The 142,302-nt window shown below is 46.9% G+C and overlaps 4 protein-coding genes across 5 annotated transcripts in view; 2 read left to right on the top strand and 2 right to left on the bottom strand.

Annotated features, from left to right (window-relative positions):
* The window catches only part of DBH (dopamine beta-hydroxylase), a 23,625-nt gene extending 81 nt beyond the window's left edge, over positions 1 to 23,544 (bottom strand). Inside the window, exons 1-12 of the mRNA XM_044453099.1 lie at positions 23,239 to 23,544; positions 20,275 to 20,421; positions 15,776 to 16,036; positions 13,632 to 13,808; positions 13,269 to 13,371; positions 10,941 to 11,107; positions 9,987 to 10,130; positions 5,806 to 5,844; positions 3,761 to 3,820; positions 3,491 to 3,618; positions 2,329 to 2,488; positions 1 to 1,163 (exon numbers count right to left, since the gene is read on the bottom strand). The exon at positions 1 to 1,163 is cut by the window's left edge and continues 81 nt beyond it. Coding sequence (XP_044309034.1) covers positions 1,029 to 1,163; positions 2,329 to 2,488; positions 3,491 to 3,618; positions 3,761 to 3,820; positions 5,806 to 5,844; positions 9,987 to 10,130; positions 10,941 to 11,107; positions 13,269 to 13,371; positions 13,632 to 13,808; positions 15,776 to 16,036; positions 20,275 to 20,421; positions 23,239 to 23,517 — 1,800 coding nt within the window. The 5' untranslated portion in view covers positions 23,518 to 23,544 and the 3' untranslated portion in view covers positions 1 to 1,028. The remainder of the gene's footprint in view (positions 1,164 to 2,328; positions 2,489 to 3,490; positions 3,619 to 3,760; positions 3,821 to 5,805; positions 5,845 to 9,986; positions 10,131 to 10,940; positions 11,108 to 13,268; positions 13,372 to 13,631; positions 13,809 to 15,775; positions 16,037 to 20,274; positions 20,422 to 23,238) is intronic.
* Positions 23,545 to 54,337: 30,793 nt separating this feature from the next.
* On the top strand, positions 54,338 to 69,120 carry FAM163B (family with sequence similarity 163 member B). Its single transcript, XM_044453148.1, has 3 exons — positions 54,338 to 54,348; positions 65,747 to 65,861; positions 68,515 to 69,120. The coding sequence occupies exons 2-3, from the start codon at positions 65,769 to 65,771 to the stop codon at positions 68,911 to 68,913; spliced, it is 492 nt and encodes a 163-aa protein (XP_044309083.1). The 5' UTR covers positions 54,338 to 54,348; positions 65,747 to 65,768; the 3' UTR covers positions 68,914 to 69,120.
* Positions 69,121 to 73,411: 4,291 nt separating this feature from the next.
* Positions 73,412 to 131,132, bottom strand: ADAMTSL2 (ADAMTS like 2). 2 transcript variants are annotated; one of them, XM_044453084.1, is made up of 20 exons: positions 108,803 to 108,882; positions 105,193 to 105,307; positions 104,241 to 104,383; positions 102,811 to 102,886; positions 101,697 to 101,799; positions 100,985 to 101,130; positions 100,759 to 100,882; positions 99,777 to 99,857; positions 98,862 to 99,037; positions 97,660 to 98,002; positions 96,657 to 97,038; positions 89,865 to 89,968; positions 88,853 to 88,979; positions 84,228 to 84,441; positions 81,961 to 82,116; positions 78,805 to 78,975; positions 78,512 to 78,688; positions 76,331 to 76,475; positions 75,013 to 75,062; positions 73,412 to 74,000 (listed from the first exon to the last, which is right to left on the bottom strand). In XM_044453084.1, the coding sequence occupies exons 2-20, from the start codon at positions 105,304 to 105,306 to the stop codon at positions 73,896 to 73,898; spliced, it is 2,937 nt and encodes a 978-aa protein (XP_044309019.1). In that variant the 5' UTR covers position 105,307; positions 108,803 to 108,882; the 3' UTR covers positions 73,412 to 73,895. The 2 variants fall into 2 exon arrangements, with proteins under 2 accessions (XP_044309019.1, XP_044309018.1); XM_044453083.1 differs by lacking the exons at positions 104,241 to 104,383; positions 105,193 to 105,307; positions 108,803 to 108,882 and adding exons at positions 124,561 to 124,785; positions 125,567 to 131,132 and having other exon boundaries at positions 101,697 to 102,886.
* MYMK (myomaker, myoblast fusion factor) lies at positions 118,898 to 129,840 on the top strand. Its single transcript, XM_044453217.1, has 5 exons — positions 118,898 to 119,032; positions 123,097 to 123,211; positions 124,503 to 124,651; positions 125,138 to 125,254; positions 129,694 to 129,840. Exons 1-5 carry the CDS (start codon positions 118,898 to 118,900, stop codon positions 129,838 to 129,840), a joined length of 663 nt encoding a protein of 220 aa, XP_044309152.1.
* Positions 131,133 to 142,302: the final 11,170 nt, after the last annotated feature.

The raw sequence follows: 142,302 nt of genomic DNA, 5'->3' as shown, positions 1-142,302 counted from the left end.
GATAGGGACAACATTAGCCCTTCTCTTGTTGTCTGGCACTTCTCCTGTTTTCCAAGTTCTTCGTGGTCTTCTTCATTAGCCCAGCACACACATGGGCTTTGTCACAGAGCACAAGGTCTGGATTGGAGAAACCTCCAAACTGAACCACTGCATAGAGCCTGGGAAAGAGAGTGCCCATCTTTGTGGCCCCTGTTGTCCTTCTGCACAGGCATTTCCTGGGAAGAGAGGGAAGTGTCGTGGAGGCATGGTGCAATTAGGCCCTTAGTGGCACAGTGTCTGCCCTCTGCACACCACCCCACTGGGCTTCTGAAAAAAAATGGGCATTTTCCAACAGGCATTCCGGTAATTCATAAATTAATAACAATAACAAAAAGAGGAAATTGGGTAACCGAATATACAAAGAACTGACCCAGCTTTAGATTGCCATCAGGGTTTATAGAAAGATTTGATGTGGATACCCATCCTTGTACATCAGACAGGCAGAAATGCTTGAGCACAGGTCACAGCTGGAGAAAAATGAAGATGAGGGATTCCCACTGGTCCAAGGTGGAAGAATGGGTGCAACTTGGAGCACAAATGAGGAAGGATAAAACGTCTCACTGCAGAAACTGGAGTCATTGGGGTAGGAGAACCCAGAAGCACTGCTGAACACAATGTTTTTTGGTGGGGGGGGGATTTCCTCCAAAGCCCCTTTCCTCAGTGAGCAAGACTTCTTAATGCTGTCATCACCAGCTACACTTCTCCTCCTCCTCCAGAGACATGCAGATTTTCAACAAGGCCAGAATGGCAGACCTTCCGTGAAACGGGCATCCACTCGGTTCCCCACCCTTTATCCCTGGCACAAATAAGCGGGTAGCTATGATTAAACCAAGTGCTGCGGTCCTTCCATGGACTGTAGTAGAACATAGTTAGTTTAATGATCCAAGTTGCAAGTGGGGCTGTAAGTCTTGGGCAGCTGCTGCAGTGGGAGAGATCCAGGTTGGGCTGAAGCAAGCTGACGGCTGCCTTCACCAGGTCAGGCCCAGCTCTTAATTCGCCTCTGCCTCGTGAAGGTGGACCACAGTTGGGGAAGCTGCAGGGTGGCCCAAGCTGCGGTCGCAGTGCAGGGCAGGCTCTGGCAGTGCCTCCATGATCTTTGGCAGTGGCTGCTTCTCCCATTCTCCCTGTAGAGACAAGGGAGACCTTTTGAGACTGGAGGACAGATATTTGTAGCAGCAGCATCTTGCAACACCTTGCAACCAATTTAACTCAGCATGAACCTAAATGTCCCCTTCATCAGATGTTTTCATGCAGTGCATACTGGGGAGAGAACTGTAAACTGGGAGGTCAGAAGCAAGTTTTTGTGATGAAAGTAGCAGTCACGTGATTAACAAAGAAGGGACAGTTATTCCTGTGAACTAAGCAGGAACAGGAACATTTATTCTTAACCCCAATATTGGTAAACCAAAACCCCAGAGAGATGGTTGAGCTTCTGCGGGTGATCTGGCCAGCTCAATAGCACTCCTGAGACAGCAAAAGGTTCTGTGAGTTAGGCTGCTCTGGGGTGCCAGACCAGCTGGACTGGGATTACGTGACAGTGTTGTTGATGATTCCTGTCTTTCTAAAAACTTGGTTCCAGCTGGGAAACCCCAGCTCAGCACCTTGGCTCGAAGTTCTGCCCTGTCCTCCGTGTTGCCTAACATGAAAACACAGGAGGCAATTTTCCAGGGGCTTGAAGTTCTGCATCAGCCATTTGCATCTATGGAATTCTGGGGACTTGCAGAGTGGGAAGTGACCCTGGAAACCATCGAAGCCACTCCCCTGCTCAAGGCAGGCCCTGCACCGGAGGGTGGAGCTGCGGCATCCCTGACAAGTGGCCCCTCAGCCACTGCTTGGATATTGCCAGCAAAGATGCATCCACCACCTCTTGAGGCAAACTGCTCCGTTGCTGAATTCATTTGTTGCAAAACACTTTTCATGAGCCCTACTTTCATCATTTCTTTAAAAATAAAGAGCACCTTTAATAATGGTCCCAAACAGGAATATCACTGGGTAGAGAAACCAAATAAAGGGACATTTCTGCACCACTGGTTAAAGAACTCAGCCTTTCCAGATGGACTACGTGGCCCATCATTTCCAGCCAGTGTAACCATGCTAGCTGGGAATAATAGGCAGTGCAGTCCAGCACATTTGGGGAGCACAGAGGCTTTGGGAAGATGGATTGCAATGGTGCGTTTTGGGCCTGGTGATCTTGCATTGCCCCACACAGAAGCCAAGGAAACACGATACTGTCTAAGCATTCTATGGAGCTGCCTGCATGGTTTTCATTGACTTGCATCCTGTGCCTACCGGAAAACGGACTGCAGAGGATTTGTTGCAGTGCACAGAAATTGGAGCAAAGTCATACAAGGATTTGAGAACATCTCTGCTGAAAGAATTCCATGGAACAGAGGAAAACTGCTGGGTGACAGATGTTTCTGGACATGTGCAGATATCCTCATCATTAAACCTACCAGAAAGAGAAATGTCTGATATCAGGAATGGGTTAGGAAATTTAAAAACATGAGGGGAAAGAGGCAAACCCCCAAAGGGCACTACAATAAACAGGCAGTCACCAGATTATGAACAAATACCATTCAAGAGAAAACAGAAATTCCTCTTTATGCAAGTCAGATCACATGCACTGACATTCACCTCTACATTCACTGGTGTTAGAGGTGTAGGACCCCCATGAGAGTGGAAAAACCATGAATATCTCTATCCCCTCTCCCATCCAAATGCACCAGTGTCTCCTCTTTGCAGCAAGGAAAGGATGGAAAGATTTTCCTCCTCAGATGATCAGAGCAGGAAGGCATACAGTGGAGGCTTCCCTTTCTCCTCTTTCACTTCCTCTCCCTCTATGGTGGTGACTTTTGGCAGAAATTAATAAATTTTGGCAGTAATTTGGCAGTAATTAATAAAGCATAATAAATCGTGCTTATAAATTAATAAGCTTTATGACAGTTTGTTTGTAACTTGGATGTTCACAACTCAGTGACTGCCTCTATAAAGAACTTGACTAGCAAGAGAGATGTAATGTCCAGCAACCTTTTCAGGGGCACTGAAAGAAACAAGCAGTCCCCATAGTGATCCCCCCACTTCCAGGAGAGTCTGGAAACTTCAGGCAGTTTCCTTGGTTCATGTCAACACTGCTGTCTTAGAAGTGGTCCTCTTCACTAGGTCTTCTGTGAAGCAAATGGTTTTCCATTCCAGATCCAAGTCCTGCCCATCCCAAAACTGTGCCTGCATTCCCCTGCCCACTCCCATCAGCCACTGTGTGGCTCACCACTCGGCTCAGGAGAACGCTGTGCGGTCTCCAGAGCGGGCGGATGAGGCCAGTGTTGCAGTGGACACAGGGAAAGTCCCAGCACTGTGCACCATGAGCCCCGTCTCTCACAGAGCACAGTTTGCTGCCCATCAGAAATGGATGTGAGCCAGCATGGCTGCCCGTTGGACTGCTGGACTGTCTCACCTGTTCACGAGCGTAAAATAGCGGTGCAGATAGCCCAACTCGACGGCACTCTTGCACAGTTCCAGCTGTGTCCGGGGATAATAGTGGATGTAGTTGACACACATCTCCTCCATGATGCCAAAACCACCCTGTATGAAAGAGAACCAGCCATGCCTGTTCCACACAGGAAGTCCCATTAAGAAGCTCAGTACCAGTATTTCCAAAGGAGAATCCTGGGCAGGTGCTTTCAGAGAACATAAATTATACTTGTACATCTCTAGGTATGCTCACCACAGTCGCTTGGGTCCTGTCCTCGGTGTTGTACATGCAAGTTGTTCTCAGGACATCACCCTGTTGATGGACAAACGTGTCTTTGGTACCCATAAATGAAGCATCGCTGACACTATGAAGTGGGCTTTCCCCAGGTTGCAACACAGCTGGATGAGTATACTGAGTCCTGGGGAGGAAATTCTGAAGCAGGATGAGACCAAGCCCTTTCTTCCCAGCTCCCAAAAATGCACGGGCACTAATGGTCCTGTGCAATTTGCCTGGCTTTCATGGACGAAAGATGAGTATTAAAAGCACACTCTTCCATTCCGCCCTCTCCACAGTATTAACTTGTCTTAAGAGTGTAGCTGCGGAAACCCAGGGTGCACCAGAGTTGGGGGAAGGAGGATACTCTTCCTTTCCTGGCAGCTTCGCCAGGGCAGCTTCATTGTGAGGAGAGACTGAACATGGGAAAGACATGCACACATACTAGAGATACTGGGGCAAATGCGCTATTCGTTCCAACATGTTTGGGCTTCTTTGAATCCAGTCTGTGAATGATGTAGCAAAGCAGCTCCACCTGAGTTGCATGCATTCCATCAACCCATTTTTAACTGAGGGGGAGGGGGGCTGGGGGAGAATTAGTCCGTCCAAGTACAGTTTGTAAAAATGCAAACATTTCCCCTGACTTGCATTTCAACCTGTATTCACATTCATGATTGGAGCAGGACATGTTTGCATTTCAACCTCAAATTCTTGAGCATCCCTAGAACAAATTCAATTCTGTCAATGTGTAGACCAGGAGGCCTCAAACCTTTTCAAAAGGGGGCCAGCTGAAAGTCGGTGGCTACACGCAGGGGCTGGTGAGGTGTCATTGGGTGTGTGCGAGGTGGCTTTGGGCGTATGCAGCGGTGACTCACTCGCTCGGAGATCTCCCAACAAGTCCAAAACCATCTCCGAGCGAGCAAGCCACCGCCTCCCACACGGGTGGCCGACAGCGGCGCAGACCAGATGAAAGGGCATGATGGGCCAGATCCATCCCGCGGGCCGTAGCTTGAGGACCCATGGTGTAGACAGTAGAACAAGAGATGCCAGCTAATCCATGAAACAGATGGAGAGGATTTAATACCATCAGGCTGAGAGAGGGCTGCCTGCCCCCTGTGAGGTTCTGAGGCAGCACCAGGGCTCCCTCTTCTGGCCAGACACCAGAATAGCAGCCCTGGGCGGCTGCAGGATGGGCCCACAGTCAATCACAGCCACCTGGGACATTATGAGCGCCACCTGGGAGCCCTGAGGGAGGAGGGGCTCAGAAGCGGCTCTTCCCTTCAGACGTGGCCTCAGCAACCAAGGGCCTTGGTGCAGTTGGAGCTCCCTGTGCCTTCTGGAACCTGCTTCTGGAGACCCTGCCCGCCGCCTTGCTCCTGCCTCTGCCTCTGCCCATGCCCGGCTTCACCTGCTCCAGCTCCAGGTACCCGCTTCTCCTCGGCTTGTCTCTGCGGTTGGTGACTCCTGACTGGCTTGGCTGCTCTTTGCCCTTTGGAGTGGCCTACCTCGCATTTCTGTTGCCTGCCTTGACCTCTGGTCTCCCTGACTATGATTTGGAATGGGCCTGTATATTGTATTGGTTGCCTGGGTCCTGGTGCCCTGATCTGATACCCAGCTGCCCATGCCTCGGATGCTGATACCCACAATTGCTACCACCACTTTAGCTGTATAGGATTGCCACTTTGTAGGACTTATGCCCACCTTTCTCTCTTGGGTGGCATGTGTGGGTCAAGCATCAGATTTTCAGCTGATATGAAAGTTTGTCTTGGAATTTGGGTAGCACTTTACAGCCTCTCTTTTAAGAGAAAGCTACATAAGCTCTTTTGAGGTATTTCCAGGTTCCCTGGTATTGCCACCTTGGCCAGTGTCAGCTTCCAGCTTGCACAAGCATGGCCTTGGTGGATCTCCAACTTGGAGGAGGATATTCTGTATGCACTATTAAGATCTGATTGCTTCCTAGTTATAAGACAGCCCAGTAGCATATGTGAAGGAATGAATAAGGCTGCTTTGCAGCATGGACTTACTGGGAAGACCGACACCAGTTTCTTTAACATACGGATCTCCTGAAAGAAAATGAGGTGGGCAGAGAGTGGAAAGCAATGGAAGGTCATGGAAGACAGGAAATGAACCCCCCCACCCCCGAACACAGTTTCTGCTCTTTTGCAAACATACCTCTATAACTTGAGTGCTAGAAACACTTTTTAAAAAGGAAACCAAATTCAAACAACATGATACTCTTGATGATGGAAGAATTGAATCCTATCCTAGATGGCTTAGTTTGCAGATTACCTTAACCCACAGAAGTTCCACCACACTTCTCTCCACCCATTTTGAGGGGATCCACCACACTTCACCCCATAATTCAGGAATCCTACGTCTCTATATAGCATTTTGGGGATGCTCAGGAATGCCATGAGAAGGCAGGGGATGGAAAGTCTACTTCCTTTAGCACAGGTGACCCAATGCACTTAGAATTTAAAATCACCGATTGGAAATGTTGAGATAGAAAAAAGTCCTACAACATGCTGCATTTCCCAGCCAACAATGCTGGTTGGGGAATGTTGGGAGCTGTGGACTCTTTTTCTGTCTCGGTATGCCTAGGATACTGTCTTTAGTGTTGTTTGAGTGTTGGCAACATAAGAAAAGTGCCTGAGTTTGGAATGTGCACATTTACTTGTTTGCACATTTATTTGTTTGCACATTTTACGGCGGTCGCCGTTTGGGGGCCGAGCGGAGGCCGAGTGTGGGGCTGGGCTGGCCAGGGGCTTTGGCCGTGGTTTGGTTTTACCTGTGGGCTAGCGGTGGATTATGGTGGATTATGGTAGGATGTTTTTAATGGTTTTAATTGTTGGTTTTAGATTGCTTTTAATTGGTGCATCTCGTGCTTTACTATGATGTCGCCTGGGGAGCGCGGGGGCGCCGCCATCATGGTGCTGATGGGCAATGGACGTTATGGCGTTGGGGGTCTAACGGGTCAGCATAGAAGAAGGAGGGACAGATGGTTAACACCTGTCCCTCTTTCTGGTTATTCCTCCAGCCGGCGGGTTCCAGGTAGACTTGTCAGCTGCCCCCTGGGCCTGTCGGTGCTGCTGCTTAATGCCAGGTCGGTCCAAAATAAGGCAACACTCATCCATGATTTGATCATGGATGAAAGGGCCAACCTGGCTTGCATCACAGAGACCTGGGCGGGTGAGGGGGGAATGTTTCCCTCTCACAGTTGTGCCCGCCCGTGCACCTGTTCCAGCACCGATCACGCCTGGAGGGGAGGGGGGGTCGCTCTGGTTTATCAAGCTTCTATTTCCCTTGTGGGGCTTCCTGTCCTCTCAAGGCTGGGGCTGGAGTGCCTCCACTTGTTGGGTGACCGAGACAGATTGGGGATTCTGTTGGTGTACCGTGCACCCTTCTGTCCAAATGACTCCCTGCCTGAGCTGATGGAGATCATCTCGGACCTGGTGTTGAGGACTCCCAGGATGTTGGTCCTGGGGGACTTCAACTTCCATGCCAAGACGGTTCTAACCAGGGCAGCTCAGGACTTCTTGGCCTCCATGGCGGCCATGGGGCTGTCTCAACACGTCATTGGCCCGACCCATGAATACGGACACACTCTGGACCTGGTTTTCTTGATGGGGCAGGAAGAGGGTGATCTGAGGGTGAGGAATTTAAGTTTGACGCCCTTGTCATGGACAGATCACTTCCTCATAAGGTTTGAGCTCGAGAGTGGCCTTTCCCTCTGTAAGGGTGCGGACCCAATTGTATTGGTCCACCCCCAGAACCGGATGGATCCTGACGGATTTCTGGAAGCTCTGGGGGATTTTCCGGTTGACAGCTAGGGCATCCTGTCGATGCCCTAGTCGAACTGTGGAATGAGGAGATGACCAGGCCTATTGACACGATCGCTCCCAAGCGTCCTCTCCCACCTGGCAGAGCCTGTTCATCTCCTTGGTATACACCTGAATGATGAAGCAGGTTGGGAGATGTCTAGAGCATAGGTGGAGGAGAACACAGGGTGATTCTGACCGAACACACTTAAGAGCCCCCTAACGGGCCTATGCTGTGGCGGTGAGGACGGCGAAGAAGAAATTCTTCTCCGTTTCCATTGCCTCCTCACAATGCCGTCCAGTGGAGCTCTTTCAGGTGGTGCAGGAGCTGGTACATCCGGGCCCAAAGAAAGATCTTGTGCCACCCTTGAAGGCCCGCTGTGACGACTTTGCCAAGCATTTCAGGGACAAAATCGCTCAGATTCACCATGAGCTTGACTCTACTATTGAACCAGATTCAACTGGGGAGATGCCATCGATGCTGTCGAGTCCACAATGGATGAATTTCAGTTGTTGCAGCCTGATGATGTGGACAAGGTGCTTGGACAAGTACAGCCTACCACTTGCTTACTAGACCCATGCCCATCTTGGCTACTTAAGAAAGCCAAGGACGGGACTGGGACCTGGATCCTGGAGGTGGTCAACGCCTCTTTAAGAGACGGCCGGGTACCTGCCCCTTTAAAGGAGGCGGTAGTCCGGCCAGTCCTAAAGAAGGCACCCCTGGATCCAGAGGTGGCCGCCAATTATAGACCGGTGGCCAACATCCTGTTCCTGGACAAGGTGCTAGAGCAGGTGGTGGCGGGACAACTCCAAGCACTCTTGGATGAAACTGATTATCTGGACCCATTTCAGTCCGGCTTCAGACCTGGGTACGGTACTGAATCTGCCTTGGTCGCCCTGTATGATGACCTGTGCAGGGAGAGAGACAGGGGGAGTGCGTCCCTGTTAGTTCTCCTGGACCTCTCAGCAGCTTTCGATACCATCGACCATGGTATCCTTCTGGATAGGCTGGGAGTAGGAGGCACTGCTTGGCAGTGGTTCCGCTCCTACCTTGACAACCGATTCCAGAAGGTGGTGCTGGGGGACTGTGGCTCTGCGCCATGGCAGCTATGCCATGGAGTACCGCAGGGGTCCATTTTGTCCCCCTTGCTATTCAACATCTACATGAAACCTCTGGGAGAGGTCATCAGGAGGTTTGGGCTGCGGAATCATCAGTACGCTGATGATACCCAGCTCTACCTCTCGTTTTCCACCAACCCAGGTGAGGCAGTGGCTGTGCTGAACCGGTGCCTGGCCAAGGTAATGGGCTGGATGAGGGCCAATAAAATGAAGCTCAATCCAGACAACACGGAGGTCCTGTTGGTGGGTGGTTCGGGCCTCGGGATGGGGGACTTGGGCCTTGTCCTAAATGGGGTTGCACTCCCTCTGAGGGACAGGGTTCGCAGCTTAGGAGTGTCTCTAGAAGCTCAGGTGACGGCGGTGGCGAGGAGTGCCTTCCTTCAGCTTCGGCTGATACATCAGCTGCGTCCCTTCCTGGAGAATGACTGCCGGCAACAATGACATACGCGCTGGTGACTTCACGATTAGATTTCTGTAACGCACTCTACGTGGGGCTACCCTTGAAGATGGTCCGGATACTTCAGTTGGTGCAGAATATTGCTGCCAGGCTGCTGACAGGGACTGGGCATTGTTCTCATATAATCCCAGTTCTCCGTCAGCTCCACTGGCTCCCGATTGAAGTCCGGGCCCAATTCAAGGTGTTGGTTATGACCTATAAAGCCCTAAACGGTTTGGGACCTGGATATCTAAAGGAACGCTTGCGTCCATATATGCCCTCCCGCCCCTTGAGATCAGCAACAGATGCCCTTCTCCGGGAACCCTCTGTGAATATTAGGAGGGTGAGTACCTGGAGGAGGGCTTTCTGTCTATGGAATGTGCTCCCCAGAGAGGTCCACCTGGCGCCGTCGTTATTTGTTTTTCAGCGCCAGGCTAAGACCTGTTTATTTAAAACTTATTTTAATTGTTAAATTATTTGTATTTATAGGATTTTAAATTTTTAGCTGAGATGCACCGGGGGTTTTTAAATAATTTTTTTATTGTTATGTTGTTATTATTTATGTATTTATGTATTTTGTTTCTGTTGTGAGCCGCCCCGAGGCTTCGTTGCGATGGGGGTGGCATAAAAATGTTTTAAATAAACAAACAAATAAATAAATATTTAAATGTAACAGATAAATCTGACCAGCCAGTGATCTTTACTGGTATGCAACCCAAGTTTAAAATTTCCAAATCCATGTCATTGTTAATACCCTTTGTTGGAGCAGCCAACTTGCTTCCCATGGTCAAATTGGCTCGGGGTACTTTTGGGATTTAGAAGTCCCACCTACCTGGAAGTGAGGGCTGTAGTGGGCATCAGCATTGACAATTTCCTGCTCTTTTCCTTCCCGTGACAGCACAGTCTCCACTCTCCTCCCAGTCAGGTGAGTGTGGAGTTGAGAGGCAAAAATATGAATCCCATCAGGTGGCAAAGCCTAGTGTGGAACACAGATGCTCAAGCAGTAGCGCATCAAACCACCAAGCACAGAATCCTACCCAAGCCTCGAGAAGGAGAGGGGATGCCACAAGTCTGCACAAAGCAGCAGCAGCAGCAGGTGTCAGTACAAAACCTGCCAATAAAGAGGTCACAGGTGCTGCAAGACACTCGATTGCTTTGCTGCAAGGGACCAACCCAAGGACTGCCACTTGTGACACCTGGCGTCTTCATTGCCCTTCAGGCACTGCCAGTCTCCCCGGCATGGGAGGGGATGAGAACCCCCTCTATGCTGCTCGTTGCCCTCTATGCTGTTCTTCCTGCAGGGCAGCAAAGAGAAGCCCCTGGAGGAATGTGTGCCCCATGAGCTGGCTGTGCCAGCTGAGAAGACTGGGCAAGGCTCACCAGCCAGGTTTTCTGTCCCCCCTGGGCTGCACGTTGCCATGGACTTCCCTGCCTGTCAGGAAGAGGAGATCCACCTATGAGGAGGAAGAGCTCCTTGAATGGGGCAGGAAACTTGGCCACCATGGCTGGCCTCTGGCTTGAAGATATTCCAGGGCATGTCAGGTGGATCAGGGGATCCTTGCTCCTAGGCAAGCCCATAAACAGAGAAAGTCAATGACACTGCCACTGCAGTTGATCCTATATATGGCAAGGCAGGCAAAAAGGGCTTGCAACTCCCAGCATGCTCCAGCATGACTTAAACAGGGCAACCCTTTCCCTCCCGGAACTTAATGGAGAATGTTCCTGGGGGGATGGTGTGCCCAGATCTGAGAAAGGCTCTTGTGACTGATGCCACAGACGTGCTCACCATCTGAGTGCATTTGTCAGTGCAGTACCCCGTCAGGTAGAAATGGCTTTCGCCTGGTGGGATTGCCATCACTGGGGTGTAGACCAAGCCCAGTTCCATGATGCCGGCATCATAAGGCCTCAGCGAGGCTGTATAGTAGAGGCGGATGCCTGAGGAATCATGGTGACCTGTGGGGAGAAGTGAAAGGGCACATCCTGAGCAGTCTGGTACTGACCAGTAAGTGCAGTCACCCATTCTGGTCCTCCCCAGAGCCAACACAGGCAGCGGTATCAATCTGTGTCAATGAATCCCTCCAGCAGTTTCCACCTCCCTTCCTTATCTAGGCTTTCCAGAGCTTTTCCCATTATGAGCCTCTCCATCGTCTTTCGCAGAACAGACCTAAGCTTTTCTTCATGGATTGGTCATGGTTAACCAGCCATGGCGTATTAGCACAGAAACAAACGAACAAAAACTGGAGGTTTTTTCTTTCATTTTGAAAATAAAGGCAATCAAGGCATATTAACCCTGACATTTTTCAGCATATACACAGCAGCACTGGATGATGTATCATCTTTTCCAGTCCAAGGCTGTAATTAGCAACTGATCCAAGTGGAAGAGGCTGACACTGAGTCAGCCAGGGAAGTCTGTGCTGGGTACCAACTTTTTGCAAACTGATGGAGAGCAAAAAAAGCTTGAAAGCAATACTCAGGAGTGATCTCTCTGTTTACCCCCATTCTCAGCCCTGCAAGATTTAACTGTTTTTGTATAATATATATTTATTTATTTCTGTGAGCTGTCCCAAGGCTATATAGCAAGGGGACGGCATATAAAAACTTAAAAAAGAAGAAGATGCTGAGTTCTCCTGCACAAGCAGGGGTTATTGTAGAAGTCTGGCAAAAGGAGTGTGAATCATTTCTCAAGGGTCTGTACCATGATTATTTATTATAAATTGAGTAATAATATTTGCATAGCACTCTTGTCCAATAGGCTACTAACGTGGAGTATACTCATTTTGTTAAAAAAAAAAAAAAGCAAGCAAGCAAAAAAGAAAACTCTAAAGATCAGGAAAATAATATCATCAAACCTAGGTGTGTATTCATGCCTTTTCTGAAAGACAGGTAAGTGGGCTCCAACGATATCTAACAGTTCTGGATGCGTAAAGCCCTTTCCCACATTCCTGACAACTGGATGCCGAAGGGTGCAGGGTGTCTTCCAGTGGGCTCTCCCGCTCATCTTACTCACTGGGCAGATTCACGTAAGAATAGGCAGCCCGTCAGGGTGGCAGGAGCTGGGCCATTCACCTCCTAAGCGGTAAATGGCCAACAACTTAAATGGAGGCCAGAAAATAATTAGCCAGCAGTGCAGGTCTTTCAGGACACCAGGGAGCAGCCAAGGTGTCAAATTTTGCACCAGTGCATCAGTTCAAGGGTAGCTCAACAAGAGTGCATTGCAGGACTTTCTGCAGTGTTGCGAAGGCACAGATCACTGTTGCCAAACTGAGACCAAGGAGTCAGAGCAGGCTGTCTCTCCTCCCACTGACACTGACCTTCCTGAACATGACACAGGAGACTGGGGGGGCGTAATAGATTTTTCCCTAGCAACCAATCGTAGAATTCTGAGGAGGTACGAGCAAAGGCAGGCCTTGTTACTCCAGAGGGAAGAAAGGCGTGTGGGCTTGGGGAGAGACACCACTAGAGGTGCATTCCAAAGACCTCAACAGAAGAGCTTATCTATAGAGTTGTAAATCTTGTAGACAAGTAGCAATAAAGAACTTTAGTTTTATTGCTCGTGAACTTGTGGGTTGTTTACATGTTGAGCAACAACCCGACAGTGTGTGTTTAAGCAACTCCATATCATCTTTCTAGGTGTTGTATTTCTTCTTTGCTGGTGATTCTATTCCTTACCTTAGCAAAGTGGGGAGGGGGCATTGCTCCTTCCTCTCAAAGCCTGCTTTTAGAAAAGCCTTCTTAGAATGCTTTTGTGCTGCTTCCATCTTGCCCATCTCCAACTGGAACCAAACCTAAATGAAGGAGTTATGGCATCTGCTCCTGTTCCCTTTCATTTAATATTTGCATTTCTATCTGACTTCTTTGCTCTTTTCAAGGAACCCACAGTCCTCCTCTACACAACATTCCTGCAAAGTGGGATAGGCTGAGAGTTACTGCCTGAACCAAAGTCACCCAGGGAACTCACCCAGTGAAGACTTGAACCCAGGTTTCCCCAGTCCTGGCCTGGCACTCTAACCACTGTGCCACACTAGCTCCCTTGCTGTGGCACGTTTCCCAAACTCTTTCTACCTCCACTTTCTCCTCCCTTGAATATTTTCCTGGGCTCCAAATCTCTGCATACCTTTGAGTGCCAGAGGATTGTGGTAGTGAACTTCCAAGCGCAGATACTTGGAGGATCCAGGCCCTCCGAAGGCCAGTCCAGCATCCTCTGGATAGTAGAAAGCCTGAGAAGGGAGGGATTGGAGAAGGCTTGAGGAAAGGTTCCATATTACCCAGTCCCAGATGGCAAGGCTGACGGTGACGCCAAAGAGGGGACTCTGCTCATATGAACAGTGACACCATACAAAAAGGAGCCGTTGTTGTTCCCACTCATGATGTAGGCAGAATGGCCCTTGCACCCAGATCCTGGACACAGCAGAGCAAAAGCAGAGCAGAGCAAAGGGGAGAGGCAAATGTTTGTTGGGAACCATTTGGACTGACTCACCTGTGCGCCCATGGCCCAGGCAGCCAGCACGTGTCTGCAGAAGTTGAGGCGCTCTGGCTTCATCTTTGAGTCACAAGGCCCGCTATAATGTGGGAAGGTGTTGAACTGCGGAGCGCACTGGAAGACTTCCATGTGGTGGACAAGAGCTTCGTTCCCCTCTGTGACGACAGGCTCGTACTGCAAGGAAGGACACAAATGCCGAGCATTCATCTTGTCACCAAACCGTTTCCCTAAAGCTGAGGCTTGCAGCCAAGCACCAACAGGCACCATTCTGGTTGCTTCGTGTTCCCAACTCCAAGCAATTCTTCTGTGCCTTTTCCGTCTCATAGAATAATACTGAGCCTGTCAATGCAAGGGAATAGGATACAGAATGGACTGTATCCCTTTGGAATGAGGGTGGGACGTCATTGTTTAAAGCTATCCTGCAACCATGGGGAGACAATTGTGCTCTTGTGGCTTATCCACTCTTATTAAAATTTGGGGTGCAACTGCAGGCCCCATGTACTCCAGGCTCTTGCACTACCTATGGGAGCCTTCCAAGTTTGTTTGACTCAAGTCCAGATCAGATGGTGCAGAGAAAAATCACCGAAAGACTATTGTATACGGAGGTGTATACAATACATCTACAATTGTGTGGTGTAACACAATTGCTCCTGTAACAGGCCTCTTTACAACCCAGTTGAGGCCCACTGGCATGCAAAAATGTTTTTCTGAGCTGCTTGCTGACCTTAACATCGTGAGAACAGCAGATGTGGCTAATTAACTGTTTTGACGTAGTTTTCTGCAGCACATCACACACTAAGATTTAGGATAGAAAAGAAGCCTCGTTGTTCCGCCAAAACGAGCTCCAGCATTAGATCTAGCCGAGCGAGGAAGGTGCTACACACGCCAGCCAAAATTAGGGCTTTTTCCTTGCCATTTGCGAAGGGGGGGGGGGACACCCAACAGCTGATAGAGGAAAGCCACCTTACTTGGTATTGCATTTCTTTTTTTCTCCCTTTCCATGTTATTATGTTTGTTTACATTATTGCGCCTGCTTTAGAAAAAATTATCTAGACCCACCTGTGTGCTCATTGCTTCTGGATCCAAAAAGAACCTTTTGCCCTTGGCAAACAAATGGCAAGTCTGGTTTTTTTTTTTCTTCTCCTTTTCACATAGAAAATGTACGCATGGTTTTGCACCTATTTTTCATACATTCTTCTCCCATTGATTAAAGAATTTATGTGCACAATTTTCAAAAGAATGCATACTTCACGTGCATCTGTCAAATGTGTGCATGCTGTCAAACACTTTTTGGGGGTCTGTAAATCCAAGCTTGAAAGCCTGGAAATGCATGGATGTCAAACAGAAACTGAGTCCAACAATAAAACAGTTGGTATTATTATTAATTATTATGACAGAATTTAAGGAGAGACAAAAATATTTTTGGAAGCAGAATGCTGGATGGGTGGGAATGCATGAAGATGAGATGACAGAAGGCCAGAGAGAACAGAAAGGGAGAAATCCATTAGGTTCACGTCTTAATCCAAACCATGCTGACTTGCACTTCCTGAAACAACTCAGCTAAACCTCAGGATTGCAAGTGCAACTCTCTGATCAAAACATGCATGCAAATGTGTGCACTTTAGGAAAAAGTGCACATAGCCATGTGTTACACCTCTGAATTTAACATGCAAAAATGCAATACTTTTGGGAACATTGCTTGGAAAATATACATATGTGGGACAACATTTGGGAAATTAGAAGATGTAGGCACATTTTCACATGGAAGTTAAGCTTTGTTGTTGCTGTAGGGATAGAAGTTATTCAGGACTGGAAAAAAGGTGAAAAAAGACAGGAAGTAAAACTGGCCAATTTGGCAATTCCCAGCATGATGAGAAATGACCAGAGCATCTGGTGCAGAGAGAGAGAGAGAGAGAGAGAGAACTGGGGGTCATCAGTGCCTAGGTGGAAAATGCTGAGGTTATGTAGGATCCATGTACAGATGAAGAAAAGCAAAGAATACAAGATCCCACAGGGCCCCAAAGGAGACAAGGAAAACAGGAGAACTGCAACTGTTCTATTGAGATATTGAAAAGCAAGTTGAGAAGAAGAGACCCATGTGAGGACCCCATCGTAGAGGTCCAGTGGAGAGACCTACCTACCATTACAATGTGGTGCTTTGCAAAGCCATCGGGAAGCTCCTGTATAAAGCACCAGTAGGTGGTCTCCTGGCTGGGAATGTCTACATCAGGGGCTCTGATTTCCAAGGCCTTCAGGTCGTCTGGAAGTTGGGGGATGTGGACCTGGGGTTTCAGGAGCTGCACCCTTTGCAGTCCTTTCTGGAGGACTGCAGACACATTGATTGCTTGGAGGGAAAGGACTGGTTTCTCCAGAATCCCATAGATAAGATGCACTGTGCCATCCTGAAATGAGAGGCAAAGTCTTGTCTGTCAGTGACTCATGCCACTTTGGGGAGAACGCCAGGTTTCCAGGGGTTTATGCCAGGAACGACCCTGGTTCCCTGCTCCCCTTATAACCAACATGGCTGGTGGCCAGAGGAAGCCAATAGCAGCAAAACAACAACAAAAGGCAAGCCACAACATGGTGCTGGAATATCTCAGGATTAAAAAGTCAACCCCACCCCCCAGTGTGTTTTAATAGAAAACTTCCATGAGCTGAAGAGAGAAATGAACCATACTGAAAGTATAACATGAACTGTAACTCAACTGGCACCAGATAAAATCATTTCTTGCACAAATTGTGTGTAACATACACTGTCACAAGGAAAAAACAGTGAGCCTTAACCTATTTTTCACCAGAAGAATGGCCCTCATAAAATTAAAGACTACAAATGCTATAAAACTTTCTGTAAATATCATAGCATAGGATGCTGTTGTTGGCATATGACACATGGCCACTAAACTCTCCAATATGCAAAGGGCAGGAAAACCATAACCCTGGCATTCCACAGTCTCTCTACCAACCATTTATTTATTTGTCTAAGCACGCATGGGATTGAGTCCTTGTTGTTGTTGTTAGTTGCAAAGACGTGTCCGACCCATCACAACACCATGGACAACATTCCTCCAGGCCTTCCTGTCCTCCACCTTCCCCGGAGTCCACTTAGACTCACACCAACTGCTTCAGTGACTCCATCTAGTCACCTCATCCTCTGCCGTCCCCTTCTTCTTTTGCCATCTATTGTGCCCAGCATTAGGCTCTTCTCCAGGGAGTCCTTGATTTTCATCTTCAGTATCTGGCCTTCTAAAGAGCAGTCAGGGTTGATCTCCTCTAGGACTGACCGGTTTGATTGCCTTGCGGTCCAAGGGACTCTCAGGAGTCTCCTCCAGCACCACAATTCAAAGGCAGTAGTTTGAAAATTCTTTGGCATTGCCCTTCTTTGGGATCGGAATGTAAACTGACCTTTTCCAATCCTGTGGCCACTGTTGTGTTTTTGCAGCATCGGACTTTCCTTTCACCACCAGATACATCTGCAACTGAGTGTCCTTTCGGCTTTGACCCAGTTGCTTCATTCTTTCTGGCGCTACTAGTACTAGCCCTCCGCTCTTCCCCAGTAGCATATTGGACACCTTCCGACCTGAGGGGCTCATCTTCCGGCGTCATCTCTTTTTGCCTTTAGTACTGTCCATGGGGTTTTCATGGCCAAAGATACTGAAGTGGGTTGCCATTTCCTTCTCCAGTGGATCCTGTTTTGTCAGAGCTCTCTTGTCCGTCTCGGGTGGCCCTGCATGGCACAGTTCAGAGCTTGATTGAGCTACGCAAGCCCCTTCACCACGACAAGGCAGTGATCCATGATGGAGATTGAGTCCTTAGAGATCATTTAATGGACGCACATAAGGATGCTGGACAATACTAAGCAGCCCTCTCTGGACTATTTTTCCTCCTTGCAGAAGCTGCAGGCAGACAATCTGAAGGGAATCCCACAGGCAGGTGCAGGCACAGGAATGCTAGTCTCATGACCAGGAAGCTGTGATAACTGATTATGTTTGGTGTCGATTGCATTAAAAGAACAGAGGAGTTTTAAAAATGCTGAGCCTACTCTTGGGAAAAAATAGTACACACAGATTGCAACTCAAATTTAACTTTTTTTAAAGTATTAAGTCTATAATTTAGATGAAATGCTCTGGAACATGTCTCAAGAGGGATCGTTCCAATACTTCAAGAACTGCTCTGCTCCAAAGAAAGGGCATGCTCATAGAAGATCCCCAGACACAATTTAAGGGGACTTCCCTCCCCCTGCATGCCACAGCTCACCCCCTGCATCCAGGTGCTCTGACTGTCTGTGTAGCACTCTTATTTATTTATTTAAAACATTTTTATCCCATCCTTCCTGATCAAACATCTCAGGATGGCTTACAATAATTAAAATAGTAATATAATACTACAATAATTAAAATAAATAACAAGCAAAACATAGAATGACACTTCCATAAAAATAAAGGAAAAAGAAAGAAAATACAGCTGTAACCAGATATTAAAACATCTAAAATCCTTAATTATTAAAATGATGGTTAAATAAAAAGATCTTTACCTGGTGCTGGAAAGTGTAGAGAGTCGGTGCCAGGCGGACCTCTCTGGGGAGCGCATTCCATAATCTGGGCGCCACTACAGAGAAGGCCCTCCTCTGGGTAGACACCCTCCTTACCTCCTTCAAAGAGGGTTCCCAGAACAGGGCTTCTCCTGTCGATCTTAAGGGGCATGAGGGCATGTAGGGAAGGAGACTTCCCTTCAGGTATCCTGGTCCCAAGCCATTTAGAGATTTATAGGTTAATACCAGCAGCTTGTTAATACCTGTGAAGGCTGTGAAAGCTTGACCATAAGGAAGGCTGAGCGCCGAAGGATTGAAGCCTTTGAATTGTGGTGCTGGAGGAGACTCCTGCGAGTCCCTTGGACTGCAAGGCAATCAAACCGATCAGTCCTAGAGGAGATCAACCCTGACTGCGCTTTAGAAGGCCAGATCCTGAAGACGAAACTCAAAAACTTTGGCCACCTAACGAAAAGGAAGGACTCCTTGGAGAAGAGTCTAATGCTGGGAACAATAGATGGCGAAAGAAGAAAGGGACGGCAGAGGATGAGGTGGCTGGATGGAGTCACTGAAGCAGTTGGTGTGAGCTTGAGTGAACTCCGGGGGATGGTGGGGGACAGGAAGGCCTGGAGGGATGTTGTCCATGGGGTCGCGATCGGTCGGACACAACTTCACAACTAACAACAACCACCAGCAGCTTGAATTGGGTAGGGACTTCAATCGGAAACCAGTGCAGCTGACAGAGGACCGGTGTTATATGAGAATAACGGATGGCCCCCGTCAGCAGCCTGGCAGCTCTATTTTGTACCAATTGAAGTATCTGGACCATTTCCAAGGGCAGCCCCACGTAGAGTAAGTTACAATAATGCACTCTAATAATAATATCTTAGGGGACTTCAGGGGCTGCCGTGGAAATGAGGAAGTGGCAGGGAAGTCCACTTTCACCAGCTCACTTGTAGAACGTACCTGACAAGCTGGCATTAGGCAGCAGCTGGCTAGTCACATCCCAAGCATACACACAACCACAGAGAATCTACAGCGCAGTTACTGCACTGTCATGAGCAGAGCTGGCTGGAGCTGGGGGTCAGACTAGATGGCCCAGGAGACCCCTTCTGACTCACTCTGTTTCTATGTTACTAAGCAACAGAGAATTGTAAATAACTGGAGACTGAGCAATCTCCTGCCCAAAAGTCTCCACCTCAGCTCCTAGATAGACCTGCCCCTCCAGGTGTGCACAGAAGTCACATGAATTCAAATGTGCCAACCAGGAATCCCAGTGGGGGTTTCAGCCTACTAAGCAGCTGTTCCTGCTGCCTGGCCATATTGGGTATAAAAGGGAGCTCGCCATGATTGATTTCCACTTTGCTGTGATCAAACTTAATCTTGAGAATAAGGGCTTTGTTAATCTCTCACCCTTGTCATGTCTAATTGGGCCGAGTGCGCCAAGGTCCAGACCCTTTGTGTCCAACACACTAATCCAGCAACACATGTAACCCACAAGGGGAGGCCATATTTGATTTCATCTAGGAGGTGGGCTGATTGAGCAAATATTCCTTTGTTGTTTTGCCTGAGAAATGAGTGCCCTACATTTGCTAGCATTGTTGCTTCAGGCCAAATATTCAAACTGCTGCTCCTTTGGATATCTGGTAATATTTGGTACAGGCCAAGAGTGCTTGCTCTGGTGCTCCTGGGTGTGCTGGGCATCAGCTGCCCATGGTCAGGAATGCCAGGCTTGGTAGTCCAAGCATCTTGGCTCCAGGTTAGGGAAAGTTGCAGCAGCTCTTGGGATTCTAAATGGCACCTGCTAAAGCCCTTTGGTCTGGCAAGTGGGGTGGAATATTAAGAGATCACAAGTCTCTAAGCTGCTTAGAAAAGGTTAGGGAAAGCTGCTTAAATGTTTGCTTTCAAAATCTGGGGTAATTGTTCTTATTCGACATTCAGGCTCAAGACTTTGATTTCAAAACAAATGAAATTACAATTTGAAATTTTTGACATTCTGTCTCAGGGGCCAATCTAAGCCTTCCTGTTAAAGGAACGTTGGGTTCTGTACTGGTCTTGTCCTACTTTTAAGGGTGCTCAGCACATGTAAAACAGTTGGGGACAGAGGAATTCTACCTCTATGAGATAGTCTTTTGGGTCGCAGGTGCTGAAAGACCTTCTGAAGAGCAGAGAGAGTCCTGCTGGGGTTTTCTGGGCTTGAAGAAGCTTGTAGTTCTGTTGGGAGTCCATGTGCAGCTTCCCGTGTTGGTCACTCCATGCATCCTGTGGGGAGAGGTGAGTTACATTGGAGACAGTACAGACCTGTATTCTGCAGGCCTTGTGCAAATACCAGTCACCAGGAATTGTTTCCTCAGGACTAAAGATATGTGGATACTCAAGAAAAGCTGCCTGGCTAAGTCCAGAGTTAAAGCTTGCTCATTTTGGTTCACATTAGAGTGGCCATGTGTCCTAAATTACAGAGGACAGTCCTCTGCCTACTGAGTTCTAGATGTCTATGGCTGTGTTATAGATCCCTGAGCTACTCTGTGTACTGTATTTTAAATGTTTATGTGGCATTTGCCTTCTCACAGTCTGTAATTCACCCAGAGAACGTGGGTTATAAGGTGGAGTAAAATATAATAAATACTGAACAATATCACCTGAACAAGGACACAGGAACATCAGAAGTTGCCTGTACTGAACCAGGCCTGCCTGGTCCATCCCGTCTGGTCCTGCTGACATGGACTAGCTGCCATGACTCCTGGAAGTTTAGGCAGGAATTTGCCCAGTCCACATGGCGATGTTGCTTATGAGGTTCTGCTGGGACCTTCTGCATGCAAAACGGGGCTTCTGTCACTACAGATAAGCCACTATGACTCTTTCCCACAAGCAAGCCAAAATTCTAGTCTTCATGGAGTGTGATTCAGAGGCTGGGTCCATCTGGCTCAGTACTGGGCCTATCAGGCAGGCTCTTTCCAAGCTTTTTGGGAGGTGGGGTTGAGCATGGAACTTCTGCACTAGAAACCGGGCCAGTACAGCAAAATGTCAGCTCCTCCCTGAGGTCAAGCACCAAGCCTTGCAGTCCCCATGTTTCCACTAGGGATGGTCTTCATGGCTCTTTAAACTGCTGCAGTTATGATGAAGCACATGCAAGGCAAGTCTGTGCTCTGCGTGGTCCTCTTTCCAGAGCGCCTCTCCCCAAGTACCAGAATGCTTGGAGTATGGGACTGCAGGTCGATGCCTCACTAACACGTCCCAGCTCAGTGGGGGAGCTAAAAGCTGCAGCACAGCTAAATATGCTATCAATTGGCCACGAACCACACACTTGACCATTCATCTGTTTTGAAGCTATTTTGATTCTGGCATGTTCTGAAAAAGAGACACTCAAAAGGGATCATCTTAAATATGGTTTTGCCTTTTATTTATTAAATTATCAAGGCTCATCTGATCACACAGACATTCACAAAAGTGAGGGATAGATCTCAACGTGGCTGAGTGGAGAAGGAAATGTGTCTGGAGGGAAGGAAGGGCAAGCTCTGCCTTGATTTGATCTAGGACACATGTATTCGATTTTCTTTCAGTCTGGACTATTTTAAAGCTCTTCTCCAGCAGCATGTTTTGCACACATAATTTTTTTGCCTGACAGTTTTGCTGTCCAGCTTTCATGTGCATACATAGTGATTGGAATAAAATAATATGGATTATCTTGACCAATCTCCAGTGATCTCCAGCCTTACACATTATCTTTCCTGCTGATGGGAAGGTTCAAATCATTATTTTTGTCATGTGTGGTCAGCTCCTGTGAAGGTATATACCAAAGAAGGTGCTATGAAGTGCAGCCATTGTATCAAGTGTGGCTGACTTCGACAAGATCTGCAGGAAAGTTCAACACTTTAAATGGAAGAATAATCACTCTTTAGTTATGTTTTGTACAGCTTTGCAGAGAGAAATCTCTTCTGGTGACATCCAGAATCATGTACATTTTATTTATTTATTAATTAAAACATTTTTATGCTGCCCCATTCGCTGAAGCCTCGGGGCGGCTTACATTTTTAAAGGCTTAATGATCAGGAAAACTTACACTGATTGGAAGATTACTTGGAAATGTCCTCATGAAGAACTGGTTTTGAAAACCCTGTTTACTCCTCTTTTAATTACAGCAGAAGCTGTGAGTAGGAATTGTCTGAGCCAAGGTGAGAGAGCTGATTAAATAAATACTTTAATGGGGGAACAAATATAGCCGAGTGCACTTTTTTCCCCTTCTAAGTGATAACAAATCCACAACATGTGCCACTTTCTGGTAGAGATAGCTTTTATTCTAAACAAGAGCTTTAGTTATGAGCTCTTTCAAATATGTTCTTTCTTTTCTTTTAGAAACAAAAAATGAACAGAACATTCCCCAGGGTGTGTATTCTTATAATAGTAAACAAGGAGCCACGAGAAAGACCTGAGTGTGCCTGATGCCAGAACAAAACAGGAATGGATTTGCTCTATCCCTTCGGTGGGAGTACAGATCAGAGAAAAGGTTAGAGCAGGCTGACATGGCAAGGGGTGAGAAATGGTGGGGAGACCAGATTCAGTGGAATAAACAGCAAGTTCTATTGGCATCTCTTCCCTCTTCCACCTCTTGTTTGGAAACTAGTGCTGGGAAGACTCGGCCCCAGGACCTCAGACAGCTGTTTCTTGCTGCTCTTGATCACTGATCTTCACATGAACACAACTCCAGATGCACACTCCTCCTTCTCCCTGTCTTTCTCACAGAGAGAAAGAGACAGAAAGTGTGCAAGTTCAATTATCTGGGGAAAACTATCCTGGTGTTTAATTGGAAGTAGAAATAAAATTTGGGCAGCCTACCGTCTGCAGAACCAGTTTAGGCAGACTCTGGAAAGGATCCAGTCAGTCCTGAGAGGCCATTGCCTTAGCAGGCAATACCAAATGCTGGCAAATTCATTCTTCACATTTCTTGTGAACTTCACTGGGACCCAAGAAGCTATGTCCCTGGCTCCATTCAAATCAAGCTGGCATTATACCCCACACCAAGAAAAACTTGATTCCTGGTTCTGAGCAACAAGAAGCCGCGGTGGCTGGCTATGTACTTACCGCAAAATAAGACTGGAGCCCATTGCTCCAAAGGACAGCAAGATCGGCATTCTCAAAGTCTCCTCGATCTGACATGCCGAAGAGAAGCCCGTATTTCAGCTCTTTGACCAAGAGCTGGAAATCCACCTCTTCCTGGTGGTAGTTGACATTCCATGAGAGCTCCAAGGTACCTCGGGGATCCAAAGGCACTTTGTAAGGGAAGTAATCCTCAGCTGGATCCATGCCTTGTAGGGCAACCACTAAGATGACCAGGAAGACTGCCACCACTGTGAAATACATGGATGCCACTTCTCGGAGCTTGAGAGTTGGGCAGGAGGGTTTTGCCGGCTTCTTCCCCACCATGGTTTGCATCCTTGAAATAAAACAGCCTTTGGAGTGCTTGCTTTCCCTATTTATATGCTAGCACTCCTAGGCATACTGGGTAAGCAATACCCTTAATTACATTTACTGGTTAGGAAATTGGATTGCAGCATTGACCTTCCCCCACCTTACCTCATGTCCAGCCCTCCCCACTTTGCCTGGTCCAAACACTTCTCGGCTTCTCCTTAATGGCCTCTAATTGCTCATGGACATTATCAAAGGGGATTGAACCAGACGGGGTGAATTTTTTTCCTCATTTTAGCATCCACTGAATGCTTCCTGAGGAGTGCTGCACTGGCCTCCTGCTTGCTCCTGCTCTCGCCTGTCTTTTAAAAGGGGAGCTGGCTGTGGGGCTTCATCAGGAGCAAATCACTTCCCCAAGGAGACCAGTCAGAAGGGCTCTCAGAGTGGTTCTCTAGTTGAAGGACTGTCAGAAGATAGCCCTCGATTTGAAGAGCTCCTTGACTGAACAATTGTGTGGTCCAGTCTTGACTTAAAGATAAAAGATCATTAGAGATGGGAACAAAGCAGGTACCAATCCTGACTTAGCTTCTTGACAGCACAGGCACTTCAGGCAAGCAACCCTCCTGGCCACTGCCTTCCCCACATCTGGAGGGCCCTCCTCCTCACTGCCTTCTACTGCTATTCAAATGATCGTTATTACTCATCCATTTCCGTAAGTGCACACAGTTAGCATGTGCAAATACGCCAAGTGCGGGGGGGGGGGTAGCTTTCCTTTCTCTGTGCAATGCATACATGGCAACCTGAATGCCACCCCCATAAAAAACTGAGCAACCTAGCCTTGGGCCAGGCATCAGCAGCAGTAGTGGCTCAGGGTGGAGAGCATGTTTTACATACAGAAGGTCCCCGGTTCAGTATCCCATCAGCGTCTCCTGGTAGATGCTGTTGCTGCAAGTGAGGGTCACCGATCCTGGGCTAGATGTACCGGACAGGGGTGACAGCTTCACGTGAGGAAGCTTCCAGTGATCCCCTTTAAAGCATCTGCTTTCTCAGAAACACGAGGACTAGGATCTGACTTTGCTTTTGGGCTATCACTCTGTGGTGGAGCCCACACACAGCAAACAGAAAGTCCCAGGTTCAATTCCTGGCAACATCCCCAGGTAGAGCTAGCCTGTCAGTGCAGCATAGGGCAACACGGACGGTGGCTGGATTGCAGGGAAAGTCGTATGGGGCGAGACCGAGGGAACTGGGTCTTTTCAGCCTGCAGAAGAGGAGACTTCGGGGGGATCTGTTGGCAACATGCAGGTATGTGAGGGGGTTTCCCACAGAGGTGGGTAGAGACCTGTTCTCCAACGGAGCCAAGGTCAAGGAACCAAGGTTCAGTTTGGATACCAGGAAGTACTGCCTGACAGTTAGGACCCCTAAGGTCTGGAAGGGGCTTCATTGGGAGGTGGTTGAATCCAGCTCTCAGCTGAGTTGCCAATTGTTGGCTGTCCTACACAGGAACACCTCCCCCATCAATTTTCCAGGGACCAGATCTGCCCCATGTTTTCACCTCTTCTCTGTTCCCCTTAAATGAAACCTACCAATCTTCTTTCCAGCAGATGCTGGAGAGTGCCCTGGCTCTTCCCAGTAACATGAAGATTTTGGCCCACTCCCTGGCTCTATCCAAGCTTCAGGATTTGGCCAAGGCTCCCATCAGTACTTGCTCCAGACATGGTGTCCCCTCCGCCATTTCACTGCCTCCTCTTCCTTTCAGAAGTTCCTTCTCTACTTTGCAGGGTACCCTCTTCTCTGGGTGCCAAGAAAGCCATGGTCTTGCCTGTGAAGCTGCTTCTGTACTGAGTAGAGAAGTACCAGTGGCAGGCTGGCAGTCTTCATGCTGGAGCTTTCCCTGGAGTGCATCAAGCTGTTTCCTGCATGGTTCCCTTTAGCACAGTCACTCTGTATTAGAGTGCACCAAATCTTTTCCCAAATAAAAGAAGACTTGGGTCCCAAACCCTCAGCCACCACAATCTCACACAGGCTTACCTGCGAACAGGTCTCTACTGTGAACCTGGCCTCAGGTCAATGATGCAGGCCTGGCTACAGATATCTTTGGGCACTTCAGGCTCCCCAGGACAAACATCTGCAATGTGCTAGCTTCTTTCCCTGCATGCACATTCAGAAATATTTTCCAGAATTTGCTTTATTCCTATTTGCTTGTTTCCTATTCCTTATTCCTATTTGACCTCAAGTAATGCATATTCTTCAATTATTGTGCACTATGTTCCTGATCATCACAACCCAATGGAAAAATATTAATTGCCTTGCTGGAAAATATTGTTTTGGTGGAGTAGGGCTTGCAGCATGGGAGTTAACCTAGCCCTCCTTAGCTCCAGCTTTTTGAAAAATTACCCCGTGTGGTAATTAAGCTGAAGAAAACACTATTGTCACCACGGCACCTTTGGGCCTCTGTTGATTAAATCTGGGGCCCTCTAAAATATCTTCAGGTCCTTGGACCCATGGAGACCCCTGGACTGGGGTCTGATTGCTAACAAGAACAGCAGCAGTGTTGCAGATTCAGGACATGTGTTTGCACCAGGTTTCAGAGGGCCAGATACACTCCAGGAGCCCCTTCTTGAGAGAGTCACTACCAGCTGAGCTGCAGTTGTACTTCTGCTCAGCAGGGCGATCATGTGATTGCTTGACGGAAAGCCCCGGAGGAAGTCAGCTGTGGTGTCTGTTTTTCCTGCTCAACACTGTCATCATCTGGAGCAGAGAGGAGCAGATGAGAAGTAATGAGAATAGGAAGATTAGGAAGATTAAAAAGAGGAAGATTAATTCCAGAGGGCTAATGCCAGTGGGCCCAGTTGGGATATGAGCAGCATCAAGTGCCTATTCTTGACTCCAACTCTGTTTGGGAAGTTTGTTGTGGTCCGAGCCACCCTTGGCCCTCCATCACAAGCCCCACAGAGGCCACTCTGGGTGACTCTGGCAGGTGAGGACACAGTGGCCCTTTCAACCAGGACTTCCAGGTCATATGAGGAGGCTGCTGATGGGTCTGGCTGAGTGCACAGGTGCATGCTTAAAGAATGCACACGCCTTCCTTCCATAGAAAGATTCTCATGGCAATGTGTAAACAAACCAGTTAAATACAGCTTCAAAAGCATAATAAAACAACAGTAAAGTTAAAATGCAGCAGATGAAAACTGTATTTTTAAAAAGCACATAAGAATATGAGAATTAAAATTGAAAATTTGCCTGGCTGCATCATGTCAGGCATGGTTCCTGTTGAGTTAAGGGGGTAGTGCTGAGCCCAGGTTATCAAGGGTATGGTCTTCAGCCGAAGGCTCAGCTCCAACAGACAAAGTCAGGTTTCATAATAGTCTGCACAGCAGAGAGCCCAGATGCCAGCTTTAGAAATGAAGGCAAGGTTAGCACCTTGGAGAGCTCCAATCAGTGCCAGAAGCCATATGAGCCAACTTGCCTGTTGCTCCAACAAGCAGCAGAGCCTGGCTGAGCCTGAGGGTTGAGCTTCCTAGGGTGGATGACTCCCCTCTGGACTCCCCTTTAGGGCCCACCCTTGTTTTCAAGGCCTTTGGCTGCAAGGGCAGAGTGGCAACTGAGTGGCTTCAACACCGGAGTATTTGGAAATTGCAGAAGCTGTGTCTTCCTCCAGCAGGCAGCTGGGCCCGTGGCCTGCGCTGGAACAAAAACCATACCTAGTCCACCACAGACTTCTATCCCAAAGCCCTATTTGAATATAATGCATTTCCTTGCTAGCAGCAGGACAGCAAGGGGGTGGCAGGCAGCCTAGCTTCATTCAGCAGCTTGTTCCACAGCCTGGGAGCAGCCACACAGAAGACCCCGTCCCAACCAAACTGAGTTGTTGGAACATGAAGAACCGGGGTGGGAGGATGGGTGTGCAGAACACTCTTACGGCATTTTCCTTAGTATATTCTGTTGCTGTATTCAATGGGGCTTCTTCCCAGATAAGTGTTCCTAAGATTGCAACCTTAATGTTGCACAGCTGGCTGGGGGTTGCCAAGAGTTACTGTGCAACGTATCTGGAGGGCCCGTGCCTTCTTCTCTGTGCCCCACTCTGCTTATTTCCTCAGTCATGTTCCTATTTCCTTCTGAGTCACTCTCACATTGTAATCCGAGACCTGAGAAATGCTCAGGCATCGGTCTTGAGGCTCGTTTCCCGCAGATTGTTCTACCCACCCCAGCAATTCCTCCCCTTTGGAGCCCCATCGAAAAGGCTCATTGTTCTACCAGCCCAAGCAGCAGGCTGGCATGAGGAACACCACCTTCACAGAGCCCCATTTTATTGGACTTGCGCTTGCAGCACTCAAAGAAACAAAGGAAGGCGATTAGGATCCAAGCAGGAGAGCTGCAGCTGCACAAGGTGCTTCATCTGTGCTATTCATGAACATTTAATAAGCAGCCCCAGGAAAGAGGCAAACAGCAGCATTTCTTGCTTTTTCTTAAACTCTCAAAGGCTACACTTTGCTCATGCCAGAGGGAAGAGCCTCCTGCAGTCCTGTTCGCTTGGATCTGCTTTTGTCATGAGCAGCAGCATGGAACACGCTACCTTTTCATATCAGCAGTTCCCTTAATGACCCTCATTCATGTGTCAGCAACTCCTGGAAAGGCTGTTTGTGTCACTAGTCAAAAATTTAAAAGCATCAGGGAAACCTTCTAAACATGGAAATAGTCTTGAATTTTCTTCCCTTTTTTTTCATTCTTTCTCATTCATACACTCATGCTTGCTCTCTCACCACTTATATGAAACCAGTTTGTTGCTGACATATCCCAACTCTAATTTGTTCAGTCTTTTCATCAATGACCTGGAAGAGAGGGTGAACAGTCTGCTGATCAAATTAGCAGATAATACTGAAGTGGGGACGGTGACCACAACTGAGGAACAGGTACTCCAGATCCAAAAGGATCTGGACAGATTATGGAAGTGGACAGGATGGAGTTCAATGTGGGTAAGTGCAAGGTCTTGCACTTGGGGCATAGGAATAGCTGTCATATGTACAGGTTAGGGGACAAGTGGCTGGAGAGCAGCGCTTGTGAAAGGGACCTCGGGGTGCTGGTTGGCTGCAGGCTGAACATGTCAGCAGTGTGATGCGGTGGTCAAGGGGGCGAATGCCACCCTTGGTTGCATAGCCAGAAGTGTGGCTTCTAGGTTGAGAGAGGGATTACTGCCACTCTATATGACTCTGGGGTGCCTGCAACTGGAGTATTGTGTTCAGTTCCAGGCTCATTACAGGAAGGACATAGCCAGGTTGGAATTGGCGCAGTGTAGGGCCACAAGGATGGTGGCTGGATTGCAGGCAAGACTTTTTAGCCTGCAGAAGAGGAGACTGAGGGGATCTGTTGGTGACATGCAGGTATGTGAGGGGATGTCACACGGAGGTGGGTAGAGACCTGTTTTCCTCTGGAGGAGGGCAGGACATGTTCCAATGGAGCAAAGCTCAGGGAACTCAGGTTGAATGTGGATGCCAGGAAACACTTGCTGACAGTTGAGACCCCGAGGGTATGGAATGGGTGGTTGAAGCCCCTTCAGTGCGGGTGTTCAAGGACAGGCTGGACATGCACACGGGAGGCATGCCATGAATGGAGCCGGCTGGAGCTGGGGATCAGACTAGGTCTGGGAGGCCCCTTCGGACTCACTCTGTTTCTGTGTTCTATGCTTCTATGAATCAGAGGAGGACCCTTACCCAAACCTAGCAGGAGGGGAGTTCTTCTGTTGTCTTGCACAGTTTGCAGTGTCACCTGTCTCATGGGGCAGCAGTGTGGGGGGCATCGTGTCTTCCAGGCCTGCCAACTGGTGAAGCAGTTGCCACGGCTGTTCCCGCCTTCCTGCCCACTGTAAAAACAATGAGGTCGGGCTGCATTAGAGTGGCCCACCAGCACTGGCCATGTTCTTGTGCAATGGCAAACGCAACAACCGTGTTCCACAGTGGCAGTCTCTGCTGCACGAGGCTGAAGCACAACCTGCACCAGTCTCTTACATCTGTCCATCCCCCCACATAAACAGAGCATTTACAGACCAGAGAAAGCATCACCTGTGGAATGTCTGCCTGCCATGGAGCTCTTGAAGGCAATGAACTCCAGCAGAACAGAAAAGGAGCAGCAGCCTCTCAAATTGCTTGATGGACTTTTATCCTCTTTGCTGTCTCATGTACGGAAACTGTGTGTGTTTTGCCCCCACTTGGGTGGAAAGGGCCTTTCTTCCTGCTGCCTTAGACAGAGATCAGACCGATCTCACATGGCTTGAAATCAATTCTTTTAGCCATTTGTCCTGGGGACCTTGAGAAAGTGGAAGCTTCAGGCATTTAATGCCATTTAATTCCTTTGTGAAACTGAAAACCAGCAAGAAAAATGCGACTTACCAGGAGCTGTTCTGGTGGAGGGGGTGGGGGGGAATCATTGATGCACTAAATTAGGGATTAGAGCAGGCAGCAACCTGCAGAGCTACAATCAGATAACTGGCATTACAATTTAAATCAAATTGGAAAAGGAGACAAAATCAGGAGAGAAAGGCAAAGGAGACAGGTCTCCATCTGTTCCACCAAAGACGGACTGTGCGCACTGGGCAAAGCAGGCTCCCAATGCCGCGGGGCCTCTGACATTCACCACTAGATATTTGTGCCCTGTGCTTGAATGTTCTGATTGAATTTGCTGGGGTGCTGATCAAGTTAGGGAGAGCCTGAGTCATCCTGCACGTGTGTGGTGGGGACAGAAGGGAGGGACGCCACATGGCCTGGAAGCAGCAGCAGCGGCAGGGGCAGGGGCAGGGGCAGAGGCAGAGGGGCCAGTCCTCCAAGTGAAAGGCTGCTCCAGGACTGCCCTATGTTTGGAGGGCCACCCGGTCCAGGCTCAGTTTAGAATGGCTTCCCCTCACCAGGTTGCAACCCCAGGGCAGCTCCCCTGGTCACTGTCCTCTGCATGCTGGTGAGAAGGACAGTGCTTTTATTTACAGTTATACTGTATATGCCTATTTGGAAATAATATCATAGAAGTGAGTACACCCCTCACATTTTGTAAATATTTTATTATATCTTTTCATGTGACAACCCTGAAGAAATGACACTTTGCTACAATGTAAAGTAGTGAGTATAGAGCTTGTATAACAGTGTAAATTTGCTGTCCCCTCAGAATAACTCAACACACAGCCATTAATGTCTAAACCACTGGCAACAAAAGAAAGTACACTCCTAAGTGAAACTGTCCAAATTGGGCCCAAACTGTCAATATTTTGTGTGACCACCATTATTTTCCAGCACTGCCTTAACCCTCTTGGGCATGGAGTTCACCAGAGCTTCACAGGTTGCCACTGGAGTCCTCTTCCACTCCTCCATGACGACATCACGGAGCTGGTGGATGTTAGAGACCTTGCACTCCTCCACCTTTCATTTCAGGATGCCCCACAGATGCTCGATAGGGTTTAGGTTTGGAGACATGCTTGGCGAGTCCTTCACCTTTACCCTCAGCTTCTTTAGCAAGGCAGTGGCTGTCTTGGAGGTGTGTTTGGGGTCGTTATCATGTTGGAATACTGCCCTGCGTCCCAGTCTCCGAAGGGAGGGGATCAGGCTCTGCTTCAGTGTGTCACAGTACATGTTGGCATTCATGGTTCCCTCAATGAACTGTAGCTCCCCAGTGCCGGCAGCACTCATGCAGCCCCAGACCATAACACTCCCACCACTACGCTTGACAGTAGGCAAGACACACTTGTCTTTGTACTCCTCACCTGGTTGTTGCCACACACGCTTGACACCATCTGAACCAAATAAGTTTATCTTGGTCTAATCAGGCCACAGGACATGGTTCTACTAATCCACGTCCTTAGTCTGCTTGTCTTCAGCAAACTGTTTGCGGGCTTTCTTGTGCATCATCTTTAGAAGAGGCTTCCTTCTGGGACAACAGCCCTGCAGACTAATTTGATGCAGAGTGCGGCGTGTGGTCTGAGCACTGACAGGCTGACCCACCACTCCTTCAACCTCTGCAGCAATGAGGCAGCACTCATACGTCTATTTCCCAAAGCCAGCCTCTGGATATGACGCTGAGCACGTGCACTCAACTTCTTTGGTCAACCATGGCAAAGCCTGTTCTGAGTGGAACCTGTCCTGTTAAACCGCCGTATGGTCTTGGCCTCCGTGCTGCCACTCAGTTTGAGGGTCTTGGCGATCTTCTTATAGCCTCTGTTGTTGTTAGTCACAAAGTAATGTCCGACCCATCACGACTCCATGGACAACATTCCTCCACGCCTTCCTGTCCTCCACCATCCCCCGGAGTTCACTCAAGCTAACACCAACTGCTTCAGTGACTCCATCCAGCCACCTCATCCTCTGCCGTCCCCTTCTTCTTTTACCATCTATTGTTCCCAGCATTAGACTCTTCTCCAAGGAGTCCTTCCTTCTCATTAGGTGGTCAAAGTATTTGAGTTTCATCTTCAGGATCTGGCCTTCTAAAGAGCAGTCAGGGTTGATCTCCTCTAGGACAGACCGGTTTGATCGCCTTGCTGTCCAAGGAACTCGCAGGAGTCTCTGCCAGCAGCACAATTCAAAGGCCTCAATCCTTCGGCGCTCAGCCTTCCTTATGGTCCAGCTTTCACAGCCATACATTGCAACTGGGAAAACCATAGCCTTGACTATACGTACTTTTGTTGGCAGGGTGATGTCTCTGCTTTTTAGTATGCTGTCTAGATTCGCCATAGCTTTGCTCCAAAGGAGCAAGCATCTTTTAATTTCTTGGCTGCAGTCCCCATCTGCGGTGATCTTGGAGCCCAGGAAAATACACTCTGTCACTACCTCCATTTCTTCCCCATCTATTTGCCAGGAAGTGAGAGAACCGGATGCCATGATTTTAGTTTTCTTACTGTTGAGTTTCAAGCCAACTTTTGCGCTCTCCTCCTTCACCTGCATCAAGAGGCTCTTTAGTTCCTCTTCACTTTCTGCCATGAGAGTGGTGTCATCTGCATATCTGAGGTCGTTGATATTTCTCCCAGCAATTCGTGGTTCCGTGCCCAGTTCTCACTGTTGCTTCTTGACCCTCATATAGGTTTATCAAGAGACAAATAAGATGGTCAGGCACTCCCATCTCTTTAAGAACTTGCCACAATTTGTTCTGATCTACAGAAAGGCTTTACCATAGTCAATGAAGCAGAAGTAGATTTTTTTCTGGAACTCCCTAGCTTTCTCCATGATCAAGCATATGTTGGTAATTTGATTTCTAGTTTCTCTCTGAAATCCTGCCTGTACTTCTGGTAGTTCTCAGTCCACATACTGCTGGAGCCAAGCTTGTAGGATTTTGAGCATAACTTTGCTAGCATGTGAAATGAGTGCAATGGTGCGGTAGTTCAAACATTCTTTGGCATTGCCCTCCTTTGGGATTGGAATGTAAACTGACCTTTTCCAATCCTGTGGCCACTGCTGAGTTTTCCAAATTTGCTGGCATATTGAGTGTAGCACTTTTACTGCATCGTCTTTTAGGATTTTGAATAGCTCAGCTGGAATACAGTCACCTCCACTAGATTTGTTGTTGCTCAGACTTCCCAAGGCCCATCTGACTTCACATTCCAGAATGTCTGGCTCGAGGTCAGTGACCACCCCATCGTGGTTATCAGGGACGTTAAGCTCTTTCTTGTATAGTTCCTCTGTGTAATCTTGCCACCTCTTCTTAATCTCTTCTGCCTCTGTTAGGTCCCTGCCATTTTGGTCCTTTATCATGCCCATCTTTGCATAAAACGTTCCCTTCATATCTCCAATTTTCTTGACTAGATCTCTGGTCCTCCCCATTCTATTGTTTTCTTCTATTTCTTTGCACTGTTCGTTTAAGAAGGCATTCTTATCTCTTCTAGCTATTCTCTGGAATTCTGCATTCAATTGGGTGTATCTTTCCTTTTCTCCCTTGACTTTTGCTTCCCTTCTTTCCACAGCTATTTGTAAAGCTTTCCTGCATTTCTTTTTCTTTGGGATGGCTTTAGTTGCTACCTCTTGTACAATGTTGCGAACCTCTGTCCATAGTTCTTCAGGCACTCTGTCTATCAGATCTAATTCCTTAAGTCTATTTGTCACTTCTACTGTATATTCATCAGGGATATGATTTAGGCCTAGTGCTTTTCCCTACTTTCTTCAATTTAAGTCTAAATTTTGCAACAAGAAGCTCATGATCTGAGCCACAGTCAGCTCCTGGTCTAGGTTTTACTGACTATATAGAGCTTCTCCATCTTTGGCTGCAGAGCACATAGTCAATCTGATTTCTGTGTTGACTGTCTTGTGATGTCCATGTGTTGGTTTGTCTCTTGGGTTGTTGGAAAAGAGTGTTTGCTATGACCATCGTATTCTCTTGACAAAATTCTACCAGCCTGTGCCCTGCTTCATTTTGTACTCCAAGAGCAAACTTGCCTGTTATTCCAGTTATCTTTTGGCTTCCTACTTTAGCATTCCAATCCCCCATGATGACAAGGACATCAGTTTTGGGTGTTAATTCTATAAGGTGTTGTAGGCCTTCATAGAACCGGTCAACTTCAGCCTCTTCAGCGTTAGTGGTTGGGGTATAATACGACTTGGACTATTGCGATGTTGAATGGTTTGCCTTAGATTCGAACTGAGATCATTCTGTCATTTTGGAGATTGTACCCCAGTACTGCTTTTCCTACTCTTTTATTGACTATGAAGGCTACTCCATTTCTTCTAAGGGATTCTTGTCCGCAGCAGTATACCTAATGGTCATCTGAATTAAATTCACCCATTCCTGTCCATTTTAGTTCACTGATTCCTAGCATGTCAATGTTCAGTCTTGTCATCTCGTTTGACCACATCCAGCTTGCCTTGATTCATGGATCTTACATTCCAGGTTCCTATATAGATCTTTACGGCATCAGACCCTCCTTTCACCACCCGATACATCTGCAACTGAGTGTCCTTTCGGCTTTGACCCAGTCGCTTCATTCTTTCTGGCGCTACTAGTACTAGCCCTCTGCTCTTCCCCAGTAGCATATTGGACACCTTCCGACCTGAGGGGCTCATCTTCCGGTGTCATATATCTTTGCCTTTAGTACTGTCCAAGGGGTTTTCATGGCAAAGATACCGGAGTGGGTTGCCATTTCATTCTCCAGTGGAGCACGTTTTGTCAGAGCTCTCTGCTGTGACCTGTCCGTCTTGGGTGGCCCTGCATGGCACAGCTCGTAGCTTCATTGAGCTACGCAAGCCCCTTCGCCACAACAAGGCAGTGATCCATGAAAGAGATCTTAAACTTACCTAAACTTAGATGCATCTTATCAGGTTCACTCTACCTGAGTAAACCCCTTTTGAACCCCTCCTGAGATTCTAGAAGTCTCTGCTGCTGGATTTTCAATCAGTCTCGGGTCCCCGATCACCCTCGTTTCGCCCTGAGAGTTACTTACAGGACTGCCATAACCTTGGCAGGGTACCCTCCTACAGAGACTCAACGATCCAAGTCGACGACGGATTTAGGAGATGTCCCAGACAGAGCCCCCAGGTTGTTATGAACACTCTTTCCTTTCCGTCGGAAGAGAAAAATATTCCAGGCATGCAGAGAGTTGTTTTTAAAACTTTATTGCAATGAAGGGAACAGAAAGGAATGGTTTCCTTCCCATTCTTCTGTTCACCTGAGCACATGTTCACACAGCCCTTTTGAACCCTGCTCCCGACCGCTTGTTCCCTCCTCCTTTCCCCTAATTGGTTAATAGGGCACTGAGAGTTACATTCTTTCCACCCGCCTACTCCGCGGTGCCCCAACACCGGCCCTTCTTCCCAATCCAGCCCTGCCCCTGGTGGGCTACAATCGGCTCATTTTGTTCTGCCCAGCTTGTCAATAAACAATCAGGAAGTATTTGGCCCACGTGCCTACCTGGCTGTTTCCCCATACCTTGTGTTATCTGATTTTAGCCCCTCCCCTCCTTTGGGCTAAGTAATTTTCTTTGTTACCCTTTTAAATCTCGTTACTCCCTTGTTTCAAATCATCCTTTCACACCTATTACTTTCACACCTATCAGTCTGTACAATGAGAACACGGTGTCACACTATTTCTTATTTAACGAGATGGTACTCCCCCACATACATAGATACAAAAATGTTCCAAATCCATTGTGAATACATGCAAACCTGAACTTTCACACATTTCAACCAAGTGTTGTACCTGCGGTGTTACAGACGAGACCAGAGACTGGATGGTAAAAATAAAGAGGAGTTTATTACCTGCAAGATTTCTTGCAGGGACCAACATTCATGGTTAGAATGTGGTCCCGGGTGGAGTTTGAATGAGGTTTTTATAGCTTCACAGTGAGTTTTCGGTAAATGGGAAACAATACAATCAGTTTTTGGCAGAAATCAGAACAATGGCGACAATGGGGAGTTACAGAATCACATAGCGGCAATTAAGCAAGAAGCAGAAGCAGATATACAGAAGCAGATTTTAGCAGTAAGTTTTATCTTTTAATTTACACCTTCTAAGCAATCTTTGCCTATTACGTCTTTGGTAAGCTTTTTCCATTTTCTGAGGGAATTCTCTGAGGCAGTTACTAGACATTTGAATGGGCTAGAGCTTAGGAGAGCTAAGCCTATCATGCATACCCTGAGACAGCTGATTATTCTAGTGTTTGGCCATGTCATGCCTATCTGGAGCCTAGAGGAGTCATGCCTATCCTGAATGCCCTGAGAAAGCTGATAGGTATCTCTATTATGTCAGGATCCTGGGGAGTGAGGTACAACACCAAGCAATCAATGCTTGGGCATTTTGATGAACATAAGTGCTTATGCTCACAGAAAAATTCTAGAACAGCATTTTGCCTTTGCCTTTCTAGCTGCCCACATCCTTGGGCTAGCAAATGGGCTCAGTCCCCAGCAAACAGGTCCCGAGGTTTCGGCAAGGGGCGGCATAGAAATGTTATAATAATAATAAGAATAATAAGAATAAGAATAATAATAATAAAAAACAGGCTACTGTAAGGAAAATTCTCCTTACCACCCCACAGATCCCTTTCCTTGTGAAATTTGGGGACTAATCAAAAATACTTGGCAACATTAGAAAGAAGAAATGGGAACAAACTTCTTGTTGAATCTGCAGGGAAAAGTAGACTCATAGGGATTTGGAGAAAAGAAATCCCCCCACACACATACTATGCATGCATGTGTGTGCACACACAAACAGCCCCAGTTTCATCCATTCCCCTCCAATCATTCAGTTGTGGCACAGCAACAAGAAGATGGTATACTCAGAATTCAGAACATATTCTTACTATTTTTTAGACCCATGCTGCACATGAAAGGAAAACTCCTGATGGCCAACACAAACAATTAATGCATGCCCACAACACCTGCTTCTAGAAGCTTTCCCTTCCTTAAAAAAATCCCCCCCCCCAGCCTCTCATTGAGAGTGCTTAAGGGTCTTTTGTTTCAACTCCATTCCTTCCCATGCAGAATTTTTCCTGAGGCAATAGTCTTTGAACACCCAAAGAACCTCAAATGTCTTGCCTCAGTTGCATAACCTTATTGTGCTTTTTTTTTTTTTTTTTTAGACACCAAGATTTCTTTTTAGAGTTTTCTAAATATTCCAGGATCCATCCCGAGAACCAGTGCAAACCCGCCTCCAGTTTGTGGCTGAAAGCAGCACTGCTCCAACTTCCCAAAGCACTCTGAACTCTGCACATATTCGGAGACTCTTGTGCATGTGCTCCTTCTGCAGCACTCACCAAATGGTGGTACTTTCCTGCCAGAGCATTTCCCCCCTCCCTTTTTTTTGCTCCACGAGATAGCCAATGCTCATACAGTCAAGAAATCCACAATTTCCAGCACACATTTCCCTGAATTCAGTTGGCCAGACTAAATCCAGAAAAAGGGGCTGCAGTTGCTATCTCTAAATAACAGGTCGCTCTTTGCAAACAAGGTAGGCCAACCCTCTCTTTTTCATTTGTTTTTCTTTTCTTCACCCCAAATGAAAAGTAGGTAACATGGTGTCCTGCAACAGCAGGGGAGTTGGACTTCATGGCCTTCATTGCCCCTTCCAACTCTTCCATTCTATGATTCTATGAAAAAAATTAGCAGTTGCATTCTTTACACATTTTTTGTACCAAAGCACTCAATCACCATTTACCTAACTCTCTAGGTACCTCTAGTCGCCCATTGGATCAATTGCAATTCTCCACCAGAAAACAAAATACCAAAAAATAGCCTTAGTTCCTTTCAAGAAAAATCTGCTGGTCTCTATAACTGATCTATCTTTTCCTACCTCAACTGGAAATTCAGAGAGTTTGGGTAGTTCTTTCCTAAAAGGTCCCACCTCCACTGCAGTCAAGGGGAGACTTCTGCAAACTCAAATACTCCCATTGTCAGACTACCTGTCTAAAAGGGGCCAAAATAGGATTTTTATGTCCCCACACCTGAGGGCCAATCAGCAAGAACTCCCCATAAATCATGGCTAATTACTATTATTTTTTAAAGTGAGAATCCCATCCATCATACAAATACACAGTAGCTTTCCATTTTTCCCTTTTCCGCCGCTTCTCCTATTTTCTGGCAAAGATGGAACAAGACTGAGCTGCATCTCTCCCACTTCCATGCAGCTCTCACCCTCTTGCAGACCATGTGGAACTCTCTAATCAAGGTGGTAATTGGTTTACTTAGAGATTAATTTATTAAAGGAAGTTTTCCCATCTTTAATAGCCAGCAACAAGTACCACACTTTTTCATGTCATGAGCAGAGCTGGCTGGAGATGGGGGGTCAGACCAGATGGCCCAGGAGGCCCCTTCTGACTCGATCAGGTTCTATGTTTGTGTTTCATGCTCTATAGCACCATTACTGTATGGAAGGGTGAGAAGGAAAAGCACTGCATTCTGGTATTCATCTCTAAAGCAAACACTGCAGCTGGGAAAGGTGCCAAAGTTAGGAATAATCATAATTATATTAATAATAATTAGCATTCCTAGGTGAAGGAATGAAATGAAAACATGCTTAATTTAGCTGCAGAAGCAAAACTGGGGGAGTTTCTTTCCACCTGAGGGCCATATTCCACTTGGGATAAGTTCTCCATTCCCACATGCTTGGGTGAGCTGAAGATGCAAGGGTCAACAACACCAAAACTATATTTTAGCTGCTGGAGCTCAAGTGCGCCCGACTGGGATCCCTGAGAGGAATTTGGCCCTGTGCTTGCAATTCTGCACTGCTGAGCTAAACAGAGCTGGTTTAGGCCATTAAGGCTGTGGCAGTGGGGGGATAGTGTCACCCCTAGGGAAGAAATACTTGGAGGAAGAGTCCCATGCTGGGAACGGATCCCAACAGGGGATGAAAAGGGTGGCTGAGGCCGAGCAACTGCGGAGCCACACTGAGTCATGACAGGAGAAGCAAAGGGACCCATGGCTTTTGCACTTGGCAACAATAAAGGGGGCGGAGAGAGCTATGCTGGTTCAGGCTGCTGGCATATGTAGTCCAAAGCCACTGGAGGCTGGAGACCCCGTGTCTTGTCCAGCGCAGCTTTCATTTATAGATGTGCAGAAGCTATTCAAGGTGCCGCGTGGTGGCGAACCTATTTTGGGGCAGCACTCAGCTCCACGGATCGCTCCTGCGCTTCTCCAAATGCGCGCTGCGGTAAAGAGCGAGCTCCACCGCGACGAGGACAAGCTGCCTCACCTGCCTGGGGTAAGACGGCCTCTAACCCTGCCTAGCGCTGTGCGTGAGACACGGAAGTGGGTGCCCTCCGCTGGAGCCTCCGATACTCCGACGTCAGCTGCCGCCGCCGGGCACCTTCAAGCCGAACCTCGCAGGCCTGGAAAACGAGAGGACCCTCCCCCTTCCGAGATTTTGGGAGCCGCGGGGCCGAGGAGGAGGGGGCGTTGCCTCTCTCCCCCGCCCCCCGCGGGCGGCTGCTTGCGCAGAGTGCAAGTTCCGCATGTGTGGATTATCTTCCCCCCTCCTGCACCGCCGGCCTCCAGCATCAGCCCGGCAGCTGCGGAGGCGAGCGGAGGCTTCCCGCTGCTCCCCGCGATCCGCGCGCCCGCCCGCGCGCGCCTCCCTCCCGTCCCCGCGGCCGCGCGCGCGCGCTCCGCTCCGCTCCGCTCCGCTCGGCAGCAGCCGGAGCCGCCGCAGTCGCCCGCCCTGTGCGTTGCTCGCGCGGTCCGTGGCGCGGCGGCGGCGGCGCACCCCACGCGGCTGCCTCCGGGGGCCGCTGCCCTGGCTGGAGGCCCCTGGGGACGCGCCCGTCCTCTGCCCTGCGTCGCGCTCGTGCGGCTGCGAAGGGGCGCAGCGCCGCGGCGGGATGCTGTTGGGCCCGCCGGGGCCCAGGTGTGACGCGCGGCGGGCTTAGGCTCGGTGGCCGGCGTTGCGCAGCGTCGAGGAGCTCCGCGCCGCGCCGCGCCGCGCCGCGCTCCGTCTGGGAAGATTCCCGGATGCCCCCGGGGTGGCCCCGCCTGCCTTGGTGATGCCTGCGGCCCCGGAGGCTTTGCAGGAGAAGCTGCTCACCTGAAGACACAAGCAAGGAAGGAAGGAAGGAAGGAAGGAAGGAAGGAGAGTCACGCGGCCCCAGTTGCCCCCCCAGTCTTTAAAGGTAAGCGCTTTGGAGGGGGGCGGGCGTCGAAGGAACCGATGCTCTGCCCCCGTGGTATTTCGGGGGTCCGCTTCAGCCCCTGGCCAATTCTGGCTCCTTCCGCTTCCGCAACGACTTTGGAACTGCTTGCAAAGGTCCCCCCAATCTTCGCTCCAGGCTTTGAAGGGAGTCGGGGGACAAGGAGGGAAACGGCTGCGAGCTAGAAGGAGAACTGTCCGCACGCTCAGCCGCTGCAGGATTTAAGCTCGCCGGCTGTACTGCCCCTGTCTAGGGAGGTTCTGAGGATATCGACTAATTCAATCGATTTATACGGGTCTTTCCACCCAGAAAATGATGCTCAGGAGGACAGCAAGTATAAAAGCCTCCCGTGTTATCCTCACAACGATCCTTTGTTAGCTGAGGGTCAGGGAGCTTCATGGGTGGACTAGAACTCTGATCTCTTGTCTCAGTGCAGCTCTCTAACCACTACATTCCACCTGCTGTTGTGACAATCCTAATGAAACTTAGGATCATGGTCTGTTCCAAAACAGCAAGCCTTTCTGGGGAAGGAAAGAAGCAACACTTGCATAAAGAGGCAAAAACTGCAGGAGTCATAAACAGTTTTCTCTTTCTCTCACACTGCTGGAACTTGGTGTGTGCATTGCACTTAAGGTAAATTTTCACACATGACATGGTTCATTAATTGCATGTGGCAACAGCAGTCAGAACCTGCATGCATGGGAAGTGTGCAGGGGCAGCATAGACTAATGCACAGAGGGTAAGGTACTATTCTAGGACAAGAGATAGCCCCAATAATCAATGGAATATCTCTGTGCCAAGCCCATTTATCTTTGGGGTGGGAGGAATAGCAGCCAGCTATGGGACCTGTTACCTCCATCCCCATGGTTGAGGGTTTCTTGGGTACAGTAGGTTGCCCATGCTTGGAAGCAGAAATCTGATCAAATGGCCAGACTGCATGGCTTTAAGAAAGATGTGGGCATTTTTAAAAGTCATACAGCAGTAAATGGATCCAGCAGTAGATCCCTCCCAGAAAGATTGCAGGCTGCATGCTTAGCTTGAGTAGCTATTACGGAAGCACAGCCTGTGGCTGGTTCCATGGCCTGACCTGGCAATTTTTGCAGGGCTTCCACACACAGCTGTGCCAAATGAGGCACTCATTTGCCATCCTTACTGGCCTGGCTACCTGCCTGTGGGTTCTTTCCTCCATCTGGGATCTGGGGATGGGATCTTCAGAAGGGATTGATTCAGGATCTGTGGAGGGCTCTAATCTAAATTCTGGTATCAAAATGCAGCCTCTCCTAAGAGACAGTGCAGAAGCAAAATGGATGCCTGGGGGTGGTGTTGGGCTCTGCTGATCTGCCCCTGATGTTCCGACAGGAATCTGGTTTGCCACTGAAGTCAGTGCCCCTTGTGGGAGATTCCTCTGGGGAGAGTGGTCTCTGGCCATTTTTTTATACTGGGGAGCCAATCTCTGAATTAAAATTTTACAGCAAATATGCAACTGGTTATTGCAAGCACTTGGCAAATAAAGCAATTAATTCCTATGCAGAATATGGCAGGATATATTTCTTAGTCTTTCAGGTACCACAAGACCCTCAGGTGTTTTCCTGCCAAAGACTTAACAAGAGGGCTACCCCTCTGGACCTAGTAAAGAGGAGCAAAATGAATCCATTTAGATGCTGGATGGAAGCCCCATTGCCAAAACTTCTGAGGAAAAAAAATGGCTCTGTAAGCATGCAAACATGCTGTGGCCAAGATCATCCACACTGCTGCATTCCCAATCACTATGCATGGGTGTGAAAGCAGGACACTGAAGAGAGCCAACCGGAGGAAAATGGGTGTGTTCAACACACAGTGCTGGAGCGCTTTGCAAATACCCTGGACCCACCGAAAGGCAAGCAGGCCGGTCCTAGAGCAAAGCAAGCTGCCATACGTCAACTGCATCATGAGAAGGCAAGATTCCCTAGAAAAGACAATAATGCTGGAGAAACTTGAAGGCAGAACAAGACCAGCTATGAGAAGGATCGATTTCATAAAGGAAGTCACATGGTTAAGTTTACAGGAGCTGAGCTGGGCTGTCAAGGACAGGGCATTTTGGAGCATTCATTCATAGGGTCAGCATAACTCAGAGACAACTTGACAGGACAGAACAACAACAGCGTGCTCTCAAAGTGGAGTTAGCTGCTGGGCATGCGTTATACCTTTGAGGATAGCACGGAGGCCATGCCATTGTAATTGAAGTCTTCACTGTCCCCGAGGCTGAGGTTTGGACAGATGTATAACTGGAGGCAGGTCACTCATGCTTCCAAAGCCCCTACGTGCAAGAACTAAATGGGAGACTAATGTATTCAGGGACAATTATGAATTCCAAAAAGTAATTTGTAGGAGGGAGGGAGAGAGATGCAGCATGTAACTCTGTTGCTTTTGTCACAGGAGAATATAGGTAGCACAAATATATGAAATATCATGTGAGGTTTTAATGGCTGCACTTGCTGCCTGTTCAACCAGCTTTTCTGGAAGTCTTCCATCACTGTAGTGAAGCTTTTGAATAGCTTAATCCAAAAGAAGTTGAGTACCTTTGGCTTTTATTCCTGAAAAGGTTTGATCAGGGTCCCACCCCTTCATAGAATCACAGAATAGCAGAGCTGGAAGGGGCCAGGGAAGCCATCAGGTCCAACCCCCTGCTGTTGTGGAACAGCAGTATGCACCATCTTCCTCAGCTGACGGTCCAGTCTCTTTTTGAATGCCTCCAGTGTGGGAGAGCCCACCACTTCTCCAGGCAGCTGGTTTCACTGTTGTCTTGCTCTGCCACTGAGGAAACTTCTGCTGATATCTAGTCACAGCTTGAATTTATTATTCCGTATCCTACACTCTGGCATCAGCAAGAAGAGATCTTGTCCTTCCTCCTTGAGACAGCCTTTCGAGGTACTCCTAAGAGTGATATCATGTCCCCCTTCAGTCTTTGCTTCTGAGGACTGAACATGCTCAGTTCTCTCAGTCTCCCTTCACAGGGCTATGTTTCCAAACCCTGGAGCATTTTGGTTGCCCTTCCTCAATCTTTGCCCCTTTTCTATCAACCTATGATCACCTGTGGTTGCCAGACTTTTGTGAAGTTTTTGTACCCTACAATGTGGAAATGCATTTCCTAAGATTGGGTTACTGGTGGAAGAGCTTGAAACTACAAAATGGAGGCAAGCCTAGAAGTGTGACCCATGCAGAGGTGCAGTGAGAGGAGGATCCCTCTGAGGATGTGTAAACTGGCATCTCTGCATTAAGATCTAATAAATTATGCAAATGCCCCCAGTGCCGAGACCTGACAGAATTGCTTCCGCCAGTGAATTGCACAGAGACACACCAGGGCATCCCTCCAAGAATGTAACCTCAGATCAGATGTGACAGCCCACTGAATTTAAGCATATTATTCAGTGGAGGAAAAGAAACTAATCTGGATTCCCTCAGGAATGGCGACTGAACAGGACCCAGTGCCGAATCCCCATCCTGCAGTGAGGCATAGGAAATGTGGCGTACAAAAAGCCCACTCTGGTGCTGTTCTTGTGGGGGAGGAGCAAGCCCTTCTGATTGAGGTACAGCCTGCAGGCAGTGCAAGGTGGTAGAGGCCCCAGTGCTCTGGGCCCAGGTCTTCTCAGAGTTGGGTTGCTTGGGAATGCGGCCTAAAGCAGGTGGTGAACTCAACCTATGGCTAAATACTGGCACAAGACTGATAGTTGACAAGTACTCTAAGAGAAAGTTAAAAAGCATTTCAAAGAGAAAGAGGAAAAAAGCAGCCTATCAGCAGAGTTAGCAGAATGGCCCCGTTTTCCTTCCCACCTCTCTCTGCAGGGGGCTGCAAAACACAGCAGACCTTCTTCAGGTACCACAGAACTTATCTTCTCTCATATAACCCCCCCCCCCCCATCCCCAATCTATTTAAGGAAAGACAGGAATCAGCAGAAGATGCTTCAGGCTTTAGCTCCCATCAACCCAGCTAGCATGGACAGGTTGCAGTTCAGAATGTAGTGAGGGCACCACATTGGATAAGCTGTGATATGCCTGCTGGTTGCCAGCTTGACAGCTACAAAAAGCAAAGCTTTCTTTGGGGTGGCCCCTTTCCTTTTACAACTCCTTCTCAAGGGAGCCTTTTCAACTTTGTTCATTAGAAGGAGTGAAAGAAAGCAACCTAAAAGCCACATCTCTCCTGAAAGCCTGTTGAAAGAATCAAAAGGTTCTTAAAAGCCTTTATTAACCTAGTAAAAGGCTTTTTATTGTTTCAGAGGGCCTTTGGGAATGATGAAGCTTTAGGCTGGTTTTCAACCTTCCATCCGTCTCATCCCAGTCTTAAGTGCAGTGTCCCCACAGGATTAAAGCTAAGTCATGCCCACTAAGAAACCAAGCTGGAGGCAGATATTACAACACTCGTGAATCAAATGCAGAAGTAAAATAATTAACTAAATAAATCCTCCCCTGAACCCAATGAGGATTTGCATACCAAAGTCCCCAGGTTTGATCCCTGGATACTAGGAAAGAGCCTCGCCTGAACCCTGCGGAGCCACCACTGGGCCACACATCGCAGAATGGACCAGGGAAGGCCCCTGGGTGTTTGTTTCTGATTGCACGCTACAGTGGCTTGGAAGCTGAGCGCCAGCCGGAAAACGCCATGAGGCACATGTGTGGCAGTGTTGATAGTCCTGCATCGTGGGAGGAGGGCAGCCTAGCAGCAGCCCCTTCTGAAGAAGAAACCCTGGGGCCAGTGGCCCACCAGATTCCCTGGTCCTGATTTACTCTGGGTCAGAACTGGGAAGGTGGCTTAGTGGGAAGCTAGTGAGATCCTTTTCGCAAGGAGTTCTTCCATCGTTGCTCCTCTCTCCACAGAGGTTCTGTTCCACCACCGCCTTGAGTAATCAACTCAACTCGAGTACTCAGTTCAACTATTGCTGAAGTTATTGCCCCACCAAAGTCTAGTCCTTTTGAAATGTACCCGAAATGAGTTCCTCACAAAGCCCCCAAGGGAAGAGCTTGTGTCCAGCAGGCACACAGGTGGAAGAGCCCCTCCTTTCAGAGGCTTAGGAGTCCTTTCATCCCAGGTTAAGGACTGACACTGAATTGCTGACCTGGCAGGACTCTGTCGGGCCCTTTAATTCCACCCCTCCCCTCACAAATGCCAGGGCCTCACCTTCTAATAGGTCTTACAAGGATCTTGGAATTAGAACAGCTCTGAAGACTGCAGGCCCTGACCTTGGCTTCCCTTGCTCCATCTTGTTGGGTTTCTGCATGCAGAGTGGGAACAATGCAGCCATGCTGGGAAGTTATTAAAGAAGCTTTTGCCTATCTCCTTCCAGGCTAAGGCAATGCTGTCTACTTTCTTGGGGCTTTTCATTACAAGGATATCTATGGTGTTTGTTGTTTAAATCGGGGGTGGGGGGGTTGCTTGCCAGGAGGAGATCTGATCTCCAAGATGCAGAAGGGGTCTGGAAAGGTCAGATATTCTATAACTGGCAACTGGGGAAGGAGGGGGCCCTTTCGGTCTTTATTACTTTTTGAATGGTCACAAGCAGCTCTAGTATTAGCACCCAAAACAGCTGTCTTTGCAGGGCTGGGGAAAGTGATAACTGGGTCCAACACTACTGCTGATGTGTTTTTCTTCCTCTGGCAGGTGTAAGACAATTCTACCCAAATTCTTGCCAATGGTTTTCTATGGCGCCCCCCTTTTTGACCTATTATGCCTCATCTGTAGGCATTCTAAAATCTGGAAGAATTGCACTGTGTTTACCAGAATTATTTCTGTTAAAAAACAGAAAGGTACATTTCAGCCAAATACGTGGGAAAATACCCTAAAATAAGCATTACAAAATCCTTGTTATATGGTTGAACACTAGTATTGTGAAAAGTCAAAATAGCATAGCAGGCAAATAAATATTTAGGGAGCTTCTGGAGTCTCCCTGGGTAATCTCAAAGGCATGTCTGGTGCGTGTCAGAATAGGGAAATGTTCTGGTAGCCTATCATTAAGATTCCCATGCTGGGGTTATGAGATATTTGGTGCGTATAGGAGGCAGCTGAGGTCAGGGCAAGACTAGAGTGGTCAGTCTACATTTTTAGTCCATGTGTGTTTATTATATTTGCTAATTGCCCCAAAGCAGGATTCCTTGGGCAATGTTCCTATAGATATATCAAGATCGGCTGTTGCTGGTGTAAAACCCTTAGTTGATTATCTATCCCAGGTTTTTATGCTGACGTTGCATTTGCAGGGTTTCAAAGAAAAGTTTTTTGTAGCTGTACTTGGTGATCCTGCTATGGCCGAATCTGGTGCCTTTTACTTTCACAGTTCATACCCCATTGCTGAGCCACCATACCCCTAAAGTTAAAGAAAGATGGTTCTCATGGTTCCAAACAGGAAGCAGCTTTGCTGTGAACCAAGCCTGTGGCCATCTGGCGATGGTATCTGGCAGTGGCTGTCCATGGGGTACACCCTGATGGTAAACTGGGGGTCTTTACCTGGCCTACGTGGGGGTTGAACTTGGAAGTACTTGCTACACTATGGGTAGGGATGGGCAAACATTCACTGCTTAGGTCTGATGAGGCTCACCAAATTGCCCCCTGAAGTCTGGTTCTCCTCATTCAGTTTTTTAAATTAGGCAAATTTTTGTTTGGAAAAAATGCATATTTAGAAAAGTGCACATCCAAAATGCTCCCTTGCCCTTCATTCAGTAAATTGTGAAAAACGAACATTAAGGGGCTCACACATTTGGAAACATGCAAATGATTTTCTCTATGAAAATCTGCAGACATTGACCTATAGGGCTGGAATGGGGCTTGTCCAAATTTTTGTGAACAGAACAGGTGGCACCCTTCTCTCAACACATTTCTGGAGAGCTCTGAAGTTCAGGTTCTGGGTTAGGCAGAAGAGCTGATCTGGGACTACTTCCAGGAGCCGCTTTTAGCAGCTTTGCACAAGGCCCAGGCAATGGCCACATGCTGGCCACGACTTAGCCCAGCGCAAGAGGGGCTGCTGCGTCGGGAGCACGACTGCCGTGCCGCCACCTGTCGGGGTTTCACTGCAGGGCAGCAAAACGGAAGGCGCTACAGCCGAGGGGCCCTGCTCACGCTGTCTCCAGTCCTCAGGCTGGCTAGCTGTATGGCAGTGCACCCAAGCACTGCACCCATCGGGAGAAAAGAATTTGGAAATGTCTCTGAGCAGAAGTGGGCAGCTGTGGAGAGCTAGGAATTAAACAATATGCTTGAGGGGAAGAAGGTGGTGCAGAGGTGCCAGGACTTGCAGGGCTGAAGCCCAGGGCCCTTTTCCGGTGGAGTGCTGATGCTGTTTGCCTCCCCTTCACACTTCCCTGCTCCCTCAGAGCTGAGCTCAAGGAAGAGGGATTTTTGCAGGGCCAGTAGCTTGAACAATAGCAACAACATAACAATAACACAATAACAACCCCAGCAGAGTTTCTTTTTGGATCCAAGTGATGAAGTTGGAAAGAGAAGCAGCTGCTTTAAAAGGTCACTGCTAAAATGCTTCAGCAGAAGAGAGCTGCGGTGTCTCTTGCTTAGGCTGACCGTGTTTCCCTCTGCCTTGCCCGGCTGAGTTTAATCCTGGGCTCACCTTGACAGTCTGGTATTTCTTCAGCTGGGGCAGGGCAGAAAAATCTGTCTGTTTCTGTACTCTTGGATCAAGTCCTTCTCAGTGGTACCTACAAGATTTTATCCCCATATTACAGAAGGGAGAATGGAGGCTGCTGGAATAGAGGCTTGCCTGATTGTCCTTGCTGAGTTTGAGACTGAAGCAGGATTTCTCTAGGGACTGCTGCGTTGTCATTCCTAGCTCAGGACCAGCTGATCCAGCAAGCTGCGCTGAGGGAAATAAGAGGAGAGGCTGTGTTAGAGGTAGGGTTAGTCCTCCTCAGAGGCTGCTTATTTCTCCCACATCCTCATCCCTTCTCCTTTTGTGTCATGTCTTTTTCTGTTGCCAGCTGGAGGGCAGATACTGTCTTGTACGTAAGTTGTCCGGGTAGGTTTTTTGGCTCTTCAGAAGGGATATCAACATTTTAAATAAATAAGATGTAAACAAGGTAGTAGTCCGACAGGAAGGCTCTAGCAAGTTGTTCAGGAAGGTTTTTTGGCTCTTCAGAAAGGATATCAACATTTTAAATAAATAAGATATAAACAAGAAATGAAGCTAGTAGTCCGACAGGAAGGCTCTAGCATGGTTAGCAACCATTGTGAGGCATTTCTTCACAAAGGAATGAGTCACACCCCTTTAAAACCATCTCCATCTCTTGCAGCAATGAGCTCTGGAAGTCAACATTCTTTGAATTGTCTTTCCTGAACAAGCTGGTCAAAAACCCAGGAATATGCAAGGTTCCTTCCCAAGGCACCGTACTGTGACTGCAGTGTCTTTTACATCAGCATTCCCCTAAATCCTGAAATATCTGTGGGTTCTTGGATGTTTTATTATAATCTGAAAGATTTCCAACCCACATTTCAGGGCATGTTTCTAATACTACAAAAGTGTGAACATACACATTACAATCAGTCACTCAATGTCACGGCTGCTCCAAATACTGAGCAAAGGTGCCTTCGGGATTTCTTAAAAGCCGGCACTGCTGAGGCCATTGGTCTCTTCCTGTACAGGTCATTCTAAAGGTGTGGGGCCACCACGGAGAAAACCCTGTCTCTACTGTTGTGGGTATGCCATACTGATTTAGGTAAGCTCCTGCATGTGCTGTCCATCTTTCAGGTAGCCTGGTCCCAAATGATTTAGGGCTTTAAAGGCCAAGACCATCACCTTGAATTGGGCCTGGGAGCTAATACGCCTTGAGTCCCAGTACAGGGAAGTTGTGGAAAAGAAATAAAGAAGAAAGGAGGAGGAGGAGCATTAGTGTAAAAGGTCCAGAATAGGAGGAATCTGGTCCAATCAGTGGCCTCTCACAGGCTTTTCAGCTGCCACATTCTAAGCCAGTTTCAGTTTCCAAACCTAGATAGAAAACATCTGCACTTCTTGGAGTGTGTTACTAGACACTCACTGTAGCATCTATTTTCTTTTGTTCATTCATACTACCTCCCAGTCCACAATAAAGGTACCTATGCGCTCTTTCATTTTTTGCAATATTTTATGTGTTCTGTCAGTGTGATTCCATCAGAATTTTTTGTATATTATGGAAGAGTGTGTGCACATATCTTTGTGAAACACTTCAAATCAGAATCCTGTTGCAGTCCCCTCAATACTGCTCTGTCACTTCATGCACATGTATTGATCATATATCAATAATCCATGAAGGGGCAAGGTACAAATGTGATGCATGAACTGAAAGCTTCAGCCAGAAGCATGTGCCAAAAGCAGGCAAATTGGAAGCAGGAGGGACACTTGTGAAGTGCTAGGAAAGGGACCTGTAGAACTGAGGAGAGGAGCAATCTGCTGGAACGGTACGTCTGCAGAGGGAGATACAGAGACACCAACTGTCAGTTCAGTGGAAGTGCAGCATGTTCCCTGCTCTTGGGGACCGTGACTGGGTGGCCACTCCTTCATCTGCTGGCCAGCCAGGCACCAACCGCTCCTGAGGAGCAGCTTCAGTGTCCTGGTTGCTTCAGTCTGCTCTTCATCTTTACACCAGCCCTGGACCAAATGGGCCTTCCAGCGGAGGAGGCTTTGAAACAGGGGAGGGTCTTCCAGGAGCCCTCAAGCATATGGCTCCCCAGTGAGTTCCAAGCTGGGAGTGGAGCTGGAGCAAGCCACAGCCCTGGATTGCACACCAAAGCCATCTTTGGGGGGGGGGGGGCATTTTGGAGCCAGAGTGAACATGAAAAGTCCTTAGCTAAACAGGCTTTCTGTTTGTTGAATTTCATTGTTTTGACAAGGCTGTACTTCTAATGCTCTGTTGAGGCAAAGATGAAACTGAAAACAAGAACTTAGATGGGGAAAGAAAGAAAGAAAGAATTAGCATCTTTATTGGGAAATCAGGGCCAAAATAGAGATTTTCATTTTTACTCTAGAATAGGCACAGGGCCCCAATCCAGACTGTGGCACTCTCATGTGTGTGGGAACATAGGATTTGGATCACCGTTTCTGCTCTTGCAATTTCTATTGGAAAATAGTTATTGATTTGTTTTATGGATTGCTTTGGAAAACCCCAATTCTGGGTGTCAAAATCTGGGTTTCCTACTCTTTCTGATTCCAAACCCTCATCATCCTGCTTTTGTGATTGTGCTGAAAATGTATTCATTGATTTTTTTTTTTTAGTACATTAAACTCTGTCCATAGAATTTAATTCCTTCCCCTCTCTGCCCCCAGGCAATCAAACAGCCATCTATTGCATAAGTATCAGGGAATTATTTCCATATATCAGGCATTAATCCAGAACACACATAAACTAACTACACTCTTCAAAATAGAGATATGTGCACATGTATTTTGGAGATGATTTTTTTTCTTTTAATGGGGAGAGTGAAGAAAGGGATGCTTAATCACTTTCAGAAGTAATATTAAAATTAGCTGGAGACAGCCGCATCCAAAAGAGCCAGAGAAAAAGCGGAGACTGATGTGGCTGAAATTACCAGCTACAGATAAGCCATGGCAACTGCAGCTAAAACAGGAAACGAAATCCAGGGGTGAAAGCTATTTCTTGCATTTGTTTCTTGCATTCATCTCATGTTGCCAGTCTTGCCCTGCCTGGACTTCAGCCCCACAGGTGGGGGAGTGGTGAGAGTACCCTGAAAATGAGCGTCCCAAGTGCCATGAAAGATGCAGATTTAATGAGCTTTGATGGCTACAGGGAAATGTTTTCCCTGCTCATTCCTCTTTTCGCTAAATAGTGTGCATCTGGGCAATACAGCAGGGGAGCATTTCATCTGTCTGCTGGGGCCCATGTACCATGTAATCCGCAGGACAGCAGAATGAGAGTACATAAAACCTTCATAGTTTGAACCATCTATGCTAGGAAAGACTCAGAAAAGGAGACTGTGGACCCAGAGTTTGCCTCTGCTCAGTGCTGAAAAATGGAAGCACTGGGGTAGAGGAAAAGGGATGCATTTTGGGAGGGGAGGAAAAAATGGTATATGTGCAGATTGCATCTTCCTTGTGTGCTGTTTCCACCTTGGGAATACCTTTTGGGACCGGACTTAGAAGGGTCCGTTTAAACCCTTCTAAGGCTCCTGGCTTTCTCCTCCTTTGTAAATTGGTCTAATTAGGGTTGGCAGCTCATCTCCTTCCCTTGTGTTCAACTCAGGTTCTTGGGCACATGACACCTTTTTGTCTTCTGGGAAATGGGGCCACAACACCATGCCAGCCATTTCATGAATGGCAGTCATCTTGTGAGAGCAGCCATTGCATTCCCTCCACATTCCAATGGTGCCCACTGACCCCAAAGGTTGGGGAACCCATAACCTTTCGGTTGGCTAGCTGGCTGTCCTGCCATGCTGTGTCCACCCCACAGACTGCCTGGATCAGCAGATGTAGGATTTCTTAGTGAGGCCTTCATTCCAAAAGCAATGTTCCTTTGGTGCCTCTGTCTCTGGCAGCCACTCCATCTGCTGGCTCCATTATCGCAAAACCTGCCCCTGGAAGATTGCTCCATTGATCTAAGCAGCCTCACTTTTCGCCATTGACTGGGTAAGATTACAAGAACTGGGGGAAGCAGCAAGGCATTTGGCGCCAAATTGTTTTCTGGGGTTTTGGCTGATTTGCTGCTTTCTCAGACTCTGGCAAAGAACCCTCTGCAGCCTGTTTGACTGGGGGCACTTCTGAAAACCTTGAACAGATGGCCTGGAGGTGTGGGGTGGGAAGTACAGTTTTATTTCCACTGTGGCTCAGCCCTGTTTGTTCCTTTAAAAAGAAGCAGAGGAGCTACTAGTGCAAGTGAACACACCAAGACGGTACCTGCAATTCAGTTTCCCATAGTCCACACTTTGTTGACACTGGTTCTGGATGCAAAGTGATAAGGGAAAGGCCCTTGGAATGTGATGCAAGTCATGCTCCTGACTCTCATGATATTCCCATGCTGGAAACAGGGTCGAGATTCAGGTCAGGCAGTTTCCTGAGTTCAGATGACCCTGAATGTGCTCCTTTCCAAGGGGCTCCACTTTGCAAAGCAGGCCCAATCCATGCCACATTTCCAGGTGGGACTGGAAGACCTCCTGCCTTTGTCTTGACCCTACTGGAGGGCAGACCTTCACATCAATGTGGTCATGCTTTCAGCAAAGCTTGTTGTGGGTTTGCCTTGCCCGGGTATGTTCCATGTCCAGGATCTGGGCAGTGTTCCTGCAAAGCCTGTCCATGAGTAGCAATCTCAGGCACATGCTGCCATCCAAGGCATCCAAGCTGATACATCCACTTGATGTGTGTCCCTTGCCAGCTTCAGTGGGGGTGGCTTAGATGTGGGTAAAGTGCCTTGGGGTTACCCCAGCCTTGTGTTGGCTGCTTCAGCTGCATTTGATTTTAAACACTGATATCCATAGCAGGCAAAGCAGAGACAGTCCTATCAAAACCATCCTGGGAAGACAAATCCTGCTGGATAAACAAAAGCAACAGTTCCATCCAGTTGGGAGGCTGAAAGAAGCGCGTAAGTCCTCATTATCCATGGAGAAAGCCCTGTCTCTTCCTTAGGAAGGATGACAGAGTACATAAAACAAACCCTGATGTTGGAAAGCCATTTCAGCTGAGGGGAAGGATAGAAATCTTATAACCAATAAACAAATCTCACACAGGCTCCATCTCATCCACATCCCACCATGGCCAACCAGCTGTCCCAAAGGGAAGCCCGCCAGACAGCTCCCTCCTGCTCTGGATCTCCAGCAACTGGTAGACACAGAGACATTCCCACAGGTTCTTAGCAGGTGAACAGACTGATACAGGCATTGCAGGTTTCAATCAAGTAACTGCTTCACCAAGCATAATGATTCCTTCCCGATGGCACCCAGGATTTCGGAGATCTGCTCCATCATGGCTCAGAATAGGCCTTCAGGTCTGTAGTGCCTGCCCCATGGAACACCCTTCCAAGCCAAGTCAGGTTCTGGGCTTTTGGAGCCTGCTGAAAAGATGCCTTTTCTATCATGCTGATAGTCCTGTCCTTGTTATATTGTTTACACATTCCTTTAATAGGAACTATCAATACATTTAGTGGATAGTTCAGACTTAGTTACCAACTAAACTAATTTTGCTTAACTATATTTAATTAAGCAAAAGAGACTTTCCAAAATATTGCAGTGACTACTGTGCTCAACAGACCACTTCTTATACCTGTGAAAGACTCTGAGAAATTATCCAAAGGTGAAATTCATGTGCAATTTTCTGTGTAATCATCCCAAGTACAACCTGTACATGAACCTGCTAATAGGTGAGCGAGAGGCGATGAGAGAGAGGGGTAAATCCTTTATAAAAGTTCATCCTTGCCATGGAGCAAGTGAGCAGACTGTGAGGCCATGGTCCCTACCCTTCTCATCCAGGGTGTATGGTACTTTTAGGGACATTTTAAATTTTTATGAATGTTTTATCCTGCAAAACTCTCAGGTTGGCCTATTTTATCCCCACCACAACCCTGCAGAATAACTTAGGATGAATGATGGTGACTGGCCTGGCCCATGGATGCCCAGGGAGTTTCACAGCTGACTGGGGGTTCGAACCCATGGCAAAAGTACAATCCTATACTTGTTCACTTGGGGCAAGTTCCAGTGCACTGACTAGAGCTTCCTTGCATGTAACTGCTGTAGAGTGATTAGCATTCTGTAACGAGACTGGGGAGACCCCGTTTAAGTCCCCACTTGGACAAGGAGGCCACTTGTTGACTTTGCGCCGGTCATGGACTCTCAGCCTGACCTACCTCACCAAGATTTTGTACAGATGAAATGGAGAGGAGAAGCAAGACCAAATCCTCTGCCTTGGGCTCCTTGGAGGAAAAAGAGCAGGCCACCTACTGAAATGAAATGAAATGAAATGAAATGAAATGATTGGGCTGCATGGTTTTCCTTGTTTACATTTTAATATACATTCTCCAGTACTCCCCCCCCCCCACACCCTGCCCTCATTTTTAGCGTTGGTGGTAGTTGGGTATTTTCTCTCCCAGGCTTATAAGAATTTAATGCAGAAATATGATTGGCCTGACTGTGAAGGTCTATCAAAAGCATTGCAACACAGGGCAGAAAGTGAGCTGCCTCCCCATCCTAAATTACAGGGAGAAGGGCCACAGCTCTTGGGTGTCATATGGCAGGGAAAGGACAGCCTCCTGTGATGCATGGTGAGTCTTGAAAGGTCACATCAGATGCAAGAATGGCTTGTACCAATGGCATTTGAAGGTGATGCATTGATCCGTGGAATGGAAGGCAATGAATCAGTTAAGAATGTCCTCTAATCACCAAGCAGGCACCACTCACGGCAGCCTCTGGCTGGGGCCGATATTGACCTTCAGTCATATTCCAGGGGAAGAAGACTGGCTGAAAGAACAGACCAGATGGCATTAAGGGAGCATCCATAAGCAGCTCTCTTGGCAGCCAAGTCACAGGAAGGAAGGCGTTGCTTGGCAGCCACCCTGGTAGCCCAGTTCTCTGGTTATCTCCCAGTGCAGATGGAGGCTGTAGAAGGGATCTTTTGAGAGTGGCATCTCCTTACGACAGGCTCAGCCCCTAAATCTAAGCAGGCAAATATGAGCAAAGGTGAGAAAAGAGGAAAGAGAAGAGGAAATTAGATGTCTGCAAGAAAGAAAAGCTGAATTCCCTAATTTACATACTTTATTCTGCAGTGTTTTTCTGTATTACCTTCTCTATAAAATAGAAAGATCAAGTTTCTAGTCATTTAAGTTTTAAAAATAGGAATTTTAAAGATGCATGGACAGCTGCCTGGTGAACAGCCAGAAGACAGAGAGAGTGTGGACAGCTGGAGAAGAGTGCCAGTTCCTCAGGATGCTGCCATACAGTACTCAGAACTGGCTTCAGAGGAAGGATCTCTCAGTTTAGCAGAGGCTGCAAATCAACAGCAGGGGACGGCCGTTACCCATGCTGCATGTCGGATCTCTGGAAGACTAGATAGACTGTGGTCGGATTCAAAGAGACAATGTCTAAGAGCTCCACGGAGTTCTGAGTTTCCAAAGACGCTTTTCCAGGGCAGGAAGCATTTACCTTTCTTGATGGCCCCATTGTATGGGTTTAACTCAACACTCCTTCCTAGTTTTGCGATTGTGAAAGGGAAGCGGGGGAGCCTCACGGTCGCCCAAGATCTGTTTCATGTTATTTAGTGGCAATCTGCCCCCTTTCCTCAGGCCAGCATTTGCTTGGCCGGGAGACCAACCCTATTCTCTGCTCCTCCTGCGGACAAACCCTGCGGATCTGTGAGGCTGGAGGGAGGCCTTCAGGGCTGGTTACGCCCTGGCTTGTCTTGGTCTGGCTTGTCTTGGCTGAGCTAAACTGAGCTGTGCTGGGCCAGAATATTCGCCTGACGGAACTGACTGTCTTCCTGGTGTCAGAAACTGACACGCACCTGAGTTTGCAGCTCTCCTGCAGAAGGCAAAGAGTGGCAGTTGGTTCTTTCACACATGCATGAGTTCACCATCTGATGCGCCTTACCTTGCCACTCTTCCTCATCCCCACCACAGACTTGTTCCTCGCCTGCTCTCACTCTGGCTGGATTGCCGCGGTGGCGAGACAAAGGAGCGGGGAAGCCCAGCCTCCTCGCCCTGGCTTCCTGCCTGCCTGCCTGCCTGCCTGCCTGCCGGGCAAGCGAGCAGCGACCGGGACAGGAATGCAGAGAAGAATGGGGGCAGCTGGTGGCCGTGGCAGTGAGCCCTGAGAAAGAAGTGTATTGACTGTACCCTGCCCAAGCGCCTCCGGAGCCTGGGCTGGGCTTGGCTGTTGCAATGAACGTGTGAGGCAGAATTTGTCAAAGCCAGCCAGGGAGACATCGGCCACTGCAACAAACCCTCCAAGCCCAGCCCAGCCCAGCCCAGCAGAGAACTGGGGCTGCTGAAGCCATTGTGGTTCTTTTACAGACTCAGTGGAAGGATGTTCCCTGGGGCTTTGCAGTGTTGGGCCAGCAGGTGAATGGAAGAAAGGACAAGGCATTTAAAGGTGGCACCACCAGAATGGAAATGCGTCGCCACATGCACATATGCAGGCCAATGTAGAAATAACTGTGAGAATTCAGTAGGAATGCAGTCCATTTCATTCTCATGCTGACGTTTGTGACCAGGGGACCTACGTGTCTGACTGGACACTCAGCTGCCAGGTTCTGACTGGGTTTGGAACAGTGCTGGTGGCTCATTTACCTTCCAGCCAGAGTTGATAAGAGTGGCAATGTTGCGTAGTGGTGGGAGTGCCAGACTGGGGCTGGTGAGACTGAGCCTGGTCCCTCTCAGCCATGAAACCCACTTTGGGCCAGTTGCTGACACTCAACCTGAACCTCTAGTCAGCGTTCTTGTGAGATCGAATCAGGGAGGAGAAGGATAATGAAAGCCAACTTGGGTTCCTTGCAGCTAAAAGGATGGGATCCCATTGTAATAAATAAACAAACCAACATAAGCCTAAGACTGTCCTTCCAGCGGAGGATTGGCCTTTGTAAACGAGACTCCCGGCCACCCTAATGGCTTGTTCGGACCACCAGCCTTGACCTGTGGCCACCAGCATCTCTCGCAGAGCAAAAGAAGCAAAACCCGACTGTTCTAATTTCAGCAGTCAGGCTGGAAAGGCAACGAAGGACATGAACTGGGGACGTGTTCCCTTACCCTCGTGTCGGGTTCCTTTTGTGAATGAAGGTGGAGGGAGCTTCAGCCCATGTAGATAGTATAGGGTTTGGACTGGAGTTCGAAAGGTCCTGGAGCAGGAGCTACTAGGTCCTTCTGACAGAAGGAACAGGAAAGGAGGGCCCAACAGCCTGGTTAGAGGGAAGAAGAGACTTAAGGGCAACTATGGGTAGTCCATCTGGAGCAGCAACAGTACCTTCTGTCAGGTAAGCAAGGGTGACAATTTGGTAACTCATGGGTGACTTTTATGGGACTGCACTGGGTGCAGGAGGGAGCTACAGGCCAGCTGCAGGCTTTGCAAGTTGGTTGCTGCTGGCCTGGCGAAAGCTGAAGCTGCCCCAGGACAGGGGGAGAAGTGGCAATGGAGAGGCAATGGAGGCAGAGGAGCTCCTTGGTGTAAAAGTAAATGGAGCATTCCAGCTATAAACACTGTAAATCCAGAGGATTGTTTACCAGGTAGACAATCCTACTTCCAGGGCCAGTTCTCCATTTTTTGGATGGGCATACTGCTGTGGCCAGCTGGAATCTATCAACTTTTAGTACCTGTGTCAGGCAGCCAACAGCGCTTATGTGCCGATTGTGCTCCCCTTATGAGCTTCCAACAGCTCGACGCACTTAATCTTGCCATTTCTAGTACGCTTTCTCTCTCCCCCTGCCCATTATCTCGAGACACTGTTGCCTCCACTGAAAGAAAGGCCTTGAAGTAATTTGTGAACCTGAGACCTGCTCATTTGCTGCTCAATCACTTGGCCACCTCCACCCATAGTGACATCGGTTTGACCTGGTGTTTCAGAAATTGCATGCAAAGTGACATCACTTTATTCCAGTAAACGTTGCAGAAAACAAGGAATAAGAACATGAACACAAGGGAAACCCTGGGAGAAATGGAGGCTGGGGGAGCTGGAAACAAATGGGGATGAACCAAATTTGAAATCCTGGTGTGAATTTCTGGAGTGGTGCAGGGAGGGTCCAAAAGGGAGGAAATTAGTATTTTTCATAGCCATCCTGAGTCTTGTGCAAAGGATGGGGTAGAAATGGTTAATTTAAATTAAATTAATTAAATAAATAGAGTAGAATTTCTCCAGGATGCCAGAACTCTGCAAAGCACTTGTTTCCATCTAACAAGTTGCTAGTTCTCTTGAGGTCTTGTGAAAGCAAGACAAGATGTATCCCTTTAGTGACTGAGAACCAATCCTGTTCAATCTTTTCATTAATGACCTGGAAGAGGGGGTGACCAGTCTGCTGATCAAATTTGCAGATGAAGCTAAAATGGGGGTGGGGGCTGAAACTGAGGAGCAGGTACTCCAGATCCAAAAGGATCTGGACAGACTATGGAAGTGGGCCAGGGACAAGAGGATGGTGTCCAATGTGGAGAAGTGCAAGTGTGGCCTCTAGATTGAGAGAGGTATTACTGCCACTCTGTATGACTCTGGTGCGCCCGCAACTGGAGTATTGTGCTCAGTTCTTGGCTCCACATTACCAGAAGGATATAGCCAGGTTAGAATCGGTGCAGCATAGGGCCACAAGGATGGTAGCCAGATTGCAGGGGAAGCTGTATGAGGCAAGACCAAGGGAACTGGGTCTTTTCAGCCTGGAGAAGAGAAGCCTCTGAGGGAATCTGTTGATGACATCTAAGTACATGAGGAGGCGTCACACAGACATGGGTAGAGACCTGTTTTCCCCTACAGAGGAGGGCAGGACGTGTTCCAATGGAGCAAAGCTCAGGGAACCAAGGTTCAGTTGGGATGCCAGGAAGCACTTCCTGACAGTTAGACTCCTAGGGTATGGAATGGGTTTCCACAGGAGGTGGTTGAAGCCCCATCGGTGAGGATGTGCAAGGATAGGCTGGACATGCACTTGATAGGCATGTCATGAGCATAGCTGGCTGGAGCCAGGGGTCAGACTAGATGGCCCGTGTGACCCCCTTCTGACTTGCTCTGATTTTAAGTTTCTATATGATGGATTGAAGGCAAATAATCAATGGGACTTAATCATGACTAACACGGTACTTTATTACTTAATAAAATTAGTAATCATCTAGAAGCACAAGCACTGCTGAAAAAAACCAAACTGGTTTCTGCAAGGGCTGGTCACAGTAAAGTTCTCTGGAGAGTAGATGGACATGTGGACAGGAGAGATTGTTTGGTTGGACTTTGAAATGGCTTTTGACAAAGAAGCTGAAGCAAGGGCTCCTGAAGAAACTTAGCAATCACGGAAGAAGGAGAAAGCAGAAAGTGGAAATAAATGGTGTATCCTTCCAATGAGATATGTAAGCAGTCAGGTGCCTCAGAGATCTATTCTAGGATCAAGGTGTTGCGACTTCTTCATAAATGATCTGAAATCAGGAGTAAGTGGCAAAGTGGCCTAATTTACAGGTGGCGGGAAATTCTACAGGGTGGTTAAAAGAAAGAGGGATTTCAAGGAGCTTCCAGGGGCAATTCCCACACTGGGAGAATGGGCATCAAGACAACAAATTAGGTTCATTGTAAGGATAGTGTAGAATAACACACACTGGGGCAAAAAATCCTGGCTTAAAGTATAAGTTGATGAGATCTGAGCTTATGGTGACTGACCAAGACAGTGACCTTGCTGTGATGGCCAACTGAATGGAAAATGTTGACCGAATGCATAGTTCCTGTGAAAAAGGCAAACTCCATTATAAGAGGAATGGAAAATAGAACTACCAAAATCGCATTCCCCTTAGACAAATCCTTGATGGTACTACATTTAGAATACTGTGTACAGTTCTGGTAATCAAACCTAAAAAGCATATTGTAGAATTGGGAAAAGTGGAGAAAAGAATAACCAGAGGATTGCCAAAAGAATATGGGACTGGAAGAATGCCAAAAGACAATTCCTGTAGAAGTCCTAAGACAAGGCTAGATTGATGACAGAAGAAGCACAATTGCCAAGGACAGGCAAGAAGCAAAAGCAGAAGATGATCGAAAGATCCTGCAATACTGGAAAGTGGACTGAAAACTGCCCTGGAAGTACTTCCAAGAAATAAAGCACCAGGAGCAGATAGGATCGCCACAGATAGGACCTATTCCAAGCTGCAGGTTGCATCAGCCCAAACCCTAACAAGACTATGCCAGCAAATATGGGAAAAAACAATGGCCCCACAGAATGGAAATGTTCGATGTGCATTCCAAGCCCCAAGAAAAGAAGAGCAAAAGAGTGCAGTAACCGTAGGACCATCACACATCCCATGCAAACAAAGTGATACTTAAGGTGTTGCATCAAAGCATTTACCCAATGGAGTGTGAAATGCCTGATGTTCAAGCTTGATTCATAAAAGGAAGAGGCACTCAAGGTTATATTGCAAATAGACACTGGCTACTGGAGCTCACCAAATAATTTGGGAAGATTAATCTATGTTCTATAGACTACAGCAAAGCCTTTGTGTGGATCATGAGAAGCAAGGGATGGTCCTGAAAGAAATTGGGATGTCTTAGCACTTGATGGTCCTGAGGCATAGTCTGTATTGTGGTCAAGAAGCTACTGTGAGAACAGAATATGGAGAAACAAAATGGTTTCCTGTAGGCAAAGGCATCAGACAAGGATGCGTTTTATCTATTCAATCCATACACAGAATATATTAAAAGGAAAGCTGAATTAGGATCAGAGGAAGGAGAGACAATTGGTGGAAGACACATCACTAAAGATATGCAGAGAATACTCAGAAAGCAACAATGACTTGAAAGGACTCCTGGTGAAAGTGAAAGAAAAAAGTACAAAAGGAGGACTGCAGCTGAATGTTAGAAAGACAAATATAATGTCCACAAAACTTGCAGAACTTTACTGTTAGCAATGCAGAAATCAAAATTGTGAAGGATTTTGTACGGCATGACTCAGTCATCAGCTGAGAGAGACTATAGCCATAAATTTGAAGACAGAGACTTGGAAGGACAGCTATGAAGGAACTAGAAAATATCATCAAGGCCAAGATCATCCATATCACTGTATTCCTGATCACTATGTCTGGGTGTGAAAGCTGGGCAGTGAAGAAAGCTGACAGGGAGAAAAGGGATACATTTGAAACACGGGGCTGGCGGGGAGCTTTGTGGACACCCGGGACTGGCAGAAAGGCAAACGAGGGGGTCCTGGATCAAATCAAGCCAGCGCTTTCCCTGGAAGCAAAAATGACAAAGCTGGGGTTGTCATACCTTGGACACATCATGAGAAGACTCCCTGAAGGAGACAACCATGGCAGGGAAATTGAAGGCAAAAGAAGAGAAGGGAGACCAAATTAGAGATGGATAGATTCCATAAAGGAAGCCACAGCCTTGACTTTAGAACAGCTAAGCAGGGACCATGAATTGAAGGGTTTTCATTCAAAGGAAGGGTTGCCCTAAGCTGGAGACAATTTGACAGCATAAATCAACAACAATGGGTCTGCACTGCCCACCCGAGACCCACTTTGCATGTCGGTGAGAAGGAGCTCAGTTCAGAGGGTATCAGGACATCTGGCCGAGGGGACAGATGATGTCAGCATCCCTGTGAATAAGAAGTGGAGGTGCTTGGCTCTGCGAGCTTTGATTACATCACATCCCCAGGAGAGTGTTGGTGTGGACTTATTGACTGTTGGAGAAATGGCCAGAAAGAGGCTTGGTTGCTGCTGGGGGAACATTGCTGCCTGGCCCTAGGTGGAGGTGCTACAGGAAATTCTGCTGCTTTATAGGCAGGGCCAGGAGAGGTTTGGGGGATCACATTTCTGATCTCATACAGTGTGGTCCTGTTGATTGGGCCAGGAAACTGTTGGCTGTAGAGCACTGCTAAAAAGAAATCACTACTCAGTACAGCATTCAGTCATAGGAGATTCATTTGGATTTTAATTGTCAATTGCATTATTGAATATTGGATATTATTGGATTGGACAATCCACCTTTACAGCAGATGCAAAGAGATGAAAATAAAACCCAGGGAATTTCTTGCCTGATGTAGAACTCTGGGGATCTCAAAAGCTTGGGCATTTTTTCCTGATCTTTGGGTTGTCCTAATGAAGGTATTTTGATGGATGTATTTTGAAAAGTTCCCCTTGGGGTGGAACCTGGAAATATTCAAGTCCAGCTCAGTAGGAAAGAAGTGTGGAGACATATCTTTCTCTCCCTTTGCAGAAAAAAAAGGAAGATGCTTGCCGTTGCTGCTGCTGCTGCTACCCTCTCCATTCAACATTTCAGAAGAATGGCTCAGTGATGCAAGGACAGGATAGATTTGTTTTCACTGGAAGCCATTCTAAGCCCATGACTCAGAGCGGCTGCCTCTCTCTGCCCAGCACTCTAGGAAGGGTTGTTCAGGCTCAAGTTATGTACTTTCCATTTTTATTGCCATTCTTTCTGGTCCAAGAGGCCAAGCATGGCAAACTCCTCATTAAAAAGGTTGGTGGGGAGGTTGTTTAGAAAGAATATAGCCTTTCTCACTGCCCCCACTCCCCCAGCACTTTGCTTACCAGGAAGGAGAGCCCTCCCCGTTTAAATCAGGTGCCATGGAGGAAACTGGTGTGCACCCACTGCACCCTCTGCAGGCTTCTCCCATTTTGTGTGGGGGTGTTCTCAAATGCATTCAGGCCAAACTATCTTGCAAATGCAGGAGAGAGCCATGGCTAGCATAATCGCATGCATCTTCTAAACCTTGGAAGCGGTTGTGCTTTCTGCTTTGGAACACTTTGCACACAGAATACCTGAAGGCACGCCATGATGTCAGAATGTGCTGCTGCCTTCAGCTGGTCAGACCAGTTTGTCCATCCAGCACAGTCTTGTGTTTCTCCAGGATTCAGGCACCTGGGACCAACTGCCTGTCAAGTGGGAGCCTGCCACTGAGGCATAGCCCGTCTCTCCCTTCGGCCATCTCAGGCCTCACCTTTATTCCAAATAGGCATACAGCCACTTGTACTTCTCCCAGAAGCTTGTCAACCCTTCGTGGTTTGAAATGGAGGTGCACCAGGGTGTGATGTCTGAAGTGGAATACTCCAGACTGGCAGGGAGGGATTGTCCTTGGCCTGATCCAGCCATGCTCTTCTTCTGCCAGTGAGACATGGCAAACTTGCCCAAGAGAATGCTCCATTAAAAGCATAATTCACAGCCCCATCAGGGTTTATTTATGTAACCCTTGGGCTTCAGGGAGGGACAAGTTACATTGCTAGTGATTGTCAATGTGATTAGTGACTGGGAAAAAAGTTCCCATTGATAGTTTCTTCTTTTCCCATCACTAATTGCAACCCAGCCTAGGCAAGGTGGGGGAAAAATTTTTGCTAGGATGCAAGTGCGGAAAGGAAGAGCTGAACCTGCATGCCAAAGCCCTGGTGAAAAATGCCCTCCCCTGGCCTGGACCAGAGTCGAGGAGATTGTCCTGGCTGCAAGCCACACTCATGATGCACCCTGCCAGCAGACCCTTGGAGCACCCACAGCCAGAGGGCTGCTGCTCATGAACACCACCACTACTTCTTGAGTCAAAGCTGCAGGTGCTTCTTTGGCCTCTGGTGTTCTCTGTGGAAGAGGCCACAGAGTGTTTCACTAGCCCCGGCAGTTCCCTTGCCAAGGGGGGAGAGAAAAGATCTTCCAACCTAAGATAACCTAAGTGCAGCATGCATGGAGTTAAGCCCTCCCGCTGCTGTGGCCTTCTGTTGCTGCTGTGACCACCCCCCTTGCCAAGATCCTTTTCCAGGAGCCCTTGTCTGGCTCAGAATCTGTCCAATGTGTTCATTAGCAGCTACATCTTCCAGCCAGCTGGCACCATGGGGCCTGCTGGAGGCACTTACACTTTCAGGAGCCTGTTCTGGACTTCAGGACTGTCTGCACAGACATAGGAAGATTCTGTCTTTAGGAAAGAACTTGGCCTCACCACCCTTATTAGGTGGAAAAAAAGGAGGGGCATGTTCAATGTCTGAAGCCCTTTCTATGGGGATGTGGAAGGGCTTCATTTGTGCACAGGCAGCAATGACTGGAAGGTGCAATTGGGCCATTGTGGCAGCTGAAACCTGGCAACAACATTCCCTGGCCTGCCTCAGCTTGGCTTTGCCATCTTCTGTTGCCAGACATTCTAACCCCTGGGTGAAGGAGCAGAGATCGTGCTAAACTGTGACCATGTTGAATTAAGCCCTGCTGAAACATTCTTTATTTTCATGCTCCAAAAAGTCTCCAAGGCAAGGGAGTTGAACCCAAGCTTATATGCCCAGTCAGACCCATCTTGGGTCCCAGTTTACTCCTGGTGGTTGCTACCCTCCCTCCCATTCTGACTCAATGTCATGACTGCCCCCCAGGACTAGCAACCTTCTTGTAGTTTCTTTTGCACAGTTTTGCACAGTTCTTTCACCTGCTGAATGGATGAGACCTCTTTCCCAAGTCAGGAACAGCTTCAGGTTAGAACATGCAGATGTGTGTGGCCCTGGTTTCCCACCCCCTTTGACCACCCCCTCCCCCCGCCACACCTCAGAGGTTCTTTGAAATGGAATTCGGCTCTTGGGCTGAAAGAACTTCAACGCTCTTGTTCTAAATACTCAAAATGTCTATCAAATATTTGCGAACTATCTGATGCATGAACTTGACATCTTCTGACTGGATTTCTGCACTTGCTATCACTAGTTACCAACTGGCAAAATTTAATTGTATTGGAGTGCACAACAATCTTTAGATATTCAGTATTTCATAACTGATATCACCTCATATTTACTTTTTCATTTCATTGTGACTTTTTCATTTCATTTCATAGTGATCTCCACCAGCATGAGAAGCCAGGAAAGCCCACAGTACCTCAGTTGTGAATTTTCATCAAATGTCTCCATCAAAATTTAAATGGCAACAGGAATAAATGCTGCTTATTAATTCATCTTCTAAAACAATTGCACTTTGTGTTGAGCAACCTTGCCAGGTTACTTCCGTGTCTCCTGGGAAATCCCTGAGCTGTCCATTCCTTGTTCTTTGAAGAAGCCCCTGAGAGCCACCCTGCCTGATCAGAACCCAGATGGGGCCTCAGCCAGGCTAGGGTTGGACTGCTTCGGGCTGCAGGCAGTGTGGTGTGAATGGTGTGCTTAAACACTCCCAAGGGTAAACTCTTCACTGCTTTCAGAGGTTCCACTTTGAGCAGCACACTCCAGGAAGTACGAGGTGAGACACAGGAATAACCAGATTGCGCTTGAGGCTTTCCTGGAAAATCGTCTGGAGGGCGGCTAGACGTACATCATAGAACTGCATCTCTTCCCACACGCCCTCTCAAACTGCTGACCGGGTAGGTGTACCCGGTGAACAGCCGGTCAGTGTTCGAACTACACTCGCTACTTGTGTTGCCGCAACAGGTGGGGGGGGGATCGAACAGCGAACCAACATCAAGTTTCTCGTGAAATTGAACAAGATGGCCACAGAAACTTATGAAATGATAAAAACAGTGTACGGTGATGACAGTTTGTCTCACACACAAGTTTTTGAGTGGCACAAACGTTTCAAGGAAGGACAAGAAAATATTGGAAGATGTTGAACACCCAGGTCACCCACCCTCGTCTCGTCTCAGGAACACGTTTTGCGTCAATGGATGAAGTGAAGACAAAAAGGGCAAGCCTGATGAAGAGCCTCATGCAAAGAGATTTCCAGCACCGCTTCCACCAAGGGAAAATACATGCGGAGCAGTGTAGAGATTGGGAGGGGGAGAATATAGAAGGTGACAATGTTCAGAATGCTGTAATTCATCAATACATATTTTTATTACTAATCTGGTTGCTTTTGTGTCACACCTCGTACATTCACAAACCTCCTATATTCAGGAGTGTAGTCTGTGGCTGATTGAAGTAGAATGATTGAAGTGTTGTATCCTGCGCAGGCCTCACCAGGTATGGCTAGTGCAGTGCGGCTTGGTTCAGCCTGGCGGAAATCATGCATTGCTCATCTGCAGGTTCGTCTGCTCATGCTTTCCATCTGTTCTGTCTTCCAGGTGTTAATGGAGAAGAGGTCGGATGACAGCCGGAACTGTGGTCATCACAGGCGGAATATTAGCAACTGTCATTTTACTGTGCATTATAGCAGTCCTCTGCTATTGCAGGCTCCAGGTAGGGATGGCAGAGGAATCCATAAGTGGTTCAAATGAGTTGAGTTTCTATGCATTCAGTCTGTGGATTCTGTCGCAGACCCGCCTTGACTGGGTTGCGTGGATGCCATAGTCTTACCAACTGTGTGGAGGACATTTGCGTTCATGTACGTTGGCACAAGTGCACATTGGCCTATTTGCCAATGACTGAATTTCTCACCCACAGCGTCCAATTCTGTCAGTGAGTGGGCAACATACTGCAAGATGTCTGGTAATGCAAAAATGGGAAGAGTGGGTTTAAGCGAAATCCATGCATCCCCAGCCTCAGGAGGGGGATAAGCAGTCTGCGGACTAAATCCGCCGATGATACAAAAGTGGCCACAACTGGGGAGGAGACCTTCAGATCCAGCAGGTTCTAGACAGCTGTGGAAGTTGGTGGGGGACAACAGGGTGGTATTCAATGTGGATAAGTACATTTGGGACACAGGAATAGCTGTCACAGGTACAGGATAGGTGTCAGCGTTCGGGGCATGAGTGGCTGGGTATCAGATCAGGGCACCAGGACCCAGGCAACTGGCACGATATACCAGCCCATTCCAAATCATAGTCAGGCAGCCCAGAGATCAAGGTGGGAAACAGAAGGGCAAGGCAGGCCAATCCGAATGGAGCAGAGCAGTCTGAGTACCTGTCAGGAGTCAAAAGCCAGAGAGACAAGCCGAGGAGAAGCGGATACCTGGGACTGGAGCAGGTGAAGCCAGGCATGGTCAGAGGCAGAGGCAGGAGCGAGGCGGCGGGCAGGGTCTCCAGAAGCGGGTTCCAGAAGGCACAGGGAGCTCCAACAGCACCAAGGCCCTTGGTTGCTGAGGCCACGTCTGAAGGGAAGAGCCAGTTTTGAGGGAGCCCCTCCCTCAGGGCTCCCAGGTGGTGGCCAAGTCCTGCAACCACCCGGCTGCTAGTCTGTCCTCAGTACCTCGCAATGGGTTCTTGTGGTACAGAACAGCCTGTTGACAGCAGGCTGAACACGAGCCAGCAGTGTGACGCAGTGGCTAAGAAGGCAAATGCTTCCCTTTATATATATAATACACACACACACACATACACACTCACTCATACATACATACACTGGCTATAAGTGTGGCTTCCAGACCTAGGGAAGTGTTGATACACGACTCTGGTGCACCAACAACTGGAGTACTGTGTCTGGTTCTGGGCTCCACATTATAGGAGATACATAGCTAAGTTAAAATTGGTTCAGCACAGGGGCACAATGGTTGCCAGGTTGGGAGGGGTGACATATGAAGAGCGATTGAGGGAACTGGGCCTTTTCAGCCTGGAGAAGAGGAGACTCCAAGGGGACCTTTTAGCAACTTGCAGGTATGTGAGGGGATGTCATGTGGAGGAGGGCTGTGGCCTGTTCTTAGCTGCAGTGGAGGGGTAGGACACGTTCCGACAGGGCAAAGCTCGAGGAGCCAGGTCTCAGGTTGGATGTCAGGAAGTACTTCATGATGGTTAGGGCCATTAGAATATGGAATGGGCTTCCAAGGGAGGTGGTGGAGGCCCCATCCTTGAGAGTGTTCAAGGATAGGTTGGACAATCACATGTTGGGGATCACATGAGCAGAACCAGCAGGAGCCGGGGGTCAGACTAGATGGTGCAGGAGGCCCCCTTCTGACTCACTTTGTTTCTATGTATTCAAGTGCAAGATCAGGAAGCAGGGAGAGAATGATTAAAAGGCAAGGGAATGGCCATCAATTTACTTTCTGGAACTTTCCAATTCTGGAACTGACCTGTTGATGAATCTCTGGAAATATTTCAGAGAGTTTGATGCATGTTTCTCTTACTTATTTTGGGATTGCACCAGAGATATGCAAATAGCCAGGATTTTGTATGAATGGAAACAGCAGCTTATACTCCTGTCTGCCCTGTGCTGGCACCGTTGAGATGTGTGGAACTGCAGCCCCAGATGAACTTCCAGGCTGGCACTGCTGAAGGAAGAGCAGGCTGTGAAAGCTGCTCCAACTCCTCCAGCTTGTGGGCTGCTTTGAGGGGTTGCTGGGGCATCATCCTTAAAAAGCAGGCAGCCTGATGAGTCCATGTGGATTTCCAGTAGATTTTCTGCCCAAATTTATTGTTGCAGAGCCAAGTCTGTGTGCTTCAGGTTCGCTAAGGAAACCTCAGGGTGACAATTCCTAAGCTACTTATAAATCATCAGCAGAGGAGAGGAAACGAGTGGTCACCATTTGGTATCAGTTCTGCATTTGCTATTTCTTAAATATTGATACTAGCTTAGAAATAAGTATTTAGAATGCCTATAGAAGTCCTTACAGTGTGGCCGCTTGTTCCTCCTGTCTTTTTACCTGTTCTTCCAACAGAACAAGATGTTCACACTTACTGCCTCATGTTGAGGTTTTGGCTTCAGAGCCATCTCCCCAGTGAGCTGGGCTGCAACTCCCCGCAGTACCACCTGTGGGGTGCTGAGAGTTGCAACCCAAGCCCACAGGGCGTCAGAATAAACAAAACTTCTCTGAATGGGCAAGTTTGGGCTTGTGGCACATCTGGGGTTCCATCATCCTTGCAGGCTGCTTTCTTGGTACTGTGGGAAAGTGGAGGATAAACCTAGCAATGAAGGGGGGAGGCATTTCCTCAACACATCCCTGGTTAATTCTCTTCTCCAGTATTACTGCTGCAAGAAGGATGAATCAGAAGAGGATGGGGATGAGCCAGACTTTGCTGTGGACTCCCACATTCCCCCCCTGCATTGCAACCGCAACGTAGCTCTGACCAACGGCCCCTCCCTGTACCACTCCTCCACTGCCACCTCTCCCTACAAGAAGCCTTCACAATGCCGGACACTCTGCTCAAACTGCTCCCACTATGAGCCACCCACCTTCTTCCTCCAAGAACCAGAGGAGGATGTCCGCAATGGAGGAGAGCTGGTCAGCTACAAGGCCTTGAGCCAAGAAGACCTGGGGCGGCCAGTCAGCCTAGGAGGCATGCAGGCTCTCAACCCCAACCGCCTGTCAGCCATGCGGGAAGCCTTCTCCCGCAGCCGCAGCATCAGCACTGACGTCTGAGCATCACCTGTGGCAGCCACGCAGGGGCTGACTCAGTTGTTGGCTGCCAGCCTGGCAGGGCAATGCAGCCCTCCGAGGGGCTGTTTTTTCCCTTCAGACCTCTGCAGCTTTTAGACATGACACTGCTCTTTTAAAGGAAGAAAATCCATGGGAAGACTTTTAAAAAGATGAATGTATTTATATGTTATGTAAAAGATCAGTTTATCTATCTATCTATCTATCGATCTATCTAGCTATCTATTAATTGAATATTGTGGGGGTGGGGGAAGGATGGCAAATCAATGGACAGATGTGTAGGTTTTCTACAGTTAAGTGTTGACAATGATGTCTTTTTATATATATAAGTAGGAGATTTTGATATAAGGGATCCTTTTGTAGGTATAAGATGGTGTTCCTTCTTTTGTCACCATTAGGAGTACAGGCACACCCAGCACGCTGCTGCTTCCCCATGGCCTTCACACCAGGATGGCTGAGGCTGAGCATGTGACAGTTTCCTCCTTCCTCCAGCCGTGTTTGGGGCTGGCTTGGGAATGCTGGCCAGTGTCAACAGCAGGCCTGCCTTCTCTAGGCTGGAAGTTGCACCAGTCTGATGCAGCCGGGGCCTGTCAGAGACGGGGCAGGGTTTCTGGGACAGATGGATTCTGGGCACAGTGCTTGACCAATAAATGTTTCCTACAGGTACTTTCAACCTGGGTCCTGCAGCCCACCATTCACCACAGCTATGAGGTGCCATCTGCTCACATCCTTGGCATGTGCCCGTCTTAAAGGAACAAGTCGTTTATGGTTACCTTAGGTTTTGGAGGGATCCATATGGTGCTCCAAATGGCACTTCCCAGAGCAGTAAAACGCAAAAAGGAGAGGTCCCATGCCCTGAAGAGTGCAAATGCCAGTAAATGTTAATTGAACTCTGACACAATTGGCTGTGAGAACTAACACTCTTGTAACTATGCCAGGAAGAAAATGATGTCATATCTCACACAAGCCACACACAAAAGAAATATCGCCCCTGCTGTCCTACAGAGCTCATAGCCCACTTCTAGAAGGAGCCTGCTTGGCTTCTACTGTCAGCTGCCATCATGTGAGCGTCAGCAGAAATTGGAAATTATTTCAACTATAAAATTGCCCTTTGGGTCGAGTGCTAAGTGCTGCAAAGCAACTAGACAGCTGTCTGAGTGGGATGGTTTAACTAGGTTTCCTGCAGTGAGAGTGTGGGGGTGGGGTTGGCCACAACAACCCTCTGGCCCCTTCCAACACGACTGTTCTATGATTCTAGGAAAGCACTACACGGATTAGCTAGTCCTAGCTTGCTATGTTTGGGACAAAAAATTTCTGTGAGATTGCGTTCATATTCCTAGAAACAATTGAGGAAAGGCCATCAAACCAGTCAGTCCTAGAGGAGATCAACCCTGACTGCTCTTAGAAGCCCAGATCGTGAAGATGAAACTCAAATACTTTGGCCACCTAATGAGATGGAAGGGCTCCCTGGAGAAGAGCCTGATGCTGGGAACAATTGATGGCAAAAGGAGGGGATGGCAGAGGATGAGGTGGCTGGATGGAGCCACTGGGGCAGTGGGAGTGGGCTTGGGTGGACTCCGGGGGATGGTGGAGGACAGGAAGGCTTGGAGGAATGTTGTCCATGGGGTTGCTATGGGCCGGACATGACTTCACGGTCAACAACAACAATCCTTGCTCTGCAGTACATTAGATCTTACTTGCACCTGTCCTTGCTGGTCCTAGGACCTGGGAGGCTAACAATACTGGCCATTAGTTCTGGAAAAAAATCATTCCAGGTTGCTGAAAAAATGACCTTGGCTGAAATCTTCAGTGGCTCATGAGAAGGGAAGGGGCACCTTGAATTATCCAGCATGATCATGTTTAAGTTAAGCAAACACTGTTATTTCTGGGGCACATATGACCTGGCAGATGGGTCACTACATTATTGAGGCAAATGGATGAGGGAGAAACATCAGTGTGCTTGCTGAAAGGAAGATGCTATTCCAACAACTAGAACTTTTTTACAGCGGTAATGTCATGCAGTAAAAAGGTTGCCTCAGCTGGCATCACTGAAACTAGCGCCTGTCCTGGCAAGTCTGTACCATGAGCCCCATAGCCTCCCACTCCTGCGACCTTCTGCAGTCATTCTCGACTTTGGCTAGGATGAAGGGTCAGTGCAGGTTGCCATGCTGGCTGTGAGGAATTCACAGCTTGTCTGCACGAGGTTGTTAATCAACAACCTCAAGCTCTATCTACCTTGCATTTTGTGCAGAACTGAACTCCAAGTTCTAAACAAAGTGTTTCCTTCCCTGCTTTTCTGTTGCACAGCCTCTAGATAGCCTTGCCTTATCACAGAGGTTCACAGGTAGAAAAACAGGAAAATATATTTTCTTTTGCCATCAGACAGAATACCACACTTTCCTTGCTTTAAAAGAAAAGGATAAAAGTTCTGTCAAAAAAGAAGTGCAAAATCCTTTAGGAGGATTGCATAAAGAACCTGTAAACAATCAGGAGGAAGGAACTACAAGAGCATAATATATTCCTCATGCAGAAAAGCTTTTGCAGTTCAGAGAACAGAAAGCAAGAGCTATAGCTTCTCTTCTGATAGTTAAAATGTTTTATTCTCTGTTTTTACAGTTCTGCACATTAATCACAAAACAGCTTGCCTCCCTGGGAAGGGCAGAACTCCAAGTAGCAGTTTGGGCTGAAAGACTTCTGTTTGCTGTCGATGCCCTCGGTGAGGGGAGGGTGCGCAGAGAGCCATCCAGGTTGCAGGATACTTTCTGCAACTTGCTCTGCGAAGGTGATCATTTAAGCAAATGGGCACTGCCTTCGTAGACAAATCAGTTCACTTACAACTGGGTTTCTTCAACAGGATTGGGGGATGGTATCTTTTCCATTCATTTGTAATGAGTTACAATATCCTACTCAGGCTGTTTCTCCTACGGAAAATGTTCATATTGCTGTGTTCTATCTTAAGTGATCTGATGTTAGAGCAGCTGCTTCCACAGAACTTTGGGTAAATTTTGTACAATTCTTCTTAAAACTTGTATTTGTTTCAATGGCATTTTTAAAACACTGGGGTTTCTTGCATTTCGATTGTGGCTATGCTTATCTTCCTCTTTTTCTTATCTGCTCATTTATTTTTCCTCTTATGTAGCTCTGAAATTTAATCATTTTCATTCACCCGCATAGGTGGTAAAGTTGTACAGGGCTTCTGAGAACGTATGTTTTTAAAAAATAAACTTATCTGGACTTTGTTACCAAGACAGAAATGTTCTTTTTCATGAGAATCAGAAAAATCCACAAAACCTTGACTAGGGAGTAAAAACTGGCATCCAGGAGATAAGACTTGACTAAAAAGAATTAAAAGTTTGTGGACATGCTGAGCTAAGCTGCTAGCCAAGGCACAATTACCTACTAATTAATTATATACCTACCACATTAGAGCTTTCCTTGCTCTCCATAAAGCCATAGGTTTGGTCTCATAAGCTCCACTTCAAAGGATGGGATTTTTTGTAGCTAAAAACTCTGGAAAGGCTCTACCCATCTGAGCAGATGCAGACCCAGGCCTGATGGCTCCTCCACCATCAGCTCCTGATAGATTTGAGTCTGGCATCTGGGGAGACCACCTGCCTCCACTCTGTAAGCAAGGCAGGGTTTCTATTCCCTGCTCCTGGGGAGGAACATCTGGAATTAATCTGACCTCAGCAGGCACAAATTCTGTCCCAGCACTGGTACTCAGAGCTGTTCATGAATAAACATAGCAAAAAAGTGTTTGACACCCATGAAGCACCATGGGTCCCTCATATGGCCACCTCCGTGTTCTGGGCAAGGCGTTCTGTCAGGTGTTGTATGAAGAGCCTCCGTGTCCTCCAGGGCCCAGCGGCCTGTTGACCATGCCCATGACCAAGCCAGGTGTGCAATCAGCCCTGTGGGCTACATGAAGCCCATGTGGAGGGATGAGTAAGGCAGCTTGGGACCATGGTCAGGGGTGGGAGGCATGGCTGTTGCTGTCTGGATCAGAAGCCCTCTGCTGCTGACACCTTCTTGCAGTGGAAAGAGAGCTCCCATCAGGGGAAGGGGATGCTGAATGGGAGTAGGGCAGGCAAGAAGTCCCGCTTCCCTCAGGTTGCAGTCTGGTTCTGCCAACTTCCCTGGGCTGCCTGTTCGTGTGTTGGGGAAAGCACTTGGCACAGATCACGCCTAGCCTGGCTCCAAGGGTCACCAAGTTAGGAACACAGAAACAGAGCGAGTCAGAAGGGGCCTCTCAGGCTCCAGCCGACTCTGCTCATGACATGCCCACCATGTGCACATCTAGCCTAGCCTTGAACACCCTCAACCACCTCCCAGGGAAGCCCAATCCATACCCTCAGGGTCCTAATTGTCAGGAAGTGTTTCCTGGCATCTAAATGGAACCTTGGTTCTGCCAGTGTCTTTTCCCCTTCTTGTTCATAATTGTGGCATCCAGAACAAATGGAAGAATTTTAAGAGACCAACCATCTGGCACCATAAATATGACATATTTTATTTAAAATATACATATGAGTATAGTTCTATGGTTACAGGGATAAAGTTTACAGTTTGTAAACAAATATATTAAAAAAGAGCACGTGACTCTTTTGTGATATAAAGTGCAGTTATGTTGTCATTATTCAATACAATATGCTGGCATTATGACATTTTAATGAAGGACTACAGGGGGTTGGATTACAAGAGAAAATCTTCTGACAAGGATGCACCTACATATCACATCAAATGGTCTTAGGCACCTGGGCAGCATTAATTTCCACTTGCTGTTGCCAATCTGGGGAAAAATTCAGGGGGTGGAGAATTAAGGCTAGTAATGTGTCCGCAGGAAAGGAACAGCCAGCAAGCAAGAGGGTGAAATTTACAGATAGAGAGTGTGGGCTGGATCTGGAACTGGCTTGGTGATGTCCTTGCTGAGCTCACTCCAAGCAGGCCTTTTCTTCTCCCAGTCTGATCTCTTAAACAAGCCAGTTCTGCATCTGTGTAGCAACAGCTGACTGGCCAGCGATAGCTCCCTCAGCAAACCCCAATGCAGAATCTTTGAAGCAGTTTTGCAAGTACTCCTAAAAGTTTAGTGAAAGGGAAGGTGACCGTGATAAAGGGATAAGCACAGGACTCTTTAAGAAACTGTTCCTAAAGAGAGCATTTGATCCTGAACCTTGCTGTCTGCAAGATCAAGGAACCTCGGTTAGCAGGAGCACTCCACTTGCCAGAGGTCCCACCACATAATTTTAGAAAATCCACCCCCACCACACACACCAGCGCTCACCCCCTTCAGCAAGGGCCTCCTGGCTCTTTCTGCAGTATTGTCAGGAGGCCAGAGGAACTGCCTCAAGGAGAAGGGAGCAAGAAGCCCAGTTCCATCAGTGCAGTTGATCCAGCAGCAATCTGGATCTAACCCCGCAGTTTACCTAAAGCATGAGAAATGGGCAAGTTGATAGTGATCCTGGCATTTTTATGGGATGGAATAAACATCATGGTGAAGTGACCACCAGTGATGAACCTACTATAACACTGCAGTGCTGCAGTATTTGAATTTCTTCTCAGCAGCTCCAGACAGATAGGCTCACTAGATGCCAACCAACCAGGTCAGGAAGGTTTTGATTGCAAATTAGAAGGCAGAAATTGTGCATGGAAATACCACATTTACTCTTAGGACAGATTATAGGGTGGTCAAAAATGAAAGATACAATTCTGTTCAGGTCTTGCTGAAATCAAAACAAAAAGAAACAAAGAAAAAAGTTCAAAGCCAACCCAGCCTTTTGTAAAGAAAATCAAAGAGCTTTTCAAGGTTTTAGGTATACAGCTTTTCTCTATGAGTAGTGAACCCATCAGCACAGCATCTGTGAATGAGGGAGGGGGAAGAAGGTGAGCAAGAAGTCTTGGGTGGACAAGGCTGCTGGCCCTCACTTTCCATGGCACAGTGTGCCAGCAGGAAGTGGCAAGTCCTGGCCTCCCTGCTGGTGACTCTTTAGGACTGGCGGGTCCTCACTGCCCTGTCGCCTCTTAGGAATGAGGCACCCTACAGGATCGGCAACAGGCCTTGCTGTAGTACCAGTGGCTGCAGAGGTTCACCTTGATGGCCAGCGCACAGTTCGTCCCCACCTGGTCCTGGCAGTTGTCATCTGCAGAGCAAGGGGAGAGAAAAGATGACAGCGTGAGCCTTAAAGAAAGGAGAGCTCTCCCCTGCCCGAGGCTCACACCCTGGCTGTGCATGAGCACATTCACCCCTCTGGAACACCAAGCCATGCTGAAAGATGTGCTCAGGAATCTCTGGGGCCAGTGCAACCCAAAGGGAGTGTCATTCAATACACTATACAGGCACCCTGTGCAGCACACGCTGGACAGTCCCATTTCCTTATGTGGGGCAAAAAACGGGCAGAGGCACTCCTAGGGAGTCTAAGGAGGACCAACAAAATTCTGCCTGGCAAAATGGGAAGCAAAACACTCTCAGCAAAAACATTGCTAAATGGGATGTGGATTGAGGGTTCAAGTTTGGGTTAGTTGCCTTTGTTCTGCAAAGGAAGGACACAGCTAACTTGTCTCCAATTCCAAAGGCTTAAAGGATAGTGCAAGGGCAAGATGATTTAACACAGTGTGGTATTAACATCTACCCTGGAAAAAGCCAGGCCACCACAAAATCCACAGGCCAGATGCACCAAGATCTGTTGCAGAGTTCTCCAGCTTCCCTGTTCTTGAGCAAAAGATCTGGAGAAGTTTAGAGCAACTAAACAGGATGATAAAATATTGTGGGGAAGGAGGCCCCAACCACAGGTGATCTCCTTTAATCAGGCATGGAAAACCCCACCTACTCTGAATCAGAGCTTGACTACTTGCCTGGTATCCCCAGGACAGTGAGAGGCACTGTCCTGATCTCTCCGCTCTGCGTGTGCCATTGAGCTCGGAGAGCCACGTTCTAGTGGGGAGTCAGGAAAACAGTGAATGAGGCAGAGGCAAGATACCATCTTCCCTTGCCTTAAAGCTCCTCCTGCCAGTAGCAAAAGCCTTGGGAGAAGCACATCAGCCTTTTGGAATGGGAGAAAATGTGCCAAACTGGGACCCTCCAGATTACTGGTGGTTATTTTGGGGGGATAGAAGAAGGCCAAATTGGGCCTCAGGGTGTGCTAGATTTGGCCCCTGGTGCTGAAAAACGGGGGGGGGGGGGGGTTAGTGCCCATGGCAGCATGTACGATCCCAAGGTCCTGAGGATGTCTCCTGCTGCTTAAGAGAATCTTGTAAGGAAGAACACGACTCAGCAGGGCTGGCAGGAGGTCTCCAGAATAAGCACTTACATCCTGGATTTAGAAGCTCTCCTACCAGGTGCATGTTTGCTGTGCTTTGCACACATAAGGGCCCAGCACTCAGAAAATGCCACATAACATCTCTCACTGACCTGGTGGCTCAGTTGGGCAGGGCTGGAGGTCACAGGTCTGTTTTCCCACAGGCTTAATGAGAGGATCACAGCCCCGGACAAGGTCTTTCCCCTGGTAACACTTGACGTCTCGCATCCTCACACCAATGCCGCATGTTTTCGTACACTAGGGGCATGTGAAAAAGAGGGAGGCCATTTGGGGGGACAACAGGTAGGACGGGGAAAAGCAGGCACTGGCAAGCAGAGGAATTTAATTCGCAGTTGACCAAGCATTCACATTGTGGATGAGCAACTTGAAGTGCAGAATGCACAAAACTGCCACAGAATGTGAAATTCACAGTCTCCGTCCTGAAAGCAGAGGAGACCCAAACAAATTGGGAATTATCAGAACAGCGGGTGAACATTTGAACTTCCTGGTCAAAAGGATTCAGAATTTCATGGAGCAGAGTTGCTTAAGTACAGAATTTTAACATTTTAGTTTTATATTATGTAATCATTTACTTTCCATTTCAGTTTTTAGGGAAGCAAAATGTAGAAAGTTGTTGCCTGTCTGAATGAATGAGGCAGCTTTAGACAAATATTGTCTGGCAACACAAAAATGTCAACAATTCACTGCTGCAGAACATATGTATTTCCACATATATAATTTTTTAACAACTCTTCAGCACGTAACTCAGAAGAAGGGCATCTTGAGGAGGGAGCAGGTTGGGAGCCCCTTGAAGAGCCCAGGAGGTCCCTCCACAGGACCACCTGACAGAGCAAGGCATGCCCATTTCCTGCAAATGAAAGTGAAACGCCATCCTCAGCCAAGCTTTTCTCCAAAGGAGACTTGAGTGCGAACTGGACCCTCCTTTGCCCAGGGTCTGGCCTGGCCCTGGCAGCTGCCATAGCTGTTCATCCAGCTGAGACTTGTTGCGAGCGGCTGCCACGAACTGGTTAGGCCACAGCAGCCCCGTGCCAAAGTGACTCTTCTGCTGTTCTAGGGGCTCAGGGCAAGATGCAGCTGGCAAAGAAGCAATCAGAACTGCCTGTGCTTTTCCAGAGGCAAGGAAAGAGGCAGGCGTGCCTTTCCTTGGACTCTGGCAAGGGTGATGAAGAGCAGCATGTGGAGAGCAGGCTGAAGGGGCCTGAGAGGGGTGGCTCTGGAGCATCACTTCCACCTCAGGAAGGCAAATCTGCAGGGACCTCTGGACTTTCCTTCAGACAATTGCTGGGGGACTGCCTCATGCTCCTCATTTTGGGTTCCAGGGGGATGGTCCTGGAAGACAGCCTCTCATGCAAACAGGCTGGGCAGCACTGACTTACCAAGTGGGAAGCTTTTCCACTCCTCCTTCAATACCTTGGAAAAACATATTTTGTTCATGTACCAATGTGTCCACATCAATAGCCACCAATTTGGACAGCTGTCACAGAGGATTAGATCAGTTCATGGAGAGTCAGGATAGTGTTCGCCCCAGTGGCTACAGGGTCAGAACAATGTTCCTGTGTGCACCAGTTGCTGGGGAACATGGGCAGGATGGTGCCATTGCCCTCCTGTCCTGCTTGTGGCTTCTACTGGGGCAGCTGGTAGGTTTCCATGGGACTGGACAAGTAGGGCCCTTGGTCAGAGTGGATCAGCCTTTGCCTGCTCTTAAGAAACTGCTTATATGACTGACCAGGCTTGCTCTTTTGATTTTCAGAGAGTTAGGGTTAAAGGTTAGTTGGCTGTGGCAAAAGCAACCATGAGTCTTGCAGCACCTTAAAGACTGAAGCATTTATTCTGGCCCAAGTGTTCATGGACACAGCCCACTGTGTGTATCTCATGCCCACAAAAGCTTTGGCGTGAATAAATCTGGCGATCTTTAAGGCAATCTGCCACAAGATGCTTCATTCAATCAACCATCTCGTGCTCCCAGCTCATCTCCCAGGAGCTTGCTCATCCTCAGTTGTACTGCACTTTTGAAAAGTTGCAGTGTTTACTCCAGCATTTATGCTGTCCATAAAAGCTCTGTGAGACAGGGCAGCACAATTTCCACTTTTCAGATGGCAAACAGAGCTCGTCCAAGGTGACGTCCCCAGCCAATCCCAGAGCCCGCAGGTCCTCCCTGCTCACCAGAGGAGGGCTGCTGCCTCTCCCTGGGTTGGTGTTGCCCCCACTTCACAGCCTCCACTCCAATGTGCTCACCCCACCTCATATCCTTTGGGGTGCACCCCAGCCCTCACCTCTGACCAGGGGGTTGTGTACCACTTGAAACACGGGCGCTCAAAGCAGGTATTTTCCTCCATGGGTTTCTTGGCAATGTCACATTCTGCCAGGCTGCGGGTTTTGATTTTCCCATTGATGATCTCCAGGCAGAGCACGATCCGCTTCTTCACCCCTCGGCCACATGTAGTGTTACACTGTCGTGGTAGGAAAAGCCAGTTGGAGCAGGACCTAAAGAAAGCCCCTGGAGTGGGGTGGGGGCTGCCTCACCCTCCGCCACAACCCTGCCCACCACTCCAGAGCTTCCCCGTACCCGCTCCCAGTCTTGGGCCAGCCAGTGGGCAGGGCAGTTCTTATCTCCACAGGGGTGGATGGCGAGGGGCTTGCTCTCCAGGTTGCACTGTGATTCTGGCACCACACGCCCGTCGCTGGTCTTGCAGTACACATGCCGGATCATTCGGCCCTGTCCACAGCCTCCGCTACACTGAAAGAGACACAGATGAGAGGGGCACCCACAGACTGCATGTTGACAAAATAGGTGCAGGGGCCCCTAACTCGTGCAAGCAGCCAGCACAGGAGACCTGCAGGCTTGTCGGGAGGCAGCACAAATGAGGCCTCCTCCTTCAACCCTAATGAGAGGCCTGGGTGCAAACTGCAGTGGAACCTGCCCAAGCATCTGGCGTTCATCTTGGTCATCTAAAAGACCCCTGGCTTTTGCGAGTTGGAACAACACCTCCGCATTGGTATTAGAAATACCAGTCCTGGAAATATTCAGTCCCACCTACAAAAAAATGCCATTTAAAAAACAAAAGAAAAAGCTGTCTTCCCTCGTGATAACGTCTAACAATTCTTTCTTGGCATAATGAGGCATCAGGATTGCAGAGGATAAAATGCAGTGTAAGACCTACTTACAGTAGACCCACAGAAATGAATAGATTTACCCTGAGTAGGACTTCGACTGGCTTCTACCTGCAGTTTCAGGATATGCAGAGAGGGCTCTGTGAGGTACCCTGTGCGCATCCACAGAGTGGTCAATAGCTGTTCCACCCAGTGCGCATCTAAATCCAGAAAAAACACCCTCCATCTCCACCACGAAGGTGAATGCAGCTTGGCACACTTCCATGAGCTGTCTGGCAGTGCTTGTTCTGCAAGAGCACTTCTGTGTCGTACAAGTGTTTCCTCTGCCTTTGGCAGTGTCGGCACTGGAATGCATCACTGCAACTGCCAAGATGCCCCGGTCTGCAGTCAGCTGGACCTCCACCAAGGCAGGAGGGACAGTGAGTGGGTGCAGGTGGCGCTGTGTCCCCAGTTCCCCACTCACCCCAGTGGGCACGATCCAGATCCTCATCGCAGGGCTGCTCTCATTCACCTCAGCGAGGGATCATGCAGGAGAACCTCTCTGTGGATTGTGCCCTTCCCGCTTCCCCTCAACCCAACTGGGCCTTTGGCAGAAAGAGCTTCCCAGCCCCATCACAAGTGCAAATGGCTACGAACATTTCTCCTCTGTTTGCAGGAGAAAGAACCCAAGAAGGGGGCTATTTCCAGATTCCATCACCCCATGCTCCTCTGTGGGTCTCTTTTCAGTAGCTGAAGTCCTCACAGTTACCAGCTGTTGCCATGGAGAACACTTATTTTTAGCCAATGCTGCTGAATTGAAAATCAGGGTAAAAATAACCTGAGGAGGTGGCCTGCATGACATGCAGACAAACACAGAGATTTTATGCTAAGAGGAAAGCTAACTCCAGACCCACACAATTTTTTGGTCACTCATCATGTCTGAGCAGTTTAAATGAACCTGAGGCTTCCTTCAGAGCTCAGTCCAGCCCCAGGTGCACTCTGTCCCCGTGCCATCCAACCCTTTGTTATTGTGTTCTGAGTTCCCCGGCACACTTGATGCCCCTTCCCAGGGCATCACTCCCTTCTTCTGCCCCATGCCAAGCCATGAGATTCCTCCTTGCCCAGCCCGGTGCAGCAACCTCCAGAATTTTGGGGCTATGATTCACAGCATCCCTGACCACCAGCCATGCTGGCTGAGTTTGAGGGGTGTCCAAGGCAGGCACAGCTGTGGGGACCAATCTGTCCGTTCAACATTGAAGTCACATCCTGGGTAACCATGTACATTTTGTAATAGAGCATGCCTCCTTTAAGAAAAGTCTTACTGCCCTAAGCTTGATAGCCAAGATCCTTTTCTTTTTTCATTTTATTAGCATCGACATCCCACCAGCACCCTTCCAGGTCATCACAGGCAAGGGAAGCATTGACGAACATTAACCAGTTTCTGAAACATGGATGGCCTGGTTCTCTTTTCCTCATCAGACAGGAAAATAATGGGAAGAGTCATGCACCAGAAGAATTTATGCAATTGTATTTCCATCCCTTTTCCCTGAACTGGAACTTCCTTTTGCATCCTCTCACTTAAAATTTCTGTCATACTGGGATGGGGGTGGGGGGGATGTTTTACAAACATGCTGAGAAGAAAATTTCAAGCAGCCTCAGCATTCATGTTTGAAGAAATAGGGGCTGGAGGCAAGCAAAGTTACCTCCATCTTATATAATATCTCCTTTCCAATTTTTTTCTGAGAAACAGACTCCCCAGCCCTGCTGCCTGTGCCATGAAAAAAAAGAAAAGTATTTTTCTATCTATGGTTTGGAGACTTGCAGAGATAAAGAAGTGAAATTGGCCTTTTGTCCTGCGACCCCAAATAAGTGACTGAGGAAGCTGAAGATGGGTAAGAGGGCGTTAGCGTCTGGACTGCTGCATGTGGCTGGAGAAGGGCTTTTACTGGGAGCTACGGAGGGGCTGCCAAATCTAGGCCTCCTGTGTTCTCCAGGTGACACACACAATTTGATCCCCACAATGTGAGAAGTGTTGCCTGGTTGGCTGAACTGAGTGCTATCGGATAGCTAAAACAGACACCACACACATGGCTCATTCAGACACGGCCCAGCCTCCCCCAGGTCTGGGCCACTGGAATGGTTTTGGAGTATAATTCTCGTCAGCCCCCAGCCAGCACGCCAATGGCTAGAAGTGATGGGATTTGCATTCCATAATTTGTAGAGGTTAAGAATCTGTCTTAAACCCTGAATGGTGTTCTTCCACAATGGTGTAGAACTGCCTGCTCAGACCTGCTCTGATTTCAGAAGGGGCAAAAGCCTAAAAGCTCAGCATGTCCACAGATCTTAACTATGGTAGCTCTATGCAACCTCTCTCTGGTAAAGCAGCTGGGTTGGGATTCAATGGTAGGTGAAGGAGAGCATCTTGGAGACAGGATGCTGGCCTAGACACACCGACCGTGGTCTGATCCTCCAAGCAACTCTCTCCTTAACAAGCAAGCCTGGGTGTTATTTACCATTTCTATAGCTTATCAGTATTGGACCACTGGCCCTTGGTTCCCCCATGCATTTCTATCCCACCCAAGTGAAAGCTTATGACAATAAAAGTTTCAAATGTAGCAGCAGCAGCACTCACTGGTCCCCAGTCAGAGACAGTCCATTGTCTGTCACAGGGCGGCCCAGTGCAGTTCTTCTCTGCAGCCGGCCTGACGCTGGCATCACAGAGTCTCTCCTCTTCTGAACACCGGATGTCTCTGCTCACGATGCTCTTCTCACCACACTTGGCTGTACACTGTGGGTGACGGTTAGAAGAAAAGGTGAGTTGCAAAGCAGGGAGATGGAATGCTTCCTTCAAATATTGGGGAGGTAGAAAATAGTTAGCATGGAAGGAAGGACCAAGCTTTTGCACTTAAGAACATAAGGAAAAGACATAGGAAGGGTTTGGAGCTTTCTGGAACTGTTGTGTGTCAACAGTTCCTTTCTGGAGCATGTGGAAGAGAGGAATGCTGGAGGATTTTGCCAGTGAAACATACCCCATTGAACGCTCTACCCATGAGTGCCTATCTGGCAAAAATATTTGCAAATTGCTGAACGTGTACTTATCTCTGTCTTGCTCCTGGTTCCCAGTTCAATTTTCCAGAATAGAACAGATCAGCTCCACTGCGGAGCTGTTCAAGGTGAGGAAAAGGGACAAGAAAATGATCAACCTGAACTTGGAGCATCTTTCCCACAAGGGGCCTTGTAGTTTAACAAAAAGGAGACACAGAAAGAAAAAGACAGGCATGCCTCCCTCTCATGTAATATGGGGCCAGCTGATGAAATTCATGGCCAATGCAATCAAAACTTGCAAAACTATGCAACACCCTTTGGGATTCCCAGGCACACATCCACACTTTCTGATAGAAATTCTGTTAACAACTCATCTAAGGATCAGATTAAAGGCCTGCAACATCATACCACCACCCCGCATATGAGTTTGTAGGAGATCTGTCTGTCTCCTGTTGAAGTTTCTTCTCACGTTCAAGAGATATTTTCAACATAGACATGAAACATCTCTGTCTGACACGCAAGCACACAACTGAATTTTGATTTCTGTTTCAAATCATGCAGGTAAGTCAACTAAACATTGTTTTGGGTGGCAGAGTTGGAATTTTAACAGTTCTCTGTATACTCATTTGCTCAATCCATCTTTGCGGTATAATGTAAGCAACACCAGCACCAAAATACCAACAGTCAGGTCCTCTGAACTGGCCAAACTGATATGGTAATTCACTGGCCATGGAAAGGAAAAGCAACGTGCCTTTTTGGACAGGGAATGAGAAGCAGAGATTCTGTGCCAACTTGGCATGGAACCTTGGCTGCTGGATCCAAATTAGATTAGTTTTTTGCTTTTAGTTAGAGGAAAACCAGATCAGAAGCGGAGGCCCCAGCCTGCTCCCGTGATCTGCCACTGACACCTCCTGAATTCTAGAGCATCAGACACTGGGCACACTGGTGCAAGCCCCATTCAGTGCACATGAATGGCAGAGCACCTCTGGCATATGGGCAGGGCCAGGGGCCCCATGAAGGCCAAGTGTACCCCAGATTTTCAGTGGAGAGGGGAGACACCTGGCAGCATGGAAGAGGAGGCATTTCAGAGACCAATTAGGAGCGTTCTGTCCACGCCACAGGGACAGCTGAGAAGCAGCCTGCCCTGACAGCCCTCAAGGCCTCTGCTGAGCTAATGGTTAGCCACAGAGGCCCATCAAGCGCCGGAGCAAGAACCAGCTGCCCTGGGGGCATGTTCAGGGCAGGCAAGGCACAGAAACGTCTTGTCTTTAAGCAGGGCAGTCCCAGTGCACAAGCAGCACAACAAAGCATCTCTTGGCAGCTGCTGTTTGAGAGGCAACACTGGTGAGATACCTCTAGGCAGGGTACTTTCAGCAGCACAGTTCCTGCAGAGGGCGCTATGCTCTATTACGCATCTTTGATGTTGGAAGAACACTGGGGGAATGCACTCTCTTTCGGCTAATCCACATGTTCTGTGCTTTAGCAGGCAATGCCAAACATCCTGGCGGTCCCTGGCTGTGGCCCAGGGGCAGAGCCCCTGCCGGCCGGCCAGGCGTTCCTAGATAAGGCCCTGGGGAACATGCATCTAGTAGCGGGAGGGGCTGACTCTGTTCCTGTATACACTTACATGTATTAAAGAGTAAGCCCCATTACACCCAGTAGGTTTTACTTTGAAGTAAAAAGGTTGTTGCCTCAGGACAAGCATAGAGGAACAGCCTACCATGTGAACAGCAACACTGGGCAGAACATTGATCTGCGTGTATAAAGAGCTGATTCCGAAAGAACAAAACCTTTTGTGGTTGATATGCACTGGGAATGTCTCCCAGCCAGTCATTGGTTTGCTTGTGGATTTACCTCTGACCACTCGGACATTTCCCACTGTGGCCCACACGCTGGGTTTTTGCAGACCTTCCGCTCTTCAGGCCGAGTAATGTCAGCCGATTCACACAGATCACTGTAGACAGAGCTGTCAAACCCAGGGGAAATCATCTTCCAGCACCGGACAATGCGGAACTGGTAGCCTTCCCCACAGGTCCGGGAACACTCACTCCAACTGCTGGTCTCCCACCTGTCAGAAAAGCAATGAGTCAGCCGGGGAGGCAGGCAAGGAAGGAGCAGAGCCCACATGCCACTCCAGTGGTCTGGCTTGCATATTTCGGCAAGGGGAGAGGTGCAACATGCCACTCTTCTTTGCCTTTACATGTGATTTAGGTGGCTTCAAACACTTTATTGTATCTTGAGAAGCTGCCCAGGGAAATTGAGAGAACCAGGCAGTTTTTACACATAAGTAATAAACAAACAAATGCCCCACTTTTAAAATCAGGGTGCTTGCTAGTTGTGAAGTCGTGTCCGACCCATCGTGACTCCATGGACAACACTCCACCAGGCCTCCCTGTCCTCCACCATCCCCCAGAGTCCACGTAAGCTTACACCAACCGCTACAGCGACACCATCTATCCATCTCATCCTCTGCCGTCCCCTTCTTCTTTTGCTGTCAATTGCTCCCAGTATTAGGCTCTTCTCCAGTGAGTCCTTCCTTCTCATTAGGTGGCCAAAGTATTTGAGTTCCATCTTCAGTATCTGGCCTTCTAAAGAGCAGTCAGGGTTGATCTCCTCTGACTGGTTTGATCTCCTTGTGGTCCAAGGGACTCACAGGAGTCTTCTTCAGCACCACAATTCAAAGGCCTCAATTCTTCGGCGCTCAGCCTTCCTTATGGTCCAGCTTTCACAGCCATACATTGCAACTGGGAAAACCATAGCCTTGACTATACACACTTTTGTCGGCAGGGTGATGTCTCTGCTTTTTAGTATGCTGTCTAGATTTGCCATAGCTTTCTTCCCAAGGAGCAAGCGCCTTTTAATTTCTTGGCTGCAGTCCCCGTCTGCGGTGATCTTGGAGCCCAGGAAAATAAAATCAGTCACTACCTCCATTTCTTCCCCATCTATTTGCCAGGAAGTGGTAGGATCGGTTGCCACGATCATGGCTTTCTTGATGTTGAGTTTCAAACCAACTTTTGCACTCTCCTCTTTCACCTGCATCAACAGGCTCTTTAGTTCCTCTTCACATTCTGCCATTAGAGTGGCATCATCTGCATATCTTGTAGTACTCCCTCTAAAGGACAGGGTCCGCAGCTTGGGAGTACTGCTTGACCCAGAGCTGTCACTAGAGTTCCAGATGGCGGCGGTGGCAAGGAGTGCTTTCCTACAACTTTGACTGATCCAGCAGCTGCATCCTTACCTGGATGAGCACTCCCTAGCAACAGTGATGCATGCTCTGGTAGCTTCCTGCTTGCATTACTGCAACACGCTTTACGTGGGGCTGCCCTTGAAAATGGTCCGGATACTGCAACTGGTACAGAATAGAGCTGCCAGGCTGCTGACGGGGACCGGCCATTACTCTCACATAATGCTGGTCCTCTACCAGCTCCACTGGCTTCCCGTTGAAGTCTGGGTCCAATTCAAGGTTTTGATCTATAAAGCCCTAAACGGCCAGAGACCAGGATACCTGAAGGAACACCTCCTTCTTTATACGCCCTCATACCCCTTAAGATCTGTGGGAGAAGAGAGGTAAAAAGGCCATCAACTCAGAGTAGGGCCTTCTCTGCTGTGGCGCCCAGACTGGTGCCAAGTTTATGCTCTTTTCGGTGTCAGGTCAAAACCTTTGTATTTAAACAATATTTTAAAATTTAACAACTTTTAACCTTCAGTCACTCTGTTTGCTTTATGATTTATTGTTTTGTTCTGTTTCTATTATTTATTAGAAATTGTTGTTTTAATTGTTCTTTTAAATATTGTAAGCCGTCCTGAGACTTTGTATAATAGGATGGCATACAAATGCTTTTAATAATGAATAAATATCTGAGGTTGTTGATATTTCTCCCGGCAATCTTAATTCCAACTTGTGATTCATCTAGCCCAGCTTTTCGCATGATGAGCTCTGCATATAAGTTAAATAGATGTTTTTTCTGGAACTCCCTAGCTTTCTCCATGATCCAGTGCATGTTGGCAATTTGATCTCTAGTTCCTCTGCCTCTTTGAAATCCTGCCTGTACTTCTGGTAGTTCTCAGTCCACATACTGCTGCAGCCGCGCTTGTAGGATTTTGAGCATAACTTTGCTAGCATGTGAAATGAGTGCAATGGTGCGGTAGTTTGAACATTCTTTGGCATTGCCCTTCTTGGGGATCGGAATGTAAACTGACCTTTTCCAATCCTGTGGCCACTGTTGAGTTTTCCAAATTTGCTGTAATATTGAATGTGGCACTTTTACTGCATCGTCTTTTAGGATTTTGAATAGCTCACCTGGAATACTGTAATCTCCACTAGCTTTGTTGCTGCTCAGACTTCCTAAGGCCCATTTGACTTCACATTCCAGGATGTCTGGCTCGAGGTCAGTGACCACCCCATCATGGTTATCAGGGACGTTAAGCTCTTTCTTGTATAGTTCCTCTGTGTAATCTTGCCACCTCTTCTTAATCTCTTCTGCCTCTGTTAGGTCCTTGCCATTTTGGTCCTTTATCATGCCCATCTTTGCATGAAACTTTCCCTTCATTTCTCCAATTTTCTTGAAGAGATCTCTGGTCCTCCCTATTCTATTGTTTTCTTCTATTTCTTCACACTGTTCATTGAAGGCATTCTTATCCCTTCTAGCTATTCTCTGGAATTCTGCATTCAATTGGGTGTATCTTTCCTTTTCTCCCTTGCCTTTCGCTTCCCTTCTTTCCACAGCTATTTGTAAAGCTTCCTCAGACAGCCATTTTGCTTTCTTGCATTTCTTTTTCTTTGGGATGGTTTTAGTTGCTACCTCTTGTACAATGAGGTGAACCTCCGTCCATAGTTCTTCAGGCACTCTGTCTATCAGATCTAATTCCTTAAGTCTATTTGTCACCTCTACTGTATATTCATCAGGGATATGATTTAGGCCTAGTGCATTTCCCTACTTTCTTCAATTTAAGCCTAAATTTTGGGACAAGAAGCTCATGATCTGAGCCACAGTCAGCTCCTGGTCTAGGTTTTACTGACTGTATAGAGCTTCTCCATCTTTGGCTGCAGAGCCCATAGTCAATCTGATTTCTGTGTTGACCATCTGGTGAGGTCCATGTGTAGAGTCGTCTCTTGAGTTGTTGGAAAAGAGTGTTTGCTATGACCATCGTATTCTCTTGACAAAATTCTACCAGCCTGTGCCCTGCTTCATTTTGTACTCCAGGGCCAAACCTGCTGGTTATTCCCATTATCTTTTGGCTTCATTTTGGAGATTGTATCCCAGTACTGCTTTTCCTACTCTTTTATTGACTATGAAGGCTACTCCATTTCTTCTGTGGGATTCTTGCCCACAGTAGTATACCTGATGGTCTTCTGAATTAAATTCACCCATTCCTGTCCATTTTCGTTCACTGATTCCTGAGATGTCGAAGTTCAGTCTAGTCATCTCATGTTTGACCATGTCCGGCTTGCCTTGATTCATAGATCTTACATTCCAGGTTCCTATGGAGTATAGATCTTTGCAGCATCAGACTTTCCTTTCACCACCAGATACATCCGCAACTGAGTGTCCTTTCGGCTTTGACCAATCGCTTCATTCTTTCTGGTGCTACTAGTACTAATCCTCTGCTCTACCCCAGTAGCACATTGGACACCTGTTGACCTGAGGGGCTCATCTTCTGGTGTCATATCGTTTTGCCTTTTGGTACTGTTCATGGGGTTTTCATGGCAAGGATACTGGAGTGGGTTGCCATTTCCTTCTCCAGTGGACCAGCTTTTGTCAGAGCTCTCTGCCATGATCTTTCTGTCTTGGGTGCCCCTGCATGGCATAGCTCATAGCTTCTTTGAGCCCCTTCGCCATGGCAAGGCAGGGATCCATGAAGGGGAAATCAGGGTAGCAGTAGACAAAATATTCTTATGGCCATTCCTCTGGGGAAAATTGGGGAGAAGGCTTCAAATATCCCTAAGCTGCGTGTGATGTTTTCTTCTACTCCTTCACAACTGACATGAAGGGGTATAAGATGAAGATGCTCAAGGAGAGAGAGGAGGAAGACATCCAAGGGGGGAGCAGCAGGTGCAGGAAACAGAGAAAAAACAGATAATGTTGCTTCTATAATGTGAGTCTTTAACATACTTCAATATTACCAGTTTTATTATATTTGCATTTATTATTCTTATCAACCTGAGAGATGTAGCTATAGGGAGACTCATAAATTGAATAAATAACCAGTACACCTCCCCTCCTGACAAAGAGTTCCCTTCTAGCCCTCCTAGTCTGTCCCTCCTCATGGCAAATGTGAATCTTGGAACCCAGGTCTGCCATGATAGCAGTGGGAGGCAGAGCTGGAAGACCCAAGGTGCACTTCAGTTGGAGGAACATTGATCTCCAGACTCGCTGGCCATGAAGGAAGGGTGTCCCAAACAGCCACTGGTGCCTGGTCTGCTCTTTTTATTCCTTGGATCATGCCCAATGTGTGAAGCATTTCTCCAGAGTTCCTACCTGGGCTGGCATTCCCTCCCTGCACAAAATTCATGGACTGGCTCAGGACGGGTCGAGGCATCACAGTACATGTCATCCACTTCAATTCCATCATAACGGATACACATGGCATAGGTAGACATCACACCTAGGTTGAGAGAGAGAGAGAATGACAGACCAGTATGACTTGACCAGGACATTGAATTTGATAGTTGCTGTGAACTGCCCAGAGTGTTTCATCTATTGGCCAGTATATAAATAAAAGAAATAATGGTTATTCTCATCAGAAACAAAACCATCCAAAACATGCACGTAAGCCCTACAGCAGCCCAGACGCTCATACAGTGTCCAAAACAGTCAAACCAGATTGCTTCTGCTGTTACAGCATTGTAGAAACATCTGCAACTTGACCCAGACAATTTGATCTGGACACTTCTGCAATCGAGTGTCCATCCTTTTCATCCAGAGGAGTGTTTTCCAAAGTGCCTTTCCAGATCAAGATGGAAGGACAAAAGAGGCTGTAAAAAGGTGCAAGGTGGTGGTTGCAGGGAGATAAACAAACCAATGCTGAGTGTAGGGTGAACAGGCAGGAAATTGGACTATTAGCAATGCAGGATTTCAGTCTAGACGAACTGACAATCCAAAAACTGACTTTAGCAGGCAGAACCACACTGTGGCTTCACAGTTCCCTGAAAAGAATAATGCTCCTTATTTCTTCAGTTCTGGAAACTGGGTCTGAATATTCTCTTTTTTCCAAATGAAAGATAAGTGCAGGAGAATAGAAAGATAATGGGGGACTATTTTATCCCGCAGATAAAGGAGACCATGCTTCATTTCCAGTTTCCATAGAACACCTGAGATGGATGATGTGACAGGTCTGAATGCCCCCTCCCATTTCAGGGTGAAGGATCCCCAGATGTTTTCCTTGCAATGGCCACAGTCCAGCACTGCAAAATCTCAGAGCAAGTGCTGGTCACCAGGGCATCCTGTTTGGCACATGCAGCATTTAAAGTGGCCCCTGTACTGAACTGACCTGTGGTGCAAGTGGAGCTGCAGGGTTCATGGGAGGAGAGTTTCCACCGGTACATGTCTGCTGGACTCATGTTCTGCCCCTTTCGGAACAGCTTCAGCCGGTTCCTAAACAACAAGGAGTGCAAAGTCAATGGGGAGGTTTTGATGAGTCACACGAAAGACAGCAATGGGGAGGAAACAAAAGATATTGGTCCAGATGGGTTGGGGGGATTCTGTGCTTTAAGAAAAATATTAATTTGGGGGTGCAATTCTTTGAATTTAAAATCTGGGAATGTTTGGTTATAATACAACATACCTGTCCTGATCCCCAAGCAGAATCCCCAGCCTGGTTAGAGGCAGAGCTTCCACTGTCTAGAAATAGAGAGAATGGGATAAAAATACCCACAAAGAGAAATAGTTCAGTTTTCAAAGACAAATATATGTGTGTATATGTATTGCAGCCTTTAAGCAGAATTGCCCCAAGATGCAAAAATTGTCCATTTCATGACATGAATCCACTTACTGTAATAGCCATTTTGTTACAGGACAACACTTCAAACCATCTCATAAGACGACCACATTTCTCCACATAAATGTAACTATCAGGTACTGCATCAGATGGATGGGGTCTTTGTCTACAGTGGGAATCCTATTCTTCCATGTCATGGCAGGGGGGTGACTTGCAATGCCCAGACTGGGTAACAAACCATCAAAGATCCCTGGAAACATTTCAAGCCAAGGCCCGTCCCTGAGTTCTTCCATTAGCAGAGGTGGGCGTCGTGCCTATGCTGAGCTGAGGGCTTTTTCTGCAGATTAACTCTTAAGTGTGGACCACTCATTCCAAAGAGGCCTGAGGCTATAATTTCATGAAAGACTTTCTGAGACAGTGCAAAAGAAATCCTGCCAGGCTTGTTTTCATCCTCAGCTCTGATTTTATACTCTGTTATGGTTGCTTGTTCATTGGTTGTATTGCGTTTATATGCCTAATTTTATTTCTGCTCGAGACTCTGAGATTCTTTCCGTGAATAAGATGGAGGTCCCTTCACATGAACAAGTCAAAGACCTTTAGCAGCTCATCTGTCTTTCCATCCTTTAAAGATTTTCTGGTGCACAAAAAAGATGGAGGAGGCAGAGGGAAGACACAGGTGGGTTACAAGAGGAGGAAGACATCAATACAACCTCCCTGTAAAATCCCATTGGAGGCACCAACATATTTCCAATCCATGAAGAATGGCCCCTTCTAGCTCCCTTTTTCTATTGTGTTGACTGGCAAAGCTCAGGTGAGAGAACATTATCTGTTGAAGAGTGGGGTGAAAACATATTCAGCAACACCTCAAAACAAGAAATGATCAGTTCCCATGGAATAGAATTGTACTGGATGCAGAGGGAGAGTTCCCATTTGTTCACCTAGAGTGGGCACCCATGACGATGGCTCTTGCATACCATTTTCATCTTGAAACTTGCACACCACTTCATAAGCATACTTACAGTACAATCCTATAGATGTCTACTCAGAAGTAAGTTCCATATTTTTCAGTGAGGGTTATTCCCAGGTAAGTGTGTATAGGATTGCAGCCTTAATCAACCCTTACCTTCCTGAAATGTGCGCATATACCACCTCATGCAAATAGGTCTACCTCTGTTTCTGAACCTATGCAATTTTTACAAAAGCTCACATCTACATCTTTAAACTGTCTGCACCAAACCACCCTTCCCAATATCGTACACAGTTCCAACACGAACCACATCCTTTCTCCTATTAATCAAGACAGTTGGCCCTTGATCTACTTTATATATAGAAAAGAGATGAGAAATTCTGGCAACTTGTGGCACTTTCAGAGAAGTGCATTAAGTGCAAAGACAAGGGAGTGAGATTTCATTCAATTACTGAGCAAAAGGCGTCATGATGCTCTGTGGCTTCATGTCATGGAATGGACAATCGCTTTCAGGTAATGGGCAATTCTACTCCAGGTCTCCAACATATATAGATTGTTATACGCCTGATTGCTAGACACAGAGATGAAAGGTGCAGTATCTCCTTGGCATGGAACAGAACATGGTATGCCATACGCTAAGATCTACAAGATATACCTGGCACCAAATGCAACATTTCAAGAGGGCAAAGAAATAGCCCACACCTCCCACTTCTTGCTTGAGTCCAAACAGAGTTAGCCTTCAAGAGTGCTTCTCCCCTCTATTCTTCCCCAAAAGACCTCTGAAAGGCCGGGTGGCAAGGAATATTTGAGGGTCAAAAAAACCCTTGCATAACCTTAACACAGATCGTTGGTTACGCACACATAAATAACACCTGCTGCCTGGCAAGTTATGATTGGGTCTTGTATATGCATAATAGTGGACAGCACATAAAGGAGACCCTGAGGATAAATTAACCCACAGTGGGCTGTCACGTGGTCTAAAACCAAGGCAGAGATAGAGAGACAGAGACAGAGAGAGAGAGCAAACAGAATGCCTGGAGCCCTGCTTAATGCTACCCAAGCAAGTTTTGTAAATGAAAGAGAACATCCAAACCCATACAATGTTGGAATTCATCATCACAAAGTTAAGCACCATAATATATTCAAGAGTAGCTCTTAACCTTTTAAGGTGGTTTTCATCTACTTCTTAAGGTAGTTTTTAACCGGAACAACACCACCCCACCCCCCACCCCCCGCCCAGGAGGTAACATCTCTCCAAGCAAGACTACGCTCTTTGCAACTGATACAGAGGGTGCTTTTGTATGTGCATGCATCTTCCGTCCTTTGCGTCTGTGAGCACAATGTTGTTTTGGTTCAGGAATGGGGTGGAGAGGGGGCTGGTTGCTGCTGTTGCTCCCCAAGCAGGGATGGGACATTCCAGTTTAATTCTGCCTTGCTCTCTTTTTTTCTTCAAGGCTGAATGGAGACATTGAGCTTTTGTCCTTGGAGCTGGGTGAACCGTTTATCAGCTGTGATTGCGAGACAGAAGGGGTTGCCTAAACCCTTAAAATCCCAAGCACTCCCCTATTTGCCACCAGAGGACCACTTGGAGGGAACTGTGGGGCTGAGAATGGCTGTTCTAGGGCAAGATGATATGCTGCACCTTTACAGAAGGAAAGAGCAAAACTATATTTGTGTTTTGTTTCTAACCCATCCAGAATTGTCATGATGTTTTCAGATGGACACCGAATACGACATGGAGATATCCAGCTGTCTCTGGATTGCCAAATGATGGTTTGTCACCATTTCTTGACAGCAGAAGCTCTGGAAACACCCTTTCCTCACATGTTATAGAAGAAAGGAGCTGGGTGTTGTTTGTTTAACCAGAACATTTTCGTGGAACATTGAGGTATTTTGGTGTGCTCTTCTTTAGATATCTTTTGTCAACAAAGATCTTTGAGCTTGCAATCCTGTGCACACTTACCTGGGAGTAAGCCACGTTGAACACAGTGGGACTTACTTCTGAGTAAACTGATATAGGGTTATGCTGCATTGAGCATCTTCTGGGGAAGGGGTAGAACTGTTTAATTCATTGCATAATCTTTTGTTGATCAATCACTAGTCTAATCGGTTCAGAAATAGATATCACATTTGCATTGTACCCAAATCTCACACTGGGTGACTTTTTGAGATACTAAAGGAATTTAAAGAACTGATGACCCTAATAGGCAAAAACCACACTCACTATATTACAATTGCATTTGAAGGAAAAATAATTCAAGGTAGCCTGTTTTCATTCCTTCTTATTGTCATAAAATAGATCAAAAGGACTGTCAGACATGCAGGGGCTTACCCAAACTTGCCTGGGCATGCAAGGAGCAAAGGAATGATTACAGGTCACAGGCCGACAGGGGTTCTGTCATCCCTAACAGAAGCCCCAATCCCCAGCCACCAGGTAGGCCAGCCTTGCAGGCAGAAGTGGGAACCACCAGAATTCAAATCTACCAATCAGCAACCATGGCAGGAATTTCAATCCAGTGAGTACCTGTCATCATTACCTGGTCAGCAAAGGTATAAAAAGGGACTGTGCTGTGTGCTCTGGGCTGATTGCCCTTTTGCTGTGATCAAACCTATTCTTGAGAATTTCTGTCGTTCAGTACCCTTGAAAAAAGCTGGTAATCTTGGTTCAGAGCCCATGTAATAAAACTCCCCCCTTCCAATTAATCAACTGAAAGATCTGCTGCTCCTATGTGAGCCTGCCCAAGCCTTGGACTCTTCAGGGGAGGCCCTTCTTTTCACACCATCACCTTCAGTGGCACAATCGTGGTGATGTGGAGCAAGGCCTTCTCGGTGGCCATTTCCAGGCTTTGGAACTTCTTCTCAAGGGTGGCTTGGTTTGCTCCCTCTCCACTCTCCTGCTGGTGGCCAGTGACCACTTTTTTCAAGAAGGCATTTGGCCTGTATGTGAGCCTGTTCGGTCTAATGTGGTTTCCTTTCTGTTGCTGTGTTTTAGTGCTTCAGTGCATTTGTTTTATTACGGCTTGGATCAAATTTTGTAAGCCACTGGAAGTGCTATTTTTTTCTGGTAGGAAGGCAGGATGCAAATAAAATCAATCAATCTGTTGAGTAGTCCAGTGCTTAGTATTGCCGACACTGGGGCTGTGCCCTCAGAATCATGGAGGGAAACCCTGCTGGGAGTATGAGCCTGTGCTAGTGGCAGTTGTGACTATCCTGGGGAGGGCATTCAGTAGCAAGGAAGCAAGCAGGTGGATGGAAGCAACCACATCTCCAGTTTGTCTAGTCGGTCCTGCCCTGACACCTTCTGCAGCTGCTGCTTCTCAGCTGGGAGATGCTGCATTTCACAAGAAGGTGGCCAGGTAACGGATGAGGTAAGTGTCTCACAGCTCTAAAGAGAGGCCAAGCCAGACATGGCCTCATCCCGCCAACCTCCATTTATAGCCCAGACAGCCATTCAGTGCTTCCCCCTGTTTTCACCGTCCTGCCCACAGCCTGGACCCTGCCAAGGTGGCTGCCCAGAATCAGCCTTACTTCTTGTTAGGTGGCCAGAACTATTAATGGATCTCACGCCCTGAATGGCAGCCCGGCAGGCAGGAATGGAGCCAGCAATGCTTCTCCTCACCTTCGGAGTCTCCCTGGCAATAAAAACCTCTGCTCGTTCCATCTTGAGCTGTTGTTAAACACACAGACAGGAGCAGGCGAGAAAACATGCAGGCAGCTTGTGGACAAACTTGCACCGCTTGCAAGGAATTCAGTAACTTTACCCAATTGTGTTTAAAGGGCTGCACACTCAGAGTAGCAAGCAACAAGAGCAGGTCACAAACATACCAACAACTGCCCATTAGCAAGCATACAAAATGCTGCTGTAAGACTAACAACTGTGATTGAGATCACTCAATCTCTTCAAAACTGAGGAGAAATTTCTTCAATTTTCATGAAGTTCTCCACCAAAGAGGCAATTTGCAGGAATTCCACAGTTTGGGGGCCACTGCCAAAACAGCCTCTTTTTCCTGCACTACAGCCTAGCTGATCTTAATGGCAGGCATTAGAAAATGACCCCTGAAGCAGATCTGAATGTACAGGTTTGGTGAAATTGATCCATCACTATTCCATATATTCATTTGTACACTCCTTTTCTGAACTACACTCTTTGAACAAAAACATGGTCCAAAGCCAGATGGACTTTAAAGGTTAAGACCAGCAATTGAATGCAGCCAAGAAATTTACTAGTAGCAAGCGTAGCTGGTCAAATATGAACCAGATTCCTGGATCCCACCTGCATCCTCATGGCGACATTAGACTGTCCCCAAAGGGCAATGCAATGCACTGGCTACACCAGTCTCTATATCCTGAGGAGCAGGACTTGTTCACTGTCTGAAAGCCTGCTGATGTTACTTGACCATGCTATGGAGCAGGGCTTTCTCCATTGTGGCACCCACCATGCCAACAATCACCTCAAAGAGATCAGGAGGGCTCCTAGTTTGATATGTTCCCACTGGTAACTTGAAGCATATTTTTGCATTCCTGGCTAGATATTCCTGGTTATTTGAATGAGATGTTATTCCATAGCTGTTTAATTGTATATTTCTTTTGATTTTGTAGTATTTTACCATGTTTTCATCTTGTGAACCAGTCTATGGCCATGGGGCAGATCAGAAAACAGCTAGGAGTACCTTCTCACATTAGCTATCAAGATAGCTCGGGGAGGCAGCCTCTCTTTCCTACTGTGCCTCTTTGCTTTTGGGGAAGGGATGGTAGATGTCCAAGTGCAAAAGGCCTAAAGGTGTCTCTTTCAGTGCTTCTTTAAGGGTAGCACTCCCCCTCAAGAAGGAATTTGCTTCTTCCAAAGTCTGGGTCTTCAATCCCACACTGGATGTGTTTGGGTCACGAAGGAATTTGGGGCACATAGATGCAAAAGGTTAATGTTTGTCTTTAATTAGTATGAGGTTCTATTGCACCTCACCCCTGAGAAAAAGACCTATCCCATGGCCAAAAATTTGCCACAATGCAACTGGAATACCTGCACAGAACACCAGGTGGCAGGCGAGAAGGCGCTAAACAGCAGGCAAAGAAGGCTGGTGCTGGGCAGACTTCTTTTTGTCCTGAAAGCTCCCCCTGCACCAACTGGGCATTAAGCCTTGGTTGCGATGAAGCCTGTAAACTGCTCAGTGAGTATTCCTGATTTATACACCCTGGATTACCTTCCACCCCAAACACCAGCCTTTTTCTCTGCAGAGTATTTCTGGCATACACTAATAGAGTTAACTATCCAACTTACCTTAGGCACTTCCTTCCTGTCATGGACTAGAGGGGTAAAAGATCTCCACCTGACCCTTGAGCTATGTCAGTGCAGTTGCAAAGGTGGATCCGGAGCCTCTTACCTGGATTTGTGGGTTCTGTTCCCTTGAGAACTGTTGGCAGAGATGGTGGCATTGGTGAATGGGGGCTCTGATGAGGTGTTCAGTGTTTTCTCCTGGGTCAGCTCCAGGAAGGTACCATTGATGGCATAAGCCACCACTTCCTCATTGTCATCATAATCAGAATAGAGGCTCTCTGTGTCAGAATCTACAGAGTTGACGGGGATCCCTGGAGAAAAGATACCACTCACAGTCTTGTTCCTCACAGATTCTTTTGAATCAGACGTCTTCTCCAAAAGTTTATAGGTGATGGCATTTTCTGAAAAGAATTCTTTAGATGCTGTTTGAGAGTCAAACTCTCTGCCATTTCCTTCCACCATGTAATTGGATTTGGTTGCATTTGAATCTGGAATGGGGAGCAAAAATAGGAAAATCAACGATAACTAGAAAGATAAAGAACTGAAACAAACATTTGCAAATATTCAAAATCCAGCAAAATTTCAAATTAAGATTCTTTACACTTCAGGATGTGAATATTTTAGACTTTTTTGGTAACCTTTATTGTGTGGATTTTTTTCTGGAATCACATCTGAAATCTCTCAAGCCATTCAGCCACTTCAACCATTCAATCAATGGCTGAAAACTATAGAGGCCACTGCAACTGGGGTTGAACTGTCAAGGGCCCCGTGTCAAGATGGAGCAATAGCAAAACTGGGGCCAGAATGTGCACACACAGCGCTGCTCTCCACTTCAGCTAAACACCCCTTGGCCACAAGCTTAAGCATTCAAAGATTCAATGAGCATTTAGAAACACAAAAGAACTTCTGGAACCAATTCAAATTAGTTGTAAAAATACAATCACATTTAAAGGATATAGAAGATACTTAGTCAAAATTCTAATATAGATTGCTAAATACTGGTTGAAATTCTCACTGCAATATCAAATGACGGCTGTTGATCCATGTCCCCAGACTGTCTGTGGCTAGTGGAGAAAGCAGCTTTAAACTCTGGGCCTCCTCCTCCTCACCTTTGGGCCGCATGCCTTGCAAGACTGGGTCACAGTCACCGGTTTCTGTCTGTCCATAAACTTCATTGGTCTCTTGGATTGTGCTCAAGTCCAAGTCTTCAGCTGTGTCTTGCCTGCCAAACACCTGATTCTCCAGATGGATCTTTTCTTTGGAGAGCGTCCCAAAGAAACTCGCATTACGCTGAACAAACCCCAAAGGCTCTTCCCTTTCAAGCTCACTGCTTTCTTCACTTTCCGATTCGGAGAAGGTATAGTACATTGGCTGCAAGCTTTTGGAGTGTGGCCTCCTTAGAAGTGTATATTCATAGGTTATTGATGGGTTCTTACCGTTTTGGTTCCAAAGCTGGAGCAGGGAATGAAATAAGAAACGTGTAGTTATATGACTACTACAGCAGAGGATATCATGTAAGGCTTCTAAAAGTCACTTCCTCTAAGCCTAACCTACCTCACAAGGTTGTTGTTCCTCCTATGAGGATAAAGTGGAGCTATGTAAGCCACCTTGAGTTCCCCATGAGAAGGAAAAAGGTGGGATGTAACAACATCAATAAGAACAGCAGCAGCTGCAGAATGAAACCACTGCTACTACAGAATACAGTGAACATGCTTGTTTTTTATGCACTAGAACCCCAGGCTAAATAGAAACTTATTTGGTGCCACCTGGTTGCTAGGCAACATTCCTTCCCCTGCTGTCTGTGAGCCTTGCTTGCACCTAAGGCCTTCTGATGTGCTGCACCAAGTGATCCCTGTCACTGCAGTATAACAACAATTCCAAAAACAAACTACCTTGGAGTGGCACCCCCTGCTTTCACTCTTCCAAGACTAACCTCAATGAGCATGTCAAAAATACATGCTTTGAGAGAACTCACAATATATACATGGATACTTTGAGAGAAAAATAGACAGAAATGTGTACTTTGAGAGAAAATGTTAAACTTTTCTGTGGATTAAAAAAAAAACCAATCAAGGAGTGGGATAGAATGTACTTATGAGTCTTTGGACATGCAAAAGCGACATGGACCAGATTGATTCTATACTTGATTCTATACTTACAGGCAGAGTTACGTGTGCTATTATGTATGGATGGATGGATGCATGTATGTACGACATACTTTCCATGTTAGCTAACTGCTAGAAAGGTGGATAAAACCATTCACAGGAAAATATTAGCATTTTGGGGTACACCCCTGCCCCCTGCCACTTACCATGATATTCAAGCCTTGATTGGTTGGCCCCTGTGCCACAATATATTCTATGCCTGTCTCATATATGTCCATTGGCCTCCGGTATTTGAAAACAGTCCCTGCAATGTTGAAATTTTTGGGGCTGTCTACTCTGAGGTTCCCATTGAAGTAGTAAAAACCAGCTTCATCTGCAACAGCTGTAAAAGTCAAGAAAGAAAGACAAAGACCAGATCTCTCTCTCAGATTATGTTCTGGAAAATGTATTATAAACCCTCTTAAATAGCTGAAATAGCTGCACCCTCAAAACCAGGGTTAGGGAACTTTAGGCTCAGGACTCCAACCTCTGGGAATAACCAGAAGCCCCCCCCCCCCCCGCCCCAACATACACACCTCTGGCCACTGGTCACTCAGTGGAATGTTTTCTCGCATAGCTTAGCTACAGGCAGCAGGAGCTGCAGCACCAATAGGCTACTATACCTAGAATACCATCCACCACTCTATGCCTTCAGCCATCACTGCTGTGATATGGCCCCCAAGTGCCTCTCTGAAATGGAATTTGTTGCCCTGGATAAAAGAGGTTCAAAATTCTTGTACCAAATGTTGGATTAGCCCCGCCTTGGTTTACCATTAGTGAAATACAAGTGATGCCATGAGATATTTAAGAGCGATTTAATGGACTGGCACAAGCAACAGAAAACGCAACAAATGGCTCAGGGAAATCACACAAGAGGCACCTGCTCTTGGCAGAAAAGGGAACTGAAGTAAGAAAGAGGCCTGGAAGTGTTAACTGCCTTTATGAATCCAAGGAGGTCAAGGTGAGACTGATTTTCAGAAACCAATGTTGCAAAAATAGTATCTAATAAGTACTTTTATGTATATTGAAAACTGATTTTAAAACAACAATCTACCGCTTGGTTATGATCCTATTATACACACCCAAAACATCAGCAGATTTCTTCCGTTCAATTATTTGGATATCTCTTGCTCCAGCAGGAATGTGAGTCACCAAAGAGTAGCCTGCAGAAAACTGCATTAATGAATGAAAGGCAAGCTTTGCAACAGCAAAAAAAAAAAAAAAAAAGTTTTTCTTGAAAGTTGTGAGTTTTAATATCTCCTCTAACCCAGGAACATCTGATGGATGCTTCCAGGAAGAGAATTTTTATGCACTGTGAATAGACACGGAGAACAGTGGAAATGGTAAAGTTACCTCTTCTTTTTCTCTTTAAAGGTTTTTCTCTTTTTGGAAAGAAAGTGGAAGATGGCATTCTCTGGACCCTCCCCATCGCCAAATCCCATGGATGTGGCAGGCTGATTGCATAATTGCATAAAAAATAGTCACATTGTTCTTGTTGTTAGTCGCGAAGTCGTGTCCGACCCATCGCGACCCCATGGACAACATTCCCCCAGGCCTTCCTGTCCTCCACCATCCCCGGGAGTCCACTTAAGCTCACGCCAACTGCTTCAGTGACTCCATCCAGCCCCCTCATCCTCTGCCATCCCCTTCTTCTTTAGTAGTCACATGGATGTACCCAGTGTTGGCTGACTGAAGAATTTTCAGTTGGGTAGCAATCTACGCTTTGCAGGGTCAGATCAGGGGATATCTTTGTTTCCATATAAATTCAAATGAGCCCTCAGTTTCTCAATAAAGTAGCCTCTGGCATTCTGATAGTAGTGAGGTAAGACAGCAGGGAAAGCTATAGTGGGGCCTCCAACCCACTAGGGGGCATATGAACATCAGAATCCCAGAGTGCCAGGATTTGTCATTTGTATTCATGAATGATCCATCACCTGGAACTTGAGGGATGTCAGAGGAAGACTCTGCCTCCCATAATGTCTCACATGTCCCTGATGATGGGCTTAATGTCTCTCTTGTTCAACACTTGTAACACGATAAGAAAAATATGTTCTCCAGCCTTACCAAGATGTGAATTTCCCTTTCTGTAACTCCCAGTCACATGGGTACAGCTGCTCCCGTTCCCTTGACAGACACCACATTTGTCCAGCGTGTGAGTTGAGAAGAGAATCCCATCACATCCAATGGGCTAGAAACAGTGTGAATAGAGTGTTGAGGGCCAGGCCAAGGGCGTAGCCATGGGAATTTCAAGAAATCTACTGACAATATGGTTGTTATAATGTTTAACAACCTCACATTTTCCAGAAACGCAAACCCCTCGGAAATCAGAGTATTTGCAGGATGTCCCGTCGCGTGCCAGGGTCATGAGCTGCCTTTGACTATCAACAGTTGTGCAGTGGAGATCACATGGCTTGCTAGAGATGTGGACATAGTCATCTGTGGAAAGAGGGGCACATAACATTGGCAACATCCACCATGCACAACAGCAGCTTCTTAAATGTCACTGGCAAATTGCCCTGCACTATGCAGAGAAATTGCACGGCATACACACAGAGAAAGCAAATTGTTACCATTTAGTCCTAAGGAGAAAACAAATCCCTGTATTTGGGGGAGAAAATATAAACATTCACCCAAGGATACGATTGGAGTGGGAGAGAAATATGCCCATTGTTCAAGTCATTGAGACTGAAGTATCTCTCTCTAGTGAAACAGGATTTAAAAGAAGATGAACATCCAAGTCTTTTTCAGGCACAAAAAATAACCCTACCATGTGGAAATTGTTACTTACGGCTTGAAAACTGAAACTAGTGAATATCTGGCACCTCCCTAGTTAATCACAATAGTTTTCTTTTTTTTAAAGCAGCTGTTGCAACTGTGAATATTCCTTTGAGCCAAAGGAAGGGGTGGGTGGCATCCTTTGATAATCAGATCAAATCTTGTAAGAAGAAGCTTCCTCCCAGAGCAGAGACCTTCATGCAGTGCAGTCCCTCTCCCTCTCTTACCGGGATATAAAGGTTTCCAGTGATAAGTCCGTCCATTATACACATGAGAGTTGAAGGACGAACACTGCTCCTCCCGGAAACTCCTTGCATTTGGAGGACAGGGCTAGAAAAAGAGGGAAAAACCGCAGCCCAGTGAAAAGGAGCCACATTTTCTGGGGTCTGTTTTACTTATCTGCAGTGTCCCTACTGGCTTGCACAGCCTAACAGAGTGAGACAATAATGAAGAGACCGTCTGAAGATTGCCACAGTTTGCCCTATGGATCCCATGATTTCATGGCATGCTGGATCCAAATTCAATGCCCACACTATCTTTGGCATGCTCATCCACTCCCTCACACATCAGCCCCAGTAGAGAAAGGAGTTCCCTGAGGCTTTTACTCCAATAGCTGAAATTGCTATGGGGGCAGCGCTCCATCTCCATGTGGCCAACATGGCGTCATGGGGTGCTGCTTTCTCCCCACCAAAGTGGTACCTATTTATCTACTCACATCACATGCTTTCAGATTGCTAGGTTGGCAAGAGCCAGGGACAAGGCAGCAGTAGTTCACCCCATTGCGGGGCTCTGACCTTTCGTTTGGCAGTTTAACCCGCTGTGCCACTCACACAACATGGACTGCCCCACTCTCTGGCTCTGACTTATAGTAACAAGAGAAAGGAAGAACTTCTGCACAACAAAAATCTGATTTGTGAACTGAATAAATTGATTATATCAATCTGTAGACTCCTCTTCGATTGCCATAATTCATTCTCCTTCCCCTAAAGAATAAGTGACACGTTGTCTTGACACGCTGCTGCATGGCCACCAGAAATCTCATGGAGCCCTTTGGAGATAACTACTAATCTTTGCTGACCTATTTTAAAAGCAATCTTCTCAGCAGCCATATGGGCCAGAAACTTGCTTTCTTTTTAATAAAAGGGGATTTCAAGACACCAGTGCCAAATTCCATGCTTTTCTCTGCAGTTGCACTAAATCCTCACATTCCTGGTTAAATGGAAGCCTATGCTCCCCCTTAAGGATGCTCTCTGCTGAAACTTTCAATTGCTAAGCTATCCCCATTCTCGTCCTATGACCCATATCAACAACAACAACAAAACCACAAAAATATTATTTTACTTGCACTTTGCAGAGCTGGTATCGTTTGGATGTTCCAGTGCATGTTTTATTAAGCAATCCTGTCACCAACTTCCTTCTAAAGAAAGAAAGGGTTGGAGAACAACATTTAAAGAAAAATAACAACAGTTAGGGTTGTTCATTTGCGAGCCTTTAAGAAGAATTGAGTCTCATGGGGCTATGCTGAGATCCATCCATCTGCCATATTTGCATTTCTAGCACTTCCATAATTTTGCAGCTGTAACCATGCACCAACCGGTCCACTTAAAACATTTTGATTAATCTATTTGTTTGGGGCACTCCATCACCTTTCCCCAGAAGCACAACTGGAGCCTGTCAGTTCCTGAAGCCTTTTTCGCTTGCTTGCCTTCTTGCACTGACCCATGAGCGTGAGACAGAACTACACACCAGCTGGGGCTTTTCTGAAGAGAGCCAGGCAGGCTTCACACCTTGAAAAGTGTCCTGTGTATGAAGCCAGGGCCTCCGACAGAAGCAGGTCCCTCCTGTAGCAGCAAACCAGGCTGCTGCCAAGAAGCCAGCCTTACCCTCACGCCTCGCTCACATGACTTGACTTTCTGTTCCACAAGGTGGCTGAACAGTGTACAGAATCAGTCACTGCTGCTTTTGCGGGTGCTGCACCCTTACCTAAGGAATGCATGAGAATTTTGTTCCTATTTGCAAATAATGTCCTGTTCACAAATTTACACACAAATATGAGCAGGAATGTAATTCTCTGGAAATGTTCACAGCATTGCCTAAGTTAGTGTTCAAAAATTTGCACCTGCATGAGTCTCCTCTTTTGAAAATGTACAGTTACCACTCCAAACTCCACTTTCATGCTTCAGCCGAATGTGTGGGGCAAGGGGTTGGGATGCATTCTTGAAAAAAAAAAAAAAAGTATTTTGCATGTTCAAAAACCAGCATTTTCCTGCTTTTAAAAATACTCTTGTTCCGGAGTGAGAATAAGATCAAGGTGGAAAACAGATCCTCCATGAGCTCAAACATCACTAGTTCTCCCATTCCTTTAACTTACATTTCCAGGAGCTGGTTTCATGTGTACACAAAGCAGGGGGATTCCAGAGCCTCCACATGGCCCTTCAATTGCTGAGTCATTATTCTAGCACAAGGATCATGGCCAAGCTAGCATGACTTTGCATTAAAGCAAGATGACCCTTCCTGATAGGCTTCATTTTAAAAACAATCAATGCTGCTTTTGTCTTACTGAAATTTGGCTGCGATTCAGCAGAGATGATTTCAGTAGTTGGGGGGGGGGGTGTGCACGTGTGCGTGTCCAAGTGAATCCTGAAAGGCAAAAATGGACTCCCAGCCCATTGGAGGTTGCCTGCCCCATAACTGATGCTAGAATCTCAACTGCAGAGTGTGGCCACCTTTCCTTGGTCTGAGGGGGTGTTGATTCATCTGATGGAGGTTACCTCTGCTGGAGACAATGCCTTTCTTGGGATTTGACTCCTCCCCCACACGTCCGGGTGCAAGCTGTCCATTTGGTCCACTCTCCCCACCAATATGCAGTAATGTCGACTCCTTCTTCAAGACTGTTGGAAGCTTGTGCATTCTCCTATTTGTCATTCAGGCAGCAGGGGGAAAGGGGGTATTGAAGGAAGAGAAGCTAGGAATGGGTACTGTGACAAACATCAGAGAAGCTCCTCAGGAACTGGGATCAAAACTATCACACTTTGGGTTGCTATTTTAGTTTGGCTTCTGCAGATGAGCCCAAAGTTGTTCAGTGCAGTTCTCCCCGCAACCTGGAAGATTTGGTGCCACCTGTCTGCCCTCCTTGCTGATAGCCACATGGGTGATGTCAGGAAGAGGTCACAGAAAGCACCAGACCTTGGTTCACTGTTGGAAAATGGAGAAGATGCCATTCCCAGCTTGCCTGGTGGCTGGACAAGGAGGTCCAGCAGGAAGCTGGGACACCACCATTCGCGTGCCAGCCAGCACTCCTGGACACAGCTCAGACTACTCTGCAGCCATATTCAGGCCTCAACACAAATCCCCCAACGCCTGTAGACACCTCCCCCCAACACTCACTCACACACATACACGTATGATAAATTCAGGAAAGGGGATGCAGCTCAGGGGGCACTGGCCAAAACGAATGTTCAGGACTGGGCTCCCAAAACCTGATGTGCCTCATCCCGTTGTCAGACTCTGCCACATCGGTATAAAAGGGAAGTGACGATGCAAGCAACAAATGAAAATGGGCATCCCAGCATTTCGCAGAGTCCCCAAAAATGGAAAGAAAAAGGACAGAGGAAATTTTGTTGTTTGGTAGGTGCGTTTAATTAGAAGTGCCCCACGTTGGGCAGTCAAATGCTTTCTAGGGGAACCTTTGTGAATGCAGCCCTCTGTAACATGCAGGTTCACCTGTGATGTTGACAGAACGAGGTTCCCCATGAGCAGAGCCACTGCCAGAGCCCCCTTCAGATAAGCACAGCCACTTGTGAAAATGTGGTCACAGCTCCATCTGGTGATCTTCATCCTAACAAAGCAAGAGGCAAAGCACAATGCTTTCAGGGCCGCAGGTGTTCTGTAGCTTGGAGTCAGGAAGGGGGACTTGTGCTCACTTGAGACTTTCATGAAGAGAAAGTTGACAAGATGAAGGAAAAGTCTGGACAGCTTTAAGGGAGAATTCGGCCAATTCATGGAGGAGAAAGCTAGGACTGACTACAAGTTCTGAGGCCTTTCTATAACCTTCCTGTGGGTTGTTGTGAGCAGCTGGTTGACTACTTGGTGAACATAAGGGTGGACAAATGGGACGTTGGTCTGATCCAGTACAGATTTTCTTATGGGTTTTTTAGTCCACATAAGCACACCACAGCCCCTCCTTGGCCTCTAATGTTCATAAATTTCACATGATGAATGAGTCCTGGACATCTAGAAATCAAAGTCTCCAATTAGAGCTGCAATTCTAAACACACTGCCTAGGAAGCAACATGGTAGGACTCCTGGCACTGTGAGCACCCTAGTTCTGCTGCTGTGGATGACTGACTGGCTTCCAAGAGCGTGGGGGAATGGTTCCAAGGATTCAGCTGGGTCTGGTGCAAAGGTGACCTCAGTAGGCCTCCCAAGGCCCAGAGAAATATATGGGAGGAAGCCAGTGCACAATCATCAACCCAGCCCTCTGCATCTGCATCTACAAGGGAAGTGTTTAAATCTAAGTGTCCGACATCACTGGAGCAGTGGCTTAGCCATGAGGAGAGTTCTGGTCTGCTACAAGGCACCTCAAGACAGGTTTACAGGGTACCCCATGAAAAGTAACTAAGAGGACTGCCAGGCACTGATGGGATGTTGGACTGGCTATCCTTCTCAAAATCTGCCTTTCTCAGAGCTCCATTCTCACCTCCAACCAAGTGACAAGCTTGGATGTGCACAGCTGCTTTGAGATGGCTCTTGGGACACCCACACCTCAGTCACAAGTGAGGCCCCCTTGAGCCCCCACCCTGTTCTGGAGCAACCACCTGGCATCTTTGGTCCCAGTCTCTCAGTCTTGCAGCATGTGAGCAAGGTGCTTACTTCCTAGGAAAAGAGACTCCAAATGAAGCTTCAGTTCTTCCCCCAACTCTGCCCTGCTTTTGGCTGCCTAGACCAAAAATTTCCTGAAATTCTGCTCATCTCTGACTCTCTCATACCAGGAGTGAAGATGCTGCATTTTCCAACCTGAAATGGATTATTATATTAATACTGTGTAGATTTCCTTCTCTCTTTCCCTTCCAGTGTCTGAGTAGCTGCTTGGTGTAACACTTTCAGGCAGGCTGAGTGAGAACAGTTGAGGTACAGAAAGAGATCTGTAGACAAGGAGACACCCAAGCACACCAACAAGCAGTGCTCAGGACAGACCTGGAAGAGAAGCAGTATTTACTCCAGCTGGACCTGGTGGCTTTGTGGGTCTCACAAAGCTGCACCACTCACAAGGCCTGCATGTGACAAGGGCTAGGGCTGTGCTTCTGGAGCCAGAGTGCTGCACACTGAAAGGGGCAGATCTCCAGCTTGGGGCTGCATCCTGCGGATCCTCTGATGGGCCACAGTGGGATCCTATTGCCTTCACAAGCAAGGACCCTGCTGAGAAGGTGTGCTGATTTGGGTGGGCAGTGGTAGCTTACTGTAGGAGCCCTTGTTTTGCATACAGAAGTTCCTCAGTTTGATTCTCAGCAGCATCTACTGGTAGGGCTAAGAAATATTCCAACCTATCCCAGAGAAAGAAACCCTGGTGCCATCATAGTGACAACAATGGGTGAGATGGAGCAGGAGCGGGCGTGTCTCCCAGGTTTGTCTGCGCACCACTTCCAGAATGCCTGAGCAACCATTCCAAGGTTTAAACTCTCATCCTCCTCCTCCTTCAGAGCAATGTCCACTCTACAGAGAACATCCTCCTCAGGCACCATCCAGGAGGACCATGGAGCTGGCACTCTTTGAGGTCCTAAGGTTTGAAAGAATCTTTGTTGCAGAGTTCATTGCTCTTCTCCCCACCACAAGGAGAAACTGACCTGGCTGGGGACCCCATACAACCTCTTTGGGCCCTCGTATATTTCCAGGCCTGCCAACATTTGTCAAGACTGGCCAAATGCTTCAGGATACTCTGGTCAACCTTCGTATATTGTGGGGTACACAGTATCCAAACATGGACTCACTCACTCAGGCTATGGCAGTTCCTTTAGGCATCTGCTGAGCCCTTTAAGCAGCCTCCTAAACAAATGCCCATTGCTCTGTGCCTTCAATGAACCCTTGATGAACCCAGGGCCCCTGACCCTACAAGGCAGGCTCCTGTTCCTGTGCCCCTCCTTGTTCGGCTTGCAACCTGCTTGCTCACCTACCTTTGACACCAGGGCAAGAGTAGTGGCAAGGAAGAGGACCAGGTGCAGCCATGATAGCCTCTCACCAGCCAAGCAAACCAGTGAGCCATAAGGAAGAGGAGGAGAAACGGCAGCAGCAGGAGCTGCTGATGGCCATGGCAACAAAAGGGCAGACTTGCTGGAAGAGCAGAGCCTGGAGGGTATCTGGGCTGGCGATACAGGTACTGAACTTCACTCAAGGCATAGCTACTGAAGTAGAAGAGCTGCATGCAATGAAACTCCCCCCCCCCCCTCGCTTTGAGCTACAAACATCTTCTCCCCGCACAAACCTATCACTGGGACTGGGCCCAACCTGTCTGGGTAAAACAGGGATACTGGGATCTCCCTCCCTGCAACCCACCAGACACAAAGCACTTGCCCAGGATTTTGCTGCATAAGCACAAGTCTTGCCATTAGAGCAGCCAACTCTCCTCAGCATTTGCTGTGGAGACTGCCGAGATTTTTGTCTAATGGTGTCCCAAGAGAGCCATGTCACTGCAATAGCCCCATCCTATTTCATGGTGTAAATTTTGTCTGCAAGCTTTACTGTACTGGGATTCCAAAGCTCAGAATGCACACTGATTAATTTAAAGTCCCAGAGTTCTTGGCCGTGTGTCCCGCAGACAGGTGGCTGAAACTTACCCGAAACAGTTGGTTTTCATTAACGCTCCAAGCCACCTCTGGTCCAAAGCCAGTAAAATAATTATTCTTCCTCTAGTCCAAAGAGAGAGAAAAGAGTGGCTCACTCCTTACTCGTAGGAAGAAAGCACCACCAGTAGGGGAATGGCTCCAAAATGCCCTCTGGTTCTGCTCCTTGGGGGCAGGTCAGAAACTAGGAGAATATGCAGTGACCAGAAAAGCAGGAGAGGCAGAGGCAAAACCTGAAACTGTTGCTTGGGGTTATGTAAGAGCTTCCTGCCTCACACAGAGCCCAGATTCTGAGAAATGCTCTGTCTGAACTGGACCGAGCACAAACACATTCCTTCTTCAAGCAACTTCAAAGAAGGAACAAGAGGGTATTTCCAAGCTTTGGATCTGCACTCACTGCAGATTAAAATACCCTTCCTCAAAAAAAAGTTTGCATTGGTTAAAAAAAGTCATTATGAGATGGAGAGGAGAAGAAGTAGAGGGAGGAAGAGGCATACCTTGGAGAATTTTGACACTGCCGGCCAGGTGTTTGCTCATATATGTAGAAAGATGCTGCAGGAGCCGGCCAGGTGCAGCAGGGCTCGTCTGCGGAGAGCCACGAGCGAGTGCACGGAGGACGGCTGCAGCAGGAGCAGCTCCAGGAGGAGGTGCAGAAATTGCAGACACGCTCTGGCCCTCCTCCCTCGCTCCCTCCTTCGCTCGCTCGCTCGCTCGCTCGCTCGCTCCCTCCCTCGCTCGCTCCCTTCCTCTTTCGCGCTCTCTCCCCAGACTTCAAAGGGCAGCCAAAGGGCCGAGGCTTCCGCAGGAGGACCTGCTTCGCCTTATCCCTCGTCCACTCGAGTCCGTTTTATAGCTGTCGGACAGAGAGTGGGATCTCTCCGGGCTCCCTGAGATATCCCCCCAAGCATCCGCCCCCACTTCCACCCTGGCTTTCACTTCATGCCCCCCCCCCCCCCCCCGAGCCGCTCGGCCAACCACCGCCAGGCAGTTTCCCTCAGCCAGCCAGACTTGGTGGAGAAGACCTTTAAAAGGGATTGGGGGAGGGGGAGGCAGAGCCGAGCCTGGGGAGAAATTTCTGCCTGAAGATGGGGCAGCGGCAGCCGCCGCCAGCAGATGTCCCTCCTCCCAGTACAGATCACCTGAAGCGGCAGATGGAATGCCATGTGGAGCGGAGCTACAAGCGCCTCCTGTGAGCTTTGCAAAGGCCTCATTCAAAGCTCTGCCTGAGCAAAACTCCAAGAAAAAGCAAGGGCCCTGCACAGAACCATGTTCTGGAGTGACACTGCTGCTCAGGGAAGGTCTGAGTCAGAGGGTCTTTGCACAGGTGGTGTGAGTCCTGTGTGACTGGAGGTCGAAGTGCACAGAAGCCTCTGCACATACAGATGTATGTGTACATTGCTGCGTGTCTGGCACACTGGTTCAACGGAACTGCCTGGTGTGGCCCCACCAGCAGAAGAAAATTTTACCTCTTGGAATAGCACGTGAATTGGGCTATAGACAGCAGCTCAAAAAGCAAATGCAATTCTGCAAATGCCCTACTCATGAGAAACAATGCCCCCCACACACACTTTCTATTTGGCCAGACCTCACTGTGCCCAGTTCTGAGCACCACAGTCTCCCAAGAAAATGGACAAACTGGGCTTGGTGCAGAGGAGAGCAACAAGGATGGCGCTGAGGCTAAGAAGTAAGTCATGTCTGGAAAGGTGGAAGGAGATCAGCTGGGTGATTAAGATGGTTTCCATCCCATTTTTCAGGATATAAACCCTTCCACTGCAAGTAACATCAGCACATGCTTTTAAAAACAATGTCCACTTGTGACAAGATGGAGTGGGCAGATAGTGGCTGAGCCCCTGCTTCGTATACAGAAGCTCCCAAATTCTCTCTGTGCCTGAATTTCCAAGCAGGGCTGGTAAAATTCCTGCTTGAAACCTTGGAAAGCTACAGCTGCCATCCACTGTGTCACCAGTTCCAGCCTAGAAGATCAAGCATAATCTGCCTTGGCCCAAGGCAGCACCCGGGTTCCCTCAACAGGACAGCCCACAGGGGAGCACATCTCAGGTGCTTTTCCACCTACCTTCTTTGCTCTCCCAGGATCTTTCCCACAGGGTAGAGGGTGCTTTTCTAAAGAAAAGGTGATAGGGTACTTGGGGTTCTCTTAGAGCCGTCTTTGTCACTTTAGTATTAGGTCGCTTTGGTTGGTGGCCCAGCTATGCCCCTGTCTGAAAAGGGATAATCTAGCTTCAGTTTTCTATGCTCCAAGTTAGATTTCTGCACTGTCTGGCTGCTTTTGAGGATAATGCAGAAGCAGCAGTTCATGCAAAATGCAACAGCCAGACTGGTAACAGGAACAAGGAAGTCCAAATATGCAACAATGATTCTTGCCCTCTTGCACTGATTCATGGTGCTGACTTTGACCTACAATGTCCTACATGACTCCAGACTGCAATACCTGAAGGGGCAATAATCCTGGCATCAACCTACCATACATTACAGACATCATTTAAGGCACTTAGACTTAGAAGTGCCCGTGGGAGCGCTCATCCATTCCTATTTAGTGCTCAGTGCAGCCAGATTCTAGGATGCAAGTTGCCCTGCCTAGATTCCTCCCCTCTCCTGAAATTGCTTGACAACAGAAGACAAGGAAAATGGACGGAGCAGTACAAAATCAGTGCTGTGCATCTCATAAGGAATTGGTCTGATGGAACATCATCCTACTCTCAGTTTTACAATGCAGGCTCTCTCTATGCAGCCTGGATCATTGTTTTGCACCACAAGTGTTGGGGTTGATGGATCTGACCATTTTAGATTTTCCCACATTAGATTTTTTAAAAATCCTGCATATGAAGAAATATGTAGATGCTATTCAGAGCCTAAAGATAATTCTTCCAGATTCCAAAATGTTACTGAAGAGTTTTCTGTGAGTCAAAGCAAGGAACACAATGAATGCTGTCCATTTCCTTATCCAACTGCACAACGAAGTGCAGTGATAAATGACCTTCCCGCTCTGGATAGATGGGCTGCTTCGGTTGAGCGTTAGGACAAGTGTGTGATTAATCACAGGCAGACAATCACACTGGATGGTTTTTGCATCTCCCTGTCCTTTTGGCAACAGAGGGAAAATTACAAGCAGATGTTATTTACCAGGGCACTTGTAAAACCGAGAGACATGGATCATGCAAGAGACACCTGTATGGAACACATAAGCCTGGCCTTTGGATGCTCACCTTTTTTTTCAAAGGCATTTGAGTTTCATTAAGTGAATTCTCTATGCCAGATCACTTCTGGGCAATGAAATAGTCTTGAAAGTGAAGTCATTCACTTTGCACTCTTAATTCACAGATCTCTTGAATGTATGTGGATGCTTGGACTTTTGTGCCTTTTAGTTACCTTGTCAGTTCATCAGATTCTTTTCAGGTTCACAGTTCAGGATGAACAGAATCATTTGGTTCTGCTTTAAAATGTTTTGGCTAGCTTTCATTCCACTCTTACAAGGTCCTAATGTTGTGGGACTGCAGTTCCCATCAGCTTGAGCCAGCATAGCCAAAGGTGGAGGATGATGAGAGTCATAGGCCAACGCCTGGCACAGGCTGTTCTAGCAGACAACAGTACAGTCGATGGCTCAGTGTACAGATGACATAGCTCAGTATCTGAACCCCTCTCTGGGTGTCATCTCTAAGGGAGGCACAGCTGGTGGCAACAAGGAAGAAGGTTTCCTCAATGGCGACTCCAAGTTATGGAATGAGCTTTGGCTCTTGGGAGGTATAGAAATAAAACCAATCAACAGAATATTCAAGACACACTTCCATGAATGTCCCCTGAAACCCAGGTGGCAAGCAATGTCCTTGTACTCCAAAACATGTCTAGGGTAAAATTACAAGAATGTCCCTGCCAAACAAGGCTCAGGATCTCCACTCTTTGATATGTTTGGAAGGAGACCTTTATCTGCTTTTCTCTCTGCAGCAAGATATGTCTGGAAAAACTGATGTTCATTGTGAAGAAATTTTGGACATGGTTGCCCATGCTGTCTATTGGAAAGGCAAGCTTTCCAGCGCACCCAACCAAAAGGATTTCTCACTTCCTAGCAGTGTGCTTAAATACATGCTTAAGCAACAGACAAAGAAAACTCATAGCATTCAGTTTTTAATGAAAGGGTTAATTTACAATCTGGTTTGCCACCTTTTCAGGGTTCAGGAGAGAGAAGGTTCTCTTCCCACCTCCCAGGGTTTAATGGAGCCTATATTCTAACTAAAAACAGAGAAACAGCCCTTGCATCTGTTACCAAGTTTCATTCTAATAGTTCACCCAGGCCAGTTGGCAGTCCTGGCTGTATAAAAGCTAGAATTGGGGCCTGACGGCCAGACATTTTGGAGCAAAACCACAATCCGAGTTGGTTGTTTTTGGAATAAAACTTCACAAATTCCTCTCCCTTCCACCACTTTCTAAACCTCCATTTTGTAACATCCCGCCCCTGCACCTGTCTCTTACCTGGATCAGCAGCTGAGGCTGCTTTTGATAAACCTGTCCCTCCCTCTTTGCCAGACAATTCCTCTTCTCAGCCACTCCCAGGGGCAACCATGCAGAAAAGAAGTGCTTGTGCTACATGCAAGGGATTGCATTGTGAGGAGTTCCAAGGCCTTGGAAGGACCACTCAAAAGCACTCTCTCTCTCTGGATGTTTGGAAACAAGACTATTAAGACTTCTTGAGGTCATGTTCAGAGGTCAGTCTTGTTTCCAAATATCCTCCCCTACACACACACACGCACACACACACACACATCATATCGCAAATATATGTTGAAGTGCTCTCAAGGATTTCAGAAGATGGTCAGTCCAGGCTTTATAGACTACAGCAAAGCCTGTGCCTGCAAAACCTTTGTTACAGGAAGCTATGGATTGTCCTGCAAGAAAGGGGGTGACTCAGTACTTGATCATCCTGATGTGTAACCTATATCGTCAACAAGAAGTTCTTGTTAGGACAGAAGATGGAGAAACAGAATTATTCTTATAGGCAAAAGCAAAAAGAGAAGGCTGTACTTTATTATTTTATCTGTTCGATCTGTATGTACATCATTTCAGAAGGAAAGCTGGATTGGGATAGGTGTAAAAAGAAAATTGTTGAAAGATACCTCAATGATGTAAGATATGGAGATGATGCCATCTTACAACAATGAACTGAAATGACTCCTGGTGAATATGAAAAAGTACAAAAGCAGAACTGTAGCAGGAGTACGAGAACAAAAATCATGACTATAGAAGAATTACACAATTTTAATGTCAGCAATGAAAACATTGAAATTGTGAAAGATTATTGGCTCAGTCACCAATTTAAAGGGAAAATACAGCCAAAAATTAAAAGAAGACTGAGACTTGAAAGGGCTGTTATGAAGGAACTAGAAAAGATAATCAAATATTAGGCTCTTTCACTGAAGACCAAGGCCAAGATCATCTACACTTTTGTGTTCACAATCATTCTGTATGGGTGTGAAAGCTGAAGAAAGCTGACAAGAAGAAAAATGACTCAGTTGAAATAAAGTGCTGGAGCAGAGCTTTGTGAATACCCTGGGACTGACAGAGAGATGAACAAGTGAATCTTAGATCAAGCCAGAACTTTCTCTAGAAGCAACAATGACATTGGCTATCATACTTTGGTCTAGGAAGTCTGCAAAGCATCAAAGTCCTGGGCAAAGGACAAGGAATGCAAACCACACCAGGATGACTGAGGAGGCAGGTGCTCTGCTAATGCTGCACTCAGCATGGCCACATGATGCAAAGTCCCTATTTATTCTGCTCATAAAATGAAAAGGAGAATAGAAGTCCACCAGAAGCAGGGGAAGAGGTTTTGTGAGAGTTGATGCCAAAAAAAGGCTATACTGTGAGTAGTTTCAGGGCTTCTTCTGCTCACCTGGGCTTGCTTGTTTTGGGAAGGAAATTAGAGGAGGCTTATGATGTTTTCTGCTATTTGTAGATGCTTACAAATATACAGCTTGAGTAGAGATGCTAGTCCAGCTTCACAAACACTGACGAGAGTCTTGTCAGCTCTGGTATTGGAGAGGCAGCATGTCGCACCTTAAAATCATCCCCGGCTCTGTGCTCAGCTCTGACTTGGATGCCTTTATATTGGAGTCCCCTGTTCCCTTTTGACGAGACACTGGGCTCTCTCCCAGGTGGTGCCTGGTGAGCAGGGGAAACAGGAGGGCTAACTCCACCTTTGCTTTCTAGGCTATCTTAGCCCCATCAAGATACCTCACCTGAATGTTTTGAGCTCCTAACAGCCTTCTGTTGAGTCTAAAGAGAACTCTGGCAGGAGTCCCAGGAGTCCCAAGTAACTGCACATGCACATGCTTAGCACACTCAGAAGTGATATCAGATTACTGAGGCACTTCCCAAAATGTTTAATTCAAGGTACCCCAACTTTATTAGAAAATTGAGACATGTGCAAGTTTTTCCTTTAAAAGAAGTAAACCTGGAAATGCCCAGGCCACTTAGAAAGCCAAAGTTTGGAGGGGAAGTCCACAAGAGAAGTATTTATCAGTGTCGGTATAGAAATAAGTATCACCCAGAAAGCTGACTCAGGCAGGGTCCAGGACTCACAGATTACTAGCCAAATCTGAAGACGGCATTTTTCACTGCAGACTCTTAACCAGGGGTGTAGCACTGAGTTGACAACAGAGTTTAGAATTCTAGCTACCCATTTTGTTCTCCCAGCTGCAGTAGCACCTAGACCCAACTCTAACCTTTGATGGACATTCTTTTCAGAGGCCACCAGCTGATGGCAGCATTTTTAACCTCCCAGATGGTCCCTCAGAAGAATGCATCACTGTGGGATGGCACAGTGCTATTTGGGAGGGGGCTTCTGGAAATAAAACCTCGGCTGCCAATTGGCACATTCCAAGGACTGCTGCTTTTTGTAAATTCCTCCCCACCTCCAGAACTGCTAAATCCCTATCTATGGCTGTGGCAATGAAACAGAGGAAGAGAAGGACTATTTCAGCTCACCCTGATTTTTATATGCTAAAAGAGGTTTCATATTGTGTATTTCTTCTGAGAAAGGATTAAGAATAACTTTAGAACTTTGCTGTTATGATGATCTGGGACAAAGCACTCTGTGGTGCCAAAAACCAGGGAATGAAGCCTCAGAAGGTTCAACTGAAATGAAGACAGGGGGTTGCAATTTAGAGCAAAGGAAACTGCATAGTAGGGGGGAAATGCCTCTTCCAAAATTGGAGGGCTTGCTTCAAAACGACCTGACTAGGCTGCTTCAGGGCTTCAGAAGGGCAGTTTCTGTTGTAAGCATGCGTTCTGAACCCCATGGGAGCAGAAACAGGTCACCAATGAATCCCTCCTCAAGGCAGTATTGCCTGAAGGTGGACTTTTCCCTGACAAACCTGAAGGCAGACATTCCTTTGAGGAGCCAACTGGGCTTCATGGCCAGGACCTTCCTCTGAAGTGGTTGCTTCTTCAGGGGGCAAGCAGAAAATCCAGTTCCCAGTTAGGTGGAAGTGACACCTGAGAGGACCTTTCCTGTCTGTGAAAAAGTGGGGGCTACAGAAACACAGAGACACAGTCCAAAGCAGGTACTCTGGGTATGTGAAGCTTCAATGGGATCTGGGAAAGGACTGGCACATACCCTCAGTTGGACACCTTCAACAATTCCCTGAAAAACCACATCCAGCCCAAGGCTTGCCACAGTCTCAGAGACTTTTCCCAGCCACCTGCTTCCCTCTAGGGCTAACATAATTTTAAGTGACCCATTTTCAGTAATTGCTAGAACATGTGCTCAGACCTGCTCATTTTTTTCCACCCTTTTCTTCTATGGCTGCATTGGAGCATGGTGTCCAGGTCCACAGCTGTGAGGTGGGGTGTGTGTGTATTTTTAAAGTCCTGTGGAATGTTTCCTAGCTCTGGAGAACTTTCGCATTTTTTATTGCTCTAGAGGGGGGGAAATGCTCTCCAGAATGAACTGGCTTGTAACCCCATCCATCAACCAGCAGAGCCTCCTTCTGTGTCAGCAAGGCCTCCTTAGCCTAGTGAGATGAAGACTGGAGGCTGTGCCAGAAAGTGCCAATGAGGCCTCATTGCTGCTGCCACCCTCTGGTTAACAAATGATGAAAGTCCCTGGAGCACTTCCCTGCACAAGTTTTCTCAGGAGAACATCTTGTAGGACTGCCAAATTATTTAGCTCTGCCTTTCTTCTCCTGATACCAAGGTAGCTGCCTTGGTGTTTACTTATTGCTCATTATTAATGTCAAATATCTGCACCCTGCAAGATCAGCAGTGCAGCAATTCCACAGCAGTATTTTTATTTTAGTATGGAGGAAAATTAAGGCCCAGGTGCACTTCCTTTCCTGTGCTAGAATGGTCCAGCTCCAGCCTGACCCTTCTGAAAGGTCTTTATCTGCTGGAACCAGTTTAAATACCTGTGACATTCAGGCAGTGGAAAGAACCCCTCAGCCCATTTCCAGTCACTCCTGAGGAATCATCAAAGCAAGAAGAGGCCAATGAATTGCTGATTCTGCAGCATGAACAACCATTGTTCTAAATACTGAAATGACAAACTCTGCTAAACAGGCTTCCAAAGCTTCAGAACACTTTGGAGGAAAAAACAGTGGAGAATAAAGTCTGATCAGTGTGGATAATACTGCAATAGTTGACATAAAAAATCTATTTACCATTTTTTGCTTTATGTTGAAAGCAATATAGCATGTTTTGAATAAAAATATATTGTAGTAAATAAATGTATATTAACATTTTCTAGGATGGTTCTGTATTTGTGAATTATGATTGCACCAAAGCTAAGCTGCTGTACAGTTCAAAACTCACCATATTCAAAACAGTTCAGTTCAAAACTCACCATTGCTGTGGATCAAAGTGCAAGCTCCCCCACACAGACATAGAGACATCATCCAAGAAGGGAGTTCACACGCAAGCCAGGCAAGGGCTCTCTGTGCCTGCCCCACCCAAACCAGAGCTGGAGCCACCCCAAACCCTTTCAGGCTGCCCTATAAGTGCCTTTGCCCAGCCCCTCTGCAGGATGCCTCCTCCCTACAAGGAGAGCTAGAGAGTCTCATGAGCCAACCATCACAGAGCAGCTGCCTGCACTGGGACCCTTGGGGTACAGATGGGCAATCTGAGCCCTCAGGGGAGACCAATCTCATACCCTCCCCTCATGGATGACTTTGCCCCTTTTCAGTCACATGGGTATGCACCCCAGCCCTAGGGACTGCTACTGGCTCCAGGCTCTGGTGCCCACACCTGCCAAATAAGGAGAGCCTGCATGAGGGATAGGGACATCTTATGAGTTAAGGCCTCCCCATGAGTAGGCAACTGCAACAGTGCTTCCTGCCTTGCTTCTCTGCCTGGCCACAGTCTACTCTGGCCTTCAAAATGCCTGCTGATCCTTGCACTCGCCCTGATTCACCAACAGCTGGACACCCAGCTGGACTTGCTCCTGACAAGCCACAGAGGCCAGGAGAAATTCCACTTAGCTGCTGTACTTGAACAGAACTTTATGTTCTTGGGTCTTGAGGTGCTTGATTTGAGTGATCCATCAAAAAGCCTCACCGAATATCCTCCAGCTTTTGATAAGCTTAACTGGAGACTTCCAAGCCATCTGATTTTCTTTGGTATAGGGCAACACGAGCAGGGTAAGCTGTGCAGAGCAGATCCCAAGATCTTAAGGACAAATGCAGAAAGAAAGCAGCAGTGCAAAGAGGGCTGGAATCAACCCTGCTGTCAGTCCAAACAGACACAGACAGTAGCTCATCTCATCAGGACTTTGCTGGAGCCCAAAACCATAGGACCAGTTGCTCTAGCCTGTCTCATATTCCTTCTTCCTGCTTCTTCTGAACAGCTGTGTTGAAAGGGATGCTAAGAGTCTGCACAAAACCCAAGAAAAGTCAAAAGCAGAAGGCTTGTAATAAAGTTGTTTCCTTTGTTTCACAAAGCATGATTAAATGAAAGTTAGCAAGGAGGTTTGTCATGCCCCCTCTGCACTGTGAGGCTTCCCACACCTCTGTATTAATTGCTGAGAAGGCGGCAGGAACTCTGGGCAATTTGCAGCTGATCAGCAAAGTTCCTAGACTCCAGTTATTTAACAAGAGTTGTAACCAAAAAATGGTCAGGGAACATTTCACTGTAGAGAAGCCACAGGCACGGTAGGATAGACCTTATGCATGGGTCCCAAATGATACAGGTTTGGCCATCTTCTTCGCAAGCCTACAGAACACTGGGGGGGGGGGGGGGGGGGAGAGACATTCTGTAGTCCTCAATAGGCCATTTGTTCCCCTGGCCTTCAAGATGGCTTGCCACCTCACAAGAACAGCTGGAGTCAAGAGGCAGCCGTCAAGTGGGTGCCATCACACCCACAGCTGTGCAGCACCTGTCTCTGCTGACATCATGGAAGATTTAAGCCAACATTTGAATTTAAACTTGAATGCCTACTTGCCCCAGCTGTCTTCAGAGCGCACAGACCCAAAAGCCACAACTTGGGAGCTCTGTTGCTGCCTCTCCCATTTAGGAGGCATTCTTTTCCTTCTTCTCTTCCTCCTCTCTTCTTTCAAACTGCCTGTCCGCCAGTGAGGTTTCTTCTTCCAATGGGCTCCCTAATTGCCAAGCTCCTTCTGCCAACTCTCAGCAGCCTGGCTTTCCTCCCAACCATCAGCATTGCAGCCAAGCGGCAATTCCACATGGAGGCCATGGTCTATGTCTTCACCATGTTCTTTGTTTCGGTAAGAACTGCATCTCTGCTTCCCTCTTCTCCCACTTGCTGATTACAATCTTATGAGAATTCCCATGACAAGGGAGGGGGACAGGGACAAGGGGGAAAGAGTTTTATCTGTTTACTTTGTGTATGTGTTAACTTTGCATTGAAATGCCATGCATGGTGGTGTGTCTTAAAAGCCTTTTGCCCCCAACATTTGACATCCTTCTTCCTTGTCAATGAAGGATACGGCTCCATTCATCAGGGGAAAATGCTTTTCATCTATAAAAGTGACATTTTCATTTTTGCTGCAACAAACATGGCCACTCTGTGGGCAGTGGGCAATACATAGTGGGTCAAGTACTGAGCCCCATTCAGGTGGGGATCATCTCAAGAGTAGCTGTTACAACAATTGCCTTCTGTTGTGGGGTCTCCCAAGAGCAAAGTGGACCATTGAAGCCTTTACCCAGAAGAAGAAAAAGGCTTAACACCTATTAAGAATGACCCTTCCAGTGTGCTGAATTTAGTAATGCAAGAGCTAGGCACAGTGACTGCAAGCAGGAAGAATGCTGGGATCAAGAAAGCATCAATACTTCAAGATTCTGTTCGTACCTGCAAAAGAAGGTGCACCCCAAGGCAGGTGAGATGCAGACACATTGATGTTTAATCTTTTGTGCCATTCATTTAAGTGTGGTGCGTGCAGGGAAGCTCTTATATTTTGTTTACAAAGGGCTAATTTTAATCAAGGATGAACTGCTGTGGCAATTACTGAAGGCCACTGTGGTTCTGGGATATTTCAAACATAGGGCATGAACTGAAAATGAACAAGAAGCCTTTCCTTCCAACAAGAAGCCTTTTTTCTTCTCAAACTCAAATATTCTGTTGGTATTTCAAAGTGGCAACCGAGCCTAGTTTTTTGTAATATAAATTGACTTATTCAGTTCATTAATGCATTGAAAGGGAGGTGACTAAGTATTTGCCTAATAATTACAAAAGCAACTGGCAGCCCTGCTAACAAAACCCAACAAAAGTAGCCCAGTGCCCTACGGAGACCTTTACTATACAACTGTGCATGAATAACAACCATGGTAAAGTTTAATATTTTCATACCTGAAGAAATGTCTCCTTCCTTATAACCCCTCATGCCCCTTAAGATCTGTGGGACAAGCCTTACTCCAGGAACCCTCTCTAGAAGAGGTAAAAAGCACATCAACTCAGAGTAGGGCCTTCTCTGCGGTGGTGCCCACTCTGGAATGCACTCCCCGGAAAGGTACACCTGGCGCTGAGTTTATACTCTTTTCAGCACCAGGTCAAAACCTTTTTATTTAAGCAGTATTTTAAAAATGAATAGTTTTAATGCCTTTTGCAGTTGCTTTTGCTTTGAGTTAATCTGATTTGTTGTTTATTGTTCTATATAGTATTATTGTTTTAATTGTCACTGATGTTATTAAATGTTTTAAATTGTTCTTTTAAATTACTGTAAGGCCATCTTGAGATATTTATATAAAGGACAGCATACAAAAGTTTTTAATTAATTAATATATAAGGTTTGCACTGATGTAGAGAGAGCTCTTAAATCATACTTAGTGCTTGAGAGTGTCCAAAGCATAATCTTTAGTGAATTTATGCAAGCAGTTGTTCCCATATTCCAGATGCAAAGGTGGAGTGTTAGGGTTAGGAGTCAGTCAGGTCAGGGAGGGAGGGTCAGTGACTTAGCCCGAGGCCACCTGGTGAGGGTGTTTACAGCTGAGGCAGGAATACAACATCAGACTTCCCAGTTTGGAGCCATGTCTCTTCACTCTCAGTGTTTCACTGCTTATCTCATATTTCATGCTGATGGGGCCCTTTTGGAAATTTGCTATCAGTTCCAGTTGGGACTCTAGGGGGTATAAAAATGAACAACATTTAGGGTGGGGAGAAAGAAATAAGGAGAGCAAGAGAGACGCAGCTGCTCCGGGTCCTTCCGCCAGCCCCTGCTGTTGTGGCTGCTGCTGCCGTTGCCGCTGCCAGGCACTCCAGGGAAGCCAGCCCCAGCGCTGCCTCTGCAGTCCTACTGCAGTCCTGTTGCTGCTGCTACTTCCCCCAGCAGGAAGTTCTTCAGACCAGTGAAAGCATGCACGCCACCTGAGACAAGGGCTCCTGCGAAGCCAGAAACATCTGCTCTCATGCACTCCAGTTCTCTCCTTTGCATGTCTGGATTTCTGCATTCACCTCAAAGACATGAAACAGGCATGGCAAACAATCCAAGACGGCTTAATCTCTATAATGGGGATGGAAGGCAGTCATCTCTCCAAGGAGTTGGGTTCACACAAAGAAGTTTGGTTCCTGATGTCTGCAAGAGCAGAGGAAGATTTGCAGGTATGAAATGGTTACTGATACAGCACCAACTGCCCACAAGGACTTTACCATCGAACAGTGGTCTATCAAAGGAATCCCAAGGGAAGGATGGGGCATGAAAGACTGCCACACCTCTTCTTAGCTGTACAGAGGCATCAGACTGTAAGCTGTCACAAGGAGGACTTCTTCTCTGTTTATGGCTTTAGATCAACAGCTTTTGCCACTCATGGAATCAGAACTAAGCTGTGCACTTGAATGTCTACCTGAGAGCTCTTTGCCTTTCTATGGGTTGCCAATTCAAAAATTGCAGTGGGGAAGTACATCTGGTATAACCAGCAATTCCTGTTTGTTTGCTTAGGCAGATCAGAACACAAATATTTATAAATCAGAGCAGTGGGCAAGACAACAGAAGCAGGTAAGGCCCTGCTAATGCACAAGGAGTGGACCACTGAAAAAATTGCCTGCACCCTAGTCAGAGCCTTCGCTAATTGCCCCCAAGTTAGAGGAAGTGCCTTGAAAGACCCAAATTTCATGTAGCTGGGAGAGTGGAGGGGTCATCCACTTCCAAGGAAGGAATATCTGTTAAGTACCAGGTAAAAACTTTGACTCCCTACACACAGTTTATTTTTCTACTGCTCGTTGAAGGGACCACAGTTATCTTTAAAATGTTGCTTGAAACAGAGTTTTTTTTCCTAAAACGCAAACAATCATTGATTTAGCTACCTTTTTGTTAGATGCTCTAAGAACTTTTATTGAAATGCAGGATAAAATTGTTTCAGCTAAAAAAAGAAAAATGGGGGAATACTGAGAAGCATGTTAGAAAACAAACCACCCCTCTCAGGGAAGGAGTCACGTGGGGTCAGTTTTGGCCATGAGATAAACACAGAACTTTCTGGAGCACGTGGACTTCATCCACCTTGCCACACAGGCCCTTCACACTGACAAAAAGTCATCTATCCTGATGGTTACAAGTGTGTTTCCCGATTTGGTTCCTAGCCCTGGTTTTCCTCCTCCTAATGATTCAAATGGCCTGAGAACAAAAAGATCCACAGAATTAGTTGATGCAAGGAATTAGTTAAGGTCAGTTCTTAACTAAGTCAAGATCAGGAGGCCAAGCCCAAAAATGAGGGGGGATTATCCAGAAAAAAGCTGGGCTGGAAAGAAAACGCAAGGCAGAGCAAGGCAGCTGGTGCCCAGCAATCCTAGGTACTAAGAAGGCATCCAAAGCAGCACTGGGGGAGTGGTCCACACATAAGTGCAGTCTCATGAGGAGTCCCTGTTCCTCTCTGGACACTTCTACTTCTGGCACCTCTCTGAGCCTGCCCCTTCAGGCATGTGCCCTTGCTGGGCCTTGGTAGCCACTCCACATCTGCCTGGTAGCTACTTCACATCTTCCCCTTCAGGAGAGGAACAGTGGATGGCTACTGCCCCATAATACCTGACTGGGGTGCAGCTGCAAAGGAATTCCCTAGAGAAGAAACGGCACCCCAATCTTTAAGGTCATCTACTGTGGCCACTCCACCCTTCATCATTGTCAGTGCATGGACTTTTTCTGCGGCGGCACCAAGACAGTGTACCACCAGCTCATCTGGCAACACCAAAGCATTCATCTTTTTCAGAGGGCCATGGAAATATGGTCATACTTATCTCTGTGGTTGATACCTGTTTGCTTCCTTGCATGCATTTTTCTAAAAAGACCAGGTAAGAATTTTGAACTTTGATAACTGAAATAAACCAGGCCTTATGTCCTCACAGATGTTCCACGTGTGCAATGGCCCTGGTTTATCCATCCTGTGCTTCATGCGATATGACATCCTGGAGTACTTCAGCATCTTTGGGACGGCTTTGTCTATGTGGGTGTCACTGATGGGTAAGAACAAGTCTTGGGAGGGGAATGAAAGCTGTGATGTTGCATTTGGACAATGATGGGTTGCATCTGACGCTGGAGAAAGCCATCAAAATGGCAGGGCGGAAAAGAGGAAGATTTCCAGAATAGTCTCCACAAGGTGAAAGGGTTGTTGGCCTCTTCCTTATGTTCCTATGTATTGTGCAGTGTGTACATGGATAATGCAATGAGAAACACTGTGATGGAATACTTGGTGTAGGTGCAAGGCAGACATGGCATCCAATTGTCTCCCTTCCTCGGAATGGAAGAATTTTATGGGCAGGGGCATCACTCACCTTCATTCTGCCAGTAGTCACCCTTGCACACTGTGTATTTATGAAAGGTTCCCTTTGGAATGACAATGCATGCACATGCACGACCATACATGCATGGGAAGCCCCAGCACCCCCACTGGTGCCGCATGTGGCCATTCTGCACCTCTAAGAACTGGGTTGACTTCAAGTCAGTCCATACACAGTGCCTGCTTCATTTCACATGACAGTTATTATTTAGGGCTTGGTTCATCTCTATGCAATATGGCCCCTCAAACCAGCCCATAGGAGATCTGCTTGAAAAAGTCAATTCAGCAAATTAAATTAAAATGGATTTTGCTATTCCTTCATCCCTAAACATGTAATGAACAGTGTGATCCAAGGACACAGAAGGTCTGGTGCCCAGGTTGTCAGTAAAACTTCCCTCACCACTTGCAAAGTGTTGGATATACTCATGTGTGAATTCAGCCTATCACAGGCCTCTTTCCCAGGACAGCAAATCCAGGACAGCCGTGCTGCAGCTGTTGCAAGCTGGAGACACACTGAGTTAGCCCACAGGGAACCAAAACATCTATCAGAGATTCCTCTCCTCAACAACAGCCTTCAACAACTTGAGGCTCCTTGAGTGTGAGCCTGCAGACCACAAGCAGATGCCTATTCCAATTATCAACTGGCCCAGACTTAAGCCAAAGTTTAAAACATCTTAAGACAATCAAAAAGAACCAGAGGTAGAAAGAAAAGAAGAAACACTCCCTGGAGTGCTTTTAATTCAGGATCCTTTCCTTTGCAACTAGCCCAGAGTCTCTAGATTTTACTATCTTGAGTTCCTCCAAGGTCAGGAAAACCTCAACACTCCAAATTCTTGGAACATAATTAGGTGCATGCATACACTTGTACACACATGTGCATTCACATGTGTACAGGTCATGCCTTTTAACCATGGAAAGCTTAGTTAAAGGACCTTCAAAATTATAGCATACATGTCTGTGTTCTCCATTATTCAGCCCTGGCAGAGTTTGATGAACCAAAACGATCCACCTCTGTGATGTTTGGAGTGCTCACCATAGCTGTCAGGATCTACCATGATCGGTGGGGATATGGTGTCTACTCAGGACCAATTGGGACAGCTGTTCTTATAATCACTGTGAAATGGGTAAGGTCCCTGTTTTAGGCTATCAAAGTGAAGCCAGCAACACATGGTGAGACCATGGTGAAACACCTCCTTCTGGGATTGTCATTCAGTGGTAGGAAGCAGTGGTCATGCTTCTTTCCGGCCCCTTTTCCTCTCTGAAAGAAAAAAAAAACACTCTGTAACTTGGCACCTTTGCAGAGGGCAGCTTTGGGGCTGGAGGAATCAGATCTCAGGCAGTCACAAGGAGGGGTACCACCTCATCTAAGTGACTAGCATTAGCATAACTGCAATACAATGAAAGAAAGACGTTTAGCCCCAACATCCAGCTCTGTTTCAAGCCTAAAGTGCTTACCAGAAAACATTTAACTCAGTTCTAGATTTTGGACATTTAGTTCAGGAAATATCTCAGGGGTGGGTGAACACCTTCCACCATAGCTTTTGTTTACAAATGGCCAGTGTGAATGGATATCCATCAAATATCTGTCTCCTCTTGACTCTGTTTTCCAGTTGCAAAAAATGAAAGAGAAAAAAGGGCTCTATCCAGAGAAGAGTGTCTACACACAACAGATTGGGCCTGGCTTCTGCTTTGGTGCCCTGGCTTTGATGCTGCGGTTCTTTTTTGAGGTAAGCAGACCGAATGGAAATGCAAAATACGAAAAGCTCCCCCTGCCAGATCTGAGCACAAGGTCACCCAGCCAACATCTTGTTTTCACAAGGACTAACTACACACCTCCAATCTGGACTCATTGTTTAGGGAGCAGTGGGCTAGGAAATTGATTTGGGAAATCACAATTTGAGAATCAGGAAGTGTTGGTGAGTAGCAGAAAGGAGTGGGGGGGGGGCAAGGGAAATGGTGCCACTAAGAAAGTGAAGACGTTAGGAAAGGCTCATCACAAAGGTATGCCTATGTGGAATCTCCACTTTGGCCTCACTCACCATGCCAAACTACTGGGGACTTGGTGGTCACAACTGCAGCTGTGGCTCATGAATGCCAGGTCAGTTAACCAGGAGATATCTAACTTCTTTGATCTTCCACTGGAAGCATTGTAGCACTCAGTTCTTAGATGAAGAGCAGCTCCTTCCCCTACTCATGAAAGATGTCAAGCATCCATGGAAGCTCCAGAGGTTTTCACAAGTCCATCAAGGTGTGCCTGCCCCAAACTCAGCAAAAATCATGGGGGACATTCTTCAGTTCCCATATAGCTTCCAGCTCTCTTTTACTGCTACTGTACTAGAGCAACCATCCCAGCAATGCATGGCCTTTCCTTGTATGGGATGTGCTTCAGTCAATAAACAAAGATGGGGCATTCCAGGCCCACTGGCAGCTGAGAGCCACAGATGCCCTCTCTCTTACTGGAGCTCAGATGCCTTTTTTTCAGACAACATGGCCATGCCTGTAGGATGGAAGGGTTGCTTGCTTGCTTGAAGTCTTCAATGCATTCTTAGGGGCTTACCTTGTCAGACTATAACAAACCATTAAAATGCAATGGCATATATTAAAACCAAATAATCAACAATGCATTAGAAAAATCATGTTAAATATTAGATCAGAAGGAAGGCGAGAATTATAAAGAACTGAAATGCTTTCAATTTTTAGGAAATTAATGTCTTTTCCTGAGATGGAAGTGCCATCAAAGAGAGACATTCTAGAGACATTCAAAAAGCATCTGGACAGTCATTTGAATGGGATGGTGTACCTTAGTGTCCTGATGGCCTTCTGGCCCTTTCCAATTCTACTATTCCATGATTCTATGAAATCTCCCTGTAGTAGGGATGCCACCATCAAAAGGGCCCTTTTGTCCTTAGCTCCCCATAGCACCTCAGACAGTAGTCCTGAGTGCCTGAGGGCGGATCTTGGATGAAGATATTAAGAGTCAGGAAAGCTCATGTGGCACTGGGTCCCTGCTGTGCTGAAAGGCCTTTAACTATCAAAATGAGCCCTTTGAGCATTGAGGCTGGACATCTACGCTGAAGGTGCTTTGAGACAGAGCAGAGACTGATAAGCCAAAGGCCCTAGTGCAGCTGTTTTGCTCCCCCCACCCTTTATTGGTTTTTCTTCATTAAGGAAAAAGAAAAAGTGGGAGAAAAATCTGGGAGGGTCATGAGAAGACTCCTATAAACATGTATAAACAAGGCTGGGTGATGGCATCAAAGAAGTGTTACCTGGAAGCCTGCTGAGAACAAGAGTAGGTTGTTGACAAAGCAACAGCAGCGTATAATGGTCACAACTCCCAGAACCACATAAAAGTCCTCCAAATCTCTCTCTGATATACACACACACCTTTCCAGAAGTCACACCCATGCAATATATACAAACTTCAAGAATGAAAGGTGTAAATGAACAATTTTTTAAAAAAAATGGTTCAGGCAAAAATTGTTCATGCATGTGCTGAAGTGACTCCTGCGGTGAGTACCTTGGAAATGAACAGATACTGCTTATTAGATATCCTTGACAATTGCTTTTCAAGGCAAAGAATAACTGCACATTACAGCAAAATGTGAAAGTGTCTGCCTTCGGGTCTGTAAATGTTCCCATCATCTCCTACGGGAAAACAAAAGCCACAGCACATGCCAATTGAATTGTGCAGTGATCATATTTGTGGCCTTTCCAGCTTTGCTAAAAGAAGGTGCTACAACCCACTGCACTGCACGCAAACAGCAAAGCAAAAGGGATACTCCACAGATGAGTTTAACTGCCTTCCTCAATGTTCCTCTGCCGCCATGTTTGTTTTCTTAATCTGTACTAATATCGTATCAAATCAGTACAAAGTTCTGTCAACTTTGGGAGACAATATACCTAAAAAGCAGTATACAAAGGCATAAAATAAATAAAACATCTTATTGCATATTGGGGCAAAAAAAAAAAAACCAACTTCAAGTTTAAGATGATGGATCTGAGCTAGCAGTTACTGATCAAGAAAGGGTTTTGGGGGTTGTGGGAGTTAGCGCAACGAAAATGTCAGGCCAATGCAAAGCTGCTGTGAAAAGGGCAAACTCCATGTTCGGCATAATTAAGAACGGAATAGGAAATAGAAATGCCAAGATTGTATTCTCCTTATACAATTTTTGGTGTTACCATGATTATAAGATTGTATACAGTTCCAGTTGAAAAAAATGCAGAGAAGGCCAAGTAAAAGGTTAAGGATGGTGAAGCAACTCCCCTGTGAGGAGTGGCTACAACGACTGGAACTGTTTAGCCGAGATGAAAAGCAGGTAAGGAGAGACACAAAAGAGGGGTTCAAATTCATGCCACATGTGAGATATTTTTCTCACCCTCCCATAGTACTAGAACCTGGGGTCATTCCATGGAGCTGGTTGGTGGGAGGTTTAGGGCAGATAAAAGGGAATACACAAGATATAGTTAAACTATGGAATTCACTACCATGGGAAGTGTTGATGGCCAGCAATTTGGATGGCTTGAAAAAGAGAATTGAACAAATTCCTGAAGAAGGGGGTTATCAGTGCTTGCTAACCTTGTGGACTACAAGCTGCCTCTGTTACCAGAGGTGGCATGGTCTGCACACACCAGTTGCTGGGGTGCTTGAGCAGATAGAGGTCTTGTATGCACACTGCTGGAGGGATCCTATGTACAGCTACTTTGCTTCCATGTGAACAGAGTGCTGAACTGGATGGACCATTGGTCTGATCCAGCATGGCTTTTCTTATGTTCTAGTGCTCTCATGTTTTAAGATGAGGATAAAAGGAAGAATGAAATCTACCTTTTCATCCTGCCTGGCATTGTCAGGGCTGTCAGAGGGGCAGATGGTTATTTTTACAATTCTGGGCTGGCATTCCCATGGCTTTGTGTTGCCATTTTGGCTGATGCCCCCCTCCTCAGCTGGCAAAATTGGAGCATGCAAGTCTGTTGAGGAAACATTTACTTCACAAGGCAAATGTCGTTTGAAAAACTCGTTTATCCCATAAAGGAAAAGAAAATTGGTAGCCTTAGGTCCCAGCATTTTTGTGCATGAAAAAGTAGGCAGCAAATTCTGCAGCAATTTTAGTCCATGAAAGCATGTGGTCAATGAGCCAATATTACTGGCATGCATGGGTGGTTACCCGGAGCATTCATGGTCAGAAGCAGCTTAATGAAGAAGCCATTTGTGGGCTGACCCCACATAATAAATGTACTCATGTCTTCAGCAACAGATGAGTCAAAGCCAAAGCACTTCCCATGTCCCAGCAAACCTCATTTTGGATGAACCCACGGCAGCCTAGAAGCAATGATACCATTTTAGGAAAGAGGTCCTGAGATTCCTCACAAGGATGCCTGGTCCAAAGGTGCTTTGCAACTGTCACTCCCTGTGCAAGGGGGAATTTGCACATTGCAGTGGCCCAGCTCAGGCATGGGTAGCATGCTGCAGTTGCCCCTGATGACTTTCAGCCATACAGCCCAGAAAGGAACTCTCACAAGTCATTTCCCTCCCTGTCAGCACAGACCTTCATCTTTCTATAAATATATGCCAGTGCCACCAGCAGCAGGCCAGGAGAGGCGGGAGGGCACATGCCTCCCTGTCTGACCAAAGCCAGTGGTACCATCCATGCCAGCAAATGAACCTGGCTTTGCACTGTCAGGGAAACCCTTATGCTGATACAGACAACGCTGCAAGCAAACCCATAGAGAACTACACCCTCTGGCTCCCTGAGGCAGGAATCCAGCCATGGTGCTTTTCCATAGCCTCAGGTGAAAAGTTTGTCCACTCCACTCACCTAGGAATTGCCTCACAAGAGCAGGGAGGGGGCAAGCATCTGACTCTGGCCCTAGAATATTTCTGAATACCTTTGGTCAACATGCATTTTGGCAAGCAGATTCTTGCTTGCATTCTTGCAGATTATTTTCATGAATATATGCTTTTTCTGTGTACTGTCCTGCAATATGGGCATTTTTACACAATTTTAAACTGGAAAATTGTGTTGCAAATAAGTGGAAATTGGCAAATAATGAAGCATGACAGCATAGTGTTTTGGGAGCTCTAAGGTCGTATATTCACAATAAAATGTAAACCCAACACTAGAGAAAAGCTCTTTGCACATGTTAAATCCAATGTTCTCTGTTACTCCAGGAATGGGATTACACCTACGTCCACAGCTTCTACCACTGTGCCTTGGCCATGTCATTCATCTTCCTGCTACCCAAGGTGAACAAGAAAGCAGGCAATGGGGGGACTCCAGCCAAGCTGGATTGTTCAACGCTGTGCTGCTGTGCTTGAAGGAAAGGCTTAGGGAGGGAGCTGATGGTCTGCTGCCAACAAGAGACTCTCTGCCGCTGCATCACAACTTCAACCCAGGCCTGTGTGAGTTGTGTGCCTTGCCCAGCTCAATGTGGCTGTTTCAGCCACACCGAGAGACCCTCACAGGGTCCACCTCCTGCCTGCAACTACAAAGCTGACTTGGCCAGGCCTCAGTGGGCATGGTGGGTCAACATTGCTCCTCCACTGCTTGAGTGCCAATGTGAGGCTTAATCCCCACATTGCTGGTGTGGATGAGATGCTACTTCCTGGACCCAGTCCCATGCCATTCCTGTGAGCCTGTAAATCCAGGGTGCAGTGCTTGGCTCATCCACAGGGCTCCCAAGGTCTCCAGTTATGGCTATGAACGAGAACAAATGAATGTCAGTAGCAAAAAGATATGCTTCGCTCGATAGAAATTGCTGGGACACAGAAATGCACTGTGGCTCACAAAAGCATGATTCTTCAGGAAGGAAATTCTAGTCACCATGACCCATGCCCAAACTGCCTCCCATTAAGATTACTGTAATGCCTTCTATATTGGACTGCCCTTGGAAAGCACTGGGGAAATTCAGCACATACAAAATATGGCAGTCAGATATTTTCAGTACCACACTGTAGAGACTGCAACTGGTATTTGAAGGGCACATTCTCCCACCTACAGAAGACTGAGTGGTGGGATGCCCAGGATAGGACCTTTTCTAATGGAAAGACCCCAGTGAAGAACTCACTGCAGGGGAGGTGAAGTTAGCTTGTTCATTACTATGAATGCTACTTGGTGTCTAATATTCCTTTCTAATATTGCTTTTAACTGCAGTTCTTAGGCTAAGTTTTATTTATGGTTGTGTTCCTGTGTTTATTGCTTTATGATGTGAAGTTTTGAGTGGCATTTTTGTTGTGCATCACTGCCTGCAGTTCATAAATGAACTAAATCAATCAACTATAGCATCATTAATGTATGACTCCTACCAGGCTTGTGGTTAGATGGAGGGTTACCTGGACTTCGACAAGGCTTTTGACAAAGTGTCACATGATATCCTGGTTGAGAAATTGAAGAATTTTGGGATAGACAATGCACTATCTAATAGACTGGTCAGAGAGTAAACATAAGGACGGCGGCCAGTGACGAGCAGGGTCCCCGTTCAATCTTTTCGTTAATGACCTAGAAGAGAGGGTGACCAGTCTGCTGATCAAATTCACAGATGATACTAAAATGGCAGGGGTGGGGGTGGCCACAACTGAGGAGCAGGTACCAGAGGATAGACTAGGGAAGTGGGCAGGGGACAACAGGATGGCGTTCAATGTGAATAAGTGCAAGATCTTGCACTTGGGGCATAGGAATGGGTGTCACAGGTACAGGATCGGGGACAAGTGGCTGAAGAGCAGCACTTGTGAAAGGATCTTGGGGTGCTGGTTGACTGTAGGCTGAACATGAGTCAGCAGCATGATGCAGTGGTTAAGAGGGCAAATGCCACCCTTAGTTGCATAGCCAGAAGCATGGCTCTAGACTGAGAGATGTATTACTGCCACTCTATATGACTTTGGTGCGCCCACAACTGGAGTATTGTGTTCAGCTCTGGACCTCTCATTACAGGAAGGATATAGCCAGGTTAGAATTGATGCAGTGTATGCAAGGATGGTGGCACAAGGATGGTGGCCAGATTGCAGAGGAAGCTGTATGAGGCGAGATTGAGGGAACTGGGTCTTTTCAGCTAGGAGGAGACTCCGAGGGGATCTGTTGGTGACACATAGGTACCTGAGGAGATGTCATGCGGAGGTAGGTCAAAGTAATGGGAGGTGGTTGAGGGTGTTCAAGGATAGGCTGGACATACACATGGTTGGCATTTCATTAGTGGAGCTGGATGGACTCAGGGGTCAGACTAGATGACCCAGGAGGTCCCTTCTGACTCACTTTGTCTCTATGTTGTGAACTGAGCAACATTCAGTGGGTAAGCATAACTGATCTGAAACACAGGTGAAAAGTGTGTGCAGCCTTTGCTGCGTTTCCAGGCTGGTGGACTGACTGAAGCAGCCTCTGCTTCCAAGAAAATTCTATGTTTTACTTAAACAAAGGGGCTCTGCAGCCACTTCAACCAGAAGCAGGGGTTTTTCCTCTAGCTGTTTCCCAGTTCCTGTCATGAAGCACAACCCATTCAGGTTAAATCCTGCAGTATTTTCATACTGTTGCAAGTGGTACACTCATATTTGTCTGCATCAACATGAAAACGTCCTAAGATGAGATTCATTCAAAGGCAATGCTGAAGCTGCAGCTGAAGAGACAGAGAGAGAGAGAGAGAGAGAGAGAGAGGGAGGGAGAGAGAGAGGGAGGGAGGGGGGGAGAGAGAGAGAGAGAGAGAGAGAAGCCCTAGTGCATAATAAAAAGAGGGTTGGGTGTTAGATCCTACATACAGAAAGCATTCAAGGGCTGGACATTACTTAGTTCTCTTTCCCAACCACAGGCCAATGACCCAGAAGTTAATACAAGTTCAATAGCTGCTATTCCTGAATAATGGTTGATGTAACCTGACATTTCCAATATTTTCTGCTCTAGAAAGGAAGCACTTATTGGTGTCTTTCTTGGGATGGAATGGTTTGGTTAGCTGACAAACTTAATGAAAAGAGAGTTTTCTTTCAGTTTATGATTAAAGAGAGAGTAGAGAGTAGAACTTTCAGTGCAGGAAAGTTGCTTCCCTCTTGTAGCAGGAACCAGAGAGAGTTCTTCTGCATAAATAAGGCAAACCAAGAGATAGCTATTTGGAAGGGGAAAACTTCCATAATAAAGGAGAAGAGAAACTTTAATCAAAAGTTATTTCTCCCCCTTTTTGATGAGAAGAATGCAGAAATCATATGTGCCATTTTTAACATCAAGGGGCGACAGGCTGAGATGGGAGAGGGTATTCTATCTTTCCAGATAATGGGTTGAATCCAGATACAGTTGACCCATTGCTATGATCTGCCAGATCTAGCCCAATATGTTTGCAAGTCAGTAAACTTGGGGGTCTCACAAACAGTGTAAGCCATTTCAAAAACACATTCCATTCAATATTGCTTTAAAAATATTTGCTGATGTGCTTAAATTGCCCTTACTTGACTTCAAGGCCATCATCATGTAACCAACCCTGGAAGTATGAAATGACATTATGAAATGACATTAAAAAGAAAGGTCTATCTCTGAGCCTACACAGATTACTTTTGCACTGTTAGCACATTCATATGCACGCTAACTGGCATTAGAGGGCAGAACCTGCAGAGGAAAAGAAAGGGCAAGTATGCATGGTTCAGCCCCAACAATCTCCCTCTGAACCGCTGCAAAATCAGACAACTACATTTGATTGCTTGATTTGGAGGTTCTGTTTCCAGGCCTTCCTGGGGCACATACTCCCAGTCCCTGGGTGGGTACTCACACACTGGCTGCTTTGTGCCACCCACCTGCTCACCCCCAAACCTTCAGCAGGTGTGTGTTCACACAAGATCTTTTCCACGTCACCTTCATGGAAAATTTAGAGGCAAAGAAAGACACTCCCATAAAGGGCAGTCTGAATGCCTGCAGCATCCCAACTTAAGCAGACTGTTTAGTGTTGCTGAAGTGGACGATTTATTTATCCTGTCTGGGAAGAGAGCCAGGGCTGTATGTCATGGACAATTAGAGCAGGATATCCACCAATATTCAATGAAAGCCTACATTAATCCCAGCTCCGTCTGGAAGACATTTGCACCAAAGTTGTCCATCAAGACACACTCTTGGCCAGGCCCAAACCACCCCCAAACCAAGAACCCCACCATGAAAAACAAAAGAAAAAATCAGTGCACACAGTGTGCCATCGGCTGTGGATCACTGTGGTATTTAGGCCATGATTCTTCAGGGCTGCACAAAAGGAAGATACAGGAGCTGGTCCCAGGTGCAGAAAGCAGCTCTTTGCAATCTCATGCTTCTCTTTCATTCACATTGTTATTTCTTAACATGTCACCCTTCTCATGAGCCAGAGGAATTACCAAATAAGGCCATCACTCAATGCAATAGGAGTTGTGGAATTGTGGCTGAAAACTGTGGCTCAGCTTGTAGTTGCTTCCTTAAGGAAAAGCCTGATGTCAGTGTTGTAGAGCAAAAGGCAGGGAACTACATTAGGTGATGGGGATGTGAGGTTTGGCAGTGGCCGCATGATGTCACGTTTTCTCAATTATACAGGGAATGTGGCCAGTTGGTTTCAGTGTCAAACTTCTGGTCCTGGCCACTTCAAGACTGGTCCCCAGTTGATGATGGCCAACGGACAGAGTTTTTGTGCCCTCTGCATCTCCTTGCTTTTTTCCAAAGCAAAATATGTCATGAAAACTGCAGGATAATTTCTGAAAAATGGAAGAGAAATTGGGCCATTTGGAAAACTCCATAAGCTAGCTATAGAATAGGACGTGGGAGATCCAGCTTTCATAGCAGCACTTTTTCAGTTGTTATCTTTGAACCTACCCAACTGGGCTCTAGTAAGAATCAGGAATGGAGAGCAGCCCTTGGCATTCAAAAGTGCTGTAGAATTGAGGCATAATTCAGCTCCAGCTGAACCCCTCCCATGCCTACAAGCACACTGCTCATTTCCAGCCTGTTTATTACCAACTGCCGAAGGAACTTGAGTGGCAGGTGTGGCTTTTTTCAACCATAGCTCCTGTTTACTTAGAAACTTGGTCAACTCCAAACAAATGGAGGGCTACCAAGTAAGGTCACAGCTGAGTAAATAAAGACAGGAGACCAAGCTGCAATGCAGTTCTTACATAACACAGCCTGGCTTGTCATGTACAGTGATAAAACCATAGATCTGAGGAGAAACATCACACATACATACCACACTCCCCAAGGGGGTGGGGTAACAGCCAGCCGGACAGCCGGCCAGTCTGTCAGAACAGCTGTTCACTCCAGTCATCTTGGCTGCTGACAGAAATGCACAGCAGGTCGTGGAGGAAGAAAAGTCTGTCCTGTCCCATTGTGTCCACAAAAGGTGTTTGACCAGACCTGTCTGGAGTCATGACCTTAAGACACCACCAGTAAATATGAACTGTCTGTAGGTGATCAGGCATAACAATTAGAGGGAATGGTGAGGTGGGGGCTAACACAAGCCATTTTCAAAATGGAAAACAAAACTCCCAAGTTCATCTAGAAATCTGCAAGTATGAACCACCCAACCTACCACCAGATTAAGTATGTGCTCATGTCCATCAGCAGCCTGGCTGGGGCAATTTCACACCAAATCCTAGTCAAAGTCAAAATATAGTTAGCATGAGTTGAATGCATGCAGAACCAGCCGTGCAGGAGGAAGTAGTGTTCCTTAGCCTCTCTCCAGTAGTCACTCCCTCCTCCCCAAATGGGGGAGGGCTGGGAGTCCCTGTGAAACAGGGTAAGCTGTGATATGGAGGGACTATCAAAAACTAGGTGCTGGACCTACCTCCAACCTTCAGTGTGTGTCCAGCAAAAGCTGAATTCTGCACCTGTACATATTATGCACAATCAGTGATTTTGCATACTTCCTCTTACTATACAGTAATATATTCTGGATTAAGGCCATACATTGAAGCCTTAGTAAGCTAGGGTTACTAATGATCATTAAACACTATATGTGACCACCTCTCTTAAACAGTACCACTTATCTTTGCTATCATGGGGACTAGAAGCTTGCTTGCTTATCCTCCTCCTCCTCCTCCTCCTCCTCCTCCTCCTCCTCCTCCTCTCATAGAAGTCAAGATTCTCTGGAAACTAAATGCTATGCCTGATCACCCACAGCACACCTCCCTGGGTTCCTGCAATCACAGGGTGATCAGAGCCCTGGCTGCCAGGAGGCTCTCATACACTGCAATGTCAATCCTGCCATTCTAAGGGCTCAACTGCATGCCAAGATAAATAAATACTATGCAGGTGATCTCTTTCCTCCAAGTAGCTGGATGGTCCCCAATCCAGATCAAGATTTCTGCATGTAAGACAGGGGAGGTTTAAACCCTCTTACCCTGCTGCTTTTCCCACTAACCCTCACCCCATGTCGGGAGCTTAAAGGGGGGGATTGTCTTATATTATTTTATCTTTGTAAGCCGTTCTCAGGCCTTCACAACAGGATGGCATATAAATATTCTAAATAAATAAATAAATAAAATTGCGGAGTGATGCGGCTGGCCTGGAAGGTTACCTGAACTCACCCAGTTCCACATGCAGTTACTTGTAAGTAAGAAAGTGTGGGTCAGCTGGATGCTATGTATATAGTACAATGTGTACGTAGTTTAGCCATCATACACACTGAAATTTACACCAATGTCCTCCAACAACCACAGCCAGGGGCTTTGGCTCTGAGCAATGTCACTGCAGCAGAGCTGAGTCTCTCTGCTAGCCAAGGCTTCCTGGCTGGCTAATGCCAATGAATAATTCTAAACACTTACAGAGAATGTAGACAAAACAGGCTCTTCTCACCTTTCAGCATTGCTGGGAGTTGGTCCTATAAGAGGGTTTTGGTCTTTTGCCAACAACTCTGGCTGTTTTCATAAGAGGAGATGTTATTGTCTAAGGTGCAGTCTGAGACCCGTGACCTTTCTTGAGTCTGCTACTGAAATTTCCTGCCTTTCTGTTATTCTCCTCTTTGGTAAGATGATATGAAACCCAAAACTTTTATTGCCCCTTTTAAAGTGGCTTTATAGTTCCCTCCCTACTTCATACACTGCCTTATTCTCCTGAGCTGTGATATTACTTAGTGGAATCAGAGCTGCAAAAGGAATTGAAGTTTCTGCAAGGTAGAAAGACAGACAGACAGACAGACGGGAGGGAGGGAGGGAGGGAGGGAGGGAGGGAGGGAAAATGTGGGTGGGAGGATATTTGCAAACTTCCAAAAGCTTAACTAGAAGGGTATAACAAGGGTTTGTATTCTGATTCTGGAAAGGGTTGGCACAGACAGAGGATGAAGCAAGCAGGAATATGAGACTGAAATATTACATGAATAAAACACAGCAATAAAATCCAAAGTAATGATTATCTTTAATACAACAAAATGCTTCCACCAGAGCACCCTGCTTCCAGCACATTCTGACAGAGGTTTGATGCTTCTGGCAGGGATGGTGCAGAGTCTCTGCAGTGGAAGCCTTGTCAGCAGCAGGTTGGACTAAATGGCCTTTGGGTCCTTCCTGCTCCATAAAGCTATGATTTCCTGATTATTCACAGAATAATCATAGCACCGCTTTCCACTGGTACCCAAAGCCATTGATGAAACAAATTCATATAAAATTGCAATCAGTAATACATCACAAAAAACACTTACACTGTACAAGAACCAGAACTAGGAGCTGAGAAAAAAAAGTTAAATATCACCTGTCTGAATGGCTCCTGAAAAGTTGCTGCTGTTAGTGGTGAAGTCGTGTCCGACCCATCGCGACCCCATGGACAACATTCCTCCAGGCCTTCCTGTCCTCCACCATCCCCCGGAGTCCACTCAAGCTCACACCAACTGCTTCAGTGACTCCATCCAGCCACCTCATTCTCTGCCGTCCCCTTCTTCTTTGTTCCCAGTATTAGGCTCTTCTCCAGGGAGTCCTTCCTTCTCATTAGGTGGCCAAAATATTTGAGTTTCATCTTCAGAATCTGGCCTTCTAAAGAGCGGTCAGGGTTGATCTCCTCTAGGACTAACTGGTTTGATCGCCTTGCGGTCCAAGGGACTTGCAGGAGTCTTCTCCAGCACCACAATTCAAAGGCCTCAATCCTTCGGCGCTCAGCCTTCCTTATGGTCCAACTTTCACAGCCGTATATTACAACTGGGAAAACCATAGCCTTGACTATATACACTTTTGTCAGCAGGGTGATGTCTCTGCTTTTTAGTATGCTGTCTAGATTTGCCATAGCTTTCCTCCCAAGGAGCGTCTTTTAATTTCTTGGCTGCAGTCCCCGTCTGCTGTGATCTTGGAGCCCAGGAAAATAAAGTAAAAGTAGAGGTCATTAAATGTCACCTGTGGCCTCTGAAAAGTAGTGGTGAAGAGTTTCTATCTAAGATTCTCACAGATAATCTATGAAGGGCATTCTGCTGTTTTGTTTACCACCACTGAAATGATCTTTTCCCCTGAAAGAAGGAGAAACTTCCAAAGGTAGCAGGAGTAGACAGAGACACAAAGGGACACCTCTGTTGACAAGCAGGTCCTATGAAAGAAAAATACAGATTCTGATGAAGATGGAACAGCAGGACATTACAGGAATGCCCTAATAGTCCCGTGATTCTCAGTAGCAATCCCATGACACCAACTGAGTTTGAGAAAGGGCCAAAATGGAAGAATCATGGGACTATTAGGAGAAAGTACAGTTAGAGTTCAGTGTCTGCACCTGAGTATATCATGAATATTCTCCCCCATCTCCTGGGCCAGTACAGCATGCTCAAGAAGTATTGTTTTTTATTGATCTGGGGTACAGCCACTGGCTTCCTCCCCAACTACGACCCAAAAAACCATCATATTAATTTGATGTTGACTATGGGGAAATGCAACAGTATTTTGATCAGCAAACACATGACCTGCAGATGAGGTGGTAGCTGAAAGGGTTTTCATCAGTGGCTCTGCATCAAACTAGAAGTGGGTTTTGAGGAGGGTGCTGCAAAGCTCTGTCCTAAGCCAGATATTCCTCAATAGCTTTCGACAGTAATTCAGAAGACAGGGTGGTGGGGATTCCTGTCAAAGCGCTTCTCTATTCAGACTTTTAATCTATTTTAACCTGCCATTTTACCACGGCTTCTGCTTCCAGAATCTCTGCAGGATTAGTATCAGCTCCTGTATGCTTCTTCTTTTCCCGAAGAGTTTTTCTTTCTCTGTCTTTCTATATGTTCTATTGCACAGCCACTAGGAGGTACTGCAATATAGTGAAATTTTGAAAATACTCAACCATTATTATTGTTACTATTTATTACATTTCTTCACTGCCCTTCAGCTCAAAGGATCCCTTTTTAGTGTTTTATGAACTCTTTAATAGTTCATTATCTTAGTTCTTTAAAAAGGAAAAAATGCTTTAAAAACACAAGGGGCCTTGGAGGATGTAAATGCCATAGAAAGTGTGTGCAAAATGCTGTAGTTAGTGAGGAATCATGTAGAAAAGCTCACTGTCAGAGATGGCACACTACTGAAAGAAGCAGTGCCCATTATGGAAGAAAGGAATATAATTCAAAACGATCCTGGGCAAAGCTAACCAAACTTAACTAAATTAAGAGAAATCCAAACTCCGGAAATCAAGTCACAGGAATCCTATGCATAAACTTGGGGTGGCTTTTGGCAGCAATGCATATGAGCATTTCAGCTGGTGGACAGTATAGAGATTTAACAGAATAAATTATGCATGAATGCCATAATGAGACTGTTCATAAACTGAGCAAAGCTGTTATAGCAGAGTAGATACAATGAGGACACAATCCTAGTCCTAGCAGAATTAGGATGTGTAGCCTGAAGATCTAAATAAACTACTGGGAAGACAGACATACACTACACGTACTTTCAACTCTTGGCCATCCAGGTTGCTGTACCTGCTGAAGCTTGGCCTAGCATTATTCAAGAAAATTAGTGCTTCCCTGAGACAGAGAAGATGCCATTTTTGCTGCCCTGAAGGAGGCCATGGTGGAACACCTTCAGAAAAAAAAGGTATGGATGTAGTGATCAGTGACCAGCCATTTTTCTTCCCTCCTGCCTATGGATTAAGGTCTTCCAAAGAGGTCATACTGCAACCATCATCAGTGGATGCATTATGTATTTACAGAACAGAGACTGGCAACCCAAGTTTGGAATGTCCTCTAAGGCAGATATGATTGCACTGACCTGGCTTTCTTTTCAGTGACAGGTTGAAAGTTCTTTGCCCAGGCATTTTCATGTTATTGATGTTGTCATGATATACTGATTTCTTTGCTTGCTCTTTGCATATAGTTGCTGATTACCTCTTGACTTGTGATTTTACTGTTGTTACTTGCATTTCGTATGGAAAACTTTGTGGATGTTTTTATGTTTAACAATATAAACATATACAGAGATTGTAATTCAACAAAAATAATACATTTTGAGCTTGTGGTACTTTCTGGAGTGGGCAGTACACTCCCCAGTCAAGGTCATCTTGGATGGATCTGCTTATTGGGATCCATCACAGGTTCTGAACAGTGTTGACTCCTCCCCTGCCCAAGCACCCCAGAGAGTCACTGGGATCTGAAATATCCACACTGCCATTCAGACAGGTCGTCTTATGTTGCTGCTTGTGAAAGCATCGTCTATGATAGCCACCCAAAACATACCAGGAAGAGCACTGGCAGGAAGGCAACATATGCATGCAGCAAGTAAACCAGCAAATTACCACTACCCCTCCCCCGATGTGGGTCATGCTATTCTTATGCTTAGGTCACGGTGCTCATGCTTAGGAATGGCACAGAACTTTGGGTAACTGCATGAGTCCTCCCAAGCCCTTCCTCCAGTCAGTCCAGAATATCTTCTCTCTCCCGACTTCTCTCACATAGCCACAAATTGAAATTCCAAAGCTCTCGCCTGAGGCATCCTTATTTACTCTGAAAAGAAATGTGCTGTACAGAATTATTGTGTTTGACAATTTAACAGGATCCAATTATCTTACAAACTGCAGATCCAAAAATCTTACAGAGACGGGTGCCCAGCCAGTTTCTGACTGAGCTACTGCTCAACTCGGCCTTCCTTCTCATTAATAGGCCAGGTGCCTATCCTTCATATTTGAACAGGGCATTCAAACATACCTAACCTCAAAGAAGGGAGATGAGTCAGGAGTCACACTAGATCAGACACAGAAATACAAGCAATGGCATCTTATCACATTTTAATCAACCTCTTTAACTGTAAAAGCAGCTGAAATCGTGGCAAAGGGAGGTTGCTCCAAAGCACATCCACAAGCAAACCTTCTGGCTCTCCCCCCCCCCGCCCCCCAATGTCAGTGAAATGTATTGCCCAAAGCTGATTTAGAATAATTCAGAAAGTCAGAAGAGTTAACCACATTTTTAAAAGGAAGCTGAGCTATTAGAAAGCTGCAATGGCATCCTGAATGAAGCAGGATGATCTAACTTCTGCCATTTCCCTACTTCCCTAATTGCAAGTAGGGAAGAGGGAACAATAGATGGCAAAAGAAGAAGGTGATGGCAGAGAATGAGGTGGCTAGATGGAGTCACTGAAGCAGTTGGTGTGAGCTTGAGTGGGCTCTGGGGGATGGTGGAGGACAGGAAGGCCTGGAGGAATGTTGTCCATGGGGTAGCGATGGGTCGGACACGACTTCACGACTAACAACAAGGGAAGAGGTGCCCAAAGTATCAGGTAGCAGCTTCATATATGGAAGGGATAGGGGGCAGGTTCACCAAGAATACTACAGACAAGGGGTGTGTTTTATTGTTGTTACAGTTGTTTTAATGCAAAGTTGGATCCTTTGCCTTTTTTCTTCAGGAAATCAATACAGAGTTGCTAAAGAGACCTTAAAAGAAGGCAGTCTGAAACTCTCATAGGGAATGTTAACAACTGTTGTGGGGTGGAGGATTTGGGGTGTTTGGCTGGAGATCAGGTTGAAAAAGATGGGTGTACAAAGAATCAAGAGGGGATACCCATGGGATTGAGGCCCATCAGAACCTCAGTCTGAGAAACTTCTTGCCACAACCTGTAGCCAAGGTTTCATTAAGATTTTACCAAAACTGACTATAAACACAAGCCATATCACATGATAAAGATGAAGTGAAGCAATCTATTTTAGTTGCTTACTTAGCCCAGTTATTCTTTTGACAGAAAGACCTTCATATGACTGCTGAAACATCAAAATAATGTATCATTGAAAGTCAAAAAGTACAGTAAATATCTGGCCAATATTTGCATAATCCAAGAATATCTGGTAAGTAGTTGGCATTAACATCTGGGACACAATTTTTCTTTCTGACCATACAGGACACACCCGTGCATTTGGCATGGCACCAGATCAGTGCAATGTTGCTGTTCCTAGCTAGCCTTCTGAGCTTAAGCCAGTCCCCAAAATGAACCCTCCCTCTGTACATTTCACACAGCCATGGCAGGCAAAGTCCAAACAAGTGCTTGGTAATTTCATTGAAACAGTCTGGCTTTGCTGCTTCCATCTGATCCAGTTTTCTGAGCCTCCCTTGACCTGAGCTCATTCCCCCAATCATGGCTCATGGCCCTTGTTTTGCAACAGGCAAGGTCCTGGAATAGCATTCAGAGCATGTTGCTCCATCTCTGGTCAGACTGAGGAAAAAGACCACACACATGATTCCAGGATGGCAGCAGCCTGTGAAAGCATTTGGTTCCCATTAATTATGTCTGGACAAAAAGAGAGACAGAGAGGGAGGAGAGAGGGAAAGGACAGCAAATGAGAATCTAAGACATCTATAGAGATGCACAGACGTTTGTGGGAATTTCTGATAAGAAATACTTGCATTTTTAAAAAGGTTATTGTGATCAATT

Source organism: Varanus komodoensis, unplaced genomic scaffold (assembly GCF_004798865.1).
Source record: "Varanus komodoensis strain SLA01 unplaced genomic scaffold, ASM479886v1 scaffold77, whole genome shotgun sequence".
In the NCBI taxonomy this organism is placed as follows: domain Eukaryota; kingdom Metazoa; phylum Chordata; class Lepidosauria; order Squamata; family Varanidae; genus Varanus; species Varanus komodoensis.
Note: the sequence above shows the minus strand (reverse complement) of the source record. Positions and strands in the feature narration are given on the sequence as shown.

What these genes read in the sequence shown, in the direction of transcription:
- FAM163B (XM_044453148.1), top strand. Translation starts at nt 65,769, where the DNA reads ATGACAGCCGGAACTGTGGTCATCACAGGCGGAATATTAGCAACTGTC. An exon ending in TCTGCTATTGCAGGCTCCAG is followed by an intron (nt 65,862 to 68,514) that starts GTAGGGATGGCA and finishes TCTCTTCTCCAG; the next exon opens with TATTACTGCTGCAAGAAGGA.
- ADAMTSL2 (XM_044453084.1), bottom strand. Translation starts at nt 105,306, where the DNA reads ATGAAGATCACCAGATGGAGCTGTGACCACATTTTCACAAGTGGCTGT. An exon ending in GCGTTTCTGGAAAATGTGAG is followed by an intron (nt 100,883 to 100,984) that starts GTTGTTAAACAT and finishes CACTGTTTCTAG; the next exon opens with CCCATTGGATGTGATGGGAT. An exon ending in ACACAACCCCCTGGTCAGAG is followed by an intron (nt 76,476 to 78,511) that starts GTGAGGGCTGGG and finishes ACATGCCCCTAG; the next exon opens with TGTACGAAAACATGCGGCAT.
- MYMK (XM_044453217.1), top strand. Translation starts at nt 118,898, where the DNA reads ATGGGCTCCCTAATTGCCAAGCTCCTTCTGCCAACTCTCAGCAGCCTG. An exon ending in TTATAATCACTGTGAAATGG is followed by an intron (nt 124,652 to 125,137) that starts GTAAGGTCCCTG and finishes TCTGTTTTCCAG; the next exon opens with TTGCAAAAAATGAAAGAGAA. An exon ending in TGCTGCGGTTCTTTTTTGAG is followed by an intron (nt 125,255 to 129,693) that starts GTAAGCAGACCG and finishes CTGTTACTCCAG; the next exon opens with GAATGGGATTACACCTACGT.